At 43.2% G+C, this 144179-nt stretch overlaps 4 protein-coding genes across 8 annotated transcripts; 2 read left to right on the top strand and 2 right to left on the bottom strand.

The window, feature by feature from the left end:
* Positions 1–26743: 26743 nt before the first annotated feature.
* Positions 26744–50036, bottom strand: LOC308287675 (retinol dehydrogenase 12; the record flags this gene model as incomplete). The annotated part of the gene is made up of 6 exons (XM_080728912.1): positions 26744–29180; positions 36251–36360; positions 38704–38892; positions 39782–39871; positions 45289–45528; positions 49877–50036. The coding sequence occupies 6 exons, from the start codon at positions 50034–50036 to the stop codon at positions 28998–29000; spliced, it is 972 nt and encodes a 323-aa protein (XP_080585038.1). The 3' UTR covers positions 26744–28997.
* Positions 50037–54022: 3986 nt separating this feature from the next.
* On the top strand, positions 54023–63761 carry aqp7 (aquaporin 7). 5 transcript variants are annotated; one of them, XM_080727577.1, is made up of 7 exons: positions 54023–54358; positions 57817–57943; positions 59292–59429; positions 59912–60030; positions 62113–62155; positions 62253–62424; positions 63215–63761. In XM_080727577.1, exons 1-7 carry the CDS (start codon positions 54230–54232, stop codon positions 63417–63419), a joined length of 933 nt encoding a protein of 310 aa, XP_080583703.1. In that variant the 5' UTR covers positions 54023–54229; the 3' UTR covers positions 63420–63761. The 5 variants fall into 5 exon arrangements, with proteins under 5 accessions (XP_080583703.1, XP_080583700.1, XP_080583701.1 ...); XM_080727574.1 differs by lacking the exon at positions 62113–62155 and having other exon boundaries at positions 59912–60102; positions 62207–62424; positions 63215–63420; positions 63488–63507; XM_080727575.1 differs by lacking the exon at positions 62113–62155 and having other exon boundaries at positions 62207–62424.
* A 2536-nt stretch (positions 63762–66297) lies between these two features.
* tpgs2 (tubulin polyglutamylase complex subunit 2) lies at positions 66298–76191 on the bottom strand. Its single transcript, XM_080727718.1, has 7 exons — positions 76095–76191; positions 71585–71664; positions 70229–70316; positions 69569–69709; positions 68904–69008; positions 67962–68125; positions 66298–66605 (listed from the first exon to the last, which is right to left on the bottom strand). Exons 1-7 carry the CDS (start codon positions 76168–76170, stop codon positions 66366–66368), a joined length of 894 nt encoding a protein of 297 aa, XP_080583844.1. The 5' UTR covers positions 76171–76191; the 3' UTR covers positions 66298–66365.
* A 1795-nt stretch (positions 76192–77986) lies between these two features.
* Positions 77987–143080, top strand: kiaa1328 (KIAA1328 ortholog; the record flags this gene model as incomplete). Its single annotated transcript, XM_080728388.1, is given in 13 exon segments — positions 77987–78019; positions 82104–82411; positions 82783–82883; positions 91003–91118; positions 121393–121520; positions 129685–129995; positions 129997–130119; positions 134103–134337; positions 134564–134640; positions 135529–135645; positions 137152–137240; positions 138852–138987; positions 142552–143080. Coding segments are annotated over 12 exon segments (2103 nt in total). The 5' UTR covers positions 77987–78019; positions 82104–82270.
* Between the last annotated feature and the right edge of the window lie 1099 nt (positions 143081–144179).

Raw genomic sequence — 144179 nt, 5'->3', positions numbered from 1 at the left:
ACATACTTGGATTCAGTCTGCAGGGGCGTCGCACCAAATCCTGGGCCCTGGGTACAAGGATTCACTGCGGGCCCCCCATGAATGTTCTTCATAAGGGGAGGGGGTTTAACTATTAAGCTATTTTTGAAAAGGTTGTGAAAATGTGTGCAAATCTTTGAATATTATGTATTTTCAAAGCGAACGTTTGTAACTCAAATGTTGCTTCTGGGTGGTCCCTGGAACTAGATATTTTGAGATGGGGGTCCTTCACATGAAAAGGTTTGAGAACCACTGACATAGTAGTCTCTCAAGAACAGACTAACTGAGCTCCAGTTTAGTGAAAAGGACCTTTTCTTTGACGATGGCTGGCCAGATTGCTGACATAGAAACACAGGTTTTTCAAAAAACCTTAGAAGGATTCAAAAGACACTTATAGAATCGTGTCAAAATTCTAATTTTCACAATTTTTCAAAAATAGATCTACAAGCTCGCAGTGCGGCACTCGGTGCCGTGCTGTGAGCTTGTATATCTGCTATTTTTCAATAGTTAAAGCATAAAATAATGATTCACAATAATATGTACTCGTTCTGAATGGATTAAGCACCGTTGTTTCCGACCAGTTTAAGTTATCATTCACCAGGTTAATCCAGTTGCTTTTTTGATGCACTCGGACTGAAAGACCTGCAAAAAACACTCTCCCATCTTCTGCTCTATCCCTAAGGCTGTGAATGATACATGGAACATTCCATTTTGAATGTTGACGGGTCAAAACATGTGACTTTTCTATTGAGATTAGATTAGATTCATTCATCCCGGCCACTGCTTGCTAGGGTACTGTAAAGGTGTCTACACTCTACAGACTCTATAGGCTACGGCTCGTTGTATTCACTGTAGACTCGCTGTATATTTGCTCATTATCTATCTACTCTTTGACTGTTCATATGGTGGTGTTTCACCACTGAGCACCTTCCACACCACTTTCTGGTGGTAAAACATAAAGTAACCTGGTCACTTCATGGTCACGGCCTCTGATTAAAATGTATTGTGTACATTTGCAATAGTTGGAATTGTAAATATGTGAGTACTGTAGATCACTTAATTGTGGCTTCTCTCAATAATGGCATATATTGTTAGGGCAGCAGACCACTAATAACGCGTGCCACAGAACTTGTTACACGTTAACACGAATCCAACATAGACTGATGACAGTGCTGTCAAACAAGTCTATGAATCTATCTATGAAATCCATGAAAATCTGCATCACAGTTTTATACAACATGTAGAGGGGGTCCCTGCTTCATCTCTCTCGCAGGGGTCCCTGCTTCATCTCTCTCTCAGGGGTCCCTGGCCTGAAAACGTTGAAGACCCCTGGTGTAAGCTATTAAATAATGATCTATTCTTATGTTTTTTGAAGCGGTGAAAACCGCTTCCAATTGTGTGTATCACGCCCATATATGGTCATTTCAGTCCAGAATGAACAGGCTTTTTCAAAAACAGAATGTCCGTTTAATTACCATATATGGTGATCTCAGTCCAGAATGAACAGGGTTTTTCAAAAACACAAAGTATGTTACCTCATGTCCATATATGGTCACTCCAGGCCAGAATGAACAGGTTTTTCCTGTCCCGTACGTGCAAAATATCAGTCCAGAATGAATAGGCTTTTTCAAAAACAGAATGTCCATTTAATTACCATATATGGTGATCTCAGTCCAGAATGAACAGGGTTTTTCAAAAACACAATGTATGTTACCTCATGTCCATATATGGTCACTCCAGGCCAGAATGAACAGGTTTTTCCTGTCCCGTACGTGCAAAATATCAGTCCAGAATGAATAGGCTTTTTCAAAAAGCAAAATGTGTGTCCCATGACCATATATGGTCATTTCAGTTCAGAATGAATAGGCTTTATCTGTCCTGAATATGTGTGTGGTGTCCCTCCCGGTCAGATGAATGGATACTTTGAGGATTGGTCAAGCTTCACATGATTATTTGGCCTTCAGGTTTTATCTGTCTTGTACATGCAATAGGTCTCACCTATTGCAGCAATGACAAATAGCCGCATAAGAGCAAAAGCAAAGGCACAATAAGAATATACAGATGCTAACAGAATGGTAAAAAGGAGCATTAAGGCAGACAAGAGTAAATACATTGAAAATCTAGCAGAAGTTGAAAAATGTAGTAGGCCACAAAGATAACAGAAACTGAAATAATTATAGAGGGATGCAGTTGACAAACAACTAAGAGACCAGCAAGCAGGATTTTTTATATATTTTCTTAAAACCTATTATACCGGCTGTCATACCGGCTCTCCAGACAATTCTATACTAAGATTCACCGCTTCACTTCGAACCGAGGTTTGTTTTTTCATAAATTAATGCCCTACTACTTCATCATACAAGAGTGTCCCACAAAAGTAGTGAAAACACCAGATCTACACGTGTCGCAATGCAGCACGTTGTGAGCCTTTAGATCTTTTGTCACTATTTTTCTTTTAAATAATAATAAAAAAGGAAAGTTTTTGGACTACCAGTTTCCACCTGCCAGTGGCGATAAGCTAAATATTTCAGTGGTAACCATTCATTCATTCAGAAAAGGGTTACAAACAAATGTAAACTATCCATGTTGCCATGTTCAACCATCCAAGCCTGGCCGGAGAGCTGAGATGCCATTTCAACAGCATGCGGTAAACCGTTCAAGTGTCATATCAGGAAAGAGCACATTAACAGCTCTCCAGATTGGTGCGTTTCCGAGGAACCCGGGCATGTTGGCTCTGTTTGCTCAAAAGTGAAATTACTGGCAGGTGGTAAATGTCACAGTATGCAGGATATTACCCCAGAGTTAAGAATTTATGAGTCACCTCCCCTTGAGCAGATGATGTTTGTCTTTTTTTGCATGTTCCCTTTAAAATCACAGCACATGCACGGATGCGTGCACGCACGCACGCACTCACTCAGAATACTCACTTTTCCCAGTGATATATTTCTAAAGAGCAAGACCTTTCAAAACAAGACCTTAGTTGCAGTAGCTGAACAAATTAGTTAAAAGGTGGATTTGGAAATCCGGCGACTTTTTAAGGCTTACTAACTCCTCGGTTTTCAAAATTCCCTCTCATATCATACCATAGCTATATACAGTATATAACACTCTATCAAAATGTCAACAATAAAGTATTTCACCTCAACAAAACAAAGTAGATTGCATATCTACCCACAAAACCAACATACCCAGAGATACAGGCTGAAATGCAGTAACATACAGTACAGTACAGTACAGTACAGTGAGATACCAGTGTGTGTCCCTGTCCGAGACATTAATCCACCCCGTCAGAGAAGGGCAGAGGCAGAGTGGACAGCCTTACTACCGGTCATAAACAACACAACAAGCTGGACTCCAGGGTGAATATCTGTGTCTCCATAGTGTTGAATAGGAGAGGACTTGAAGGAGCGGATGTCAGAGTGGACAGTAAAAGCCCGGCATCAGGAGAAGGCTTGATATAAAGGCGGTCCGGGAGGCCAGTTGTTCCTCACACCAGCCCAGCACAGCTCTTCCTTCAACACACCTCTTCCCCTACAAGACAACTGACCCAAGGCTAGACAACAACACGTGAGTATATCTGTCCCTTTCTTTCTTTCTATTTCTCCTATTATGTTTCCCCTTTAGTCTCATTCTTTATTCTGTCACCTTTGTGTACACTGGCAGAGTTGTATAAGCAAGAGTTTTATAAGTGCAGTTCTCCTCAATTTCTTATCGCTCTTGTATTGCAACAGTGGATTGCATCTCCCCCCCCCCCCCCCACGCCCTCTCTCTCTCTCTTTCTCTCTCTCTCTCTCTCTCTGACTCTCTCTCTCTCTCTGTATCTACCTTTCAATCACTGCCTTTCTCTCTCTCTCTCTCTCTCTCTCTATCTCTCTCTCTCTCTCTCTCTCTCTCTCTCTCTCTCTCCTTCGGAGCCTCCATTGCATAATAATATATGGGACCCTCTCTGAACTCCGTAGTGTTTGAGTCACACTTGTATCTTGTGTCAAATGCTGTAATGCATGCTGACCTATTTTGAGTGTTATCTCCTTGCCCTCTCCTTCATAGCAGCAACAAACAGACATGACGTTCTGGAAGTGGATTAGCCTCTAGTAGTCTATCAGTATGCCACTCAGTATGCCACTCACCCCTGTGATACTTGTATGGGAAAATCTATTCATAATAACACTTTCAACCATGGTGTCCCTGTTTTAGAATACAAATTTAAATTTCCTTTCAAAAGTGTTTTTTTTTTCTTTGTATTTGTTTCCTTTTCTTTAAAAAAAAGGAAACAGTATATCTGTTTATGTAGTGTTACATAATTGATGTAGCTTCGGCTCGGCCTTACTATAGTGGTGGCTGTGGCTCAGGAGGAAGAGCAGGCCGTCCAATGATGATCTGTGGGTCAGCGGTTCGAATCCCGGTTCCTCCCGTCCACACGTGTGGAAGTGTCCTCGGGCAAGACACTGAACCCCACATTGCCTCCAATGAGTTGGTCGGTGCTACTGTAGCTCAGAACCTTTGGTGTGTGAATGTGGGAAGTGAGGACGCTGGCGTTGACTGTTCGCCGCTTCACCTCCCAATGAATGAATGAAATGACCGTTTGTAATGGATCATAGTAAAGTGCTTTGAGTTTGCACGTTGATTAGAGCAGTGGTTCTCAACCTTTTCATGCCGTGATTCCCAAAATAATCATATTTTAACTGGGTACCCCTCCCCCACCCTACGAGCACTAAGAGTTGAGGCATTACATTTTGTATAATAAGGTTCTATTGTGAAAATAGCAGATCTACATGCTCACAAAGCCTCACAACGCGAGGCGTTGTGAGCATGTAGATCAGCTATTTTCAATTGTTTTGCCTCTAATATTTGAGAATTTGGCCAATGTTTAACTTGTCATTTTAGAGGTATTAAAAAGTCCTTAAATTGTCACTTTAGAAATGTGCAGACACCCTCTATACACTTAAACTTTATGTTGGTTTGTTTACAGTTGAGTGAGAAAACAGTGTTTCACATTAAGCTAATCATCTGGGGACCCCCCAAAATAATTTGGGGACCCCCCTGGGGGTCCCGACCCCCAGGGGCAATCCATTATTATTATTATGTGTGTGTTTGCAGGAGCCAGCAGAATGAAGATGCACAGTGTAGTGGCAGTGTGTGTAGGACTGGTGTGTTATTATTTGTGTGTGTGTGTTTGCAGAATGAAGATGCACAGTGTAATCATGGTGTGTGTAGGACTGGTGTGTTATTATGTGTGTGTGTTTGCAGGATGAAGATGCACAGTGTAGTGGCAGTGTGTGTAGGACTGGTGTGTTATTATATGCGTGTGTGTGTGTGTGTGTGTGTGTGTGTGTGTGTGTGTGTGTGTGTGTGTGTGTGTGTGTGTGTGTGTGTGTGTGTGTGTGTGTGTGTGTGTGTGTGTGTGTGTGTGTGTGTGTGTGTTTGCAGGATGAAGATGCACAGTGTAGTCGCAGTGTGTGTAGGACTGGTGTGTTATTATGTGTGTGTGTGTTGCAGGATGAAGATGCACAGTGTAATCACAGTGTGTGTACTGGTGTGTTATTATGTGTGTGTGTGTGTTGCAGGATGAAGATGCACAGTGTAGTCGCAGTGTGTGTAGGACTGGTGTGTTATTATGTGTGTGTGTGTTGCAGGATGAAGATGCACAGTGTAGTGGCAGTGTGTGTAGGACTGTTGTGTTATTATTATGTGTGTGTGTTGCAGGATGAAGATGCACAGTGTAGTGGCAGTGTGTGTAGGACTGTTGCGTTATTATTATGTGTGTGTGTTGCAGGATGAAGATGCACAGTGTAGTGGCAGTGTGTGTAGGACTGGTGTGTTATTATGTGTGTGTGTTTGCAGGATGAAGATGCACAGTGTAATCACAGTGTGTGTAGGACTGGTGTGTTATTATGTGTGTGTGTGTTGCAGGATGAAGATGCACAGTGTAATCACAGTGTGTGTAGGTCTGGTGTGTTATTATGTGTGTGTGTGTTGCAGGATGAAGATGCACAGTGTAATCACAGTGTGTGTAGGTCTGGTGTATCTGCTGGCCATGCTGGCTGACAGCACAGAAGGACACATCACCTTCTTCAGCCCCAAAGAGATGATCAACATGAAGGCAAGAACATCACTGAAAGCACACAACAACATCCCTGAGCATTCACCTGACCTGAGGCCCATTCTACAAAGGCCTTCTAAATTAGTAGCTCTCAAACGTTTTCGTGCCAAGTACCAAGTACCCCCAAATTGATAAATATATTTGGCCGTCAACCCAACCTTGCAGCCTGGCACGAAGTGACAAACTGTGCGCTTGTAGGTCTGCTAATCCAGTTCTTAAAAAAATAAAAAAAACAAAAGGATGTTGCTGTATGTTTATAAGTATAATAAGTATAACTAAAATCTGAAACGATACAGGATGCTTTTAATGGGTTAAATCTGAGAGTGTACATTTTGTCCGTTACGTTCTCCGAATTTAATTGATGCTCAATATGTATTATTTATTTAGTGTACAGGAGAAAGGAATCAAATATTCACCCCAAGACAACCAAATCATTATTAATCCCCATTTTGGGTTGATCATTCAGTTATAATGACGGATCTACAAGCGAGTGAATTCAAAATCCTGATTCTGTAAATACTCCACCAATCTGACCATAACTTGAATGTTTTCATTTCATAATTTTGTATACGATTTCTAAATTTTTCATATTTCTGACTTGGTGATAGGGAGTGACATTGTTTGTATCTGTGGACGTACACAGTAATCCTGAGAATCCTGAAATGGATGAGAAGCAGCATATATTGTACTTCTGCGAAACACAGTGTCAACATCTACAGTGGAATGTATCCATTTGGTATTGTAACTGTGTGTGTGTGTGTGTGTGTGTGTGTGTGTGTGTGTGTGTGTGTGTGTGTGTGTGTGTGTGTGTGTGTGTGTGTGCGTGTGCGTGTGTGTTACAGGAGCGTGACGGTAAAAAAGGCGTGGAGCCTCGGTCAGAGGACGGTCAGTTTGAAGACGTCACCATCCAACAACTACCTGAGGCAGAAAATGGCGGGAATCATGCTGTAAGACACTCACGGACATGCACACACACACACACACACACACACACACACACACACACACACACGGACACACAGACGGACACAAAGGTGACAAACCGTTTACTGACCAACACATTTGTGTTTTCAGGATAAAACGGTGGAGGTTTCTGTTCGCATGTCAGCCAAGCAGCTGGAAAACATGGCCCCCGTGCTGGAGGAGGTCCTCCATGAGATAGTGGAGGAGAGACAAAGAGGTGTGTGAAGACATGTTCTCATTTAGTGGAGGAGAGACAAAGAGGTGTGTGAAGACATGTTCTCATTTAGTGGAGGAGAGACAAAGAGGTGTGTGAAGACATGTTCTCATTTAGTGGAGGAGAGACAAAGAGGTGTGTGAAGACATGTTCTCATTTAGTGGAGGAGAGACAAAGAGGTGTGTGAAGACATGTTCTCATTTAGTGGAGGAGAGACAAAGAGGTGTGTGAAGACATGTTCTCATTTAAAGGACCACTTCAGACATCTTCATATACTGCAGTGGTTCTCAACCTTTTCAGGCCGTGACTCCCAAATTAATCATATTTTAACTGGGGACCCCCCTCACCCTATGAGCACTAAGAGTTGAGGAATTACATGTTGTTCTATTGTGAAAATAGCAGATCTACATGCACAATTTCTGCCTCTAATATTTGACTATTTGGTCAATGTTTGATTTGTCATTTTAGAGGCATTAAAAAGTCCTTAAATTGTCACTTCAGAAATGTGTAGACACCGTCTATACACTTAAACTGGTTGGTTTAAGTGTATGTTGGTTTGTTTACAGTTGAGTGAAAAAAACAACAACAACATTGCACATTAAGGTAATCATTTGGGGACCCCCCAAAATAATTTGGGGGTCCCGACCCACAGGTTGAGAGCCACTGATATACTTTAATATACGTAGTTTCTGTTTGCTTAAAGCTAGAATCCCCATTGGTTATTGATTGATTGATTGATTGGTTATGTTATTATAGTTGTCAGGTTTCCTGTCAACTGTCCATAGTCCACCAATGAAACACAGAGCAAGACGTGTGTCATCTTATAATGAGCTTTATTGAGGAGCAATTATATGAAGATAAGGCTGGAAGTTCCCTCCTTGAGAGTATACAGTACACATATTATATAAGCACCTGTAAGGGTCACTCTCAGTCTCTCACACCGTTACAAATGGACACATTAACACAGAGGATTGTACTGTGTGTAGCCCACAGCAGGGATACTCAAATGTTTAGTCTCAGGGCACCCCATAAATATGTTTTTAATCCGAGGCACCCCTACATTATAATTTTCACTCCCAGCACCTTATAGCATATCGTCGTTGTCGGGTGGAAACCTTGTATGTCCAAAACCGTTAGTTTTTGTATTTATCATCTATCAAACATATAAACAAATACAATGTCTGTCTGTCTGTCTGAGTGAGTGTCTGTCTGTCTGTCTGTCACAGCGTTTTTCCTCAGTGGCTGGAGCAATTGATCTGAAATCGCATCACCATTAGCATATGAACACACCTGATATAACTGTGAAGTCTGTTTGTCACTTTCACAAATCATAATCATATGCTGTATATTAGCATTTTTATGGTGTATCTACTATCTATTCTGCATCTAGCATGAGGCATATCTATTCTGCATCTAGCATGAGGCAACATGCTTGCCAAGCAATTAAACAACACAAGTTCTATAGTCTATAGTCAGACATCTATATTTCTCTGTGGATTTTCATAGGCCTACACACCTTCCTTCACCGCAACATGAAAAATCAGAGTTAGAGACGAGAGGCAGCAGCTCCAGTAGTGTTGGCTTGCATCTTGGACTATTATACTGCACTCTGCTGGATAATTCTGGTATTGCCCACACATAGGCCTATATAACTCAGGGTTTCATGCTCTATCCGCAGACACGTTACAGACAATTAATATATCGGATATCGGTGGAATAATTCACCGATGTTCGATACCCTTCCGATTGCTCCAAAAGACCGATATATCGAATTGACCGATATATCGGTCGGGCTCTAGTGAAAACAGCCGATCTACAAGCACACGAGGCGTTGTGTGCTTGTAGATCGGCTGTTTTCACTAGTTTTGTGTGACAGTCTTGTATGATGAAGCAGGGCTTTGCTTTACCAAAAGACGTACACATTTGAAACTTGGAGATACGAGGTTTCTGCCCAACAGTGACGATATTTTAGTGATGTTGCGAGGAAAACGTTGAGATAATAGCCATTTTGGTTAGAACTGACAGTGAAAATAACTTTGTACTAAAATGATACTGAATATTTCTTCAAGTGTCCAAATAAATTCCATTTATTAAATGTTCTCGTGGCACCCCAGGGTGCCCCGTCCCGTCACCCACTTTGAAAACCCCTGGCCTACAGCAGCGATACTCAAACCTCTGAACCAGTGGGCCACATTACAAACATGTCAAGGGTCCACGGGCCACTTGATAAACTTCTGTCTTTTATTTGCTTTATTTCCACAAGTGCAATGTGCATTATTGTATGGCTTGGAATTCCAATTATATTCTGTCAATGACACAATTTGTAATCAAAGTAATTTGCTACATTTTCCCTATTTTTAATAATTCTGTGCAGTTAGCATATTCCAAACAAACACTAAAACAAACTAATGTACATTTGTCTGCAATTTGTCTGGGTTGTTGTCTGTCTGTCTGTCTGCCTGCTATCAAGGGGGATGACTTTAAAGATAGCTGAGCACATCTCTCTTTCAATGGCTTCACAATGTCATTTATGACTTGGCCCAACCCTAACCCTAACCCTAACCCAGAACAACTCCTGAGTTGAACTTGACCTCTCATGACCATCGTCTTTGTTATCTTTATCGAAGGGTGTCCAAGTACAAGTGACCACTATGACTGTGATATCCTGGATCTCTGCCAATATCTCTATCTCTCTCTTTCTGTGTTTGTCTCTGTCTGTCTCTCCCAGAGCACGCTCCAAAAGAGCAATCATGAAATTATTGTTTAAAAAAAATTGTTTAAGAAAATGGCTAAATCATCAGCTTTTGGTTTTATTGCAACCGTCAGGTCGCAAGTTACTATGACAAGCTCCACCGGCTGTCAGTCAGTCACGTCACGTCACGTCACGTCACGTCACGTCACGCTTTTCCCCTTCACATATCTCCGCCACCGTCGCCCCTATCCATGCCAAACTTTGCACACACACTCCTTGCACAGTATCTCTAAAGTCATGTCATCAACATAGATCTGTCCCATTTCCTGGCCATATTCCCTCCTGATTGGCCACCATTGTCTTCTAAAGTTTGTGTATGTGACGTGACCTGACAGTCGCTTATCTCCCGATTAGGGAGTCTTACTGGTACACTTAGTTTTACAGTTTTTAGAGTATTTTTTGTGTGTGTGTTTTTAGAGTGTTTACCAATGTCTGTTCTTTGTTATGTCTGTCTGTACAAGACCAAGGACCACAGTGGAAATACACTTTGTCTTTATTGTGGTTTTTATCTGTCATTTCATGAAATCCAAATACTGTAAATCAAATCAAAACTCCCTCTCTCTCCCTCTTTCCCTCTCTCTCTCTCTCTCTCTATCTCTCCCTTTCTCTCTCTCTCTCTCTCTCTCTCTCTCTCCGCAGCCAAATAGTGAAGCAGAATGAATCCACCTTCAGACGAAAGCCCCCTGAATTCTCCCATCAGCACTGAATAAATGCACAAATATTTTATTATATTTTCATGAATTAATCAATAAAGGGAAGAGACTGTGTAACTCTTTGACTTCTCCGCCTCATTCCTTCTCTCATTTACATTTAGATGCACTTACCATCAACTCGCCACAAGGTGTCAGCATCCTTTAGATGAGAAAACAGTCTGGATGCACACACACACTTGTTTGAATATTGTATTAGCAAGTTTGGGAAACAGTACAGCAGTACAGTTACAAAAGCTATGCTAAAACGGATAACACAAAAAGCTCTGTGTGGCTTGTATCCGTCTACTTTCACAACCTAATGCTCTTGGCTTGTCACAACCTAATGCATAGCAGCGATCATTTATATCCATGAGTTGAAATACAGAGGACTTCCGACATAAAAAAACACTGTAAAAGGACTTATTTGGGAGGCTCCTTTTAGGCAGGGTGTTTAACTGTACTTGTACTGTACTACTACATTATTTTAAAGTATTGACTATACTTGTTCGGTTCTCCACTTTTGTCTAATAAAATACTCAATCAATCAATCGTTGTCATGAAATTACTTAAAATAATTTTCTGCATGGTGTAAAACAGGGGTCTTCAACGTTTTCAGGCCAAGGACCCCTTAGTTGAGAGAGAGATGAAGCAGGGACCCCCACAACCTTTTCATAGATTCCACATAGTTTCATTGTTTGACAGCACAATCATCAGTGTATTTGGGATTCATATCCCACTAGGCACGCCGTCTAAAAGTGGTCTAATAGACGTATAGATTTGAAAGTTTATTAGTTGTCTAAACTTAGACTAGACGACTAATAGACTTCTAATAGTCGTCTAAATGTAGACGGTCTACATTTAGACGACTATTAGAAGTCTATTAGTCGTCTAGTCTAAGTTTAGACAACTAATAAACTTTCAAATCTATACGTCTATTAGACCACTTTTAGACGGCGTGCTCAGTGGGATATTTAGTGTGTATTTAACCACTTGTGCCGTCATTACCTAATGACCTTTTACTCTTAGTCGGGGACCCAGTCCCCAAAATGGGAGGGGACCTGTGATTTTCTGCCGTACTTTTTATTTCTGTTTTATCTATTAGTTTGGTCATTAAGGTCCACAGAATGAGAGGCCTGCTAAGCCGGAAACATCGCGAAAAAAAGTTATGGCCATTTGTATATTCACTGTCCCATTGACTCCACTAGAAATATTTAAAAAATAAAAAACATCTGCTTTAATTAGCATGTGAGGGGTCAAATTGATATCTTGCCCAAGGAATGTTTTTCATGCAAAACAAATGCTTGCAATGGATTCAGAATCACGAAGAATCCCTTATTTGACCCCTCACATGCTAATTAAAGCAGACTTTTTTTCTCTTTTTAATATTTCTAGTGGAGTCAATGGGACAGTGAATATACAAATGGCCATAACTTTTTTTCGCGATGTTTCCGGCAGAGCAGGCCTCTCATTCTGTGGACCTTAATGACCAACCTAATAGATAAAACTGAAATAAAAAGTACGGCAGAAAATCACAGGTACCCCTCTTTTCTTTGAGCTTTTGGCCATGTGGGTCCTCGACTATCTGTACTTAGTCTGCTCTTTTTCCCCTCTACACCAAAAATCCTTGCCGAAAATAGCCTATCTACAACTCCTCGCAGCACGAGGCGTTGTGAGCTTGTAGATCTGCTATTTTTGGCTACAGTTCTCAGAATATGGACATTAGGGTTCAAGTTGTTAATATAAAAAGGATTGGAAGATTTGGAGGACCTCCTGTAGTAACTCTGAGGACCCCCTAAGGGTCCCGGACCCCCTGTTGAAGACCCCTGGTGTAAAATGTATCTTCTTTCATGCAGATAGTGATAGATTCTGCAATTCTTTTATACTATAAACTGATTTTGCCATTTGCAAACAAACAACAACCCTGCAAACATGTAGGGACAGAACCCAAGTAAGTTAGAAGTAGGACATCAAACACACAGGTGGGCGTGGCCTAGTTTTTTTTTGTTATCAATTATTTTTATTTTCCATAACATGAAATTAGAGACATACATATGAATAGAACAAGAAAAAGTAAAACATTAATCAAAAGAAAAATGCAATTAACAGACAAACACAAACAATAGCAAAACAAGAAAAGGAAAAGAAAACCCACCCACCCCCTTTCCCCGGACCAACACGGAATGTACAATAGTGCATGCCTGTGCTAGGCTGTTACCACTATATAGTGATTTCTTGAATCATAGCCTTAAGCTTATCTGCAATGTCCGACCACATATTAATGTTTTCTTCTTTTGCTCCGTGTAACCTTGCTATCGACTGCTCTAAATATACTATATCTAGAAAGGTTAAGGCCCACTGTCGAAACGTTAACGTATGAGGAGGTTTCCACCGCGTAGCTACCATCTTCTTCGCCGCCGTTAATCCAGCAAAGAAGATGCGCTTGCGTATATTGTTTAGTTGCAACTGTGAGACGTCATTTAATAAAAATAAAGAAGGAGAAGATATGATATTAATACTAAAAATAGTTGAAAGTTTTGAGGCAACCATATTCCAGAATGACGACACATTTGGGCATTCCCAAACCATGTGAAGGAAGGTACCAATACTATTTGAGGTGCAGAGAGTGCAGTTGGGATTATTCAAAATCCTCATAGCACATAGTCTGCGGGGAGTTAAATAAGTCCGATGAACAAAATTTAAATGAATTTGTTGATGGTCTGGATTTCTAGAAGATAGCCTAATGTTAGACCACACTGTGTCCCAACAAAAGTCAGGGTCCAAATTTGGTACATCATTCCTCCAAACAGTATCAACAGATAGGGGCCCATAACTACAGTCTAATAAAAAACCATAGAGGGTGGAAACCAAACCTCTTGTTCTGTTACCATCACAGATAAACTCATGGAAGGGGTGCAATCTAAGGAGAGCTTGCCATGGGACCCCATAGGTCCTCATGGACGTTCTCAGTTGGAAGTAGAAAAAAAGGGTATTTCCAGGCAGATTGAAGATGTCACACAAATCTCGAAAAGGTCGTAAACCATTTCTATCAAATAAGTCCCCTAATGTACGAATCCCCTTAGCCCTCCACCTTGGAAAGCGAATGGGGCGATCCTCGATTAAAAGTCTTTGATTATTGAACACTGGGGAAAATAAGTTCCATTTACAATCAATCTTACACATCTTTTCAGCTGCTCTCCATACTGCCACTAAATGAGAAATGATAGGTCCAAAGCGAACTTTGCATTGATGTGTAGTTATGTTTGAATAGATAAGATCTCTCAATTCAACAGGCTGCACTAAACTCTCCTCAAGCTCTCTCCAAGAAACCTTATTTGCTGGGTTAAACCAATTTAAAAGGGGGCGGAGCGTGAAGGCCCAATAATAAAATTTAAAGTTGGGCAATGAAAGGCCGCCATCATCTCTAGCACGTTGTAATAGAGAAAGTTTAAGACGAGGGCGTTTCCCTTTCCACACAAACTTAGATATCGAAGAGTGAAGCTTATTCCAGTATTGCGGCGGTGGTGGCAAAGGGAGCATAGAGCTTACAAAGTTAACCCTAGGAAGAACATTCATCTTTATGATTGAAACTCGAGCTTGGAGAGAGTTGGGCAAAGATGACCATCTATCTAAATCAAGACAAATCTTATTTAGAGTGTCACCATAGTTGTTCTTAACAATAGCCTGAAGAGAGGGGAAAATATCTATGCCAAGATATTTGAATTGGCTTACTACTGGGATTATGGGCGGCAGGATAGCAGATCTCATCTGATCATTTAGAGGTAGAAGGGCTGACTTCGTCCAATTAATTTTGTAGCCGGAAATGGAACTGAACTGATCAAAGATTTGAAGGACGTGAGTAATTGACTGTGGTGCATTCTCAATGAACAGTAGAATATCGTCAGCATATAGGGAAATGCGATGCTGTGTGTTGTTAATCGAAACAGGAGTAATATCTGCAGACTGACGCACTGTCTGAGCCAAGGGTTCGAGTGAAAGTGCGAAAAGGAGAGGACTAAGGGGACAACCCTGCCTCGAAGATCTGCCAATCGTGAATAGCGGCGAACAGATCTTACCGGTTAGGACCATCGCTGACGGATTAGAATAAAGTACTTTAACAAAATGTATGAATGAAGCACCAAATCCCATTTTATCTAGTACAGCCCACAGGTAAGACCATTCCAGACGATCAAAAGCCTTCAACGCATCGAGCGACAACACTGCGGCGGGGGTCCTCAGCTCCTTAGCCCTATCGATGATATGCAATAGTCGTCTAGCATTATCAGAGGCTAGTCTAGTTCCTATGAAACCTGTCTGATCACAGTGTACTAAGGTGGTCATAAAACCCTGCAAGCGACGCGCAAGCACCTTAGCAAAAACTTTTAGATCAGAATTCAAAAGTGAAAGCGGTCTATAGCTTGCGCAATCTGTGGGATCCTTGTTCTTCTTCAACAATAATGATATAATAGCTACATTCACATCCCTGGAGAAAGAGCCACTTTCAATTGCATATCGAAACATGTCTAGCATCAGCTGACCTAGATCTTCCCAAAAGATGGCATAAAGTTCAGGGGGTATCCCATCCAAACCAGGCGACTTGCCCCTACGCATTGCGAGCACAGCTTCCTGTAATTCCGCCAGATGGAGCGGTCTATCTAAGGCTTCCGCATCCGCCTCGCTAAGGGTTGGTAACTGTATGTTGGATAAAAAATTATTGCATACTGCATCATCGTGAATGACCTCGGAGGTGTAGAGCTCATCATAAAAAGCACGAAACGTGGCATTGACCTCTTTGGGTTCTGTAACCATGGCTCCCGTTGTTGATTTGACACTAACAATATCAGCAAAATGCTCATTGGATCTAAGACGTAAAGCCAGTAAGTGACTGGGTCTTGCACTATTAAAATAGTAGTTTTGCCTTGTGCGTTTCATTTGAAATTCTGAGCGGCGCTTGAGAATGGAGTTAATTTCTTTCTTAACTAGCTCCCTCTGAGTTGCTGTACTAACATCAAAGTTATTTTGGAGAGAATTATCCAAAGTAGAAAACCGAGATTCCAATTCCACCAGTTTGGCTGACCTTAATTTTCTCTGAGTGGACGCATAGAGGGTTGTATTACTCCTGATAAAGCCTTTAATTGCATCCCAAAGAATTCTGGGATCCTCAACTGAGCCTGTATTGATATTTATAAATTCACGCAAACCAGTTTGAAACTGAGCTACAAATGCCGCATCGCGCAGCAGTGTGGTGTTAAACCGCCATCTAGGAGCTCTATCTATAACCTGTTTCAGTGAAGCAACACACAGCACCGCCTTGTGATCCGAGAGTGACATTGGGAGCAACTCTACCTTGGCAATTTTATGAAACAAGCTAACAGGGGCAAAAACGTAATCGATCCTAGAGAATGAAGCATGCCTACCCGACAGAAAAGAAAAATCTCTAACCGTTGGGTTCATTAAACGCCAGATGTCGAGTAAGCCAGTTGAGTTTGCCCAAGCACGTAGTTCTGCAGACGCTAGTGCTTGTTCTCTGCTTTCTACCCCAGTGGATCTATCTAGGTTATGTTGCCATGTTGCATTGAAGTCAGCACCAACAATGATTTTGAAATCCGTCAGTTCCAATAAGGTTTTAGTTAGTAATTTGTAAAACTCTTTGTCTAAAACATTTGGAGCATACACAGAGACTAGTGCTAGCATTTTACCCTCCAAGCGGATTTTAGCAACAGCTATCCTCCCGTCACTGTCAGACCAATCACCCAAAAGATCCAACCTAAGGTTACGTCTAGCCAATATGGCTACTCCCTTGGTTTTGGAAGAAGCAGCTGAAAAGGCTAAAACACGATAATGTTTATTAGCCAATCGGTTGGAATGCTCTTTTAAAAGATGAGACTCCTGTATAAATGCAAAGTCAATTGATTTAGATCGCAAAACCCCCAAAATGCTGGTTCGTTTATGCGGTATATTCGCTCCCCTTACATTGAAACTTAGAAATTTATATTCTGTCATAATTGTGGTTCAAACCATACGCACAGCAAGCACAGTAGAACATTTTAGAATTTCCTAGTTGGTCCCTCACAACAAACCTTCCCAACAGAAAAACAAAACAACCCCAAAAGGAACAGAAAGGAAAAAGCAACATCAAACGAACATAAAAAAAACACATAACATTGAAGCTTGAGGGGGAAAACCCCATTAGCATCAGAGTGCACAAAAACAGTTCCCCACCCCATCAACCTATTAGTCAACCTTCATTTCACTCTGTCAGAGAGTGCAAACAAGTAACTGCCCAAAAGTAACCATACATTGCCCTCTGGTGGTTATGTAAATATATAACAGATCACCAAAGTAAAAACAACAACAACAAAAAAGTGCCTTCTTGTGGCTGAATAGCTCTCAAACATTCCATCAGCTCAAATTATGATCAATCTCCCCACTTCATATCACTTAAATAAATGAGAATGGTATGTTAACATTTCTAGTAAAGAAGGGGGAGAGAAAAAAGAAAAGAATAAAGGGAAAAAAAAATTGAGGGGACTATAACAACTGTAATAATAATAATCAGTCCAGCACTAGGCCCACTTAGAATGTGATAAAGCCCTATAAGCCACGTTAATGCAAATAACCAAACACTTGTGACAGATAAGTGGAAATAAGGCTGTCACCACGACAAGGCACTAATATAATATTAATAATAAAAATAAATAAAAAAGGAAATCAGTGTATATGATATAAAAAATATATGCACTTACATATGTAGTTAGAAATAGAAATTAAAAGCACATCCGGGGGGCCATATGCAGCAAAGCACACAGTGTTAATGCATACTGCGCCACATACAGCCCCCCCATGCATCCATGCATACAAACCACAATTACTAATTAGAAGGGGGAAAAAAAGGAAAGAAAAGAAAAGTCTGTATACATAAGTATTTACATAAAACACAGTTATGTATGATCAGGAAACCATATACAACACAGCACACAAATGCATACTGCGCCATATACAGCTCCCTGTACCTGCCCAAAAGGCCAGTGCAAACTTAGATAAATGTCAATCATATTAGTTAAGTCTGTTTCCGTCTTAAACAGTAAACTACCATACTTCAAACAGTGAACCTACCCAATCACGACTACAAAATAAATATCCCAATACAGAGCTCCCCTCTCCCCCCATCAAGAAATTAACATTTTAGAAGTAAAGTAGGTAAATAACTACCCCCCCCCCCCCCCCCCCCCAGACAGCGGATCCACAAGCACGTAGAGCCAACGCGCCACGAGATCGTACATCCGCCAGCTATTGAGATTAGAAAAAAAAGGAGAAAAAAAAGAACGAGTCAATGAGCCAGGGAGAGAGAGAGAGAGAGAGAGAGAGAGAGAGGAGAAGCAGAGATAGGTAGAGAGACATAGAGAAAGGGCGGGAGAGCGAGTGGTCTCTGGAACCGCGGAGCCTTCACAATTTAGACCATATTATTTATATCTGTTTCACCTTAAACAGTAGGCTACATTACTCAATACAAAGGCCAAAGGTGGGCGTGGCCTAGTTGTCTGTAGAAAGCTGGGATCAGATTATAGCTTTCACAAAGATAAGGGGAGGCTTGTGTCATATGAGACAAGCTGAGGGTAGAGTCTAAACAATAACTAGCAGGCAAAACAAAACAATAACAAAACAATAACTAGCAGGCCTGCATGCCATTGTGTCTCCATTCTATGATAATCACATTATCAGCACATCATCATAAGGCCAAGGGTAAGCAACATTCTCACATTAATGTGTGTACATTACACAGTGTAGCACATACAGTATGGTAATAAGACAGCCATACCTACAGTCAGTATTTCTCAACCTTTTTTCTACATGGGCACACTTTTCATGTCCCAAGAATCCATGGGCACACCAACATAATACGGGGGTGTAAATCGTCACTGTTGGGAAGAAACCTCGTATCTCCAAGTTTCAAATTTGTACGTTTCTTCGCAAAGTAAAGCCCTGCTTCATCATAGGCTGTCGCAAAACAGTAGTGAAAACAGCAGATCTACAAGCACACACAGGCGATGTGTGCTTGTAGATCGGCTGTTTTCACTAGTTTAAATCATTTTTAAAATGATAAATACAATACTGGCTTTCAAACAGTTTCAAGGGGCACACATGACCCTTCTCAGGGGCACACCAAAGGTCCCCAGGCACAGTGGTTGAGAAACACTGCTTACAGTAACAGTGAATATAAGAAACTATTCACAAAAGCCACATTTATTCTGTAAATATATAATGTATGACAGCTAGTGGACGGTGTCCTCCGTAAACATATTTCCACATAGTTTAGTTTTGATAACAGCCCAAAGCGGTACACAGTATCTCTAAAGTCATGTCATCAACATGGATCTGTCCCATTTCCCATATTCCCTCCTGATTGGCTACCATTGCCTTCTAAAGTTTGTGTATGCGACCTGATGTTCGCTTATCTCCCGATTAGGGAGTCTTACTGCTTACTGGCGATAACAGGCCCTTTTGTTTTCTCTCCTCTTGTGTCTGGAATGGATCATTATATCCACAAACATTTCCCATCGATTCAGTTTTGCTTAGAGACTCTTTCCTTTTCTAACTGCCCTTAATAGGGCAGCAGGGCATGTTGTAATGTATTAGTTGTTATGCAATGGCTTAGAGCCAGAGCCCCCTAAAGCAGGGGTCTTCAACGTTTTCAGGCCAAGGACCCCTTATCTGAGAGAGAGATGAAGCAGGGACTGGGACCCCCTCTACATATTGCATAAATGAGTGATGCAGATTTTCATCGTTAGAGATAGATTCATAGACTTGTTTGACAGCACTGTCATCAGTCTATGTTGGATTTGTGTTTTTAGTTAACTTGACCTTTCACTTTGTACTTGGTCTGCTATTTTTTGTTTACCTCTACGCCAAACCTATTTGCCGAAAATAGCCGATCTACAAGCTGAGAGCTTATAGATCTGCTATTTTTGGCAAAAGTTCTCCTCAGAATAGGGATGCGAGGGTTAAAGTTGTTAATTTTGCGGCCCCCTTGTAGTAACTTTATATGAGATACTTAAAGTGTGGTTCCTGTGGAAATAAGCCTCAGCTTTCTAGGATCTCCTTTTAGTTGACCTTGTACCAGTGATTTGAACTATCATGAAACTGTACTTTTTTCTATTGCAAACTTCTAATAAATTCTTCTTCACTCTCCAGACCCCCCTGTTGAAGACCCCTGTTCTAAAGATGTGATCCCTGAGCCACCCCATGGACCCCACTGAACATCGCTCATATCACCTTAGTTTAACACTTTATGAGAAAAAGAGAGTGGATTTCATTACTCAAAGCAGGTTCTCTTGAACCTACATGTTGGTGAAAGTTGCAAAGTGATAGCATGCATGTATGACTTGATCATTTTAAACGTTTTAAACGTTAGACAGTTTTGCTGATGTAGCCTAATGCCTACCATTTATAGGACTATTTTGGTCCACAATGTCAGCTGAGGACATTTGGCAGGGACTGGACCAGCTCAACCTGTGTGCCATGTTTTGTTTATGTCACGCATGCATGGGTACACAGATTTCCTGATTGGGAAAAACTAAAGAAGAAGACTGAGAAGAAGTAGATTAAGTCAAGAAGAAGACAAGAATAAAATCATATTAACCACTTGAACACCAGCATTCCTATTCTGGGGGGAATGTTTGCCAAAAAATTTACAAGCTCAGCTATTTTTGGTGAAGAGATTTGGTGTTAAGAAAGTGAAACAAAAAGAGTGTACCAAGTATGGTTGCATCTGGGTCCGTTTTACTATCAAGGGTAAAGTGTTGTGATGTTAATAGAGGGTCTAAGAGCCATTACTTTAGGATTGAACTGTCTAGAGGTGTACGCTCAACAAAGGGATAAAGCGATTAATTCCCAATTAACTTAGGCCATGGCTACACAGAGCTGGATATTTCTGAAGCTAGACATTGTTTTGTGCTGTTGGGGCTTGCAGCCACATGAAGCTGGATATTTCGGCCGCGACGCTGGATATTTTTTAAACCGGATAAATAAGTGAAGACATTGAAAAAATCCGATTCACTGGATCCGTGTAGACATGGAACCCGGATATCTCTGAAGACTTTACTGTGTGTGTGCTTGTTAGACCTAGATATCTTTGTCGTGTGGACCTAGATAGTTTGTGGATATGTGGATATCTGAAAAACCAGGATATATGAAATATCCAGCTCCGTGTAGCCATGGCATAAAGTTGTTGGTTGGTGGTTCATTCATGGAGGATCCAGTCAGGGCCGGCCGCTGGCACAGACTGTTTATACTGTTGCTTAGGGCCACAACCACTAGGAGGGCACCCCACCCCACCCCACCCCACCCTCTCTCTCTCTCTCTCTCTCTCTCTCTCTCTCTCTCTCACACACACACACACACACACACACAAACACACTGTGCACATTCCAACCACAGAACATCATACTTCTTGAGAAAGATTGGCCTTTCTTTCTTCCTGTTCAGTCTCTCTGGTGAATGCAGATCAGCTTCAGTCATTTCCAGTGAAGATGTCAGCCCAGCAGGGTTGAGGAGATAACTCATAATATGGGCCCTATTTTAGTCCATGCCTTACCCCTTATCCCTAAACTTCCTTGTCTTCTTTTTTTACTATACTATGAATGTACTTACTATAATCATTTTTAAATAGTTCAAATAGCTGGTCTACAAGCTCACAACATGTTGATGTAGGTTGGCTATTTATTAAAAATGTTTTTCAAAATGGTAAAGAAAAGGCAAAGAAGTTTAGTGTGTCACAGTGCGAAACATTTTTAGCTTGTAGATCTGCTATTTTTTAATTGGAATCCCGAATATATTATATATATATATATATTGGCAATTTTTATTATTTTATCCAGAAAATTAGCATTTTTATTTAATTTCAAATGCATTTATATGTTCTTAACTGTATTAACTTAAATACAAATACATTTGACAATGGACACCAGTAAGACTCCCTAATCGGGAGATAAGCGACCGTCAGGTCGCGTACACAAACTTTAGAAGGCAATATGGGCAATCAGGAGGGAATATGGGAAATGGGACAGATCCATGTTGATGACATGACTTTAGAGATACTGTGTACCGCTTTGAGTGATTTTAGGGCAGAATCTGTAGGAGCAGTGTTCAAAAATGTGTCTTGCAAGAATCAGCCTCGTGGTGGTCCTAGAAGAGGGCCATGTGGGAAATGGTTGTGGTTTGGCAGTCAAGGAGTGTGTGTGACGTGGCGGACAGACTGACAGACAGACAGACTGACTGAGAGACAGCTGGTGGAGGTTTTGATATAGTAACTGAGACTTGACGGTCGCAATAAAAATATTCAAGGAGTATATGTGTACACGTATGTGGGACTGGAGTTTATCCAGACATAATATACATAAAGTGACAGTAAAAGAGTAAACATTCCCACTCTCTCAGATAGAGTTTTCTTTTCTCTCTCTGTGTGTGTGTGTGTGTGTGTGTGTGTGTGTGTGTGTGTGTGTGTGTGTGTGTGTGCGTGCGTGCGTGCGTGCGTGCGTGCGTGCGTGCGTGCGTGCGTGCGTGCGTGCGTGTCAGACAGGGGGAGAGTTCCGCCGATTTAAAATGAGCCCAATACGGAACTAAAACTTCCTATGATTGGCCGCTAGTTGCGCTGTTTTCCCCCTGGCTGGTTGTAAAAAGAATTGTTCTCCTTTGGATCCCATAAATTTTCCCCTTTCGTTTTCTAACCTTAATTAACATTTTCATACATACTTTATGGTTCCTATCGCTAGTTAGAAATTGCTTTTCAATCACGATGATATGCGTTTTGTGAAAGGTCCCATTTATGTTAAAATTGATGATAAAGTTGTGGGGGGCGTGGCCAACTAAACTGATACCAGCCGGCTGTGTTCTTCGTGTGCTGTATTTTGAGAGGCTCCGACCACATTCTCCCATGTATCCCTGCGGTTGCACGTGACCGTTGGCAGCCAATAGCCTCCTCTGTTTGCATTTCAATCTAAAATTTATGATGGCAACACCCATGCCAAGGACCCATATTGTGTCATTTGCGCTGCATAGAAACCAATGGCTTCGCTTTGTCCATATCTTTTATACAGTCTATGGTGTCAGAGAGAGAGAGAAAAAGAAAGCCAGTGAACTATGCAAATGAACATTAATGGCCGTGACTCTATCAGTGGGGCGTGTGAAGGGCGGTCTTATGTGGGCCGCCACCTTTGACAGATGGGCTGAAATCCCCCAAAACAGGAGAAAAACTCCTCATTGGTATGCCAATAGCCTGTGCCAATAGCAATACCTGCCATCAACATCCCTGTGGTCAATGAAAGTATACAATAATATCTCCCCCTACAGGTGGGTTTAATGTTATGCACCCTCATTGGCTACCCTGGCAACATGCAATGTTTCTGGCAGAGCAAATGAAAATGTTTCTGGCAGATCAGACACACACCCAGGTTAATCACTGGAAGCAAATGAAATTTGAGCTGACAGATTCGTCTGGTTTCCAGTCCAACACTTGTGATTGTCCTGGAGCATTCTTCTGATTCTGCACCAAGTTAAGCACAACTACTTAAAATTGCGTTATGATGCATTTCCAAATCTATCTTTGAACAAAGGATAAGCCACAGGAATTTAAAAAACACCCCAAATGATCTCCATATACACAAGTTGCTGATAATACAGTCTTTAGCTAGGCTACTCGGTCACGATGGACCCATATCCATTTACCCACCATCTCAAAGAACATCAAAAAGCTTATATAGGCTATAACAGATTGTTGAGCTTCAAAGACACAAATGGAACCAACAGAATTCTCTGCGGTAAACAAACACTTTAACACCAATCAAGATAAACCAGTTCCAGTGGTTGTCCTCAGATATCATCACAGCCGTTAGCAACTGGTAAACAAACAACCCTAGCCCAGCCCTACCCTCCCCTGCCCCTTCTTTGTATATACTTACTGTGTAGAGGCGACATAGCTCAGGGGTAGAGAAACCGTTATTATAGCACGAAGGATTCCCAAAGGGTTCCCAGTTCGAATCCAGGCTCCCCCTGAGTTAATGTCGAAGAGTCCTTGGGCAAGACTCTGAACCCCACATTGCTCCTGGTGAGCAGGTTGGTGCCTTGCATGGTTTCCTCCGCCACCGGTGTATGAATGTGTGCGTGAATGGGTGAATGTAATGCACAATCTATGTAAAGCGCTTTGGATAAAAGCGGTATATATAAATGCACGATTTACCATTTTTTACCATTTACTGTTTGTATATACTTACTGTTTGTTTAGACTTACTGTTTTTTTCCTTTTTTTTTGTTCTTTCATTTTATTTCTTTTACATATCTACTGCATAGTACTGTGTTCTATTCGTCTGTCATTCAATGTTATATGAGATGCTTTAATGGTTTCCTGTGGAAATAAGCTTAGTCTTTTCTAGGATCTCCTTTTAGTAGACCTTGTACCAGTGAACTGTACCGTCATGAAACTGTACCTTTTCCTATGCAAACTGACAATAAAGTCTTCAATCAATCAATCAATCAATCAATTCCATCAATTCCATCAATTCCTGGCACTGCTTTGTTGCACCTACTGCACATTACATTGATACATTGCTTCAAAGACATTAGATGGTGGGCCATTCCAGGAATTTGCTACAAACAACCTCATAAATAATAGGCCTAATATCTTCTGTATATTTGTTGTGTATCCTGGGTCTGTCCCCCCAGTCCCTCCCCTCTCCTCCTCCTCCCGATCGTGGACTCACCTGCGGGTGTCAGCGTGCCTAGTCGGCCAACAAGCTCCAGAGACTACCAGAGACTACCAGAGACTACCAGAGACTGTCGGTGGTTGATCTCTGTGCTGAATCCCTTGCTGAATCATTATATTGTTGTTTATTTCCGTGTACCTCTGTTTGCCTTATTATTTAAGCAGTCTTCGTATACTGTCCTCCTTGGCTTCCTGCATAGCATTATGGGTCCAAAACACCCTGGGTCCTGACAGAATGATCCAGCCATCATGGACCCAGCAGAACTACCTGCCAGAAAGCCTCTGTATTTTCCCAAGGCGGGTGTTAGCTGTGCCAAGTTGGCCAAGAAGCCCCAGAGACTATTAAGACTGTCGGTGGCTGCTGAATAATTATTATTGTTTATTTCCATGTATTCCTCTGGGTCCTGTATTTCTACCCATGTGGTGTACCGATCTGGTACTGAAAGTATATTTAAATGCCAATAAAGAGTGCAGTGTGACCGTGCCGTCACAGTGTATTTTTATGTTGCTATAGCTACAACTCAGGGTACTTCTTCCACCAGTGTCTGTTATAGAGTGTCTGAAGCCCATTTTCCACTGGCCCAACTCCACACCACTCCACACCACACCGCCCACTTGTGCCAGGTTTTCCACTACAAGGACCTGGGTAGAGTGGTGTGAAAGTGGTACTAAACAGGGTACTAAAAGGTATCCACTCTAGAGTAGGTCTGAGCTAGGCCAAACAGGGCCAAACACTTCATAATGACTGATCACTCACTGACTTTTCATTTAGACCACCAGGATATAGTTGTAATACATGATAATAGATTCTATTGTGTTATAACCACTATTATAATCTATTATAGTGTATTTTAATTATCATAGTAATACATTAATACTTTATAATGTATTTTAATCACAGTTATAATACATTACGGTGCATTATAATTAGGATAGTTGTAATACAAATTTATATTGTATTATAATCAAATTTATATTGTATTATAATCACAGTTAAAAAGGTCAATTTGTTTCTTACCGATAGGGGTACTTTTTTGTAATGGAAAATGTAGATATTTTTATGTGGTGCGGTGTGGTGTGGTGTAGTGTGGTGTGGTGTGGTGTGGTGCTAAAACTGCAGTCAAAAAAGGGGCTTTAGAGGAGAAGAGACCCCAGGTAGATGTAGCTAAGCTTCTACTAGTATAGTATGCCATCTATACCACCTATCCTATAACATGGGTCCTACTGGTTTAGTATAGCATCTATACCACCTATCCTATAACATGGGTCTTCAACAGGGGGTCCGAGGCCCCTAGGGCAGCGTTTGGCAACCGGTGGCCCGTGGGCCCCCAATTGGCCCGCCAGTGGTGACATCTGGCCCGGCAAATGATTATGTAAATAATTTTTGACAGACCCACATATAGGTGAATCTCAACGTGAGGTCCAGCCAGGGACCCCCTGGGGTCCTTGAGGGGCTCCCAGGGGGTCCCCAGCTAAATAATAGTTTGGAACTAAATGGACCTTTAAAAGGTCTGTAACTCATAGCAAATTTAAACGCTTGAGAAGCACTCATATATCACACACTTTTATCCATGTTTGGAGTGAACCACAGGCATGTGTTTCATGAAGTCTCTCTTCACATCTAATAAGAGACCTTATTGAGCTCCTATTCAATGAAAGAGCTTGTTTATTTCTGTTCAAAGGGGAGGAAGTCTAACATTCAGGAATTCAAGAATGTAGCCTTCACAAATTACACACAATTCTATCAGTATGCAGTTACTTAAAACACACAACTCTTTCTTTACTTTTATAACAATGTTATTATTGTATAAGACGGTCTGTCAATGTTCCAGATCTTAAATAAACCTTTGATTGTGTTCTTGCCCATCATCGAATGACTTAGAAAGACATTTGCTCGAGGCCAAACTTACTTGCTGACCACTTCCCTTCGGGGATACTGCAGTGTGGCCGCCAAATGTTTGTGTGATAGGAACTTTTTTTTTTCTTTTTTACATTAACCCCCTGAACCCTGGCATCCTTATTCTGAGGGAACATTAGCCGATAATAGCAGATCTACATCTCTGCAAAGAGGTTTGGTGTAGAGGAGAAAAAGAGCAGAGTCCTTGAAGACCCCTGTCCTCACACTGACATGAAGATAAGAAGCACATCCAGTCTCCACCTGGAATATTCAGCAACTCCACTTCATATCAGTTCTACATGGAGAACATAATGTTCAAGTGTTAAGTAGAAAGAATGAATCAGCCCTGGAGAAAACGTTATAACAATTATTTAATTACACACAGATTAATAACACAGTTTAAAAAGTAATACAAAAAAATACAAGTATTTACAAACAAGTGCTGAGCTCTTGCTCTTCTTTTGTTTTTGGACACGTATAAAAAATGTTACCCTGAGATTAAAACAGTGCCTGATTGATCATGGCTCAATCGCTAATGTCAAATAAACTTGTTTTCTTGGTGTACTTATTGATGAAAACCCTATTGGAAACCTCATATTGACTAATATCATCCAAAATTACAAAGAAACAAACAAAAAAATCTAAAAATAAGTCTCCCTCCCTTCATTATTCTATGATTTATCCGTTCATCAGTTATTGTATGTATCGATTATTATCATTTGTTGTCATCATAGGTGCAAATATACTGTGGTGCAATATGACCCAGCATGCAATTGTTTCCCTTTAATTGTTTTGATCTCTGTCGCTTAATGTCTATGTGTACTTGTGCCTGTGCAGAGAGAGAGAGAGATAGAGAGAGAGAGAGAGAGAGAGAGATAGAGAGAGAGAGTCATAATCCCATATAAATATTTGACCTGAGAAGCAATTTGTTTTCAATTAACACACATTTACGAGTGAATGAAATGTAAATCTTAATTTCCCATCATCCACTGGGACAAGCAAAGCGGCCTGATTGGCTTCTTCTCCCATTGCGTGCACTTGGGTTTGCTGTCTGTTGGTTGGTACACCGGTATGATCGGTACGCCTCGGAAACTCTTTTAGTGAGAAGTGGTGCAAAACACTATCGCATAATTCTTCTGTAATTAATTAATGGAAATGAATCAGTTAAAGTCCCAGCCCTAGTTTAGAGACAGTCTGATGAAAAGACGCAGTAGAAGTAGAGCTGGCGGTAGCAGAGACTAAAATGCTGAGGTTCCCTCTGGGAGTAGCCTCGCGTAGCCAGACAACTATTCCACAATCTCCGAATGCTAATATAGAGTCTGGAACGGCAGCTCCCGAACGGCGAGTATCGGAAGTAGCCACTGCTGAACGGAACGGTAGTCCCATTGGAAACATAACAGAAGCACACTCGCACAGACAGAGTCATTCTAATGAACGGTAGTCCCATTGGAAACATAACAGAAGCACACTCGCACAGACAGAGTCATTCTAATGAACTGTAGTCCCATTGGAAACATAACAGAAGCACACTCGCACAGTCAGTCATTCTAATGAACTGTAGTCCCATTGGAAACATAACAGAAGCACACTCGCACAGACAGAGTCATTCGAGCGGCCTATTCTTGACATCATGTGCTATTTTGACAATAGAACTGTTAGACAAAATGTAATGCCTCAACTCTTAGTGCTCGTCAGGGTGAGGGGTCCCCAGATAAAATAGGATTAGTTTGGGGGTCGCAGCCTGAAAAGGTTGAGAACCACTGGCCTAGAGAAAGACCAAAGAGGAGATGTAGGGGTGCGTTGAAAGAGGACATGAAGCGAGGACAGGGTGAGATGGAGGCAGAGGATTCGGTGGCAAACCACTGAAGGGAACAGGCGAAAGGAAAAGAAGAAGATGTGTACATGGTCTTATTGTTATTAGAATATGTGCTAAATAGAAACATACATTAAAAATAAAAATAAAACATTACATGTAAAGTATGATCAACAATACAATGATTATACATTAACAAATTTAGGCCTAGAATTATTGAATGCTTTCACCTGTGAAAAATAGCAGATATACAAGCTCACAAGCTTGTAGATCTGCTATTTTTGAAAAAGTCGCGAAAAGGTGTGCAAATCTTTGACTATATGTATTTTGAAAGCGAACGTTTGTAACTAAAATTTTGCTTCTGGGTGGTCCCTGGAACTAAATATTTTGAGATGGGGGTCCGTGGCCAAATAAATATCATTTTGGGGGTCCTTCATGTGAAAAGGTTTGAGAACCACTGACATGGTCTCTCAAGAACAGACTAACTGAGCTCCAGTTAAGTGAAAAGGACCTTTTCTTTGACGATGGCTGGCCAGATTGCTGACATAGAAACATAGGTTTTTCAAAAAGTCTTAGGATTCAAAAGACACTTATAGAACCGGGTAAAAATTCTAATTTTCACGATTTTTCAAAAATAGCAGATCTACAAGCTCGCAGTGAGCTTGTATATCTGCTATTTTTCAATAGTTAAAGCATAAAACAATGATACACAATAATGTGTACCCAAAATATATGGGAGTATGGAACTTGACCACAGATTTGTTACCACGGCTCTGTGGGGGACAGATCACAGTTTCAGAGCTTCTTGGAGGTCAGTCTCTCACAGACCTCAAAGTCCTTGACCGCCAGGGCGGGGTCCCTGGCCAGAGGGGCGGGCAGCGCCAGGGAACAGTCGCTGTCAAAGTACTTCCCCGTTATGCCCTCCGTCTCCTCCGCCACGGCGCAGTAGAGGGGGCTGAACGACCCCTCCTCTGCAGACTGGAGAGGGGAGGGGAGGGGAGGGGGGGACGGGGAGAGAAAACAACAACGGTGTTTTAAGTCCTCCCTTAAAACATGTAGCTCGCTGGCATCCTTCAAAACTGCCCTGAAAACTCACCTTTCAGAAGGCCAGAGAAGGAGGTAGTTATCACTTCTCCCATAGACAGGCTATATTTGAGATGGGGGTTCGTGGCCAAATACAAATCATTTTGGGGGTCCTTCACATTAAAAGGTTTGAGCACCACTGAGTTAGAAACATAGGTTTTTCAAAAAACCTTCAATGACTTCTTTCACGATTTTTAAAAAATAGCAGATCTACAAGCTCAAGCTTGTATATCTGCTATTTTTCAATAGTTAAAGCACAAAATAACGCAATGAATCCTTGTACCCATGGGGCCCAGAATTTGGTGCGACCCCCCTGTGTGTCGCTGCCAGTGAACTGTCACTGGTCTATTTAGACCAGCAACACATGTGTTCTGGTCTATTTAGACCAGCAACACATGTGTTCTGGTCTATTTAGACCAGCAACAAGTGTGTTCTGGTCTATTTAGACCAGCAACAAGTGTGTTCTGGTCAGAATCCAAGGTATGACTATCAGATCAAATGTTCTGCCAATGATCTACACATCATCACCAAAGAACCGCAGACTGCTTTGAGTCGTTTCCAGCAATCAAACACCAGCTGCTCCAGACCGTCCAGCTGCTGAAGTCCTGGATCACATAAATCTTCCCGTAGTGTGGTTTAGATTTGACCTGCTGTTATGGTGGCCTCATCGCATTCTTGGACATTGAACAAGGGTTTAGTAATACGTTTTCCATCTGTTGACAGACACATGCTTTTTAACAAGGCTTCTATAAGCTTGACGAACTGCCGTCCTGATTTTGGGCATGATGTCATTTTTCGAAATGTTGTAAACTTTTCAAAACATTTCCAAACATTTCTAAATATTAAAAATCAAACCTCGGTTCGAAGTGAAGCGGTGAATCTTAGTATAGAATTGTCTGGAGAGCCGGTATGACAGCCGGTATAATATATAATTAAAAAATCAAACCTCGGTTCGAAGTGGAGCGGTGAATCTGAGCAGCTATACCCTGTGTGTGTTGCTAAATGCCTAAACTGTAAACTGTAAACTGTGCCTGTGAGTGAGTGGTGAGTGTGCCTGGCCTGCACAAAACAGCGCCCCTCCTTTAACTAGTGTGTTGTGTGTGGCCACTCAAGGTATTGCCAGGCTACGGACACGGCCAGCCACCCAGCCACCCACCCAGCCACCCAGCCAGTAGCCTCGGAAACCCAGACTTTTATTTTGGCGATAGGAAGAAAAAATAAAAGCCTGGGGAAACACAACGCATTGTTTGGCATAAGGGGGCGTCTCTCCATATGCTGTGACGTCGGGGCAAGTCTGCTCTGGTCCTACCCTGAAAATAGTTCCGTAGGGAAACCAAACCAAACCAGCGCAGCAGTCCCTCTCCCTGCACGGCTGCGCTCGCATACACATTACACATACATTACACAAGACTCCGTGGATGGGAAATTTACATTTAAAAGGCAATCGGATGGAAGTGTGGACAAACGCACGCCAGCACGGTGTATGCAATGAAGTAGTCGCATATTCACCGCAGCAGGTCAAGCCTCAGGGTTTACCATAGTTCGAATTATGTTGCTGCTAGCTTAGAGGCTAACTTGAAGCTAACTAGCTAAGCAGCTAACGTTTACTTTCTCCTGCGAGGCAGGCGACCGGGTATTTCCCGGTGAATCTGTGCGCAACGGTGGGGGCTTGGGAGTGGGGAACACGCACCACTGACTGCTGATGGAGAAGTTATATAGCTTAGCCTTTATGTATTGAGGATGAGAGGCACTCTTGCCGATTTAGTAAGAGACTCGTCGCCAATTGCAAGATATTTAAAAGTTATTTGGGGCCATGATGATAACCTTTTCTTCCCACAACTAGACTAAGGATTTACATTGTCTGTGTTATTGTTTACAACCAATTATTCACGTGTGGCAAGATCGCGGTTCCACTAGTTTTTAGTAGGCTATAGTGTAGGCTTAGAAGCCTTTTCAGAAGTTAATTTAATGATTTCCTTTATCCCCAGTCTTTACTCTTTTATTACCTTTGCGGGAAAGTCCCGAAAGCGCGAAGCCCGAAAGCGCGAAGTGGGGAAATGTCTCCTACCGCACCGTTAGCGCGAAGTGGGGAAATGTCTCCTACCGCACCGATATTGTATGGTAGTACAGCTCCTTGTGAACGTTGATAATATGCAGTGCTCGATATTGTATGGTAGTACAATGTCTCTCTTTTCATTCACATGCTCCACTGTGCACGCAAAATATGCAGTGCTGTCTGCACTCAGCTTGTCTCGCAAAATAGCTGATCTGCAAGCTCACAACACAACGTGAGCTTGTAGATCATTTCTCTGCCTTCAGCCCTTCACAATAAGGGTCCAGGAAGATTACTACATTTCTATCTGGCATAAGCTCATTATATCAAATTGAAATAGGCCTATAAGCTAAGACACTATATATCAGAAATATATGCACAAGGAATAAAACAAAAGGGTAGAAATACAATTTCTAAAGTCTAGGCTTTTCACACGTTATTGTCGCTGGAATGTTCTTTGTTGCCTTGGCTGAATAGACTACTAGAGTGTGACAAGTTGCAACAATCAATCCCAATGGCTCATGAATATCCACTTCGCGCTAACGGTGCGGTAGGAGACATTTCCCCACTTCGCGCTTTCGGGCTTCGCGCAAAAGGTACGCACCCACCTTTGCTATGGTACTGATGAGGCTGCGCAGCATCTCGTCCGTTGATGTCACATAAATAAATAAATACACATTCACCAGTAACACAATCAAAGACTGTTTTAAGATGTTGAAAGGCTACCTTGGTGGGAACATGTATAAAATACACTATTTGACCAACCTACAGACTATTAAATGGCTACAACGTTTCAATGCATTCACCCTGTTATTCTCAATAGTAGTTTAGAATGTATAGCCTACGCCTTTTAATCATAGAACTATCCTTTTACTCTTGCTGTTTTGCATTCATGTTTAATCAATTATTCAATCAATTCACAATGCTAAATCCTCCTTTCACCCAAACCTGTGAGCAACATGAGACACATTGTTTAAATAATTCATTGTGTACATAGTCTGTATAGCCTACAGTATGACAATAGGCTATATGGGCCAATCAAGCCTGCTAGCACCTTGATTTTCATGCAAATACACCAATACCATGGATTATAAAGAGTGTCATGTCATCACCAGATGAGTCAAAAGAAGTAGCCAACCGATTTTACAGATATGTTCCAATGTCAAAACAATATAATTATATTGAAATGATTAAATGTCTTCTTAAACTGGTACCCTCAATTTAATAAAGACATATTAGGATTTCCATTTCCATATTATTTAAACGTTTATTTGGCTCAATAGTAAAATGTAAAGAAGACTGTAGAATGTAATAACATATTCAATCAGTTCAATGTATACATCCTTTGTAGTTTTATTTTAGCAGCTTGTCGGATGTTTAATTGAACCATATTTCAGTATGTGTAGTTGTTACAGTGACAAGTTGAAGGCATATTTTGTTATTATTTTGATTGAGAAGATGTTTGTTTGGCGTTCCAGCTGTGACTCTCCACCCCCATTGTTGAAGGTCTGGACTGGGTTTGCAGCAGAGCTGAGTAGGGACTCCTCCAATGTGTTGTCTCCTTGAGATGAAAATGAAAAATAATGTTCAAATGAATACATTGATGAACACATGATAGAAAAAACATGATAACATTGGGATTAACATATTTGTAAATTGCTATGGAGTGGGGGTTGACACACAGATAAAGACCATAGTTAGAGACAAAAGGAAGGAATGTAAGGGTAAGCATGTTACGTGGGGGAAGGGGGATATATTCAGAGGTGTAAAGCCAAGCAAGTACTGTACTTTACTTGAGCAACGTATTGTGAGCTTGTAATCTGCTATTTTCAAATATTGTATACATTTGAAAACTTGGGAAATGGTTTGAGTAGTCTACTTTTCCACCAGTGGAAATACTATACGAGACATGATACAGCAAAGACTGACAAAGTAAAGACTGATACAGAGCTCTGTAGCTAATTCAAAAGAACAAAAGATACATTTATATTTTGCCGTTCCCAGATTAAACTCTGCGTGTGTAAACACAACAGTAGCTCGTTTGATACCCCCTCGCTCGCCCCATTATTACTGGATCGCGTTTTACTTTTAGCTTAAGTTTACAGTATTTTATTTATAACGGTAGTTAGGCTATTGTCCCAGTTTGAGCAGCGAGATGTTTAACTGCACTAAAATACAAAATGTCGTGCAGCAATACCGTACACAGCTGTAGTGTATGTACTCTACTGCAGGCTGCACCATTGTTGAGCCAAAGTTATGTAACGTGTTGTTTATAATCTCTAGTTGAAATATCGTCAGATTAATATTTTTAACTAGAGCACTACAGTGCTAACCTGGCATAGTCATACTAAATCACACACTGCAGTTAACTGCGTGAGTATATATATTTCTGTCTTTTGTTAACATCATGGGTGGATAGTTTAGCTGTGCTAGGCTAACTTTATTCAACTGCAACACTAATACTGTTATGCAATGTGCACACTAAACACAGAAAATAACGAAAAATACTTACAGTTGAAAGACGCTGAGTTGGTAGTGATCCACTTGTGAGAAAGCGCTTTTTCAAACCCAACTTTGTGGTTTGAACTAAACTAAGGTCCCAAGTTGTGTAAACATTAGAATGAGGAAGGTTCAATTGCTTCCCACCGGAGCCTAAACGCTGACGGAGTGCACTGGGGAGGAGGGGTGAGGCGGTGAGCGGAGGGGGGTGGGGGGGAGGGTGGGGATCGGTGAACCAATAGGATTCGGCGCTGGATCCTGGCGGGAGGTTTGAATCCGCCCCCCAATGCCAAATCGTCCTCCTCTTTAAACAGGCTACCCAGCCAGGGACATACCCACGGACATACCTGTCGATTGGGAGCGCTTTCACCGCTCCAAAAATATATAAAAAGTCCTGCTTGCTGGTCTCTTAGTTGTTTGTCAACTGCATCCCTCTATAATTATTTCAGTTTCTGTTATCTTTGTGGCCTACTAAATTTTTCAACTTCTGCTAGATTTTCAATGTATTTACTCTTGTCTGCCTTAATGCTCCTTTTTACCATTCTGTTAGCATCTGTATATTCTTATTGTGCCTTTGCTTTTGCTCTTATGCGGCTATTTGTCATTGCTGCAATAGGTGAGACCTATTGGATGTACAAGACAGATAAAACCTGAAGGCCAAATTATCGTGTGAAGTTTGACCAATCCTCAAAGTATCCATTCATCTGACCGGGAGGGACACCGCACACATATTCTGGACGTACAGGACAGATAAAGCCTATTCATTCTGAACTGAAATGACCATATATGGACATGGGACACACATTTTGCTTTTTGAAAAAGCCTATTCATTCTGGACTGATATTTTGCACGTACGGGACAGGAAAAACCTGTTCATTCTGGCCTGGAGTGACCATATATGGACATGAGGTGACATACATTGTGTTTTTGAAAAACCCTGTTCATTCTGGACTGAGATCACCATATATGGTAATTAAACGGACATTCTGTTTTTGAAAAAGCCTGTTCATTCTGGACTAAAATGACCATATATGGGCGTGATACACACAAAGCCACTTATAGGAAGCGGTTTTCACCGCTTCAAAAATAGCCACGGTATAAGATTTACAAGCAATTTTTTGTTATTAATTATGCGATGAATTAGAAAGATGTAATTGGAAATTGCAAATGTGGTTGCCGTGATGCAAGTTGGCTTATCTGGTCATTCTGCTGCATTGCACTGAATCAATCCCTGTCAATCCCAGCTGTGTCAGTGAGACTGAGGACATGCACTGTCCTCATAAAGTCCCTGCCACGTGTTGTAAGTTGACCTTCCATTCTCCTGGCCCTTCTATTTTGGGCAAAACTGGGTTGGAGTGGCTTATTGTCAGCATCAGCTGAGCAATGAGGGTGTCTATTCCCTTTACAATGTGTTTCTCAAATGGGGTTACTTGACTACAATTGAATTAGGAGGGTAAAAAACATGTACTGTTATGTTTAATGATGACAGATGGAGAAATGTGATATGAGTTGCTAACCCAAATGACATGGTACCAGGCAACTGGGATGTGTTTTAAGTTGTTTGATTGTATTGAAGTTATTGACATGAAAACCGCTTGAAACTCTTTCACTGCATTTCTTATTTGTGATTTTATATTCTTTGAATGGGGGCTTAATATACAGCGTCATATACCACTATTTATTTATTATACTTTAATCGCAGTTTTATAAGCAAAATGTTGTTGCCGGGTAAAGGGGGTACTTGGATTCAGAAATCAGGGAAAGGGGGTACTCAGGCCTAAAAAGATTGAGAAGCACTGCTCTAGCACATTGTAAAGGGGATAGACATTACCACTTGCGTTAGCCAACCAAGTAAATAGATAGAAATCATTCTTTGGATCTCACATTAAAGTATTTTTATGTTATGAAAAATCAAACTAATTAAACAGGCAAGAATTAATAAACTGTAAAAGCAGTGTATTCTGTGTTAAAGGAGTAGTTCACCCCCAAAATGAAAATGTTTCTATTGATTAGTCACACCATGGAGACTTGATTTAAATAATATTTTTCGTATTTATCACATTCCTAAGACAAAAAAAAAAGATTATAGTACATTTACCCCCATTGATTCTGGATGGGGACCCACATGCATTATGGGGACCCACATGCATTTGGGTCAGAATCATTGGTGGTAAATTTAGGGTCAAGGGTCAAGTAAATTTACCCCGATTGGTTCTCACACAAATGCATTCTGGGTCCCCATCCAGAATCAATGGGGGTACATTTACTATAATAAATTGTTTATTCATAGGAATGCAACAAATACAAAAACATATTATTGAACTCAAGTCTCCATGGTGAGAGTAATCAATAGAAAAAAAATCATTTTGGGGTGAACTTCTTTAAATTCTGTGTTAAAGTGTAAAGAACTCACCTTGAAGAAGAACAATCCGATGGATGTGAAGATGCATCGGACCCAGGCTCTGTAGTGTCTCATGACTTCTGTCATCACAACACCAGGATGGACTGAGTTGGCCGTCACACCTACAGTATCTCGCCCACAGAGACAAAGAGAGAGAGAGAGAGAGAGAGAGATTGGGGGTGTGAGCCACAAGAACATCTCCAAGTTCATAAAGGACCAGAATGTCATTACTTGCATCTGTGTTTTTTTTGTAATTTTATCCTTTATGTGACACTTTTAACAATGTGATTTCATTCTGAATATATTTGTTTTTGTGTCTTGCATACAAAGTCATGTAATGAAAGCAGACTTCAGCTCCATGCCTTGCCAGTACCATTTTGGCAAGGCTATTGCAAGCTCTCCCTCACAGTATTCTTAATTTCTTTTGGGAAAGAAAATAATAACAAAAATCTAAATTATTTTCACTGCCATTGCACATACGGTACATTTGTCTGGGTGAGGTTGGTGTACTTGGACCATCTTTTCCCCCTGTCTTCTTCTCCCACTCTTAGCCAAAATAAAATAAAATAATAAGTACAGTAGTACTAGTTCAGTATAGCCGTCAGCAATCTTTGACTAACGTTCCCCCTAGAACCTTAGACACGTGTGCCAACATTGGCACAGGGGAGGGTAATGCAATCTAATCGAGATTTGGTTTAAAATAAAATATCCTATATAAAAATATATTGTCAATGATATCCCTGTCAATGATATATTGTCAATGATGGTCCCTCATATCTGTATGCAAATTAGATCGTGCACACAATTCTACATTCATCTATATGAATTCTGACTGGTTAGGGAATGTAGATGGGTGGCTTATTGCTCTAGTGACTAATGGTCATTACCATGTCCTGATGTAGATAGGTGGCTTATTGCTCTAGTGACTAATGGTCATTACCATGTCCTGATGTAGATAGGTGGCTTATTGCTCTAGTGACTAATGGTCATTACCATGTCCTGATGTAGATAGGTGGCTTATTGCTCTAGTGACTAATGGTCATTACCATGTCCTGATGTAGATAGGTGGCTTATTGCTCTAGTGACTAATGGTCATTACCATGTCCTGATGTAGATAGGTGGCTTATTGCTCTAGTGACTAATGGTCATTACCATGTCCTGATGTAGATAGGTGGCTTATTGCTCTAGTGACTAATGGTCATTACCATGTCCTGATGTAGATAGGTGGCTTATTGCTCTAGTGACTAATGGTCATTACCATGTCCTGATGTAGATAGGTGGCTTATTGCTCTAGTGACTAATGGTCATTACCATGTCCTGATGTAGATAGGTGGCTTATTGCTCTAGTGACTAATGGTCATTACCATGTCCTGATGTCCACATTTCAAAAGAAGAGGAATAAGAAAGGCTGTTTATTTATGGACATGTTGTTGTATGTTATTTTAATGTGGTGTCATAATTAAACTATGTTGATAAGGCACTGACTATCAAGAAAATAAAAACATAATGACACTTCATGTCAAAAAGGTTGCTCTATAGAATAAGAATGCTGGGGTTCAAATGTTTAAATGTCATAAATCATTACTATTGTCTGGGAGGTCGGAGGTGCACTGGGGTTAACATGGTCTTAGAGAGTCCTTTCAAACTCTACAGGGAGGCTTTCATGGATTCCTTTTTGGAACAAAAGTATTCTAAAGGAAAGCCCTAAAGCTTGAGCAGCACCACATGGGCTTGTCAGGGTGCCATTGCATTGCATGAGCCTAAAACTGTGGCCTTCTTTTACCAACTCAATAGAGGCCTCGCACGGAATGTTTTTATAGTTCTATTTGTTCCTGCATGACTGCCTGTATAACCATTGGTAATTTATTTCAAAAGAAAATGCCTATTTCCTGTGCAGTGTAGGTAAAACAAACTTTCTAGGTAAAATAAACCTTAGAAAAACATTGAGTTACTGTTGCACTGTGCCTTGATTACACGATCCAGCAATAAAACAACAAACATTTATACCAACACAAAGCAATTGTTGTTTTTCAAATAGTGTTTTTTTCCCGACATGGAGGATTAACAAGCATTTTTAGCATTCCATGAAAGCCCTTAAGAGTTTCTCAGGGAACCTATAATGACTGGGAAATATTTTAAATGAAAGGAAATAATATGGTTTGAGAAAAACTCTGGGATACAATAGTCCTTGCCACAAAGGTATCATATCGTCGTTGTCGGGTGGAAACATCGTATCTCCAAGTTTCAAATTTGTACGTTCTTTCGCAAATAAGCCCTGCTTCATCATACAAGGCCGTCGCACAAAAGTAGTGAAAACAGCAGAGGCGTTGTGTGCTAGATCGGCTGTTTTCCCTAGTTTAAATTATTTTTAAAATGATAAATGCAAAACCAACGGTTTTGGACATCCAAGGTTTTCAACGGACAACGACGATGTGCCAATAACGGTAATTCTTATTTCAGCCTACCTGTCCCCTGTAGCCTGCGTGCGAACTCATTGGTGCAGATGACGTTGTGTAGCTTGGTGTGGCTGTAGATGGAGTCCATGGTGACGGTGAGGTTTTCTCCTCTGAAGTGAGAGAAGTCCACCTCACCCTTCAGGTGGTTGACCGAGGACACGGTGACGATGCGAGCGGGCGCCGAGCGCTTCAGCAGCTCTGGGAGGACCAGCGGGTGGACAAAAGTATCAATACTCTGCTACAAATAAACGTCTGGGTAATCAAAATGTACTCAAAGTACCAAAAGTAAAAGTACTCATTATGCAGAAAGCACTGGTTTCACAAGGTATCAAAATGTACAAAATGTGTTCAAATCTACAAGCTCACAATTTGGCTGAAGTGTATGTTATGTAATAATAATTCAAATCTACAAATTAACTAGCAACAAAAGTTTTCAAAAGATTGTAGTGGAGTAAAATTAGCCCATGGTGAAGTGAAATGGAAGTGAGCCTCGATGGAGTCTAGCTTAATATGTTGAAAAAGACCCCATCATAGTTTCCTTTTTATGTAGACATTGTCCTTTTAATAAGACGGAAAATATTAAATCCTGTTGGTTATTGATTAATCACCAGATTGGGGAGATGGGGACGACTCAGTGAGTGTGGTTCATTCAGCCAAAATCCGTCTCACTTGCGTTTCGAATCGCAATACAGGCTCGCGGTCCCAACGGGAGCGGAATTGGAGTGGAGGGCGGGTCGGACCGCACATAACGTAGAGGAACTATTGCATTCTGACATAATTAACATATGTGTTCTCTCACCCAAAACGTACACAAAATCAAACGCATGGAACTATAAACAGCCCTTTAATGGTTCCCTCCTCCGTTGGTGTGTGAATGTAAGGCACACTTTAAAGAGCTTTGGATAATTGTGATACCGGGAAATAAATGCACCACAATGTCAATAAATGAATGGGGCATTCATAATATTATTAATTTACTGATCAAGGATTTACTCTGAAACAATAACAGATCCCGATTGTTAGTTAGATAACTAGTTAGTAGTTACTAGTTATAATAAATAGTTAACATTTAACACGTGGATCTTACCCAGCAGCAGGTTGGTGAGAAGAAAGGGACCCAAATGATTTGTAGCAAAAGAAACTTCCAGCCCATCTTTGGTGATCTCACTGGGTAAGCCTGAGAGTAGAAGACACAAAGTAATAGAAATAATAAGTAAAAAGAACATAAAAAGAATACATAACAAATAAGATTCATAAAATAAAAAGTCATGTATAATGCAGTACAGAGAATACCTTCTACTATCCTACTATAACATTGGGGTAACCATTTCTGTGAGAAGCATGCATGTGAATTTCTTTTAACCATAAAATCAAATCAAAATCTGTCAAAGCCACCGCACACACATTCACTGAACCATTGATGGTATCAGCTGTTACTGTAGATATTTAGATATTTCAGCTCACTGTTGCCGTTTTTAGAATCAAAACTTAATCAATCCCATGTCGACCTGATGATCATTCCCAGAGCAGGGTAATGATCCTCTCCACTGGATCCAATTTTCCCCTGTCAGTAAATTGCATGAGACAATGCTTAGTAGAATGACTCATTTGTCAATCATCTGATTCTTGATCGAGTATTTCATGGACCAGAAGTGGCAGTGGAAAGCATTTTGACAAAATATACGTTCACAGACTTCACACACACACACACACACACACACACACACACACACACACACACACACACACACACACACACACACACACACACACACACACACACACACACACACACAACAAGTGTTGTGCAGCTACACAACACTTGGCTCGGCACTATAATTTGCTAATTAACTGAAATATACGGCATGTCAACATAAACAAGACTAAAAGTGTTTTAAAGTCTTCCCCTCTGGTTAGTGGCTAGGTGGGGCTATGGCAACATGGCTGGTTTTGGCTAAGCTAGAGGCTTTGGTTAAATAAATGGAGCAGCCTTCCCCCTGTGGTTGTTGGAGACGTTACATCAAGTAGTGTTCGTGCCTTTAAGAAGAAACAGCAAACTGAACAAACCCCTCCTCAGTATGTGACTGTAATCCTTGTGGTGCTGATAACATAGTTTAGATTAAATCAACATACCGTGAGTCGTGGCACACTGGTGGCAAAACCAGTTATTTCAATGGGAACAAAATTGCCTGGCGTTGCCAGCCTCTGTCACACACTTCACCACCACCGCCCGGGGGGTGTTGTTGTGTTCGGTCTGGTTTATTAACCAGGCAAACACGTACCCAGAAAGCCTAAACTCTAGATTAGACCTTGCCCGCACCAACAACTATTATTCTACGTCTATCAGGGGTGTCAATTGGGTATGGCAGGGGTATGCAGCTGCCATACCCTGGGTCCAGGGGGGAGATTACAAGTTACTTTAAATATAAATCCATGAATGTCTCATTGTCTATCTGTGCTGGTTATGTTGTTAAATTACATTAAAATAACTACGTATTATAATTATATTCTCCACACCTTTATTCTCCCCATCTTGACAGAATAGTATATTCCCAGGTTCCGCAGGTCAGCTGCACAGGTGCAATGCATTATTGTTAACACGTTTACTATATTATGTCAAGTTTAGCTGCACTTGAACAACTGTTCCAGACTGCCATATCCAGCCCAAGAAACCATAGACTTTTTGTGGGAAAAAAATAGAATGTACTTCTTAAAATAAATGCCTTCGCGCGCGTGCAAGACACCAGTCACGTTGCCATACCTGAACTGACGCCACTGGTGTCTCTCCCCCATGCGCTAGACCAGTGGTTCTCAACCTTTTCAGGCCGTGACCCCCGAAATAATCCTAGTTGAACTGGGGACCCCCCCCCCCCCCCCCCCCCACCCTGACAAGCACTTGGAATGTAGGAGTTGAGGCATTCAATTTCATTTGACTCGCTTCCAATCTTTGATTTGACTCCCCTGTGGTCCCGACCCACAGGTTGAGACCCCTGGGAGATGAGTTGCTGACGTGGAGCAGGTTCTTACTGCACGTTTGGCAACGCAACTCATGCTGAGTTGGCAGAGGCCCAGGATCAAACCCAGAACCTTGAGGTCCAAAGGATATCTTGATATCTTGTATAAGTAACTTGTGTAAGTAACTTTACTGACTGAGCTACACATCTTGTGTTCAAACTAGATCTATACATCCTCAAGCTTAAAACACGAGGACATTTGGTAGAGGTTTGGATTGTGTATCATGAGGTAACAAGTCCAACTGACGAGATATCTTGCTCCGTTGCACTGTTGATTAGAAATGGATAATCCAAAGTTAGTCTCCTCATTGACTAGAGGTGGAAAGATTACTGAAAAGTCCTACTCAAAGTAAGAGTAGAGTACTGTTAATGTTTTAGTAAGAGTAAGAGTAAGAGTAAAAGTACTAGTCCAGGAAATTACTCAAAAGTAAGAGTAAAAAGTAGCCTATTTAAAAACTACTCTTTGAGTAAAAAGTACTTTTTTTAAACTTTTTTTTTAACACTAATCACATAATTTACACGTTACCGGTTACCTAAGCTGCCCAAATACGATGTCATTAACCAGGAGGAGAAAAACACTAATCAGAATACCAATTTAATAAGTGTGGTGAAACAGCTCTCAAAGTCACTCTTTTAGCACATAACATAATGCAAACAAAGCTGATTCTGTCGATAAAATCACAAACCCAGTACGACATTTCTTAGAAAGAAAAAATGCCAGCTTCCTGTTGATTATACCATCTGAAGATCAGGATCTGGAAATTGGATTTTGTGATGTTGTGTAGTGTAGCTAGAATCGCCTTTGTTTGTGTTTGTTTGTGTGCTAAGCTATGCAACCCCAATTGGTTCTGTGCCCAAAACCAATACATGAGCTGCTCATCGTGTTTGCATCTTTAGACCAGTGTTTCTCAAGCTTTTTTCTGCATGGGCACACTTTTCATGTCCCAAGAATCCATGGGCACACCAACATAATACGGGGGTGTAAATATTGTCACTGTCAGGAAGAAACCTTGTATCTCCAAGTTTCAAATAGTTAGTTAGTTAGTTAGTTAGTTAGTTAGTTAGTTAGTTAGTTTAATTGTATTGTCCACAATGTGGAAATTTGTCTTTTGTCTCATATACATTTACAACAATAAAACAACAGATAACAGTAACAAACAATAACACACAAAGCATCTTTAAGGCCAATTAGAAGGATCTGTGAAAAGAGCAGGCAGATCAAAGAGACATGACATCATTCATTGCCTTAATGGCATTTGGAATGAATGAATTTTTAAAAATATTACGGCTAATATAATAATATGTAAGTTTCTTCGCAAAGTAAAGCCCTGCTTCATCATACAAGGCTGTCGCACAAGAGTAGTGAAAACAGCAGATCTACAAGCACACAACGCCTCGCACCGCGAGGCGTTGTGTACTTCTAGATCGGCTGTTTTCACTAGTTTAAATCATTTTTAAAATGATAAATACAATACTGGCTTTCAAGCAGTTTCAAGGGGCACACTTGACCCTTCTCAGGGGCACACCAAAGGTCCTTAGGCACAGTGGTTGAGAAACACTGCTTTAGACACCACGTGCTAATGATTGCTAACATCAGACTGCTGCATCATGCAGCAGATGCGTGTGCGAGAGTCCCACATCATGTGGGACTCTCGCACACGCAGTTCAACAATGGGAGCTTTCAGAGGACTCGATAAGCCATGGTGTGGAGGGCCCAAAAAAAAAGATATGACATGATGAGACATATTGTAATTAATAGATCTTTATTTTCTGTCATGTATGTCACAGAATATGTATGGATCTGTGGGGCATGACATGCATGCAGGCAATGAAAACCCATGGGGCCCCTTGCAGGTCGCTATGAGTAAGCTCTCCTCTCTCCCTAACCGCAACAGAACTACCGAAATTCTATAATTCAATGAAAAGAATATTTCTCTCTCTCTGTGTGGCTGTGCATGTGCTCTGCTCTCACAAGCTTGTAGCTGAATGTGGAACTTATTTTTGCACAACAGTGTCCAAGTCTTGTATGTCAATCAAGGCCGACATCTCATCTGTTTTCAATACCCCCCCCCCTCCCCCCCCCCCCCCCCCGCACCATGACGCTCCTCACACGTGTTTCTAATTCAAAGTTTGGAGAAAGTTCTTTCAGCACTCGTACTGGACCTGGTGGTCACAGGTATTGACAAGTGTTTTGATTGCTATGGCATTAGATTAGACAAATGCCTTTCCAGGCATCAGTTTCCTCGCCAGGCTGGCCTGCTGGATGGGAACACTTACCTTTATGATGGACAGCTTTTCCTTATGTTGATTTGTTTCTTATGCAGACTACTGCAGGGGTTTTCAAAGTGGGTGACGGGGCACCCTGGGGTGCCGTGACAGCAGTCCAGGGGTGCCGCGAGATCATTTGATAATATTTGGAATTTATTTGGACTCTTGAAAAAATATTTAGTATCATTTTACACTTGAAGTACAAAGTTATTTTCAGTCAGTTCTAACCAAAATGGCTATTATCTCAATGTTTTCCTCGCAACATAATCACTAAAATATCGTCACTGTCAGGCAGAAACCTCTGTCGGACAAAACTAGTGAAAACAGCCGATCTACAAGCACACAACGCCTCGCATCGTTGTGTGCTTGTAGATCGGCAGTATTCAATAGTTTAGTACATTTCATAGATGATAAACCCAAAACGAACGGTTTTGGACATACAAGGTTTCCACCCGACAACGACGATATGCAATAAATATAAGGAGCTGAGGTGAAAATTATAATGTAGGGGTGCCTCGGATTAAAAAAAATGTTTTGGGGTGCCCTGAGACAAAAACGTTTGGGAACCCCTGAACTACTGTCCTGCGTCGACGTATGTGGATTTGACCTTATGTGGACTAACTCCCTATACTGTACTGTATGTGGACCTACGCGCATATCGACTGTGTCATTAGTCCAGCACAAAACTATGAACGATGGAGCTTGCACAAAAAAATAAAAAAAATAACAGCACTTGTGTTGTTCATTCATCGTTATACTGGTCAGTTAAGGCACTTGAGTCTTGATTGAACAGGTCTTGGACCTTATAAAGAGAGGTGACCATAAAAGCCTCAATAACTTTGCAACCTTTTGCATTCCATGATGAATGACTTACATTGTGCAGTGGTAGAGAACAATAAGGATATGTTGCAGTGCTCTTCAGCATCCAGTAGCTGTTCAGAGATTTTAAACTATAAAATATTGTTAAATCAATGTCGACTCGTATTTATGCTGACCATGTAAAGTTTTGCTAGAAAGGTACGTTGTACCTCATGGTCTCAGGCCACTCAAAGTAAAAACAAAATGTGCGTTTTAATGTACTTTTACTTTTTGAGATACCATAGACCATTCCAATCTCTCCTCTCATTGGCCAGACGTCCCACTGGTTATCAAAGTGCTATCCGGGGACCCCAAGGGGTCCCTGAGGGGTTTCCAGGGGGTCCATCGCTGCAGCGCCCATAGGTGCGCCCCCAGCAAGGAGCACATTGAATCCCTGAGAGTGGACTGTACTTTAAACAAGGTTTGGAGCATTCTATCCATGGTTGATCCTCACCTGATACTCCGGCATTGTTCACCAGAATGTGGAGAGCCTTCTCCTCTTCATTGACCTTCTCAGCAAAAGCCCTGACAGAATCCAGAGAGGAAGTGTCCAGCAGACGTAGGTGGACGTCAGAGTTCCCCGTCCGCTGACGGATCTCTTCCAGCGCTGCGTTCCCACGCGCCTCACTACGACACGCCAAGATAACACGGGCCCCGCGACGGGCAAAGTCCAGGGCAATGAACTTCCCAATCCCTGGGGGCAGAGGAAGAGAACATCTATTGGAATGGTTCAGAGGAAGAGAACATCTATTGGAATGGTTCAGAGGAAGAGAACATCTATTGGAACGGTTGCATGGGAGGAAATAGAATTGAATCACGTTTTCAGAAGGAGTGGGGGGCTCCTACAGATCCATCTAAAAAAAGCTGCGGTTCTCTACCTTTTCAGGCCGCGACCCCCCCAAAAATAATCATATACCTGACAAGCACTTGGAATTGTAGGTGCTGTGGCATTACATCTAGTTTGACTCGGTTCATCAGATAAACATTGTGAAAATAGCAGATCTACAAGCTCACGGCGCTTTGCAACACGAGGTGTTGTGAGCTTGTAGATCTGATATTTTAAAAAAAAAAACATTTGCCTCTTTTGCCAACAGTGGGGAGTGTTAGTGATGTGTCCTGTTGCTATGGAGGAGTGTTAGTGATGTGTCCTGTTGCTATGGAGGAGTGTTAGTGATGTGTCCTGTTGCTATGCGAGGAACGTGACTCGAACCTCCGTCTGCCGTGATATCCGTGAAGCTTGAGTAGACGCAAGCCGCTCACGGAGACACGGCAGCCGGCCGGGGCTACGGAGCAACCTTCTAGTCCTATACATTATGTGAACACAATATACATCAGATATACAGCAGTGCATTAGGGAAGTGAAAGAAGGGAGATCAGTTACATTTGAGTTCAGTACTCAGCAGCCTGACACACCCATGGCATTCACATTGAGAAATAATGTGAATGAAACAAACGCAGAAGTCATACAAAATCATGTTTTACTCTGACAGCATGTACTTGTACACAAGACGTATAAATAAAGCACAACCTTGAATCTTGAACCCACTCTAGGCCCTCAAAATGACATCACTGATTAAGGTCAAGGAAAGCATGCATAAACACAGTTCTAAAAACATTTGACAGCTAATGAGTTAATGAAAGGTTATTAATGAGGTCCGTTGCACCAACTCCAGAGGACAGCAAATGTGCCCAATGCCCTCCACTTAATGTATAAACAATTATAGCTACAGTAACTAAGAATGTAATAGTTGGAGAACATAATACTGTAGCATTCCAGGGTGAACATACTGCAGCTACAGTAGGCATGAAAGGACTTCCCAACATGCCTCCGGGTGCACAGTCTGCACACACATTTTTGGTTTTCATTTTATTGTCATTTAATTAGTTTGTTGTTTGCCGCAATGCGTGCTTGTAGGGTACATCTATTAAAGGAGTAGTTCACCCCCAAAATGACTTTTTTTCTATTGATTACTCATGCCATGGAGAGTAGAGTTCAATAATATGTTTTGGTTTTTGTCACATTCCTAAGACAAAAATTTGATTCAAGTAAATTTACCCCCATTGATTCCGGAAGGGGACCCGTTTCGAAACGGGTCCCCTTCCGGAACGAATGGGGGTACATTTATTGTTATCACATTTTTGTCTTAGGAATGTGACAAAAACTAAAAATATTATTGTACTCTAGTCTCCATGGCATGAGTAATCAATAGAAAAAAAGCGCCTAGAATATAAGCGTTGAATATTTTTCTATTTTGTCTACAACAAATTGTCTATTTCTTCTGCAGGGGGTACCTATAGCACAAAACACTTTTAGATGGGGGTACACGGCTAAAAGCAAATCATTTTGGGGGTCCTTGGCATTTGGGAGCCACAGATTTAGAAGGCTGTTGTAGCTGTTGTAATGAGTAAATACTGCACCCCCACAACCGGACCACAACGCAGTTTTGACCCCACGCACCCCCCAAATAATTATAAAACCTTTACACATGAATGGCTGTGTATACTGTATAATACATACTGTATATTGTATATATACTGTGTACTGTATGTTCATGTGTTTTTCCATTGTTCTATCAAACACTGATGTTAGAGGTTTTCCAAGTGTTTTAAACAAGAGAATACCAGCACTCACGGGACAGTCATTTAAGGCACTTTTATTATAATTATGTTGGCGTGGCACGCCGCAGAGTAAACAACGTACGCGTTTCGGCGTACCTCAGCGTTGTATGACAGTCACCGGAAAGTGACTTTTTTTTCCAAGTGTTTTTCCATGCTATCATACTGATGTCATACTGATGTCATACTGATGTCGTATGTCCACATCCTGTTCTGCCATGTGTCCAAGGGTGTCACTCCAAATTCTGGGCCCCCCCCCTGGGTACAAGGATTCACCGCAGGGCCCCCCATGAATGTTCCTCATAGGGGGAGGGGGTTTGACCCATTTAGACCGGGAGCGCATAATTACGCATTCGTTTGTGCTTTAACTATTGAAAAATAGCAGATCTACAAGCTCACATTGCGGCACCGAGTGCCGCGCTGTGTTTCTATGTCAGTGATGCTCAAACCTTTTCATGCGAAGGACCCCCAACATTATATGTATTTGGCCACAGACCCATATTTCGTTCCAGGGACCCCCAGGAGCAAAATCTTTGTTACAAATGAAAAATAGCAGATCTACAAGCCCAAATGGACACAATGATTTCACTTTTATCTTCCCATCTCACAACAATCCCACTGCGTTTTGATTTGTCAAAATACACTGTCTGTTATCAAAGGCCCCGACATTTGGCCCTATAGCTAAGCTCAGCTGGGACCCATTTTGTATACAAATGTTGTATGGGGGTCCCTGCCATGAAATATTGAATAAAATTGATTGATTGATTGATTGATTGATTGATTGATTGATTGAAGAATTTATTAGAAGTTTGCAATAGAAAAAAGTACAGTTTCATGACAGTACAAATCACTGGTACAAGGTCAACTAAAAGGAGATCCTAGAAAGCCGAGGCTTATTTCCACAGGAACCACACTTTAAGTATCTCATATAACATTGAAGGAATTTTGAAGGAGGCTCGAAAAAAAAAGCTTGAGACACAACACAACACAACACAACACAACACAACACAACACAACACAACACAACACAACACAACACAACACACACACACAACACAACACAACACAACACAACACAACACAACACAACACAACACAACACAACACAACACAAGGCCAAATGACAGATCACAGTTTTCCAGATGTTCTTCCATTCTGGAGGACACACACACACACACACACACACACACACACACACACACACACACACACACACACACACACACACACACACACACACACACACACACACACACACACAGACAGAGACCATTCGTCATAAAGACACTGACAAGTTGCAGGGTATATGCAGGGCTAATGGATGGGGGTTCGTTGGGTTGTTGAATCAAGAGTGCTCTTAAATAACGTTATTGTCATGACCTAATTCTGAAGTTGCAACATAATATGTGCTTTCCACATACCACCAAAATGTGGAAAGCCTTACCGAAGGCCATAAAGGAGTGTGGATCACTAGCATCCTTTAAAATTGCCCTGAAAAACCACTTACAGGCAGCAGCCGTTCGCAACTGGTAAAAAAAAAACTAACCTAGCCCAACCCTCCCCTCCCCTGCCCCTTCTTTGTATATACTTACTGTTTGTTTAGACTTACTGTTTTCTTTTTTTTTGTTCTCTCATTTTCTTTTCTTTACATATCTACTGCATAGTACTGTGTTCTATTCGTCTGTCATTCAATGTTATATGAGATACTTTAATGGTTTCCTGTGGAAATAAGCTTAGTCTTTTCATGGATCTCCTTTTAGTAGACATGAAACTGTACCTTTTCCTATGCAAACTTCTAATAAAGTCTTCAATCAATCAATCAATCAATCAATCAATCAATCAAAACCGATTTCCTCATAATGCCTATGAGCAAGTTTTCGAATCATTATTGTGATCACTGATCATCACAGACCCATAGACCTACTATTATAAAGTTCGATATAGTCACTCCTTGCGTCATGACGCACGCGTTTTGTCGGATACAATCGTTATTATTGCCCCGAACCAAATTTTTTATGTTGGCCATTTGGCTTAATACACGAACATATGTCGACTCAAATGTTTTGGTCTACAGCTTTAAGTGATAACTAAACTGTGCAGTCTATTTATAGACCGTGTTTGCAAAAGCAAAAAATAAAAAGAAAGCCTTTTTGGAACATTTAATAATTAACAGAAGACTTCTTATTTTCGAGGTTTGTAGGCTGCAATATCGCAGCAAATTGCCTATGGTTGGTAATAAAAGTGTTCTAGCCATGGCTATCTGTATCTACAAAATCCTGTAACTCTGAGAGTGAGCGAAGTTCAGTAAACACATGGATTTGGTTCCATATTTGTGCATTCAGGCTTACAAACGAACAGTAGTATTTTGGTTCAATTTCACTCTATAACAGTTACAAATGAACACCGAGGATTTCAATAGATCCTACCTGTGTTGGCTCCAGTAACTATAGCAGTCTTTCCATGCAGCTTGGTGGTGCAGTTGCGCGGGTTCCACGGACCCCTGCGCTGAGACCTTACAATCCATGCCAGTAGCAGCGTGCCAACTGCCCATAACGGGTGGCAGAGAATGTCCGTCCAGCAAGACATTGAAACTGACCTCAGATCACAAGCATGCGAGAACCAACGGCATGCGCGCATGCAAGTGCGCGTGCATGCATTCCCTGATCGGTCGGTCGGTAGGACAATAACCGCCCACAGTTCAAAGGCTATTAAACTGCTGCACATGCACCCGGGCCAGAGGCGTCAATTGGGTATGGCAAGCTTGGCTACATGGGGAAATAATAAAATGTACTTTTCATTGAGCCTTTTGCTAAGGTATATGGCAACATGACTGGTGTCTTGCACGCGCGCAAGACACCAGTCATGTTGCCATACCTTAGCTTTTGCTGAACTGACGCCACTGTGCAGCCCCCCCCCCCCACACACACACACACACACTGTTCTTTTGATTAGGCTATTTACTCCCTTTGTTCTGTTAACAGCAGGGGGAGTTTAAACTGCTTAGAAAAAAAAAAAAATCACACCCGTGTGAAGTGGAGCTGTGTGTGTGTGTGTGTGTGTGTGTGTGTGTGTGTGTGTGTGTGTGTGTAGATCATGTGTACCGATTTTTGTGACATTTGAAGAAAATATGTAGGAAAAGGAGCAAAAAGTGTGTTTTGGAGAAAATTCAAGATGGCGGAAAATCTATCCTGGCGCAAATGGGCGTGGCCTATATGGGGAGATGCGTCTTGACCCAAGGAATCCAGGGAAAAAAGAATTTTAATTTTCCGATCTACGGTTCAAGAGTTACGGGGCAAAACGTAAAGTGGGCCGTTATAGCGCCACCATGAGGCCGAGTGATGTAATTATTTTTCGATTCATTCTTAAAATCATTATGAATCTCCTCTCCGAGGTTTGAAACTGTAGCTCCTATGGTTTACGAGAGAAAAATACTTGAAAGTGATTTCTTGCATTGTCCCATTATAAGTCAATGGGGACAATTAAGCGTCGTTTTTTGCCGATTACGTCGGCATGGTAAGGCGGATCGGAACGAAAGGTAATAGAACACCATTCCCGGCCGAGCCGCACATTTTGATGTATATATTGCGCGAGTGGCGTAAATGGTGCGGCACTAGTTACGCGCCGAAGTCAGGCTACATACACACAGACACACAGACAGACACACAGACCCACACAGCCACGTATAGGGAGCTGCACACAGCTCCAATAACAAAATAACGGAGCTATTATGTGAAAAGAAGAGGCAAAAAAATAAATAAAATAAAATAAAATAAAATAAAATAAAATAAAAAAGGCTCCCCAAATGTGTAGTCTAATTTGAGCTTATAGTTTTCAGAACGTGCCGGCACATCTCCAGAATCTAATTCAAATGTAGCCTAAAATATAGCCTAGTCTGCAGGTGTTTGAGGACTTTTCTAATAAAAAAAGAATCACCGTTTAATTAGATAATTCGTAAATCAAACTTGTCTTTCGTGCTTAAATTACATAAGTGCTATATAAATAAAATATAGAAATATAGCCAAGCCATGATTACAAACAACAACAACAACAACAACAACAACAACAACAACAACAACAACGTTGAACACAGGGCGCTCCCTGGTGGTTATGTAGTGCATTGCAAGCCATTCTAATACATAATAGGGCAAAAATAACCAATGTAATACACGTATGAACCACTAGAGGGAGGCCTTGCTCTCTCATGGGTTCCAAGAGGGATTGGCAGAAGTGTTTTTGACAGTGAAATGTGTCAAGTTGGATCTCCTTGACAGACAGAGGCAGAAAGCTGTGTTTCAGTCAATTTACTAATAGGCCACCATAAAACTAATGAAAATCAGGAAACAATTATTCTAGCTATGTTTTCCCACACAACATAATATGCATGGTCAGTTTGCAAAATGGTGCATTTCTTAATTTGGAGTCAGACCATTGAGATAAGCTCTAGTTCACTGATGCCTCAATGCAAACACGTGAAAGCATGAAATGTGCATGCTGTCATGCATGGCCCCTGGACGTGAGATGCTCCATGGAGGGCCAGGTATAAGGTCTGTCCTTGGGCTGTATGTTGTTGCCTGCCCTACACTCTATAAACCCTAGCCTAGAGAGACAACTGAATGACCATACATGAAGCTAGTCAACTTTTCTTTTCTTTTTTTTTCTCTTTACTGATTTTATTGTTTTAGATTGATATTCATATGCATTTGTTATATTGTTGTTGATGTTCTGACATGTTATCTTGTTATTATAGTAATGTATTATCTGCTAATTGTAAGTCGCTTTGGATTAAAAGCGTCTGCTAAATGCCTAAACTGTAAACTGTGTAATTGCAATTTGACCTGCAATAACACTTAAATACTTCTTAAAAGTGCAGAGCTAAACAAAAGTGTCATTGGTCAGTGCAAAAAACAGAAGTGACAAGTTCTCCCAGCAAAAAACACACAGGAACATAGCCGCGGGAACTAATATGAGGCAGGAGGGGCTGTCGATCGTGTCACGCACGCGCGCGAAGCGCGCGTGCGTGACACGATCCCCGTTCCCTATTAAAATGCTCCAGTAGCCTAGTGTAGTCTTGCCAGTCGCTACCAGTTGGACTAAAATATGCATATACCAAACAAAATTTCCAAAAGCAAAACTAAGCCGCATCAAGGGGTTTATTAGGTAGGCCCTAAAAGTATGTCCTTGAATTATTTTGGGTTAAAAATGAATCCGGTTTGATCTTTCCGGCCAAATTGTAGTCCTTTGAGTACTACAACATGACGTGGAGTCAGGGCAGGATTTACCCTTCATGGTGCCCTGTGCTTGGACCTAGTTTGGTGTGCCCCCCCCCCCCCCCTGCTGTTGACCTGTGGTAGCCGCTGGCGCACACACACACACACACACACACACACACACACACACACACACACACACACACACACACACACACACACACACACACACACACACACACACACACACACACGCACCACCGCTCACTTTAAACTTGGTTTGATTTCCCCCCCTTCTCCACCAGTATACAGTATCAGGTAGCTACAATTTCGACAGTCCAGTAACTAAAAGCCCTGGTTAGCTTAGCTCATGTGAATATCTTTTGTTTACAGTTGATCCTCTGGTGCCCCCTGTGGTTGTTGATGCCCTGTGCTTCAGCACATCAAGCCCTATTATAAATCCGGCCCTGCGTGGAGTGGTTTCCGCTCTCGACCGGATCAAACCCTGAGAAGTGAAGGGATCCCAGGCTGGCCAACAGGAACAAAACCTCTGGCAATGAGTCAGAGACATCCTTGACCTGGTTGTCACCCTGCCATAAACAGTGCTAGCCAAAATACCGTTCTTACAGGAAGCAATGACCTTGTGCTAACTACACATGCTCAATACTGCACTCATGTACACATTAAAGATCAGTATTTCAGTATTTACAGTTTGCAATACTGCTATTTCTACCCCTCTACATTTGAGAGGAAATTATTGTACTCTTACTCCACTACAATTAAATGCAAACTTTACTTACTAGTTACTTTGTAGATTATTATTAGTAACACAGCCCTTTGAAAATAGCAGATCTACAAGCTCACAATGCGTCACGATGCGATGCATTGTGAGCTTGTAGATTGGCCATTTTCAAACTTTTGTTTTCTTTTTTTAACTTGTGAAATGGGACATTCTGCACAATGAATGAATACTTTTACTTTCGGTACTTAAGTATATTATATTTTGATGAATACGGGACGTCTGTTTATAGTGGTATTGATACTTTTACTCAAGTAAAACACGTGAGTACTGTACTTCTTCCATCACTGCACACAGTTAGCACCATTGCATTCACACACCAAAACATACCCTATAATATGTTTGTAACCAAAGGCTTTCTTAATCACAGAAAGTATACTATAGGATCCTGTAGGATGTTATTCTGCAGCATTCTCTCTCTCCCCCTGTTAGCTGAGTCAGGGACGTTGAACTATTGGACACCCTGATGTGTGTGACTGTGTGTCACAGCGAGGAGGGGGCTGAGGGGCCTTCACATTTGAACACACTTCATGGGGTACAGAGAGAGAGAGAGAGAGAGAGAGAGAGAGAGAGAGAGAGAGAGAGAGAGAGAGAGAGAGAGCCAGAGAGGAAGGAAGGAAGAGGAGGTCAGCAAAAAAGTGACGTGTTTTTTTGTGGAATATATAAAAATCTCTACAGTCAACTGAAGGGACTTTAGCAACTTGAACTGGAAAAGAGCAACGACCGAGAGTCAACACTAATAAATAAGGGTGTAAAAGAAGACAGAAGGAAGAATGAGAGAGCGCTCAGCAGCAACTCTTCAGGGTCCTCAAAAGGCCCGCAAATCCGGACTGCAGGCTTGGATCAGGAAGGAGGTTTTCCGAGTGGGACTCGCCGAGACCCTGTGCACTTATGTCATGATGGTAAGAGACCTTAATGTGAGACCCTGTGCACTTATGTCATGATGGTAAGAGAACTTAATGTGAGACCCTGTGCACTTATGTCATGATGGTAAGAGACCTTAATGTGAGACCCTGTGCACTTATGTCATGATGGTAAGAGAACTTAATGTGAGACCCTGTGCACTTATGTCATGATGGTAAGAGAACTTAATGTGAGACCCTGTGCACTTATGTCATGATGGTAAGAGACCTTAATGTGAGACCCTGTGCACTTATGTCATGATGGTAAGAGACCTTAATGTGAGACCCTGTGCACTTATGTCATGATGGTAAGAGACCTTAATGTGAGACCCTGTGCACTTATGTCATGATGGTAAGAGACCTTAATGTGAGACCCTGTGCACTTATGTCATGATGGTAAGAGACCTTAATGTGAGACCCTGTGCATGTATGTCATGATGGTAAGAGACCTTAATGTGAGACCCTGTGCACTTATGTCATGATGGTAAGAGACCTTAATGTGAGACCCTGTGCATGTATGTCATGATGGTAAGAGACCTTAATGCCAAATCCTGAGTGGTCGTTTGACCCCGGAGTGTGAACAAATGGAACCACATGATGGACCATGTGGGTTAGATTAACACCCATGCAGGACATTATGCGAAGAATTTACAACAGGCTGGAATTTACTACACAACATGCATGGGCTGTGTACACACAGGCCACAGCATCGTGAGGTTCAGCGTAAATCTATGTAACAACAGCAACTGCTTATGGCTCTTGACTACTCGAACCCAGCATCCACATTCATGGGTGAAAATAGCAGATCTACAAGCTCACAACACATCGCAACGTGACGTGTTGTGAGCTTGTAGATCTGCTTGTCTACGAGAGATCTATGAGTACAGAGCCAAGTTCCAGTTTACTAAGTGCTGTAGGGTATTTAAGTGGTGATAATGATATCATAGGTTTGCTGACATACAGATCTATTTATGTATTTTCCTGGATTACTCACGGTACAGTCTTTGTCAACACCATGTGCTGTTGATTACAGACGTCAAACTCGGTGACCAGGTGATAACGTGGTCCCCTCTGCTCTGGAAACGCTGGCTTGTCTCAACAGCATGGCACTGCTGTTGAGGTTTGCACAAGTCACGTGTCAGCCACCTGTCATATCAAAGCCTAAACTTAGACAGCTGTGTGACACACATGCATGCATGCATGCACACACACACAAATTAGACCATGGGTCTTCAACAGGGGGTCCAGGACCCCTAGGGGGTTCTCAGAGTTACTACAGGGGGGTCCTCCAAATCTTTGAGTGAGAGATATATTAACAACTTGAACCCTAGTGTGAATATTCTGAGAACTATAATAGCAGATCTACAAGCTCACAGCGCCTTGCGCTGCGGCTATTTTCGGCAAAGGACTTTGGTATAGAGGGGAAAAAGAGCAGACTAAGTACAATGAAAGGTCAAGTTTAGTGAGTATTGACGGTTCAAGTGGTTAAATATCTGAGAACACAAATTGACATGAATCCAAAATACACTGACAATTGTGCTGTCAAACAATGAAACTATATGGAATCTATATAAGGTTATGGGGGTCCCTGCTTCATCTCTCTCTCAACTAAGGGGTCCTTGGCCTGAAAACGTTGAAGACCCCTGAAGTCGACTTCCAGCATGATTTAGATGCCAATACTTTTGCACTTTTACTCAAATGCATTTTGAATACCACACTTTTACACATACAGAATTTCGACATGATGCTATTGATACGTTTACTTAACAAGTACAAATACATGGAGTGCTTCTTCCACCACTGTGTGCATACACATGGAGTCACGTGTTGTGCAGCAGGCACGATGCAGTTTTTAAGGAGGTTTAACTTTGGGGGATTATTACAGCTGCTGTGTATGTGCTTATAGGAAAGGAGGCCAATGACTTCATTAACCTGAATACCCACAGTTAATATTAAGATGAATAACACTCTTTTGCTGCCTTTATAGAAGATTTTTCTAGACTTATGTGCCCGTACACGTACATCCTTGTGACAATAACATCTCTTGAATATGAAATCCTAATATCCCTGAATGTAGTAGTAGTAGGCATACTTTATTAAGACCTCTAATAAATAAATCACAACACATGAAAATAATAAATAATCATGTACAATATTAAACTGTACAGCGTATATATTAGTAGCTTGTTGCTGTCTTGAGGAAACCTTGTACGGTATGTCCAATGTTACTTTTCAGCATCCAAATTCAAAAATAGCAGATCTACAAAGTCAAAATGCATCGCGACACATTTTTTGCCTGGCTATTTTTGCTACTAAGTGAATACTGTGGGTTCATGTGGTAGTTTGTGAGTGATGACTTCATGCTTTTCTTAAGAATTTGTCCAACATAAATGATGGCATTGCATTGCAGCATTCTGTTGATTTCTCCATTAATATCATGAATGGCTGCATCATGCATATTAGAGTGACAGTTGTATTTGTCCCTCTAACATGATATCACTATTGCAGCATTCTGCTGATATCTTCATTAATACTTATCATGTGGGCAGGCTGTATGTTAGAGTGACAGTTATCTCGGATAACAGCTTTACAGTCTAAAGATGCTCCGATGCACTGTGAGCTTGTAGTTTGGATGTTTGACCAGTTTTTATAGTCTGTTGATTACGTTTGATGCAGTTGGTCTTTTTCTTTTTTTAAGGAATAAAAAAAGACCTTGATCTTGAAAGACAGGTTGCAAACCACAGGTCTATACCCCATGTAATGTACGGATTGATATGCTACAGTATGTGTAAATATGTGTATACCTTTTTACCTTTTGATTCCGTCTTTTCCCCTTGCCCCCCTTTCTCCGCACATGTAAACATGTGATGTGACACTAAAGATGATTCCTATCCTTTCACATGTAAACATGTGATGTGACACTAAAGATGATTCCTATCCTTTCACATGTAAACATGTGATGTGACACTAAAGATGATTCCTATCCTTTCACATGTAAACATGTGATGTGACACTAAAGATGATTCCTATCCTTTCACATGTAAACATGTGATGTGACACTAAAGATGATTCCTATCCTTTCACATGTAAACATGTGATGTGACACTAAAGATGATTCCTATCCTTTCACATGTAAACATGTGATGTGACACTAAAGATGATTCCTATCCTTTCACATGTAAACATGTGATGTGACACTAAAGATGATTCCTATCCTTTCACATGTAAACATGTGATGTGACACTAAAGATGATTCCTATCCTTTCACATGTAAACTTGTGATGTGACACTAAAGATGATTCTGATCCTTTCCCACATGTAAACTTGTGATGTGACACTAAAGATGATTCCTATCCTTTCCCACATGTAAACATGTGATGTGACACTAAAGATGATGGTGATCCTTTCACATGTAAACTTGTGATGTGACACTAAAGATGATTCCTATCCTCTCCCAGGTGTTTGGCCTGGGCTCTGTGGCCCAGGTGGTCACTGGCCAGGGAGTGTTTGGCAGTTACATCAGCATCAACCTGGGCTTTGGACTGGGCGTGGCCATGGGAGTCCATGTTGGAGGGAAGGTCTCAGGTGGGTCATTATTGACTAATAGGGATTTATTACCACAATGTTACAAATGCAAGTTAGAATGCATTTTCCCCATTAAGACCTGAGGCCCATTATACACATTTTTGCCTTCTAAATCAGTAATTTTTAAACTATTTCGTATAATGCAACACTTTCAAGATCTTTCAGAAATGTTCAAAAATAGTATTGCCACTGGGCGACTAGGGTCGCCAAATTATTATTATTATTATTTATTTTTACGATTAACTTAATTGATAATTAATGTGCAACATTGTTTTCTCACTCAACAGTAAACAACCCAACGTGAAGTTTAAGTGTAGAGGGTTTATGCACATTTCTAAAGTGACAATTTAAGGACTTTTTGATACCTCTAAAATGAGTTAAGTTAAACTTGGCCAAATTGTGAAATATTAGAGGCAGAAATTGTGAAAATAGCCGATCTATCCTCACGTTGTGAGGCGTTGTGAGCATGTAGATCTGCTATTCTCACTATAGAACCGTAGAAGAAAATGTAATGCCTCAACTCTTAGTGCTTGTCAGGGTGGAGGAACCCATGAAAATATGATTATTTTGGGGGTCACGGCTTGAAAAGGTTGAGAACCATTGTCTTAGATGGGCTTGGCAAAAGGGCCAGTCAGAGACAGCATTAGACTAATTGCGGACAGGAAATGGATTTCTATGGGTTAGGCTGTTGTATAGTGCATTACTGTATTTTAAAGTATTTTAATGGGTTAAACAGATGATAGGTTCATTGTTTACCTGGCATCCTGTCAGTTTAAATGTACTGATTGTTATTTTGATAGTTTGTTCTCTCTTCTGCGTCACAGTGCCCAAACCCTGGGTGTGGTTGGCGAATGGGCCTTTCTGTGTGGAGTTTGCATGTTCTGGCAGCAGCATTCTAGACTAATTGCAGAGGGGAAATGATGGGTTAGGCCGGTGTGGTGCATTGTAGCCTACATACATTGTACTGTATTCTAAATGGTTAAACAGATGCTAGGGTCATTGTTTACCTGGTGTTTAAATGTACAGATTGTTATTTTGATAGTATATTGTTTAGCGTAGACTGATGCTATACTGTTGGTCCGTGGGATCCTAGTTTCTTGAGACACACTGTCTCTCTGCTTTCTGTGGTTGCCTTATGTTGTAAGTCGCTCTAGATAAGATCAAAATGCCTACATTATAATTGTATTTCGAGACCACTGGGTTAAAGTGACTGTGTGATTGTGACATGTCTCCTCTCTTCATGGTACCAGGAGCTCATATGAACCATGTGTGTGTTTCTCCTCTCTTCCATGGTACCAGGAGCTCATATGAACCATGTGTGTGTTTCTCTTCTCTTCCATGGTACCAGGAGCTCATATGAACGCTGCAGTGTCCTTCACCATGTGTGTGTTTGGCCGTCTGGCGTGGAGGCTGCTGCCGCTGTATGTCTTCACTCAGTCCTGGGTTCATTCCTGGCCGCCCGGGACCATTTATCTGGTTTATTACGGTAAGGAGGAGGACCGTTTACCTGGTTTATTACGGTAAGGAGGAGCATACACACGTCACACACACACACTAGGGGGGCGAGGGGAGGGGAGGCCCCAAACCATTGCAGTGTGTGGAGCATGTCCCTTAATAAGAGAATTCCAGTGGGTCCCCAGCTAAGTTAATATATAGCATTGAGTTTAATCACACCACTTTAACCCTATACAGGTTCACAACGTGTTACAATGTGATGTGTGGTGAGTGTGAGTGAGGGGGGGGGGGGGGGGGGGGGGGGGGGGGGGGGGGGGGGGTGGGGCGATAAGGTTCCGGTTCACGGTCAAATACATTTTTATTAGGGGGTCGTTGACATGATAAAGTTTGAGAAATACTGGTCTAGACAAATGTTTACTTTGTCTGGAGGTAGTGGTTCAGGCCGGCCTTGCACTATTGTACCCAGGGCCCAGAATGTGGTGACACCCCTGACTAAGTGTACTGTTATAACAGATGCCATCCATGACTTCAGCGGAGGGAACCTGACAGTGACCGGAGCAACGGCCACAGCTGGGATCTTTGCCACCTACCCTGCACCATACCTCCCTGTACACGCTGGCTTCATCGACCAGGTAGGTACCCTGCACCATACCTCCCTGTACCCTGCACCATACCTCCCTGTGCACGCTGGCTTCATCGACCAGGTAGGTACCCTGCACCATACCTCCCTGTACCCTGCACCATACCTCCCTGTACCCTGCACATACCTCCCTGTACCCTGCACCATACCTCCCTGTACCCTGCACAATACCTCTCTGTACCCTGCACCATACCTCCCTGTACCCTGCACCATACCTCCCTGTACCCTGCACCATACCTCTCTGTACCCTGCACCATACCTCCTGTACCCTGCACCATAACCTCCCTGTACCCTGCACCATACCTCTCTGTACCCTGCACCATACCTCCCTGTACCCTGCACCATACCTCTCTGTACCCTGCACCATACCTCTCTGTACCCTGCACCATACCTCCCTGTACCCTGCACCATACCTCTCTGTACCCTGCACCATACCTCCCTGTACCCTGCACAATACCTCTCTGTACCTGCACCATACCACCATACCTCCCTGTACCCTGCACCATACCTCCCTGTACCCTGCACCATACCTCTCTGTACCCTGCACCATACCTCCCTGTACCCTGCACCATACCTCTCTGTACCCTGCACCATACCTCTCTGTACCCTGCACCATACCTCCCTGTACCCTGCACCATACCTCTCTGTACCCTGCACCATACCTCTCTGTACCCTGCACCATACCTCCCTGTACCCTGTACCATACCTCTCTGTACCCTGCACCATACCTCTCTGTACCCTGCACCATACCTCCCTGTACCCTGCACCATACCTCTCTGTACCCTGCACCATACCTCTCTGTACCCTGCACCATACCTCCCTGTACCCTGCACCATACCTCTCTGTACCCTGCACCATACCTCCCTGTACCCTGCACCATACCTCCCTGTACCCTGCACCATACCTCTCTGTACCCTGCACCATACCTCCCTGTACCCTGCACCATACCTCTCTGTACCCTGCACCATACCTCTCTGTACCCTGTACCATACCTCCCTGTACCCTGCACCATACCTCCCTGTACCCTGCACCATACCTCTCTGTACCCTGCACCATACCTCCCTGTACCCTGCACCATACCTCCCTGTACCCTGGCCTGCACCATACCTCCCTGTACACACTGGCTTCATCGACCAGGTGGACATTTATAGGCTTATGATAACATGAAAGGCCTGCAAACAAATCACTATCATCATCATCACACTCACAGCACTCATGCACGCACACGCACTGCACACACAGCACTAAAGCTTTGCTTTAGAATACATGTTTTACACAATGTGTGTGATGGTTAGGGGCTGGGCTGTAAGGTTCATGAAATTGACGATTAATTTGCAATTAATGATATAATTGTGTCTTTGGCATTGTACATTGGAACATTTATGTTTGGCTTGTAGGCTTATTCGTAAACAGAAGTTGCATTTCTTAGAAATGACAACATTTTTTTTAGCAGTAATAATCTGCAAGCTCACTACTCATTGGGTTGGCAATGTTGGACAGTCAGAATTCAGGAGAATTTTGGGGGGAAGTTTGGGGCGTGTAACTCCCTAAACAGGGGTCTGAACGTCCTCCCCCTGAAACTTTTTAACGGAGTAGATGTATTGTCCTGTGTTCTGGTGAATTTTGCTATTTTGATAACCCTAACCCCCGGAACATTTTGAAAATAGTAGATGAAATTTCCTGTGTTCTGGTGAATTATTGGAGTTTGATACCAAATCCAGGAGAAATGACACGTGTTGCCACGCAAAGCTACAGAAACCCCCCAATCCAGGAGAAATTCAGGAGAAATGATAATTCAGGAGCAGGGCAGGAGATGGGGTCAACATTCAGGAGACTCCTGCCGAATCCAGGAGTGTTGACAACCCTGCTCATTGCATGGCATCACATTGTGAGCTTTTTCATTTGAAAATCCTCGAAAACGTATGAACATAATCTTTCAATTATGGCGATCATACAAAACCTTTGCTTTTACCTCAAATAATTAGGAGCTTATAATGACTGTGACAGACAGACAGACAGCCAGCCAGCCAGGCCTGTGCAGTGTGAAGGTGTGATTATCTCTGTGTTCTGCCAGGTGTTTGGCACTGCCATGCTGCTGCTGTGTCTGATGGCTCTGTGTGTGTGTGTGTGTGTGTGTGTGTGTGTGTGTGTGTGTGTGTGTGTGCCAGGTGTTTGGCACTGCCATGCTGCTGCTGTGCCTCCTGGCCCTGGCAGACCAGAGGAACCAGCCTGCAGCGCGGGGCAGCGAGCCTCTGGCCGTGGGCCTCCTGGTGCTGCTCATCGGCCTGGCGCTGGGCAGCAACAGCGGCTACGCCATCAACCCCACCAGAGACCTGGCGCCAAGGCTGTTCACCGCCGTGGCGGGCTGGGGGATGGACGTCTTCAGGTATGTTTATAGTCAGGATGGGGGATGGACGTCTTCAGGTACATCTAGAGCCATAGGCCTGGAATTTCATTATTTTAGGGGCAAGGCCACTTGGCCTTTGGTGTTGTCCATTTTTTGAGGGCACAAAGGCCAAATGCCAGGGCAGGAAGGCCATCAAATAAAACAAGATTTTAGTCAATTGAAAGAATTTATTGAATTTAAGGGTTAGGGATGATAACCTAATCTGCAGTGAAATAGATAAATGATGGTATTTACAATCTGATTAATCCATGCAAAGTCACTGGATTGGTTTAAAGATGGGGACTCGGGGAGTTAAGATTTCAGAATCTCAACTAAAGACACTGGTGTCTACAGTACATGACCAGAAAGAGACACTGGTGTCTACTGTCTACATATTGACCAGAAAGAGACACTGGTGTCTACTGTCTACATATTGACCAGAAAGAGACAGAGGAGAAAGTGGTACAGTCAGCTGGAACATTAAGGCCACTGTGGCCTCAGGTCATGTCATTGGTTTGAGGGGCACAAGGCCAAACTGAGGGGCAACAGCGACCATGACCTTAGTGGCCTCCATGAAATATAGCGCCTGTCTATAGCGCATGGGGTCGGCAACCTTTCTTTTACCCCATGATTTTGTCATTTGTATATTGTACAGTAGGCTAGATGTGAAGGGAAAAAGACCTCAAACTGGTAGTGGCTTCTGTGAGATACTCCTCTATCGTTCTTTCTCTTTTCTCTCCACACACACACACACACACACACACACACACACACACACACACACACACAGGGCTGGACGTGCGTGGTGGTGGGTGCCCGTCGTAGCCCCCCTGGTGGGCGGGGTCCTGGGGGCGGGGCTCTACAAGGCCTGCGTGGAGCTGCACCATCCATCGCTCTGCGACCAATCAGAGCAGGAGGAGGCTGGGGAGGAGATGACGGACGAGACTCTGCCTCTGGAGAAGCAGAAGAGCATCTGTGTTGACGTGTGTGTGTGAGGCCCTAACAGTCAGATGTGTGTGTGTGTGTGTGTGTGTGTGTGTGTGTGTGTGTGTGTGTGTGTGAGGCCCTCTGTGTGTGTGTGTGAGGACCTGGACTGTGTGTGAGTGAGACTCCCGATTCCGCACTGAGCTTGTAGGTCTGTTATTTCCGTGGCACTGCAGAGCACAAATTAGGCACAACGGTGGGACGTGTGTGTGTTTGTGAGGCCCTAGTCTTGCATAGCAGGAGAACTATCCCAAAACGTCTCAATGCAACATTGAGTCTTGAACTACGGCTCCTGAAAGCCAAGAACAGAAGCCGTCGCCTGTTCATCATTTTCGTCCATGAAAATATATTTTGTTTTTAACCCATTTAGGCCTGAGTCTGATTTGAAAATGACCCAGTTTTTGTGGAAAACATATTACTCATCCTCTGTAGCAGCTAGAAAGAAAATTCCAAAACGGTTTGATAGCTTACACCTTTGGCTTTCATAGAAAAGATTACTGTACTACATACTGTACATGTACTGTAGTCCAGTGTTTCTCAACCACTGTGCCTGGGGACCTTTGGTGTGCCCCTGAGAAGGGTCAAGTGTGCCCCTTGGGACTGCTTGAAAGCCAGTATTGTATTTATCATTTTAAAAATGATTTAAACTAGTGAAAACAGCAGATCTACAAGCACACAACGCCTCGCACCGCGAGGCGTTGTGTGCTTGTAGATATGCTGTTTTCACTACTGTTGTGCGACAGCCTTGTATGATGAAGCAGGGCTTTGCGAAGAAACATACAAATTTGGATGATACTTGGAGATACAAGGTTTCTTCCCGACAGTGACGATATTTACACCCCATATTATGTTGGTGTGCCCATGGATTCTTGGGACATGAAAAGTGTGCCCATGCAGAAAAAAGGTTGAGAAACACTGCTGTAATACACAAAAATTAGTTTCCGGTCTGTCTTTCAAATATATTGAATTTCCATTCCCGCTAAGCAGCAGATCATATATCGTCTCTGCTGGTTGGAAACCTTAGAATTCTGCCTGACAGCAATGATATGCTTTGACTAATTTTAGTTGAAGCATAAATAGTAGTATAGTATATATAGTATAGGACAAACTTACGCAACTGCCGAGTGCCGACATCTGCTTTAGTCCCAGATCAATGCAGTGCCTCTGATGGAAGCATATTAAATGTTGTGAGTCAACAGTCTGGCGCATGAGACTAGTGAGGCCCAACAGTGAGTCGTGTGTATGTGTGTGGTGTGGCTACCTACAGTATGTGTTGTTTGCATTTTAGCCGATAACATTCCACGCTGGGGGAAATACAGTATAACTGGAACATAGTTTTTCATGGAGCAAGAATTCTGAGAGAATTAAAGCCCATATGAACCAAAATAAAAATCCTAAAACCAAACAACTTCCTGATACCAGCGATAAGACTGTAATGACAGCCAAATCTATTTCCCCTTTTTTGTTGTTGCTTTTTACCCCTTTTTCTCCCAGATTTAGTTGTTGCCAACGCATTCCTCTTCCATCCCAACCTTTTGGACCCTGGTGTTTGACATAGATAATGATGTCAACAGCAGGGTCATTCCTCAGCACACAGATACGGGTTAGGGTGCAATACAACCCCTATATCTATACCTATAGGTTGCACAAGAAGGATCAGAAAGAAAACACACCAGTCATTTCCTTAAGTTTCACATTATTTATGGAATTCCAGCTGATATGAGAAGAGCAGAACAGAGAGCGATGCATCTCCATATTTCATATTTTTACGTCCCCCCGCCTGTAAATTAATGCCCTGTACAATAGTGCAAAAGCAGTGAAAACAGCTGCTGATCAATAAGCTCACAAACATTAAGATTTTTAACATTTAACAAAAACACAGAGTATATACATTACCCAACCCTCCCTGTAAGCTAAATAAACAGAAACATCATTTATGTAAGCATGGGTAACAGTAGGAGACGGCCCAGAGGTTCAACACGGCCCAAGAAACCAAAATAAACTAAAAGACTGTCCAGCTCAAAACTGACAAATAATGTATAGTGTACATGCCTTGACTGTTTAACAGACCCCTTTTGTGATACTGTTGTTCTGTGTTTTTACTTTATTTTATTTTTGCTGTACTTTTATGATATATGCTTCACTGTTGTTGTTTTTATCATGTTGTTAAGCACTTTGTAACATTGTTTAAAAAAGGTGCTAAAGAAATAAAGATTATTATTATTATATTATTAATACTTGATCCAGTCTAATACATGATGTCTCTGCTGCATGTTCCTAATAGCAGTGGTGTAAAGTAACTAAGTACATTTACTTAAGTAATGTACTTAAGTACAATTTTGAAGTATTTCCAATTTCCAATACTTTTACTCCACTACATTTATTTGAAAACTTTAGTTACTAGTTACTTTGCAGATATAAATCATAATATTATAAAATGTACATTAATCCACTTTAGGCCTACTTTATGTCTCTTAATTATTTGAAAATAGCAGATCTACAAGCTCACAACGCGTTGCGGCGTGTTGTGAGCTTGTAGATCTGCTATTTTAAAACATTTTGTACTTTTGGTACTTTAAGTTAATTTTTATGCTTTCGTGCTTTTACTCAAGTTTTGTATACTTTCGTACTTTTACTCAAGTACATTTTGAATTCCGGACTTTTACTTGTAAGGGTGCCCTCACACCAAAATACCTATGAGAGCGGAATCCGCGTTCCGCCAATGCATTTCAATGAGAGTGAAGCGGTTTCATGCCAGCTGAGGATTTCTGCAAAAATGCTCCCTTCTCATTGAAATGCATTGGCGGAACGCAGATTCCACTCTCATAGGTATTTTGGTGTGAGGGCAGCCTATCAGAGTATTTCTATACTGCAGTATTGATACTTTTACTCAAGTAAAAAATGTAGTACTTTTTCCACCACTGGCTAATAGTAGAGGAGAGGGTCTCCTTCTCCTCTCATCTCCTGATCCCACTGTGTCTCCCTGAGCTCCCCTGGCCTTTGGCGCCCCCTGCTGTGCTGCCCTGGGACAACTGCTTCTTCTTGGGAGCAGGGGGCTTGGCTTTGCCCCTGAAGGCCTTGCTGGGGTCCAGCTTGTTGACGTAGGAGTCTCCTCCTCCTCCTCCTCCTCCTCCCACGGGCTCAGCCAGGCCCAGCTCACTGCTGAAGGTCAGGGGCTGGTAGAGGGACGCCCACTGCTGCGGACGACAAGGGCACGCGATTAATCAATGCCGTTTCGTGGAACCGTATTATACTTTAGCCTGCAAGCAGCTGAATAAACTGGTGAAACTGGCTCCGTTCTGGGTGAGAGGCCGGACTCACTGGAACTGGTTGTGGAGAGATGCACAAATAACAAGAGCAGGGCCATAATGAGCAACGCTAGCCATCCTCTCCACAACATGTTCCGTTTGTGGCCCTACAACAATAATCGTTTAAGAACAATTTTATTCCCTCCGCTATTAGACCTTTTAATTCGATGGCCAGCCGCTAGTCCTGGACTATTAATGTGTTTTGCTGGGCCTATGCAAAGGACTTTTATTATCCCCAAGGTTACCTTTTACATGCTTTTTAATGATTGTCATGTTTATTCACTCTCTGTTTTTAACCTGTGTCCCCCTCCTCTTTTCTGTCTACTCACTCTGTGTCTCAGAGGAGGACAGTTTAGAAACCTGCCTACCAGTGACATCATCGATAGAATCAGAATTATTTTGTCACAGCACAGGTTTACAGAAGTAAAGAAGTGCATGGGTGAAATTCGTTTTTGTACATAGCTCCCATCATATCGTTATTTCCATAGCAGAATGGGGTGTGTGTATGGGTGAGTACCTTGGCCTGGGGTCTGGGTCCGTATGGGGTGTGTATGGGTACCTTGGCCTGGGGGCTGGGTCCGTATGGGGTGTGTGTATGGGTACCTTGGCCTGGGGGCTGGGTCCGTACGGGGTGTGTATGGGTACCTTGGCCTGGGGGCTGGGTCCGTACGGGGTGTGTATGGGTACCTTGGCCTGGGGGCTGGGTCCGTACGGGGTGTGTATGTATGGGTACCTTGGCCTGGGGGCTGGGTCCGTATGGGGTGTGTATGGGTACCTTGGCCTGGGGGCTGGGTCCGTATGGGGTGTGTATGGGTACCTTGGCCTGGGGGCTGGGTCCGTACGGGGTGTGTGTATGGGTACCTTGGCCTGGGGGCTGGGTCCGTATGGGGTGTGTATGGGTACCTTGGCCTGGGGGCTGGGTCCGTATGGGGTGTGTATGGGTACCTTGGCCTGGGGGCTGGGTCCGTATGGGGTGTGTATGGGTACCTTGGCCTGGGGGCTGGGTCCGTACAGGGTGTGTATGGGTACCTTGGCCTGGGGGCTGGGTCCGTACGGGGTGTGTATGGGTACCTTGGCCTGGGGGCTGGGTCCGTACGGGGTGTGTGTATGGGTACCTTGGCCTGGGGGCTGGGTCCGTACGGGGTGTGTATGGGTACCTTGGCCTGGGGGCTGGGTCCGTACGGGGTGTGTATGGGTACCTTGGCCTGGGGGCTGGGTCCGTACGGGGTGTGTATGTATGGGTACCTTGGCCTGGGGGCTGGGTCCGTACGGGGTGTAGGCGTACTGCCACTCGGGGAGGCCCAGATGAGTGATCATCAGCCTGTAGTAGGAGGTGAAGGTGGGGGTCAGGTAATGCCAGTACAACGAGCGGTCCAGGAACCACACCTCACTCTGCTGGGCCACCACACCTGAAGAACACAATAGCACATACCTGTATATCTACATATTTGAACTTTTTCAGATTTTTTTTGGTTTGTTTTTTTGGGGTAAATGAATGCCCAACTTCAGTGGTCTTCAACAGGGGGTCCTCAGAGTTACTACAGGGGGTCCTCCAAATCTTTGTGTGATAGAAACTTTTTTTCCTCCTTTAACCACTTGTACTCTAACGTCCATATTCTGAGAACTTTAGCCAAAAATAGCAGATCTACAAGCGTGAGGCGTTGTGAGCTTGTAGATCGGCTATTTTCGGCAAAGAGTTTTGGTGTAGAGGGGAAAAAAGAGCAGACTAAGTACAGAGTGAAAGGTCAAGTATTGACGGTTCAAGTGGTTAAATATCTGAAAACACAAATTGACATGAATCCAAAATACACTGATGATTGTGCTGTCAAACGATGAAACTATATGTAAACAGGTTATGGGGGTCCCTGCTTCATCTCTCTCTCAACTAAGGGTCCTTGGCCTGAAAACGTTGAAGACCCCTGTCCTACTTGATCGTACCACAGCGTCACACAAAAGCATCAAGAGTAGCAGATCCGCAAGCTCGAAACGTGGTGCAACGCGTTACAAGATTGCTGATCTGATACTTTTACTGTTCTTGAATTTGAATCTCCTGAAAAGTAACGGTTTTGGACAATAATATGAGGTTCACCTGACAGAGACTATATACATAAACGATGGACACCTAGGTCTTTTGTAGCAGTTTTCCGACATACATCAGTAGACAAAGAGTGGGTGTAAACAGATCACCTTGGGTGCAGCTTTTGTAGACCAGGCAGACCTTTCCGTTCCCGCCACAAGAGTCCAGCTCAAAGATCCGGCTTCGGGAGTCAAAATGGGGCGTGCTTGGACCACCTGACACCCCGGTGGAGAGATGGGACAGAACACATCTTTACCTTCAATTAGGTTTCCACTGTACACACCCACACACACAACCCTATGCATGCATAGAGGTGCAGGCAAGGGTAGATTTTGTGGTTGATGAACTTTGCCTTGGTAGGGGCTGTTAAATAACTTAAATATGGATGAATAAATCCATAACCAAACAGACTCAGAGACAGCCAAAAGACTATATTAATAAATTGTTGTATTTGAAGAGCGCAGACAAGGAGGACAAAACAGTTAGTATACCATCCTAGTGGTAGCTTTCTCTCTCTCTCTCCTAAAATGGAGGTTCGACATACAGTATATAAAAGAATAGCAGTATAACCGTGGAAGACTTTGATTGGTTCACAGATCATAACAAGAATACAGAGACACGTAGGGTCTTGGTAACTTTCCACTAGCATACTGTAAGCACTTCCGGGTGGAGGTGGCATGACAATATAACTTTATGGTCATATGAGCCTCATACATGAAACATACATTTATGTATCATAATTCATATCTATCAGGGCCAATAAAGGACTCTTTACCAGTCTCTGTGCCGTTCTCCTCCCAGTCCAGATCAGCCAGCGTCGGCGCGTTGGGGAGAGAGAAATGTGACGTCGGCTGAACAAGTTGACGCAACCGCGTCACGCTGTTTATCACCATGCAGCCTACTGGTACTGACTCAGCTGAGAGAAACAGAGACAGAGAGACAAAAACCTTTAGACACATTGGAAAAAATGGGGGCAGACCTCCATTCAGAAACACCCCCACTTAGAAACATCCCCATTCAGAATTACCCCCACTGAGGTTAGGGTTAAGGTTAGGGTTAGGTGACACCTCTATTTAGAATAATGGAAGTCAATCTTCTGAATGGCAATGTTTCTAAATGGAGATGTCAATACATTTGAAAAAATGTGTTGCTATTTGTCCCAAAGGCTTTATATTAGGAGAAAGCAGCACATTGAATATTACTGCCATTTGTTTTAAAAGTTTATCCCCCGCAAATCCTATTCTTATGTTTTTTGTAAGTACAGTAACGCAGCTCTGTTTATATACATTACATTATTCCCTTTTAATTGTACATACATTATTTTGTTTGGACTGTTTTGTTCCACTTTGGCTTTGGTAATGTAAGATAACGTTTTCTTTTCTTATACCAATAAAGCGGACACAATGGAGTTGCAGATACACCAGAGGTCACCTACTGTCCAGTCTAACACTCCAAGTGAGAGTGAATCCATCGGTGGTCAGATAGAAATCTCTCAGGTCCTCTGGTAGAATGCAGTTGTTTTTCTGTTGGAGAAACAAACGGCTTAGTGACAATATAACAATGACATGAGCAGCATTATGCCTCATATAGCCGTGTTTGACTGTGCTGCACTACATTTTTTTCTTTTGACTGTACTTATAAAAAATTATATTCCTTCAATATCCGTGGTTCTCCAACCTTGTCATGGCAAGGACAGCCAAATTAATATGCATTCAGCTGCGGACCCCATTTTGAAAAGAGTTTGTGCCAGGGAAGGGACCCCCGTTAGAAAAGATGTGTGTTGTTAGAAATGTTCACAACGATTTTCTTTTGCCAAAGTAGGCCTATAGGGTTAAAGTCATTAGACTGATTTGATGATACATATTCAATTGACCCTTTGTCAGCCTTCTGATTGGTCCCTGACTGGCCAACCAGAAAAATCATTCTCCTTTGCTACCGGGGGCGGAGTTATGCAGTGGGACAAAGTCCACATTCTTACATTAATATTAATGGTGAGAGTGTAGTTTTAAATTGATATTTATTTATATTTTTATTTTATTTTTTGCTTTGTCATGATAAATAGGAACATTTTGGAACAAAATGGAGTGAATACACAGTGAATATTTGTTGAAATGATAAAATAAATCGCTATATGGATTACTAGTCTTGCATAGACGTCTCCTGCTAGACACTGCACTGTGTGGTGATGCGCGTTACGGCCACGATGCGGTACGGCCACGATGCGGTACGGCGCGGCGCGGTCATAGCGATTTCGATGAGTATAATGAATAAGCTTCAACAAACTAGTTCACATGAACGATATCGATAACTAAGAGATTCTATTGGGTACATATATATTTTAAATGGTCAGAATTAGAGACTATAGTTCCACAACTTCCTGGTCATTGCGAGTCACCCAAGATGCACTGCGCTCTCTCTCTTTCTCTGTCCTCTGCCTGTTTCAGAGGATTAAACTAATTAAAACATGTATTTTCGGGGGGAAAACCCCTGTTTTGCACTGTAACTACTGTACTTTTTTTGTTCCTTTATTTATTAATATGACGTAGATGTTTTTCTTTTGGTACTTTAAATAGCAATAATGAGGCTATGAAAACGACATGGGGTGGGACTTTTTTTCCATTCACTTCCATTATAAAAAATATTCTTCCCTGGCTTTGTTGTCCCACCTAGTAACAGAACGACATGGGGTGGGACTTGACAAAGAGTGAATTAATAGATTTTGCTGGGGACCTCCCCCTGGAACCTCCTCAAGGTCCCCTGGGAGTCCCCGGACCACACTTTGAGTGCTCACCTGTTCCCAAGACAGCAGAGCTCTCTTCTCTGCAGGCTCTCTCTCTACGAAGCGCAGGTCCATCACTCCTGGCATGCTCTCTGCAAACAGTTCAGATACAGCCTGGTTAATACTCTCTCTCTACGAAGCGCAGGTCCATCACTCCTGGCATGCTCTCTACAAACAGTTCAGATACAGCCTGGTTAATACTCTCTCTCTACGAAGCGCAGGTCCATCACTCCTGGCATGCTCTCTACAAACAGTTCAGATACAGCCTGGTTAATACTCTCTCTCTACGAAGCGCAGGTCCATCACTCCTGGCATGCTCTCTACAAACAGTTCAGATACAGCCTGGTTAATACTCTCTCTCTACGAAGCGCAGGTCCATCACTCCTGGCATGCTCTCTACAAACAGTTCAGATACAGCCTGGTTAATACTCTCTTTCTACGAAGCGCAGGTCCATCACTCCTGGCATGCTCTCTACAAACAGTTCAGATACAGCCTGGTTAATACTCTCTCTCTACGAAGCGCAGGTCCATCACTCCTGGCATGCTCTCTACAAACAGTTCAGATACAGCCTGGTTAATACTCTCTCTCTACGAAGAGCAGGTCCATCACTCCTGGCATGCTCTCTACAAACAGTTCAGATACAGCCTGGTTAATACTCTCTCTCTACGAAGAGCAGGTCCATCACTCCTGGCATGCTCTCTACAAACAGTTCAGATACAGCCTGGTTAATACTCTCTCTCTACGAAGAGCAGGTCCATCACTCCTGGCATGCTCTCTACAAACAGTTCAGATACAGCCTGGTTAATACTCTCTCTCTACGAAGAGCAGGTCCATCACTCCTGGCATGCTCTCTACAAACAGTTCAGATACAGCCTGGTTAATACTCTCTCTCTACGAAGAGCAGGTCCATCACTCCTGGCATGCTCTCTACAAACAGTTCAGATACAGCCTGGTTAATACTCTCTCTCTACGAAGAGCAGGTCCATCACTCCTGGCATGCTCTCTACAAACAGTTCAGATACAGCCTGGTTAATACTCTCTCTCTACGAAGAGCAGGTCCATCACTCCTGGCATGCTCTCTACAAACAGTTCAGATACAGCCTGGTTAATACTCTCTCTCTACGAAGAGCAGGTCCATCACTCCTGGCATGCTCTCTACAAACAGTTCAGATACAGCCTGGTTAATACTCTCTCTCTACGAAGAGCAGGTCCATCACTCCTGGCATGCTCTCTACAAACAGTTCAGATACAGCCTGGTTAATACTCTCTCTCTACGAAGAGCAGGTCCATCACTCCTGGCATGCTCTCTACAAACAGTTCAGATACAGCCTGGTTAATACTCTCTCTCTACGAAGAGCAGGTCCATCACTCCTGGCATGCTCTCTACAAACAGTTCAGATATAGCCTGGTTAATACTCTCTCTCTACAAACAGTTCAGATATAGCCTGGTTAATACTCTCTCTCTACAAACAGTTCAGATATAGCCTGGTTAATACTCTCTCTCTACAAACAGTTCAGATATAGCCTGGTTAATACTCTCTCTCTACAAACAGTTCAGATATAGCCTGGTTAATACTCTCTCTCTACAAACAGTTCAGATATAGCCTGGTTAATACTCTCTCTCTACAAACAGTTCAGATATAGCCTGGTTAATACTCTCTCTCTACAAACAGTTCAGATATAGCCTGGTTAATACTCTCTCTCTACAAACAGTTCAGATATAGCCTGGTTAATACTCTCTCTCTACAAACAGTTCAGATATAGCCTGGTTAATACTCTCTCTCTACAAACAGTTCAGATATAGCCTGGTTAATACTCTCTCTCTACAAACAGTTCAGATATAGCCTGGTTAATACTCTCTCTCTACAAACAGTTCAGATATAGCCTGGTTAATACTCTCTCTCTACAAACAGTTCAGATATAGCCTGGTTAATACTCTCTCTCTACAAACAGTTCAGATATAGCCTGGTTAATACTCTCTCTCTACAAACAGTTCAGATATAGCCTGGTTAATACTCTCTCTCTACAAACAGTTCAGATATAGCCTGGTTAATACTCTCTCTCTACAAACAGTTCAGATATAGCCTGGTTAATACTCTCTCTCTACAAACAGTTCAGATATAGCCTGGTTAATACTCTCTCTCTACAAACAGTTCAGATATAGCCTGGTTAATACTCTCTCTCTACAAACAGTTCAGATATAGCCTGGTTAATACTCTCTCTCTACAAACAGTTCAGATATAGCCTGGTTAATACTCTCTCTCTACAAACAGTTCAGATATAGCCTGGTTAATACTCTCTCTCTACAAACAGTTCAGATATAGCCTGGTTAATACTCTCTCTCTACAAACAGTTCAGATATAGCCTGGTTAATACTCTCTCTCTACAAACAGTTCAGATATAGCCTGGTTAATACTCTCTCTCTACAAACAGTTCAGATATAGCCTGGTTAATACTCTCTCTCTACAAACAGTTCAGATATAGCCTGGTTAATACTCTCTCTCTACAAACAGTTCAGATATAGCCTGGTTAATACTCTCTCTCTACAAACAGTTCAGATATAGCCTGGTTAATACTCTCTCTCTACAAACAGTTCAGATATAGCCTGGTTAATACTCTCTCTCTACAAACAGTTCAGATATAGCCTGGTTAATACTCTCTCTCTACAAACAGTTCAGATATAGCCTGGTTAATACTCTCTCTCTACAAACAGTTCAGATATAGCCTGGTTAATACTCTCTCTCTACAAACAGTTCAGATATAGCCTGGTTAATACTCTCTCTCTACAAACAGTTCAGATATAGCCTGGTTAATACTCTCTCTCTACAAACAGTTCAGATATAGCCTGGTTAATACTCTCTCTCTACAAACAGTTCAGATATAGCCTGGTTAATACTCTCTCTCTACAAACAGTTCAGATATAGCCTGGTTAATACTCTCTCTCTACAAACAGTTCAGATATAGCCTGGTTAATACTCTCTCTCTACAAACAGTTCAGATATAGCCTGGTTAATACTCTCTCTCTACAAACAGTTCAGATATAGCCTGGTTAATACTCTCTCTCTACAAACAGTTCAGATATAGCCTGGTTAATACTCTCTCTCTACAAACAGTTCAGATATAGCCTGGTTAATACTCTCTCTCTACAAACAGTTCAGATATAGCCTGGTTAATACTCTCTCTCTACAAACAGTTCAGATATAGCCTGGTTAATACTCTCTCTCTACAAACAGTTCAGATATAGCCTGGTTAATACTCTCTCTCTACAAACAGTTCAGATATAGCCTGGTTAATACTCTCTCTCTACAAACAGTTCAGATATAGCCTGGTTAATACTCTCTCTCTACAAACAGTTCAGATATAGCCTGGTTAATACTCTCTCTCTACAAACAGTTCAGATTCAGTCTGGTTAATACTCTCTCTCTACAAACAGTTCAGATATAGCCTGGTTAATACTCTCTCTCTACAAACAGTTCAGATATAGCCTGGTTAATACTCTCTCTCTACAAACAGTTCAGATATAGCCTGGTTAATACTCTCTCTCTACAAACAGTTCAGATATAGCCTGGTTAATACTCTCTCTCTACAAACAGTTCAGATATAGCCTGGTTAATACTCTCTCTCTACAAACAGTTCAGATTCAGTCTGGTTAATACTCTCTCTCTACAAACAGTTCAGATATAGCCTGGTTAATACTCTCTCTCTACAAACAGTTCAGATATAGCCTGGTTAATACTCTCTCTCTACAAACAGTTCAGATATAGCCTGGTTAATACTCTCTCTCTACAAACAGTTCAGATATAGCCTGGTTAATCACGAAGAGCAGGTCCATCACTCCATGCTCTCTAAGAACATCAGTTTAAATACTCGGCAGTCAATCAATCAATTGGCTTCATACAGGAAGAGTGGGCACCGGGCATCTAAACATTATAAGAACCTCAATGTTAAAATTGAAATAAAATACATAAAAATAAAACAAAGAAAAAAGAATGTGTGACGTATATATTTACATATCTACTGCATAGTACTGTGTTCTATCCGTCTGTCATTCAATGTTATATGAGATACTTCAATGGTTTCCTTTGTAAATAAGCCAAGTGCTTTCCTAGGATCTCCTTTTAGTTGACCTTGTACCAGTGAACTGTACCGTCATGAAACAGTACCTTTTCCTAGGCAAACTTCTAATAAAGTCTTCAATCAATCAATCAATCAATCAATCAACGTAAGTAAAGTAGCCTATACATCATTTTAACATGCATGATACATCATTATTTAGACAAATGTCACCATTGTGTATAGGATTCTGGATAGTCACTGGTTTTGTAGAAATATTAGGCCTTTAAATGTGGAATGGTGGTGCATGTTTATTCAACTATGTATCATTTTTCCATTACATTATTTATTGTTTGTTTTATTTTATTTTTGGGGATAAAAAAAGACAATTTAACATTGAGGTGTCCACATTTACAGGTGCCACTCTTAGCTAGCATCAGAATGTTAATAATAATGAACGTTACTTACCGAGGATCCTACTGATGCCGAGTGTCAGCCTGTCAGCAACACATTTAAAGGTCGTCCCTTCTTTATTGTCTTCCATCAGAACAGCAGAGATCAGAGATCACAACCTTCTATAATATATAACTCTATGATCACAACACCCTGCAGCAGGAGATGCTGCGTCCATTCATCCTCTAGCAACAGCAACACTGACAGCTGATACTAGCAACACGAAAGGCATCATGGGAAGCGTAGTTGTTTTGCCAACGCACTATAGCGTGGGTTGGACTCACAACCAGCGTTGCCAGATCTAGCGAGAGATATAAGCATTAAGCAACAAGGTCTATGAAGCGACTAATAAGCCACATGGACGTTGTTGGATATTTGAAAATAGCAGATCTACAAGCTCACAACGCGTCGCAATGCATTGTGACCTTGTAGATCCACTATTTTCACAAACACAACATTTTAACAACACAATTCTAACAGGGGTCACAAAATACTTTTAGCCTCAGTGAGGGAACATAGGGTCGAGGGTAGCCAGATAAGTCGCCCTCTTTCAAAGTCACCCCTAAACTCGTTTCCCAACGGGTTTGTGGCCTTAAGCTAGATGCAGAATAGACTAAAATCAAATATTTGCTTCTGGGGGTCCCTGGAACAAAATATTTTGTGATGGGGGTCCGTAGCCAAATACATATCATTCTGGGGGTCCTTCACATGACAAAGTTTGAGAAACACTGATGGCAACATTAGTTTTTTTTCAGAAAAATGTTATGATTTAGAAGACATTTGTAGAATGTGCCTATCAGTGGTTAAGGACCCCCAAAATGAGTTTTTGGCCGTGGACCCCCATCTAAAAATATTTTGTTCCACGGATGGACCCCTATTGCAAACTTTTTTGTTCCAGGGACCCCCAGAAGCACAGACTTGATTTCAGTCTATTCTGCATCTAGCTTAAAGCTATACTGTGTAAGTTGCTCAACTAGTGGTCAGTAGCGTTATAGCAAACCGTGGTCGCGTCTGCTTTTTCGGCCGTTTTTCGCCGCGGACCGGGCCTTCAGACCACCGCGTCCGCCTCGCCTCGCCGAGACCTATCCGTAGAGGTCTTTCGTGTCCCTCTACGAGCCTTGGTTGGGGAGATACATGCTAGACTCCTAGCCCAGTGTAAACACTGCAGTGTATTTCCTGAAGAGCTCGGCAGTGTATGATCTGGGCTTTGATTGGCCGGTAGGGAGACACGTGTACAGAATGATGCATATGACATAATTTTGCCGGGAAAAACAGCTCCGGTCACGGCCACCAGGGCTCAGTATAACACATATAAAGAAAAGGCTTTGGGAGCTGAAATTAACAGAGTGGGTGTTCTAAAACTTTAGCGATTTAATAATTAGGACAATTTTAAGATTTATTTTATTAAAAAAGTTACATAGTATAACTTTAAGGCCACATGGTTGGGAAACGAGTCTGGGGCGACTTTGAAAGAGGGAGAGTTTTCTGGTATTCGGGTCGAGGGATAGGCATGACCCCCGTCACGCAAGTTGGTACTCTGTCGAGAACGCTGCTTGCTCATTGACTAAAGGCCGGCCCAGCCAACAGGATATGGCTACATACGGTATACCCACCCACATACATCTTCACCCAGCCAGGCACCCACTGAGCACAGACAGCTATCATCAGTTCATCACCTTACATGCGCGCTCTGCTGGCGCAAGTAACTAGTCCAACGCATATAATATGTCCAACGTCGCTTATAATAAGCGAACATGGCAACGCTGCTCACAACCCCGTCAGCCAATAGAATGATAGAATGACGGGCCAATCGTCTCCTCGCATATGAACCAATGGGCGGGCCCGCTTGGCTCGTGCAGGGAGCGGCGGTTCGTTTGTTGTTGGTTTCAACATGGCGGCGACGAGGAGGGAAGAGCAGGAGATTTGTTGGATTAATGACGGTATTAATTATTTATTGAATTATTATTACTTGAAGGAAACACAGCGTGTTTGTGTAGAGGACACTCAGTGTTGTGTTGTTGTAGGTGTCATGTAGTTGTGTGTCCTGCTGCCTGCAGAGGGAGTTTATAGGATGTGTGTTTGTGTGTTTGTTGTGTGGAGAAAGTTGTCTCCACGACCACCACGTCCCCCCAGGCAGAGAGGGAACAACATAACAACAGCTTTTAAAAGTCACTGTCATTGTTCTGTCATCGTTGTCAGTGGTGGAAAAAGTACTCACAGTCTTTCAGTGTTGTAAAAAGTACTCACATTTTATACTGAAGTAAAAGTATCAATACTGCACTGTAGAAATAGTCTGTTACAAGTAAAAGTCCGGAATTCAAAATGTACTTGAGTAAAAGTACGAAATGTTGGCATCAAAATGTACTTAAAGTACCAAAAGTAAAAGTACAAAATGTTTGAAAATAGCAGATCTACAAGCTCACAAGTTGTGAGCTTGTAGATCGGCTATTTTCAAATAGCCACAGTATAAAATAAGGCTAAAGTGGTCTATGTATGTTTTATAATATTAGAATTTATATCTGCAAAGTAACTAGTAACTAAAGTTTTCAAATAATTATAGTGGAGTAAACGTACAATATTTGGATCAGAGATTAGTGGAGTAGAAGTAAAAGTACTGAAAACTGTTAATACTCAAGTAAAGTACAAATGCCTCAAAACTGTACTTAAGTACAGTACTTAAGTACATGTACTTAGTTACTTTACACCACTGGGACCACCACACCCCCCCAGGCAGCGAGGGAACAGTACTTAAGTACATGTACTTAGTTACTTTACACCACTGGGACCACACGTCCCCCCAGCAGAGAGGGAACAGTACTTAAGTACATGTACTTAGTTACTTTACACCACTGGGACCACCACGTGGGAACAACACAACAACAGCTTTTAAAAGTCACTGTCATTGTTCTGTCATCGTTGTTGTCAGTGGTGGAAAAAGTACTCACAGTCTTTACTTAAAAGTAAAAGTATCAATACTGCAACGTAGATGTACTCTGTTACAAGTAAAAGTCTGGAATTCAAAATGTATACTTGAACAAAAGTATGAAAGTATTGGCATAAAAAGTACTGCGACACGTTGTGAGCTTGTAGATCGGCTGTTTTCAAGTATCCTAGGTATACAATAAGGCTAAAGTGGTTAATGTATGTTTTATAATATTATAATTTATACCTGCAAAGTAACTTGTAAAAGTTCTCAAAAAATGGAGTGAAAGTTCAATATTTGGATCCAAGATGTAGGCTAATGGAGTAGAAGTGAAAGTACCCCGCCCATGTGCGCGACCTCGACCCTAGGGCATCTTACTGGTAGATCTGTTATGCTTAAAACTTGAAGATTTGTGCAAATCTTTGAATATACATATTTTTTTAAAGCAATTTTTTTTACTCAAATCATTACTTGCGGATTGCGGGAGACCTTGGCATGGAAAAAGTTTGAGAGCCACTGATTTAATCCATGGTTTAAACAAACAGTCGTGAAGAGGCGTTTTGTTTGTTCAGCCCTGTGAGATCCTGAGGGGAAAATAAAACAAAACTCTTGCCGTCTCTTCTTGGCGGTGACCTTGTCGTGACACCGACCGCAGGTGCTTTGCCTGTCCTGGTTTTGTCACAGAAATGTGGGTGGCATTTGGTATTTGGGAGCTCAGGGAAATCACAGCGTTTCTCCACGGACACGGTGAACCCGTTTGAACTAAAATCCAACATGATGTGATTGGACAGCTGACAGGTTCATCACCCCGTTGGGCAGGGGCGTCACACCAAATTCTGGGCCCTGGGTACAAGGATTCACTGCGGGCCCCCCATGAATGTTAACTATTGAAAAATAGCAGATCTACAAGCTGCGAGCTTGTAGATCTGCTATTTTTGAAAAATCGTGAAAATGTGTGCAAGAAACCTATATGTTTCCATGTCAGTGGTGCTCAAACTGTTTCATGTCAAGGACCCTCAAGATGATATGTATTTGAGCACAGACCACCCATCTCAAAATGTTTAGTTCCAGGGACCCCCCCCCCCCCCCCCCCCAGAAGCAAAATTTGAGTTACAAATATTTGCTCATAAAAATACATATTCAAAGATTTGCACACATTTTCACGACTTTTCAAAAATAGCAGATCTACAAGCTTGCAGCGCGGCACTCGGTGCCGCGCTGTGAGCTTGTATATCTGCTATTTTTCAATAGCTAAAGTTACTAGGGCCCCTCCACCGTGGGCCCTAGTAACTCAGTCCCACTCCCCCCCCCCCTTGTGACGCCCCTGCACCTTGGGCTGAGAGCTTCAATCTTTCCTCCCTCTGTTTCTTCTCCTGTCCACACGGCGTCGGACGGGGAGCAGCAGCCTGTGGTGTTTGTCCCTGGTAAATGTCAAGACGTTCTTTAAGGGCTCTCTGCTCTCACTCTGACACTTTTTCTCCCTTTCCATTTTTTTACACTGTAAAAAAATAAATAAAGAAGAAATCCTCTCAGAGTTAAATTAACTGAGGATTTCTTACTGCACCAGTGGTTCTCAGCCTTTTCAGGCCGCGACCCCCAAAATAATCATATTTGAACTAAGAGTTGAGGCATTACATTTTTTATAACACGGTTCTATTGTGAAAATAGCAGATCTACATGCCCACAACGCCTCGCAAAACACGAGGCGTTGTGAGCGTGTAGATCGGCTATTTTCACAATTTCCGCCTCTAATACTTGACAATTTAACCAATGTGTTTAATTTGTCATTTTAAGAGGTACTAAAACATCCTTAAATTGTCACTTTAGAAATGTGCAGATACCCTCTATACCAGGGGTCAGCAACCTTTTTGAATATGAAGTGCCATGTTTTTATTTTCTAGACAGTCAGTGTGCCACGTCAACATACATTTGAATGGCACCGCTTCACAATTCAGACATATTTTGATTGTCAGGACATTGTTATAAGGATCATAGCGACTCAGACCTACCGGTATCTCTCTGACTCCCTCCCCAGTCAGAGTTCACAATTTTAATGAATGTAGAATTGTGTGCAGGCTGTAATTTCCTGCGAATTAGGTGACTTAATTTAATTGACTTTAAAATAAAAAAAATCTCTCTCTCACTTCTGCCAGTGTGCCAGTGATGATCGCCCTCCCCTGTGCCAATGTTGGCACCCGTGCCTACCCCTGCTCTTTACGCTTAAACTTTATATTGGTTTGTTTACTGTTGATTGAGAAAACAAAGTTGCACATTAAGTTAATCATCTGGGGACCCCCCACAGGTTGAGAACCACTGTACTACACTGTTTTCCCAAACAGTGTGGTCGTGAAACCAATTTTAAGGGGGAGTAAAAACATTCCTCTTTCTTCGTTTCCTACTTTTAATAAAGAAAACGATTATATTTCATAATATTAAACCAAAAACAACCAAAAAAAAAAAAGCGATTCAAATTGTTTTCAAATAATATTTGATACAAAATAAAGTATAAGAAGTAGTGAAAATAGCAGATCTACAAGAGCTATTTTCACTCGTTTGGGTCCTGGGCAAGCGTCTAATTTCTCCTTTGGGTCTTGAGCTAAAAAAGGTTGGGGATTTCAAAGTGGGTGACGGGCCACCCTGGGGTGCTGTGACGGCAGTCCAGGGGTGGAAAAAAAATATTTAGTATCATTTTAAACTAAAATGGCTATTATCTCAACGTTTTCCTCGCAACATAATCACTAAAATGTCATCACTGTCGGTCAATTTCCAAGTTTCAAATGTGTACGTCTTTTGGTAAAGCAAAGCCCTGCTTCATCATACAAGACTGTCGCACAACAGTAGTGAAAACAGCCGATCTACAAGCACACAACGCCTCGCACCGCGAGGCGTTGTGTGCTTGTAGATCTGCTGTTTTCACTAGTTTAAATAATTTTTAAAATGATAAATACAATACTGGCTTTCAAGCAGTTCCAAGGGGCACACTTGACCCTTCTCAGGGGCACACCAAAGGTCCCCAGGCACAGTGGTTGAGAACCCCTGGTCTACACCACCACTCATCTGAAGACGATTCCTTCTCTGTTGTTTCTCTGTTACTGTCTCAGGACTGGAGTCCAGGGGGGTAAAGTTCCAGAGCCGGTCCACCAGTGTAAGAAGAAGAAGCGGTAACAACAGACACGGCGCTGGCGGCCGGGCTGACGTCCCCACGGTGGCCCACGGTGGCCGGGCTGACGTCCCCACGGTGGCCCACGGTGACAGGAAGCGTCTCCAGATGCAGAGCGGTTCCTCTGGTACCAAGGAGGACAGAACACTGAGCGGTTCCTCTGGTACCAAGGAGGACAGAACACTGAGCCACCTGAACACTGCTGCTGCAGACATGGAGGAACACAGCAACTGTAACCTCACATCACAGGTATTGACATGTATTGACTATACTTGTACTGTTCTTGGAGTCATTTTAAATCTGCAGAACTATGCCCCTGGTACAGCCTGATGTAAGGCCTGTCCATACTGTCTCCGACCACCAAACCTTTCGTCAGAGAGTTCCGACTTCCCAACGTGCAGCTCTAATTAGGGATAATGCTTTCCAGAAGTGACGTCATTTTGTAGTTGAACCGGAACTTTCCGACGAAAGGTTTGGTGGTCGGAGATAGTATGGACAGGCCTTTATATGCCTGACTCTATAACTCACAGAAATATGTCAACCATCATCTCTGCATTGGTCTCATGAGTGCTTCTTTTAAATACCCTCCTCTTATTATGTGTCGTTGTCTTCTCCTTTAGGGAATCTGTGATCTCAGCCAAGCTAAGAGCCAGGCCTCTCTGAAGGACCTCTGTCCTGAAGATAAGAGACGCATTGCTAACCTCATCCAGGAACTGGCCAGGTAAGGGAATTGATGACCGTATCATATTCACGCAGTGTGTGTTATATATACCGTATCATATATACCGTATCATATTCACGCAGTGTGTGTTATATATACCGTATCATATATACCGTATCATATTCACGCAGTGTGTGTTATATATACCGTATCATATATACCGTATCATATTCACGCAGTGTGTGTTATATATACCGTATCATATATACCGTATCATATTCACGCAGTGTGTGTTATATATACCGTATCATATATACCGTATCATATTCACGCAGTGTGTGTTATATATACCGTATCATATATACCGTATCATATTCACGCAGTGTGTGTTATATATACCGTATCATATATACCGTATCATATTCACACAGTGTGTGTTATATATACCGTATCATATATACCGTATCATATTCACACAGTGTGTGTTATATATACCGTATCATATATACCGTATCATATTCACGCTGTGTTTTCAGTATTGCCCAAGACAGAAAAAAAGGAAAAGAAAAACATGCCATCTCCGGTTTACTTCCCATATCTGTGTGAAGCAGGTGACCGTAAGCAGTAGGGGCGTAACGATACATTTTAACAACGATACGATACACATCACGATACATGGTTAACGATACGATACATGGACGATATTGGTTCATTCATGGCGATACGATACGATTCGATTCAGTGATTTAAAATCGATATAGTAACTGTTTATCTGTGTAAAACGTGTAAAACATCTATTATTATGAAGTAAATGCTGTGATTATCTAGCAAATACATGGACATTATATTTCAACACATACTGTATGGACAAACCCACCTTAGATAGATAGATACCTTTATTATCCCAAGGGGGAAATTCAGTTGTCCAGTAGTAGCACAGCAGTATACAGAACACAGAAATTACACACATTTATCGATAGACCAAGTGGTAAGTAGACCCCTCTTTTAAATTTTTCCTCTTAAAATTGCCAAATACAAGGCACAAATACTTAGTTTCCATTGTAAAACGATTTGATACCAATTACTGCATTTTAAAACAATACAATATGATACAAAGCCAAAGCAGTACAATATTTTGCTTTTGCAAACGATATAGTAGATCATTGCAAAATATAGATTTTCGATTCAGTTACTATATCGTCACACCCCTAGTAAGCAGGTTGAAGTCTATTATTTCCAATCCTCAGTGTGATCGTGAACCCAGCTTCTGAACCATTCTTTAGCCCCACTGGTCACTGAACCATTCTTTAGCCCCACTGGTCACTGAACCATTCTTTAGCCCCACTGGTCACTGAACCATTCTTTAGGCCCACTGGTCACTGAACCATTCTTTAGGCCCACTGGTCACTGAACCATTCTTTAGCCCCACTGGTCACTGAACCATTCTTTAGCCCCACTGGTCACTGAACCATTCTTTAGGCCCACTGGTCACTGAACCATTCTTTAGCCCTACTGGTCACTGAACCATTCTTTAGCCCCGCTGGTCACTGAACCATTCTTTAGGCCCACTGGTCACTGAACCATTCTTTAGCCCCACTGGTCACTGAACCATTCTTTAGCCCCGCTGGTCACTGAACCATTCTTTAGGCCCACTGGTCACTGAACCATTCTTTAGCCCCACTGGTCACTGAACCATTCTTTAGCCCCACTGGTCACTGAACCATTCTTTAGGCCCACTGGTCACTGAACCATTCTTTAGGCCCACTGGTCACTGAACCATTCTTTAGGCCCACTGGTCACTGAACCATTCTTTAGCCCCACTGGTCACTGAACCATTCTTTAGGCCCACTGGTCACTGAACCATTCTTTAGCCCCACTGGTCACTGAACCATTCTTTAGCCCCGCTGGTCACTGAACCATTCTTTAGGCCCACTGGTCACTGAACCATTCTTTAGCCCCACTGGTCACTGAACCATTCTTTAGCCCCGCTGGTCACTGAACCATTCTTTAGGCCCACTGGTCACTGAACCATTCTTTAGCCCCACTGGTCACTGAACCATTCTTTAGCCCCACTGGTCACTGAACCATTCTTTAGCCCTACTGGTCACTGAACCATTCTTTAGCCCTACTGGTCACTGAACCATTCTTTAGCCCCACTGGTCACTGAACCATTCTTTAGCCCTACTGGTCACTGAACCATTCTTTAGCCCCACTGGTCACTGAACCATTCTTTAGCCCTACTGGTCACTGAACCATTCTTTAGCCCCACTGGTCACTGATCCATTCTTTAGCCCTACTGGTCACTGAACCATTCTTTAGCCCCACTGGTCACTGAACCATTCTTTAGCCCCACTGGTCACTGAACCATTCTTTAGCCCCACTGGTCACTGAACCATTCTTTAGCCCCACTGGTCACTGAACCATTCTTTAGCCCCACTGGTCACTGAACCATTCTTTAGCCCCACTGGTCACTGAACCATTCTTTAGCCCTACTGGTCACTGAACCATTCTTTAGCTCCACTGGTCACTGAACCATTCTTTAGCCCCACTGGTCACTGAACCATTCTTTAGCTCCACTGGTCACTGAACCATTCTTTAGCTCCACTGGTCACTGAACCATTCTTTAGCCCCACTGGTCACTGAACCATTCTTTAGCCCTACTGGTCACTGAACCATTCTTTAGCCCCACTGGTCACTGAACCATTCTTTAGCTCCACTGGTCACTGAACCATTCTTTAGCCCTACTGGTCACTGAACCATTCTTTAGCCCCACTGGTCACTGAACCATTCTTTAGCCCTACTGGTCACTGAACCATTCTTTAGCTCCACTGGTCACTGAACCATTCTTTAGCCCCACTGGTCACTGAACCATTCTTTAGCTCCACTGGTCACTGAACCATTCTTTAGCCCCACTGGTCACTGAACCATTCTTTAGCCCCACTGGTCACTGAACCATTCTTTAGCTCCACTGGTCACTGAACCATTCTTTAGCCCTACTGGTCACTGAACCATTCTTTAGCCCCACTGGTCACTGAACCATTCTTTAGCTCCACTGGTCACTGAACCATTCTTTAGCCCCACTGGTCACTGAACCATTCTTTAGCCCCACTGGTCACTGAACCATTCTTTAGCCCCACTGGTCACTGAACCATTCTTTAGCCCCACTGGTCACTGAACCATTCTTTAGCCCCACTGGTCACTGAACCATTCTTTAGCTCCACTGGTCACTGAACCATTCTTTAGCCCTACTGGTCACTGAACCATTCTTTAGCCCCACTGGTCACTGAACCATTCTTTAGCTCCACTGGTCACTGAACCATTCTTTAGCCCCACTGGTCACTGAACCATTCTTTAGCCCCACTGGTCACTGAACCATTCTTTAGCTCCACTGGTCACTGAACCATTCTTTAGCCCTACTGGTCACTGAACCATTCTTTAGCCCTACTGGTCACTGAACCATTCTTTAGCTCCACTGGTCACTGAACCATTCTTTAGCCCTACTGGTCACTGAACCATTCTTTAGCTCCACTGGTCACTGAACCATTCTTTAGCTCCACTGGTCACTGAACCATTCTTTAGCCCTACTGGTCACTGAACCATTCTTTAGCCCCACTGGTCACTGAACCATTCTTTAGCCCCACTGGTCACTGAACCATTCTTTAGCTCCACTGGTCACTGAACCATTCTTTAGCTCCACTGGTCACTGAACCATTCTTTAGCCCTACTGGTCACTGAACCATTCTTTAGCTCCACTGGTCACTGAACCATTCTTTAGCTCCACTGGTCACTGAACCATTCTTTAGCCCCACTGGTCACTGAACCATTCTTTAGCCCCACTGGTCACTGAACCATTCTTTAGCTCCACTGGTCACTGAACCATTCTTTAGCTCCACTGGTCACTGAACCATTCTTTAGCTCCACTGGTCACTGAACCATTCTTTAGCTCCACTGGTCACTGAACCATTCTTTAGCCCCACTGGTCACTGAACCATTCTTTAGCCCTACTGGTCACTGAACCATTCTTTAGCTCCACTGGTCACTGAACCATTCTTTAGCCCCACTGGTCACTGAACCATTCTTTAGCCCTACTGGTCACTGAACCATTCTTTAGCTCCACTGGTCACTGAACCATTCTTTAGCCCTACTGGTCACTGAACCATTCTTTAGCCCTACTGGTCACTGAACCATTCTTTAGCCCTACTGGTCACTGAACCATTCTTTAGCCCTACTGGTCACTGAACCATTCTTTAGCTCCACTGGTCACTGAACCATTCTTTAGCCCTACTGGTCACTGAACCATTCTTTAGCCCCACTGGTCACTGAACCATTCTTTAGCTCCACTGGTCACTGAACCATTCTTTAGCCCCACTGGTCACTGAACCATTCTTTAGCCCTACGGGTCACTGAACCATTCTTTAGCCCCACTGGTCACTGAACCATTCTTTAGCCCTACTGGTCACTGAACCATTCTTTAGCTCCACTGGTCACTGAACCATTCTTTAGCCCTACTGGTCACTGAACCATTCTTTAGCCCCACTGGTCACTGAACCATTCTTTAGCTCCACTGGTCACTGAACCATTCTTTAGCTCCACTGGTCACTGAACCATTCTTTAGCCCTACTGGTCACTGAACCATTCTTTAGCTCCACTGGTCACTGAACCATTCTTTAGCCCCACTGGTCACTGAACCATTCTTTAGCCCTACTGGTCACTGAACCATTCTTTAGCTCCACTGGTCACTGAACCATTCTTTAGCCCTACTGGTCACTGAACCATTCTTTAGCCCTACTGGTCACTGAACCATTCTTTAGCCCTACTGGTCACTGAACCATTCTTTAGCCCTACTGGTCACTGAACCATTCTTTAGCTCCACTGGTCACTGAACCATTCTTTAGCCCTACTGGTCACTGAACCATTCTTTAGCCCTACTGGTCACTGAACCATTCTTTAGCCCCACTGGTCACTGAACCATTCTTTAGCTCCACTGGTCACTGAACCATTCTTTAGCCCCACTGGTCACTGAACCATTCTTTAGCCCTACGGGTCACTGAACCATTCTTTAGCCCCACTGGTCACTGAACCATTCTTTAGCCCTACTGGTCACTGAACCATTCTTTAGCTCCACTGGTCACTGAACCATTCTTTAGCCCTACTGGTCACTGAACCATTCTTTAGCCCCACTGGTCACTGAACCATTCTTTAGCCCCACTGGTCACTGAACCATTCTTTAGCTCCACTGGTCACTGAATCATTCTTTAGCCCCACTGGTCACTGAACCATTCTTTAGCTCCACTGGTCACTGAACCATTCTTTAGCTCCACTGGTCACTGAACCATTCTTTAGCCCCACTGGTCACTGAACCATTCTTTAGCCCCACTGGTCACTGAACCATTCTTTAGCCCCACTGGTCACTGAACCATTCTTTAGCCCTACTGGTCACTGAACCATTCTTTAGCTCCACTGGTCACTGAATCATTCTTTAGCCCTACTGGTCACTGAACCATTCTTTAGCTCCACTGGTCACTGAACCATTCTTTAGCCCTACTGGTCACTGAACCATTCTTTAGCCCCACTGGTCACTGAACCATTCTTTAGCCCCACTGGTCACTGAACCATTCTTTAGCTCCACTGGTCACTGAACCATTCTTTAGCCCTACTGGTCACTGAACCATTCTTTAGCCCCACTGGTCACTGAACCATTCTTTAGCCCCACTGGTCACTGAACCATTCTTTAGCCCTACTGGTCACTGAACCATTCTTTAGCCCCACTGGTCACTGAACCATTCTTTAGCCCTACTGGTCACTGAACCATTCTTTAGCTCCACTGGTCACTGAACCATTCTTTAGCCCCACTGGTCACTGATCCATTCTTTAGCCCCACTGGCCACTGAACCATTCTTTAGCCCTACTGGTCACTGAACCATTCTTTAGCCCCACTGGTCACTGAACCATTCTTTAGCCCTACTGGTCACTGAACCATTCTTTAGCCCTACTGGTCACTGAACCATTCTTTAGCCCTACTGGTCACTGAACCATTCTTTAGCCCTACTGGTCACTGAACCATTCTTTAGCCCTACTGGTCACTGAACCATTCTTTAGCCCTACTGGTCACTGAACCATTCTTTAGCCCCACTGGTCACTGAACCATTCTTTAGCCCTACTGGTCACTGAACCATTCTTTAGCCCTACTGGTCACTGAACCATTCTTTAGCCCCACTGGTCACTGAACCATTCTTTAGCCCTACTGGTCACTGAACCATTCTTTAGCCCCACTGGTCACTGAACCATTCTTTAGCCCTACTGGTCACTGAACCATTCTTTAGCCCCACTGGTCACTGAACCATTCTTTAGCCCTACTGGTCACTGAACCATTCTTTAGCCCCACTGGTCACTGAACCATTCTTTAGCTCCACTGGTCACTGAACCATTCTTTAGCCCCACTGGTCACTGAACCATTCTTTAGCCCCACTGGTCACTGAACCATTCTTTAGCCCCACTGGTCACTGAACCATTCTTTAGCCCTACTGGTCACTGAACCATTCTTTAGCCCCACTGGTCACTGAACCATTCTTTAGCTCCACTGGTCACTGAACCATTCTTTAGCCCCACTGGTCACTGAACCATTCTTTAGCCCTACTGGTCACTGAACCATTCTTTAGCCCCACTGGTCACTGAACCATTCTTTAGCCCCACTGGTCACTGAACCATTCTTTAGCCCCACTGGTCACTGAACCATTCTTTAGCCCCACTGGTCACTGAACCATTCTTTAGCCCTACTGGTCACTGAACCATTCTTTAGCCCCACTGGTCACTGAACCATTCTTTAGCCCCACTGGTCACTGAACCATTCTTTAGCCCCACTGGTCACTGAACCATTCTTTAGCCCTACTGGTCACTGAACCATTCTTTAGCCCCACTGGTCACTGAACCATTCTTTAGCTCCACTGGTCACTGAACCATTCTTTAGCCCCACTGGTCACTGAACCATTCTTTAGCCCTACTGGTCACTGAACCATTCTTTAGCCCCACTGGTCACTGAACCATTCTTTAGCCCCACTGGTCACTGAACCATTCTTTAGCCCCACTGGTCACTGAACCATTCTTTAGCCCTACTGGTCACTGAACCATTCTTTAGCTCCACTGGTCACTGAACCATTCTTTAGCCCCACTGGTCACTGAACCATTCTTTAGCCCTACTGGTCACTGAACCATTCTTTAGCCCTACTGGTCACTGAACCATTCTTTAGCCCTACTGGTCACTGAACCATTCTTTAGCCCTACTGGTCACTGAACCATTCTTTAGCCCTACTGGTCACTGAACCATTCTTTAGCCCCACTGGTCACTGAACCATTCTTTAGCCCCACTGGTCACTGAACCATTCTTTAGCCCCACTGGTCACTGAACCATTCTTTAGCCCCACTGGTCACTGAACCATTCTTTAGCCCTACTGGTCACTGAACCATTCTTTAGCCCTACTGGTCACTGAACCATTCTTTAGCCCTACTGGTCACTGAACCATTCTTTAGCCCTACTGGTCACTGAACCATTCTTTAGCCCTACTGGTCACTGAACCATTCTTTAGCCCTACTGGTCACTGAACCATTCTTTAGCCCTACTGGTCACTGAACCATTCTTTAGCCCCACTGGTCACTGAACCATTCTTTAGCTCCACTGGTCACTGAACCATTCTTTAGCTCCACTGGTCACTGAACCATTCTTTAGCCCTACTGGTCACTGAACTAAATATTGGACCCCGATCGTCACAAGCAACACAATCTTCCAAAGATTCTCATACAAAAAGGCTTTTTTTCAGAGAGACAAATCTCACTTCGGAGACCATTTGTAGGATTTGTGTACCACTTCGCCTATAGTGGCTCCATTTGGAAAGGCGTATCTTCCTAAATTAACCATCTTTGGTATTTATTGCCCACTTGGCTCCTCTTGAACACCTGCAATAGGGGGTCCCCTATTTTGTGAGCCCTCCTAACATTTTTACCTATTTTTTTTTCCTGTCACGTTTTCTTTCTTTCGTTTGTGTTTTCCCTGCTTTTATTGAGGGTCTAAGGACAGTGGGTGTTGTTTGGATTCCCCCATACACACAAAAATCACAGATTGTGAATATGATTTTTTTTTTATTGAGCTTTAATCCATATATCTCTGTTCTTTATCTTTGGACAGAGTGAGTGAAGAGAAGGACGAGTCCGTCCAGCAACTGAGAAACGAACAGGAGACGTTTGAGCGCAAGATCCAGAACCTGGAGCAGCAGAACCTGCTGATCGTAGAGGAGAGAGAGAGTATCCTTTATGTTACCTTTAACACATGATAGAGAGAGTATCCTTTAACACAGGAGAGAGAGAGTATCCTTTATGTTACCAGTAACACATGATATAGAGAGTATCCTTTATGTTAACCATTAACACATGATAGAGAGAGTATCCTTTAACACATGAGAGAGAGAGTATCCTTTATGTTACCATAGTAACACATGATAGAGAGAGTATCCTTTAACACATGAGAGAGAGAGTATCCTTTATGTTACCATAGTAACACATGATAGAGAGAGTATCCTTTATGTTACCATTAACACATGAGAGAGAGAGTATCCTTTATGTTACCATTAACACATGATAGAGAGAGTATCCTTTATGTTACCATAGTAACACATGAAGATTCTACAAATGCTCTCTTAATCTAGCCTGACACTCAGCCTGAATTGACATTTCGTTTCACTCCATTATTCAGTCTGAGGTTGGTCCCACCTTGGGCGATTGCTGGGATGGGCTTTGCCAAAGAGGCAGTCTTCAGCGATTGGTTCACCGTCTGACCAACATGACGTAGTGTTGTTATGTGTGGCTAGCCTGTTGCTTGCTAGTGCTACTTGCTAACCAAAGAAACAGGCAGAATAGGAGCACTACGAACTAGTAATCAAACACAACATAACATGCCTGCTACTGGTGTTTCATAGCGAGATCGATACGATCGCATTTTACCGCAATTTACCGTGACGCGATGCGCGGTACAGTCCGGTGGCGGCGCTTGTTTACTTGGAAACGCACATGAGTTCTGGGAAACCCCCACCCACGCTGATCACAAGACGCTGATTCACGACGCTGATTCGCCGAACGGATTTTCGAACGAGGAAGGCCTCTTCAATGAGAGCGATGCTAGACCTGAATCGCCAAAACAAAAAATTTAAAGGGGTGTGGCTAGCGATTCAGGGTCTGGAACTAGGCTACTCTTAATCAGTATTTCTCAGAGTTTGTTGTGCCACACACTCCCAAAATGATATGTATTTGACTGCACTCCCCCACAATCTGAACATGTTTTGTGCCCGGGACCCCAAAAGAGAAGATTTGTGTAAAAGAAAAATCCAAATTATTAAAAATATTACACAAATATAACTAGGGTATTCACGAATAGTGATTTTTAGTATTCAAATTATTCGACCTCAAAGTATTCGAATAGTCGAATATTCGACAGGACTGGCCAAACTGTCAAATATTAAGTCAGCAAGAGGCAAACATTGTGAAAATAGCAGATCTTCATGCTCACAACGCCTCGCGCCAATATTTATCTGTGGAACCGAGTCACAATATATGTAATACCTACAATTCATGAGTACCGGGAGCTCCGCCCCCACCTCTCCGCCGAGACCTCCGACCAGAATCACAGCCGCACCATTCACTTGAATGGATATACAGCGGATTTTACACATTAAATATTAATTCCGTTTTGGACCCAGAGCTTCGAAATCTCGTCCAATCCGTCAACAAAGGCCTGGATATGCATTGGAAAAATATGTAGACCTTTAAACTTTTAAAACAATACGACAAAGGAATATATAAGGACGCAACAGCAGAATGAGGAAATCGCCTGTCTGCTGGACCTATACAGAGCCGTTTTCACTTTTCACTGATTAGTTTAGAGGCTATTACTCTCCTTTACACAAACAACCAACCAGAATAAACTGCTTCAAATGTAGGCTACATGTTTCTTATCATGCCGATTGCTTATAAATCTTATCTATAACATTTGATATCTCTGGCGTGAAATGTTCGCGATTCCTGACAAGTTTAGCTGCCGAGCCGCAGAGGGTGAGGCAAGGGTGTCGCACCAAATTCTGGGCCCTGGGTACAAGGATTCGCTGTGGGCCCACATGAATGTTCTTCATCGTGGGATTTCAAAAATAGCAAATCTACAAGCTCGCAGCGCGGCACTCAGTGCCATGCTATGAGCTTGTATATCTGCTATTTTTCAATCGATAAAGTCTAAAATAATTAAGGCCCTTCCACCGTGGGCCCTGGTAAGTCAGTCCCACTTTTCCCCCCCTTGTGACGCCCCTACCCACAGCCTGCAGTCGAAAGCAGAGTTGAAATACAACACTTCGCGTCGCTACCCCTGTTCATTCAGACATTCACAGACGTACATTACATATCAGTTGCTATTTAACATAACAAATAAGGTGTTTGTAGTCATGGGTTATTGTCGTTTAGGCCAATACAGTCCATTTATATTTAAATTGGTTTGAAACAGCTTTCTGTGGTCCAGCAACCATGGACATTTCCTTATTCCTCTGCTGCGACCTTATATATTCCTATGTCGTATTGTTTTAAAAGTTTAAAGGTCTAAATATTTTTTCCAATGCAGATCCAGGCCTTGTTGATGGATTGGAAGAGATTTCGAAGCTCTGGGTCCAAAACGGAATTAATATTTAATATGTAAAATGTGTGTACAATCCGCCGTATTTCCCATTGAAGTGAATGAAGCCAGTAGCGGCGCGCTGTGATAATGTCGGGCGTAGCTTTTGGAGGGGGCGGAGCCGGTATAGGTCCATTCCAAGTGCTTGTCAAGGTGGGGGTCCCCAGTTCAAATATGTTTATTTTGGGGGTCACAGCCTAAAAAGGTTTGAGAACCCCTGGTATAGAGCATTAACAAATTCATCCACCAGTGGCATTGACAACTCATTCTTATGACTTCCTATCTAGCCAAGCTTTAAAACTATAGATTTTTAAAGAGAAAACTAAAATAAGTGAATATTCGACTTCGGTGAACAATGTCGAATAGTGACTTTGATATTCGAATATTTGGTGAATGCCCTAAATAACACAAATGTTCAAAAATAGCAGATCTGCAAGCGGGCAATGCGTCACGTCAGCTTGTACAGTATATCTGCTCCATTGAGAACCACTGTTCTAAATTAACTTATGTTGCTTTATAAATTATAAAGCTAAACATCTAAAACCACACAGATGCTCTGCCGGTTTTCACTGGTTAAACACATTCAGAACGGGTACACATTATTGTGTATCATTATTTTATGCTTTAACTACTGAAAAATAGCAGATATACAAGCGCACAGTGCCGCGCTGCGAGCTTGTAGATCTGCCATTTTAGAAAAATCGAGAACATTTGAATTATTACCCGATTCTATAAGTGTCTTTTGAATCCTTCTAAGGTTTAAAAAAAGAAAAGAAAAACCCTATGTTTCTGTGTCAGCAATCTGGCCAGCCATCGTCAAAAAAAAGGTCCTTTTCACTTAACTGGAGCTCAGTTAGTCTGTTATTGAGACACTGCTATGTCAGTGGTTTTCATCTGAAGGACCCCCAACATGATATGAATCTGTCCACGGACCCCCATCTCAAAATATTTAGTTCCAGGGACCCCCCAGAAGCAAAATTTGAGTCCCAAACGTTTGCTTTGAAAATACATACAGTATATTTAAAGATTTGCACTTTTACAAAAATAGCAGATCTACAAGCTCGCAGCGCGGCACTCGGTGCCACGCTGTGAGCTTGTATATCTGCTATTTTTCAATAGTTAAAGCATTCAATAATTCTAGGCCCTAAATGGGTTTTAACAAACCTAACGCAGACCTGCTCTTTCCCCACAAGGGGCTTGGTAATTCCTTAAAGCCAACATAACAGCCCTGATAACATAACGATTCATAAATTATGCATTTAATTATTTATGCATAATTTATGTTATGGGCCCGCCGTGCATAAGTTGAAAGCATTCATGACCTCCTCATGTGATGTGTTTGCATCCAGATTGTGTTTCCAGCAGCACGGCATGCGGTGTGATGCCTCGGCCCCCTGGTTTGATTGGCAGCTGTCAGGTGCTTGTCATTATCACTGGCCCCTTGTACCTGTGTTTCTACCTCAGTGGTTCTCAACCTGGGGCCCGGGGGCCACTAGTGGGCCGCGAGGATCGGCAAAACATTTTTATTGATAATATAACAATTAATGTCAAAAAATCTTACATTTCTATTCAACTTCATTGTACTCTGAAAAGGCTCTGAACATGGATTAAAGCTCTCAGTCCCCATGACTGATTTCAGGCTTCTTTGAAAGCATGTCGCGCACTGAAAAACAAGCTCAAAACTCTGCTATTTGGCTATTAGTTACTTTAAGATTAAAGAGTATTTGAAATGGTCAAACTAGCAATAGAATACATGTTTAGAAGCATCCACCGTAAACATGAATGGTCTCAGAAATGTCATAAAAGCAAATGTGAAAGGCTCAGTCTGTGATGTCTTCAACTGGTTGGTTGTATGATGCATAGAAGCAACATGGGTTGAATGATAATACCTTAACATCATAACACTTTCATTCATCAATCATGAGATGTACTTTTGTTTTATTCCATGGGTTCAGTGGAAGCAAAGCAACCACTCTAAAGAGACATCCAAAATGTGAATCATTTTGTAAAGATTATCTGGGCTGTTTTGCATTACAGACACTAGGGGGCAGTGTTGATTAAGGTTAAATGCTATATTATTCCAGTCCTTCAGTGTGAAATGACAGAAACCTGGACAGATTAATTTGAAATGTTTGTTGAAGGCCCCAGACATCCCCTTCTGGATTTATTTTATCACCATTTATTTTCATTCTAGGTAACCGAAAGATTAATTTGTATTTCCACAACTAGAATATAACGGTTGGTTTTGCACCAGTCTGGAGGATTCATAGTAAAACTGTGTTCAAGGTTTGGGTATTGTAGATATTGTAGATTAGATGTTAGATCAGCCTTTAAACCAAGGGTCTTCAACAGGGGGTCCGGGACCCCTTGGGGGTCCTCAAAGTTACTAATCTTTGTGTGATAGAAACCTTTTTCTCCTTTTTCATATTAACCACCTGAACCTAGTGTCCACATTCTGAAAACTTTAGCCAACGATAGCAGATCTACAAGCTCACAACGCCTTGCGCTACGAGGCATTGTGAGATTGTAGATCGGCTATTTCTGGCAAAGAGGTTTGGTGCAAAGAGGAAAAAGAGCAGATTAAGTATTTGACAGTTCAAGTGGTTAAATATCTGAACACACAAATTGACATGAATCCAAAATACACTGATGATTGTGCTGTCAAACGATGAAACTATATGGAATCTATGAAAAGGTTGTGGGGGTCCCTGCTTCATCTCTCTCTCAACTAAGGGGTCCTTGGCCTGAAAGTTAATGCCACCCTGTAGTCGGAGGACCACTTAGGGGTCCCGGACCGCCTCTGTTATTAAAGACCCGTCCCCGGCCTATAGCGGCACTAGAAAACCACCCTTCATTTCACATTGTCCAGCATTTTCATGTTTTGGTCAGTTCCAAATGTCAGCCAAATGTCAGCCAAACACAGATCTCCGAGAGGGGAACTGGTCCCAGGGGACTAATAACACTGGCCGTCCGTTCTTTATAGCGCTGATAACCCTGGACTGTGGTTAGATAAGATAAGCCAGGCGGTAATGGAATTAGACCCCCGACGAGAAGATTCTCCTTGGGTTTTGTTTGCCTTTGGTGTCTCCTTAACCTTTTAGAGGAGAAAGAGACAAACCTTCCTCCTTCCGAAGGAGCCTTCATCGTGACTCTTTGCACGCACTTTTAAAAAGAACGTTTACGTCCCGGGGGGTGTTTTGATCCAAATGTGTGTTTCCCCCCTCAAATGCCTTTTTAATCCATTTAGGCCTAGGATTATTGAATGCTTTAACTACTGAAAAATAGCAGATGTACAAGCTCACAGCGTGGCACCGAGTGCCGCGCTGTGAGCTTGTACATCTGCTATTTTTGAAAAATCGTGAAAATTAGAATTTTGACCCGATTTTATGTGTTTTTTGAATCCTTCTGAAAAAACAATGTTTCTATGTCAGCAATCTGGCCAGCCATCGTCAAAGAAAAGGTCCTTTTCACTTCAACTGGAGCTCAGTTAGTCTGTTCTTGAGAGACTACTATGTCAGTGGTTCTCAAACCTTTTCATGTGAAGGACCCCCAAACAATATTTTGAGATGGGGGTCCGTGGCCAAATACATATCATTTTGGGGGTCCTTCACATGAAAGAGTTTGAGCACCGCCGACATAGAAACATTATCTTTTTCAAAAAACCTTAGAAGGATTCAGAAGACACAAAATATTCAAAGAATTGCACACAAGATTTTTCAAAAATAGCAGATCTACAAGCTCGCAGCGTGGCACTCGGTGCCGCGCTGTGAGCTTGTAAATCTGCTATTTTTCAATAGTTAAAGCATAAAATGACAAGCAATAATGGTACCCGGTCCAACTGGGTTAATGGAGTTTGGTGTAAATGCCAAAGACTTGGAGCCAGAAGTGCCTTTAATTGAGTTGTGCCGTCCTAATTCTCCCCACCGCCGTTCCTTGCCAATCACGCAATCTAGCAGCCAGGTCAATTACTCTTCATATTTCTGCTGTGTTTTGTTTTTTCCTAACTAAATTGACTGCTGGCCGCGCTCTGGTTTGACCTGAGTGGAATTGTTAAAGAGGGCAGCTCGGTTGGGGCGGCAAGGTATGGAAATTAGCTCAATGGAAGCTGAAAGGAAAGCAAAAGCACAAAGCTTATTCTAACCATCCTTAAAGAACCAACACACCGTTTAAAGCAGGGGTCTTCAACGTTTTCAGGCCAAGGACCCCTTAGCTGAGAGAGAAATGGAGCAGGGACCCCCACAACCTGTTCATAGATTCCATATAGTTTCATGGTTTGACAGCACAATCCTCAGTGTATTTTAGATTCATGTCAATTTGTGTTTTCAGATATTTAACCACTTTAGCGGTAATTACCTAATGAACTTGACTGCTCTTTTTCCCTCACTGTGAGCTTGTAGATCTGCTATTGTTGGCTACAGTTCTCAGAAATTGGTCACTAGGGTTCAAGTTGTTAATATAAAAAGGATTGGAAGATTTGGTGGACCCACTGTAGTAACTCTGTGGACCCCCTAGGGGTCCCGGACCCCCTGTTGAAGACCCCTGCATTAACTCATTGACTGCCAGAGTTAAAACATTGGTGATCCGTCCTGCCAACATTCAGAGAGTTTTTCTCTAACCTTTGAAAAATGCTAGAACATTTATTATGCGTCGATCCGTTCGACGGATGGGAATCGTTAATCCCATGGAAAGTTACAGTACGTCGTACAGTGCGTCGTGTTGGATGAAGGCTCCTCCAGACAGAGTTTTGAACAGGACTGAATGTCAAATGTCAAGTCTATGGAGGCTCTATGAAATCTATGAGGAAGTTTAATCCATTCATAACGGGTACACATTATTGTGTATTATTATTTCATGCTTTAACTATTGAAAAATAGCAGATATACAAGTTCACAGTGCAGCACTGAGTGCCGCGCTGCGAGCTTGTAGATCTGCTATTTTTGAAAAATCGTGAAAATTAGACTTTTTACCCGATTTTATAAGTGTCTTTTGAATCCTCCTAAGGTTTTTTGAAAAACCCTATGTTTCTATGTCAGCAATCTGGCCAGCCATCGTCAAAGAAAAGGTCCTTTTCACTTAACTGGAGCTCATTTAGTCTGTTCTTGAGAGACTACTATGCCAGTGGTTCTCAAACCTTTTCATGTGAAGGAACCCCAAACTGATATTTATTTGGCCACGGACCCCCATCTCAAAATATTTAGTTCCAGGGACCACCCAGAAGCAAAATTTGAGTTACAAACGTTCGCTTTAACTCAGTTAGCGCCGGGCGACTTTACGAGCGACTAGTTCACTATGGCGTTTGGTGCCGAGCGACTCGGAGCGACTTTTATATAAAAGCATTGTTTAAGCTTTTAATATGTGTTTATAGACGGAGCGAAATGGTTAGCTTACCTCAGCTAATGTCCACACGTAAACCGTGAAAAAAAAGGATACGATTATGACGTCACCTTTAAACCAGGGCTTCCTGTTGACAACAGGCCTCTGCTAGCGTTAGCCTCAATGCAACCATCCGACCCTCACGTAGCTTCACTAGGTCGGATTTTGATTCTGAAACTTTCTGTGTGGCATCTATATACGTCCCGATGCCCATACCAATGGTGGTTTGAGACGATCAAGCACGAATTGAACAGTATTGAGCTGAAATGGTGACCGGCGGCCCGTCCATGTTAAGTCAATGAGGACCAAGTCAGCGTCTCATCCTGTTATGTGGATTTAAACAGGCTTAACATGGGACCATGTCAGTGTATGGTGTATGGTGGTCTCTAGTGGTCATCTGGTGGTATGGTATGATGAACGTGCATTCGTTAAGGTGGTCTGGTTAAGGTGGTCTGGGGGGATACAAAATAGCTATTTCCTGGCGTTATAAGCGCACATTCATATTCATATTTTGGAAATCTGGCCCTGTATGAGTTAAAAATACATAATTCAATGATTTGCACACATTTTCACGACAAAAAAAAAAAAAAATAGCAGATCTACAAGTGTCCTTGGCCTGAAAAGCACTAAAACAAACATTGAATAGACCCCTGCTCTAGGGCAAGGGTCTTCAACATGGGGTCCTCCAAATCGTTGTGTGATAGAAACCTTTTTATATTAACCACCTGAACCCTAGTGTCCATATTCTGAGAACTTTACGCCTCACGCTGCGAGGCGTTGTGAGCTTGTAGATCGGCTATTTTCGGCAAAGAGCTTTGGTGTAGAGGGGGAAAAAGGGCACACCCGCAAAGAACGATGGTTTAGTGATGAGTCATCACTTTTCACAGTTGTATGGGGTCCATTTTTGGAGCCCAAGGAATGTTTTTCGTGCAAAATAAATGCTTGCAATGGATTCAAAATAATTTAAAACACCTAGTTAGACCCCTCACAGCCCACTTAAAGCATATTTTTGGGAGTGATTTTTTCCCTTATAGTACAGTGTATAGTAAGTGAATGAGACCCAGAATTACCCTAGCTGTCAAACATTTTGCTAAGGATGTTGAATTTCAATCTTTTGTTAAATATTTACTAGACACCTTTACCAACACATTGGTGAAGAAATCGTTTGGTAAGGAATTTATTCCCAGATTTGACAGGTATTCTGATAATCTTCTCTGACTACAGGTACATATTCACTGGCAAACCATTGCCAAGCGTCGCCTTTCTGTAATGGATACATATAGACAGACAGACAGTGCTAGCATGCTAAATACTATTACCAACAGTGGATTTACTTCATGTAAATCATGCTTTTTTACATCACCTATTGATAAAAATCTGAATCTATTTGGTGTTTTTGTTAGCCATGTCATTACAGTACGTTGGCTAATTTGACTTTCATGATTTCTTCGGTTTTCTGAACGGTAAGCACAAAAAAAAAATTGTAGTAGCCTGTAATTATCCACCCAACTATTGTATACTTTTCAAAATATTATTATTTTACATACTCTATATTACTCTATACTATATTGCAGTAGATGCTAAAGACCTGTGGCCCTCAAACCCCACCCAGGGGTCCTTGGGGGGTTCCAAGGGGTCCCCAGCAAAAGTACCTATTACATAGCATCACAACCACTTTATACACTTATATGTTGGATTATTCAAAAATAGCAGATCCACAAGCCCACTCACTGCGCGTCACTTGGTGCTGCACTGCGAGCTTGTACATCTGTTAAAATCTTGAAGAATGTAATTTGTAATAGTCTTGAATAAAAAAAAAAAAAAACATAAATCCTCTCTTATTGGGATCCCTCGGCACAACATTTTCAAATGGGGGTCCACGGCCAAATACATATAGATTTGGGGGTCCTTGGCAGAACCACATGCTTTGGAATGTCTGCGTTTATATGTAAAGTAATCCTAATAAAGACCACAGCGGTGCAGCTTCATACAGTAGTTTTTCTGCCCGTAGAATTTTAAACACGTTTTCACAGTAGATTGTTTGCTGATGTTTGCACTTTGCAGTTTTTGTGTCTTGTTACGATGCGTCTTCTCAGAGTTCACAAGTATTGAAACGGTTATGAAAACCGTCTTCTTTCATCAGTTCCCCATCGCTGCTTCCTTTTCTCGTGTACTCACGCACACACACACACGCGCACACGCACGCACGCACGCACGCACGCACGCACGCACGCACGCACACACGCACGCACGCACGCACGCACGCACGCACGCACGCACGCACGCACACACACACTTTGTTTCACACCCCCATTGTTGCTTCCAGGGACGTGCTGGCCATTGGAACTCCCGAACGGCCGGTTCATTCCCGGCCATTAGGAAAGAAATAAAATGTCGGCCTTCGTTCCATTTTGGGGGCTGGGCGGCCAACAAAGTAAATCGTCACTGTCGGGCAGAAACCTTGTATTTCCAAGTTTCAAATTTGTGCATTTCTTCGCAAAGTAAAGCCCTGCTTCATCATACAAGGCCGTCGCACAAAAGTAGTGAAAACAGCAGATCTACAAGCACACAACGCCTCGCGGTGCGAGGCGTTGTGTGCTTGTAGATCGGCTGTTTTCACTAGTTTAAATCATTTTTAAAATGATAAATACAAAACAAATGGTTTTGGACATACAAGGTTTCCACCCGACAACGACGAAATATAACTCATGTAATTGGCACACTGGCTTGTCACTTGTCATGATCTGAAATGTCAAATCTTTGAGTAGCAGCAGCGCTATTAGAGAGGCGCGAAAGGAGGGCCTCTACAACTCTTTTTCCCGGGCTGAATCAGGGGCCCAGCACGTCCCTGTACATCACGTCTCCGCCCTCGACTTTCTCACGATTCAGCTCAGGCCTCAATCTATTTGGCACAGCGTGCCCAAAGCAGGCCTTAAAATATCCTCCCTCCCACCTGCGCAAATTTGTTCCACCTTGAGCCTGTTTTCATGACTTCATTTGGGTCTGGGGTCTGACAGGGATGTGAATCATCCTGACAGGCTGCCCGTCAGAGCTGAAGCCTCTTCGGTACGAGCCCCTTGAGTCTTTGTAATCTCAGAAAGGCGGAGGGGGGGGGGGGCTATAGTGGTCGACGGGTGCCTTTCGCCGCTTCGATTCTAAGACCACGGGCTCCGGCGCCGAGTGCTCTGTCTCCCGATTGGCTGGTGGACCCAAGGCCGAGGGGCCCATTTAACTCGTTTAGACCGGGTACAAATATCTTTGTCACCACTTTAACCATTGTTTTATGCTTTAACTATTGAAAAATAGCAGATCTACAAGCTCACAGCGCGGCACCGAGTGCCGCGCTGCGAGCGTGTAGATCTGCTATTTTTGAAAAGTCGTGAAAATGTGTGCAAGTCTTTGAATATATGTATTTTTAAAGCGTTTTTTTAAAACGTTTGTAACTCAAATTTTGCTTTTGGGTGGTCCCTGGAACTAAATATTTTGAGATGGGGGGTCCGTGGCCAAATACATGTAATTTTGGGGGTCCTTGATATAAAAAAAGTTTGAGAACCACTGACAGAAACAGTTTTTTTCAAAAAACCTTAGAAGGATTTTGAAGTCAAAATATTCAAAGACTTGCTCAAATGTTCAAGATTTTTCAAAAATAGCAGATATACAAGCTCTGTGAGCTTGTATATCTGCTATTTTTCAATAGTTAAAGCATTCAATAATTCTTGGCCCTAAATGGGTTAAAGTGGAGGGACAGGCGGAGAACTTTAATATCATCTGTTTTACGCCACTCTGTCCACATTACCATAACCGTCAGTCTGTCAGCGTATTAAAGTTAACACGTCTTCCCTTGCTTCATAGCAGGTGGGGGCTGTGAAGTGTTGTTGGAAGCATTTAGACGGCAGACACCTTTTATCTCCATATTTCAAAGTTTTTATGTTTTCAAAAATAGATCTACAACGCGAGGCATTGTGAGCTTGTAGATCTTCTATTTCTTGCAACATTTCTCAGAATATGGACGCTAGGGTTCAAGTGGTTAATATAAAAAAGGAGAAAAAAAGTTTCTATCACGCAATGATTTGGAGGACCCTACTAGTAACTCTGAGGACCCCCCAGGCCTAGGGTTTGGCATTGAAAGTAACATATCCACTTCACGCAGTGTTTTGAGCTTGTAGATCTGCTACTTTAGCTGTTTGTTTTATTCATTTGAATCCTGAAAAAGTAACCGTTTTGGACACATGAGGTTTTATTTCCCTCCTCCGACAGACAGATATGATACTCAGTTTGCTCCCCATGTAAAGACCTGTTGGTGCTGCATAAATAACCAGACCTACCAGGGCAGGTTTTACATGATGGTGATGTCCTTGCAGATATCCTTCTGCCTCCTCCTACATGGAGCTCTGCCACAGACACTATCAGATATCCTTCTGCCTCCTCCTACATGGAGCTCTGCCACAGACACTATCAGATATCCTTCTGCCTCCTCCTACATGAAGCTCTGCCACAGACACTATCAGATATCCTTCTGTCTCCTCCTACATGGAGCTCTGCCACAGACACTATCAGATATCCTTCTGTCTCCTCCTACATGAAGCTCTGCCACAGACACTATCAGATATCCTTCTGTCTCCTCCTACATGAAGCTCTGCCACAGACACTATCAGATATCCTTCTGTCTCCTCCTACATGAAGCTCCTCCACAGACACTATCAGATATCCTTCTGTCTCCTCCTACATGAAGCTCCTCCACAGACACTATCAGATATCCTTCTGTCTCCTCCTACATGAAGCTCCTCCACAGACACTATCAGATATCCTTCTGTCTCCTCCTACATGAAGCTCCTCCACAGACACTATCAGATATCCTTCTGTCTCCTCCTACATGAAGCTCTGCACAGACACTATCAGAGCAGATATCCTTCTGTCTCCTCCTACATGGAGCTCTGCCACAGACACTATCAGATATCCTTCTGTCTCCACCTACATGGAGCTCTGCCACAGACACTATCAGATATCCTTCTGTCTCCTCCTACATGGAGCTCTGCCACAGACACTATCAGATATCCTTCTGTCTCCTCCTACATGAAGCTCTGCCACAGACACTATCAGATATCCTTCTGTCTCCTCTGTACATGGAGCTCTGCCACAGACACTATCAGATATCCTTCTGTCTCCTCCTACATGGAGCTCTGCCACAGACACTATCAGATATCCTTCTGTCTCCTCCTACATGGAGCTCCTCCACAGACACTATCAGATATCCTTCTGTCTCCTCCTACATGGAGCTCTGCCACAGACACTATCAGATATCCTTCTGTCTCCTCCTACATGGAGCTCTGCCACAGACACTATCAGATATCCTTCTGTCTCCTCCTACATGAAGCTCCACCACAGACACTATCAGATATCCTTCTGTCTCCTCCTACATGGAGCTCCGCCACAGACACTATCAGATATCCTTCTGTCTCCTCCTACATGGAGCTCTGCCACAGACACTATCAGATATCCTTCTGTCTCCTCCTACATGGAGCTCTGCCACAGACACTATCAGATATCCTTCTGTCTCCTCCTACATGGAGCTCTGCCACAGACACTATCAGATATCCTTCTGTCTCCTCCTACATGGAGCTCTGCCACAGACACTATCAGATATCCTTCTGTCTCCTCCTACATGGAGCTCTGCCACAGACACTATCAGATATCCTTCTGTCTCCTCCTACATGAAGCTCTGCACAGACACTATCAGATATCCTTCTGTCTCCTCCTACATGAAGCTCCGCCACAGACACTATCAGATATCCTTCTGTCTCCTCCTACATGGAGCTCTGCCACAGACACTATCAGATATCCTTCTGCCTCCTCCTACATGGAGCTCTGCCACAGACACTATCAGATATCCTTCTGTCTCCTCCTACATGAAGCTCTGCCACAGACACTATCAGATATCCTTCTGTCTCCTCCTACATGGAGCTCTGCCACAGACACTATCAGATATCCTTCTGCCTCCTCCTACATGGAGCTCTGCCACAGACACTATCAGATATCCTTCTGTCTCCTCCTACATGGAGCTCTGCCACAGACACTATCAGATATCCTTCTGTCTCCTCCTACATGGAGCTCTGCCACAGACACTATCAGATATCCTTCTGCCTCCTCCTACATGGAGCTCTGCCACAGACACTATCAGATATCCTTCTGTCTCCTCCTACATGGAGCTCTGCCACAGACACTATCAGATATCCTTCTGTCTCCTCCTACATGGAGCTCTGCCACAGACACTATCAGATATCCTTCTGCCTCCTCCTACATGGAGCTCTGCCACAGACACTATCAGATATCCTTCTGTCTCCTCCTACATGGAGCTCTGCCACAGACACTATCAGATATCCTTCTGTCTCCTCCTACATGGAGCTCCTCCACAGACACTATCAGATATCCTTCTGTCTCCTCCTACATGGAGCTCTGCCACAGACACTATCAGATATCCTTCTGTCTCCTCCTACATGAAGCTCCTCCACAGACACTATCAGATATCCTTCTGTCTCCTCCTACATGGAGCTCCTCCACAGACACTATCAGATATCCTTCTGTCTCCTCCTACATGGAGCTCTGCCACAGACACTATCAGATATCCTTCTGTCTCCTCCTACATGGAGCTCTGCCACAGACACTATCAGATATCCTTCTGTCTCCTCCTACATGGAGCTCTGCCACAGACACTATCAGATATCCTTCTGTCTCCTCCTACATGGAGCTCTGCCACAGACACTATCAGATATCCTTCTGTCTCCTCCTACATGGAGCTCTGCCACAGACACTATCAGATATCCTTCTGTCTCCTCCTACATGGAGCTCTGCCACAGACACTATCAGATATCCTTCTGTCTCCTCCTACATGGAGCTCTGCCACAGACACTATCAGATATCCTTCTGTCTCCTCCTACATGGAGCTCCTCCACAGACACTATCAGATATCCTTCTGTCTCCTCCTACATGGAGCTCTGCCACAGACACTATCAGATATCCTTCTGTCTCCTCCTACATGAAGCTCCGCCACAGACACTATCAGATATCCTTCTGTCTCCTCCTACATGGAGCTCTGCCACAGACACTATCAGATATCCTTCTGCCTCCTCCTACATGGAGCTCTGCCACAGACACTATCAGATATCCTTCTGTCTCCTCCTACATGAAGCTCTGCCACAGACACTATCAGATATCCTTCTGTCTCCTCCTACATGGAGCTCTGCCACAGACACTATCAGATATCCTTCTGCCTCCTCCTACATGGAGCTCTGCCACAGACACTATCAGATATCCTTCTGTCTCCTCCTACATGGAGCTCTGCCACAGACACTATCAGATATCCTTCTGTCTCCTCCTACATGGAGCTCTGCCACAGACACTATCAGATATCCTTCTGCCTCCTCCTACATGGAGCTCTGCCACAGACACTATCAGATATCCTTCTGTCTCCTCCTACATGGAGCTCTGCCACAGACACTATCAGATATCCTTCTGTCTCCTCCTACATGGAGCTCTGCCACAGACACTATCAGATATCCTTCTGTCTCCTCCTACATGGAGCTCTGCCACAGACACTATCAGATATCCTTCTGTCTCCTCCTACATGAAGCTCTGCCACAGACACTATCAGATATCCTTCTGTCTCCTCCTACATGGAGCTCTGCCACAGACACTATCAGATATCCTTCTGTCTCCTCCTACATGGAGCTCTGCCACAGACACTATCAGATATCCTTCTGTCTCCTCCTACATGGAGCTCTGCCACAGACACTATCAGATATCCTTCTGTCTCCTCCTACATGAAGCTCCGCCACAGACACTATCAGATATCCTTCTGTCTCCTCCTACATGGAGCTCTGCCACAGACACTATCAGATATCCTTCTGCCTCCTCCTACATGGAGCTCTGCCACAGACACTATCAGATATCCTTCTGTCTCCTCCTACATGGAGCTCTGCCACAGACACTATCAGATATCCTTCTGTCTCCTCCTACATGGAGCTCCTCCACAGACACTATCAGATATCCTTCTGTCTCCTCCTACATGGAGCTCTGCCACAGACACTATCAGATATCCTTCTGTCTCCTCCTACATGAAGCTCCTCCACAGACACTATCAGATATCCTTCTGTCTCCTCCTACATGGAGCTCCTCCACAGACACTATCAGATATCCTTCTGTCTCCTCCTACATGGAGCTCTGCCACAGACACTATCAGATATCCTTCTGTCTCCTCCTACATGGAGCTCTGCCACAGACACTATCAGATATCCTTCTGTCTCCTCCTACATGGAGCTCTGCCACAGACACTATCAGATATCCTTCTGTCTCCTCCTACATGGAGCTCTGCCACAGACACTATCAGATATCCTTCTGTCTCCTCCTACATGGAGCTCTGCCACAGACACTATCAGATATCCTTCTGTCTCCTCCTACATGGAGCTCTGCCACAGACACTATCAGATATCCTTCTGTCTCCTCCTACATGGAGCTCTGCCACAGACACTATCAGATATCCTTCTGTCTCCTCCTACATGGAGCTCCTCCACAGACACTATCAGATATCCTTCTGTCTCCTCCTACATGGAGCTCTGCCACAGACACTATCAGATATCCTTCTGTCTCCTCCTACATGAAGCTCTGCACAGAAACTATCAGATATCCTTCTGTCTCCTCCTACATGGAGCTCTGCCACAGACACTATCAGATATCCTTCTGTCTCCTCCTACATGGAGCTCTGCCACAGACACTATCAGATATCCTTCTGTCTCCACCTACATGGAGCTCTGCCACAGACACTATCAGATATCCTTCTGCCTCCTCCTACATGGAGCTCTGCCACAGACACTATCAGATATCCTTCTGTCTCCTCCTACATGGAGCTCTGCCACAGACACTATCAGATATCCTTCTGCCTCCTCCTACATGAAGCTCTGCACAGACACTATCAGATATCCTTCTGCCTCCTCCTACATGGAGCTCTGCCACAGACACTATCAGATATCCTTCTGTCTCCTCCTACATGGAGCTCTGCCACAGACACTATCAGATATCCTTCTGTCTCCTCCTACATGAAGCTCTGCACAGACACTATCAGATATCCTTCTGTCTCCTCCTACATGAAGCTCCACCACAGACACTATCAGATATCCTTCTGTCTCCTCCTACATGGAGCTCTGCCACAGACACTATCAGATATCCTTCTGCCTCCTCCTACATGGAGCTCTGCCACAGACACTATCAGATATCCTTCTGTCTCCTCCTACATGAAGCTCTGCCACAGACACTATCAGATATCCTTCTGTCTCCTCCTACATGGAGCTCTGCCACAGACACTATCAGATATCCTTCTGTCTCCTCCTACATGGAGCTCTGCCACAGACACTATCAGATATCCTTCTGTCTCCTCCTACATGAAGCTCCACCACAGACACTATCAGATATCCTTCTGTCTCCTCCTACATGGAGCTCCGCCACAGACACTATCAGATATCCTTCTGTCTCCTCCTACATGGAGCTCCTCCACAGACACTATCAGATATCCTTCTGTCTCCTCCTACATGGAGCTCCTCCACAGACACTATCAGATATCCTTCTGTCTCCTCCTACATGAAGCTCCACCACAGACACTATCAGATATCCTTCTGTCTCCTCCTACATGGAGCTCTGCCACAGACACTATCAGATATCCTTCTGTCTCCTCCTACATGAAGCTCCACCACAGACACTATCAGATATCCTTCTGTCTCCTCCTACATGGAGCTCTGCCACAGACACTATCAGATATCCTTCTGTCTCCTCCTACATGGAGCTCTGCCACAGACACTATCAGATATCCTTCTGTCTCCTCCTACATGGAGCTCTGCCACAGACACTATCAGATATCCTTCTGTCTCCTCCTACATGGAGCTCTGCCACAGACACTATCAGATATCCTTCTGTCTCCTCCTACATGAAGCTCTGCCACAGACACTATCAGATATCCTTCTGTCTCCTCCTACATGGAGCTCTGCCACAGACACTATCAGATATCCTTCTGCCTCCTCCTACATGGAGCTCTGCCACAGACACTATCAGATATCCTTCTGTCTCCTCCTACATGGAGCTCTGCCACAGACACTATCAGATATCCTTCTGTCTCCTCCTACATGAAGCTCTGCACAGACACTATCAGATATCCTTCTGCCTCCTCCTACATGGAGCTCTGCCACAGACACTATCAGATATCCTTCTGTCTCCTCCTACATGAAGCTCTGCCACAGACACTATCAGAGCAGATATCCTTCTGCCTCCTCCTACATGAAGCTCTGCCACAGACACTATCAGAGCAGATATCCTTCTGTCTCCTCCTACATGGAGCTCTGCCACAGACACTATCAGATATCCTTCTGTCTCCTCCTACATGGAGCTCTGCCACAGACACTATCAGATATCCTTCTGCCTCCTCCTACATGGAGCTCTGCCACAGACACTATCAGATATCCTTCTGTCTCCTCCTACATGAAGCTCTGCACAGACACTATCAGATATCCTTCTGTCTCCTCCTACATGGAGCTCTGCACAGACACTATCAGATATCCTTCTGTCTCCTCCTACATGGAGCTCTGCCACAGACACTATCAGATATCCTTCTGTCTCCTCCTACATGGAGCTCTGCCACAGACACTATCAGATATCCTTCTGTCTCCTCCTACATGGAGCTCTGCCACAGACACTATCAGATATCCTTCTGTCTCCTCCTACATGGAGCTCTGCCACAGACACTATCAGATATCCTTCTGTCTCCTACATGGAGCTCTGCCACAGACACTATCAGATATCCTTCTGTCTCCTCCTACATGGAGCTCTGCCACAGACACTATCAGATATCCTTCTGTCTCCTCCTACATGAAGCTCTGCACAGACACTATCAGATATCCTTCTGTCTCCTCCTACATGGAGCTCTGCACAGACACTATCAGATATCCTTCTGTCTCCTCCTACATGGAGCTCTGCCACAGACACTATCAGATATCCTTCTGTCTCCTCCTACATGGAGCTCTGCCACAGACACTATCAGATATCCTTCTGTCTCCTCCTACATGAAGCTCTGCACAGACACTATCAGATATCCTTCTGTCTCCTCCTACATGGAGCTCTGCCACAGACACTATCAGATATCCTTCTGTCTCCTCCTACATGGAGCTCTGCCACAGACACTATCAGATATCCTTCTGTCTCCTCCTACATGGAGCTCTGCCACAGACACTATCAGATATCCTTCTGTCTCCTCCTACATGAAGCTCTGCACAGACACTATCAGATATCCTTCTGTCTCCTCCTACATGGAGCTCTGCCACAGACACTATCAGATATCCTTCTGTCTCCTCCTACATGGAGCTCTGCCACAGACACTATCAGATATCCTTCTGTCTCCTCCTACATGAAGCTCTGCCACAGACACTATCAGATATCCTTCTGTCTCCTCCTACATGGAGCTCTACCACAGACCTATCAGATATCCTTCTGTCTCCTCCTACATGGAGCTCTACCACAGACCTATCAGATATCCTTCTGTCTCCTCCTACATGGAGCTCTACCACAGACCTATCAGATATCCTTCTGTCTCCTCCTACATGGAGCTCTGCCACAGACACTATCAGATATCCTTCTGTCTCCTCCTACATGAAGCTCTGCCACAGACACTATCAGATATCCTTCTGTCTCCTCCTACATGGAGCTCTACCACAGACCTATCAGATATCCTTCTGTCTCCTCCTACATGGAGCTCTACCACAGACCTATCAGATATCCTTCTGTCTCCTCCTACATGGAGCTCTGCCACAGACACTATCAGATATCCTTCTGTCTCCTCCTACATGAAGCTCTGCCACAGACACTATCAGATATCCTTCTGTCTCCTCTGTACATGGAGCTCTGCCACAGACACTATCAGATATCCTTCTGTCTCCTCCTACATGGAGCTCTGCCACAGACACTATCAGATATCCTTCTGTCTCCTCCTACATGGAGCTCTGCCACAGACACTATCAGATATCCTTCTGTCTCCTCCTACATGAAGCTCTGCCACAGACACTATCAGATATCCTTCTGTCTCCTCCTACATGGAGCTCTACCACAGACCTATCAGATATCCTTCTGTCTCCTCCTACATGGAGCTCTACCACAGACCTATCAGATATCCTTCTGTCTCCTCCTACATGGAGCTCTACCACAGACCTATCAGATATCCTTCTGTCTCCTCCTACATGGAGCTCTGCCACAGACACTATCAGATATCCTTCTGTCTCCTCCTACATGAAGCTCTGCCACAGACACTATCAGATATCCTTCTGTCTCCTCCTACATGAAGCTCTGCACAGACACTATCAGATATCCTTCTGTCTCCTCCTACATGAAGCTCCACCACAGACACTATCAGAGCAGATATCCTTCTGTCTCCTCCTACATGAAGCTCCACCACAGACACTTTCAGAGCAGATATCCTTCTGTCTCCTCCTACATGAAGCTCCACCACAGACACTATCAGATATCCTTCTGTCTCCTCCTACATGAAGCTCTGCACAGACACTATCAGATATCCTTCTGTCTCCTCCTACATGAAGCTCCACCACAGACACTATCAGAGCAGATATCCTTCTGTCTCCTCCTACATGAAGCTCCACCACAGACACTTTCAGAGCAGATATCCTTCTGTCTCCTCCTACATGAAGCTCCACCACAGACACTATCAGAGCAGAGAGCAGACAAGACGCGCATGCATAGAACGGAGGGTTCAGTCAGTGTGTCCCACCCCTCCGACCCCGGCTGGGTGTTTAAGGCCTAGAATTATTGAATGCTTTAACCAGTGAAAAATAGCAGATATACAAGCTCACAGCGCGGCACCGAGTGCCGCGCTGCGAGCTTGTAGATCTGCTATTTTTGAAAAAGTCCTGAAAATGTGTGCAAATCTTTGAATATATGTATTTTCAAAGCGAACATTTGTAACACAAATGTTGCTTCTGGGGGTGGTCCCTGGAACAAGATATTTTGAGATGGGGGGGTCCGTGGCCAAATAAATATCATTTTGGGGTCCCTTCACATGAAAAGGTTTGAGAACCACTGACATGGTAGTCTCTCAAGAACAGACTAACTGAGCTCCATTTAAGTGAAAAGGACCTTTTCTTTGACGATGGCTGGCCAGATTGCTGACATAGAAACATAGGGTTTTCAAAAAAATCTTAGAAGGATTCAAAAGATACTTATAGAATCGGGTCAAAATTCTAATTTTCACGATTTAAAAAAAATAGCAGATATACAAGCTCACAGTGCGGCACTCGGTGCCGCGCTGTGAGCTTGTATATCTGCTATTTTTCAATAGTTAAAGCATAAAATAATGATACACAATAATGTGTACCCGTTCTGAATGGGTAATATGAAAGCTGCATGCCCGGCGTTGCCAGATTTTGCGAGAGAAATAAGCAAAACCAGGTCTACAAAAACTAGCCAGAAAGAAGCGACCATTAGGCCACAAGAGCACTTTAAGCCTACACAAGGCGGTTATTTGAAAATAGATCACGTTGTGAGCTTGTAGATCTGCTATTTTTCCGTGACATGAAAATGTTTGAGGAACTCTGGTTCAAACAACATTGGGATACAAGTCAAATAAGCAACTATGTTTTAGAAACAAGCCCTAACCGCCCACGCCCCCACCCCACCACTTCCCATATTTAGATGCCACTTTACAGAAAAAAGTCCAAAGTCACTTACAGTATAATAATCAAACATGGCAAACCTGCTGCCTGCATTGCTATTGTCTGGTGTTTGGGCCTGGGCTTGGAAGTCATCCCTTCTACAGTCCTTTTCTTCCAGTGGCTCCGTGTCAATTCTGTCTCATTTCCACAGGCCTGATTGAAGTCTTCACGCCAAAGTGTTTTCTCAGCGAGTCATTGTTCCGCCACGACCAGCGTTCCTTTCAATGCAACTCTTGGCTTTGAACTCTTGGTTTCCTTTTAAACCTGTTCAATCCGCAAAAGCATCTGTTATGTAAAGTTTTAGCTTATTGCGACCAAAGGTCGCAGTTTACTATGAGAAACGTCACAGCTTGTCCGCGTGTAGACGTGTACACGTTTTTACGGTCTATGGTTTTGCCGCTCTGACATCATGCTCTGATGTCACTGTGATGTCAGGGGAACCACTCTTACCAGAATGGGTTTGCCGCTCTGACATCACGCTCTGGCTTCACTGTGATGTCACACTAACAGAATCCCTTTCATGCCCATATATGGAGTTCCCTGATGTCATCAATATTAATGATGCCCTGTTAGAGAGATCCCTGTGATGCCAGGGGGAACAAATCCCTTTTATGCCCATATATGGAGATCCCTGATGTCCACATGCCTGATGTCCACATCACTGTGCTTGTCGAGGGGTCTTACTAGTTATAGTTGGTGTGAATGGCCCCTTAGGCTGCTCAACAGCACCCCTTGAAGGCAGGTCACCCAGCGGTATTGCATCTGTTGAGGCCGTACTCCAAATATAGAGACAGACATACACACTCGGTCGAGCATTGGAGCGCTGAGGCACCGCTCAAAAACACTCATTTTGTGGGTCCTTGGCACGAAAAAGTTTGAGAACTTTGCGTTGGCTGTTCAAAAACAGCAAATACACAACAAGCTCACAGCGCGTTGGGAGTTTCTTTTTTCTACTTTTAGCGATGTTGAGAAACTCATCAGCCGGGGGAGAGCAGGGCCGTCGTCGTTAACCCATCTAGGCCTAGGATTATTGACCGCTTTAACAATTGAAAAATAGCAGATCTACAAGCTCGCAGCGCGGCACTCGGTGCCGCGCTGTGAGCTTGTATATCTGCTATTTTTCAATAGTTAAAGCATAAAATCATGGTTAAAGTGGTTCAAATCTAACGCGACTCGGGCGCGTTCCAGGTATTTGAGAGTTAAAAAGATAGGGCCTGAAGGAACATGCTTTTACAGTTGTCTGTCTGTGGGGAGCGAGCAACACCCTGACTTTATTGTGCTGTGTTTTCTGTTTGCAGGGTTGTTTCTGTGCAGGTGTGGGAATTTGTATTCCTGTGTGTGTGTGTGTGTGTGTGTGTGTGTGTGTGTGTGTGTGTGTGTGTGTGTGTGTGTGTGTGTGTGTGTGTGTGTGTGTGTGTGTGTGTGTGTGTGTGTGTGTGTGGTGTGTGTGTACTTGTATTAAGAAACTATACTTTTGAGGACCAAATGTTCCCACCAGTAAGATAGTAGATAGTAGTAGATATAGTCGGAGGCCTTAGGGTTTTTTCGCACTAATCAGTCTGAAAGCGCCACATTTTGCACAGATGTAGCTCAGGTCATATTCTAATGATTTAGCTAGGGCGCCCGAGTCGGCGACCTTCGGGGTCGCCACAGCGGCCAAGTCAAGTTGGGCTCCCATTGACTTTCTATACAGGAGGAAAATACCCAGAAAAAATTTTTTTCTGGGTATTTAAGTAGGATCTGAGGGGTCTAACTAGGGGTTTGTCATCATGCTGAGTCCATTGCAAGCATTTGTTTTGCACAAAAAACATTCCTTGGGCTACAAATGGCCCCAGAAAATGCCCACAAAACTGTACAAAACTGATGAGTCATCACTTTTCATCACTAAACCATCATTTTTAGCCCAAGGAATGTTTTTTCTGATTAGCGCGAAATTACCATTCCCCCGACTAATAGGGCTGTCACAATTATTACATAATCGTCTAATCGCAATTATTTGAAATAATAATATATAAACATATTATAATAATAATAATAGTGGAAATAGCAGATCTGTGAGCTTGTAGATCAGCTATTTCCATCAATGTTCTTTTTTAAGTATAAAGTTGTCAAATATGTCAGTAATTTCTTTGTATATTTAGGTTATGTGTCATATCAACAGAAATGTAGTTGTCAACGACAAAAACACAATAAAATCGTTAATCGCAAATTATTTGAGTGACAATTAATCGTCATAATCTTGACAGCCCTAATAGTAGAATTTGAGAAACAGATTTGTTGTTGCCTGGATTATTTATGAAGCTTTCCCGGAACAGAAAGATCCCATGATTGGTCGCTAGTTGCGCTGTTTTGCCCCCACGAGGTACCAAAAAGAATATTTCTCCATTGGACCCCATTCATTTTCCCCTTTGATTTTCTAACCTTAATACAAATAATCATAAATACTTTATGGTTCATGTCGATAGTGAAAAACTGCTTATCAATCACCATGATATGCATTTTGTGCAAATAAGGTCCCATTTATGTTCAAATTGATGATAAAGTTGCGGGGGGCGTGGCCAACTAAACTGATACCAGCCGGCTGTGTTCTTCGTGTGCTGTATTTCTGGAGGCTCCGACCACATTCTCCCATGTATCCCTGCGGTTCCACGTGACCGTTGGCAGCCAATAGCATTCCTTATGATTCCTGGGGTACCATTCAAACAATGATGGCGACACCCATACAAGGGACAAAAGCGTCATTTTCGCTTCATAGAAACCAATGTCTTCATAGAAACCAATGTCTTCATAGAAACCAATGTCTTCATAGAAACCAATGTCTTCATAGAAACCAATGGCTTCTATGGGTCCTAGCAAGATAAATGGTGGTTTTGTGGTTTACGAAGGTTTGGCGTTAGAGTTTAGGTTTAGGGTTGGATTGGCGTTTTCACTGTTTTTTATGATCGGACATTTTTTTATTGCTGACTTGTTGTTGTGAGGTGTATATCAGCAATTTTTCGGCACCACTTTCAGCTATTTTCTAATGCCGTCCCAACAGTTTTCGAAGTCCTTGCAAGTATAGTAATCACAAACCTGTGTGTCTGTGTGTGTTAGTCTAGGCGTGCATATTGTCTCTGTCAGGTGGAAACCTCGTATGTCCCAATTCCAAAACGGATACTTTTCAGGATTCAAATATAGTGTCGGTGTGTGTGCTTGTGTGTGTGTGTGTGTGCGTGCGTGCGTGCGTGCGTGCGTGCGTGCGTGTCTGTGCGTGCGTGCGTGCGTGCGTGCGTGCGTGCGTGCGTGCGTGCGTGCGTGTGTGTGTTTGGCGTGGAGGCCACCATCATTAGTGGGCTCCCGAGGCGCGGGCGGTGGTTCCGCTCCAGATTAGTGCTGTCCTCCTGTCTGCCAGCTCCGTGTCTGGCAGGCCGCCTGGGCACACGGCGGCGTGGCGAGGTGGCGCTGCTGGCAGGCCGCCTGGGCACACGGCGGCGGCGTGGCGAGGCGAGGCGACACGTTGCTGCCCAGCTCAGCTCAACACAGCTCGGCCCGACCCAGATGGCCAAGCGCTGTGCCACAACAACAACTTTGATATTGTTGGCTGGCTTTCTCTCTCTCTCTCTCTCTTTCTCTCTTTTTCTCTCTCTCTCTCTCTCTCTCTCTCTCTCTCTCTCTCTCTATCTAGTCGGGGAGCCACAGGCCCTAAAGCTCAAAGAATAGGGTTTTACCTGTGACGTCATGACTAGAGATGGACCGATTGCAAAATTCTTGGCCGATTCCGATTTCCGGTTTTATTAAATTCTGATCTGCCGATACCGATTTTTACGATACCGATTTTCTGACTTTCAATGTCACAATCAACAATTTTTTAAGCAGCACTGAGTTAACTTAAGAAAATAAAACTTGAACTCAATCTAGTGCAATGTTTGTACTTGAAAAATTAAAGCTGGTGCTATTTAACTATTATTATTATCATTGTTATTAATATGCTGGTGAAATTGGCTTGGCAATCCTTTCTGTTTTTATACTGTCATTAGTATCAACAAGCAACCCCCCTGGTTGCTTGTTTCTCTCTCAAAAACAAAACCTGGCAACATTGGGTGATGAGACTCAGAAGTGTTTATCTTAGCACAGGACGCTAAACAAGCAGGCTACAGTGGACACTCATGCTGCTCATGATTACATGCATTTATGTAGCGCAATATTTGGGATATGTGTGGCTGGCTACCAACAGGGAGGGAACATCGGAAAATCACTGTTGATAGCACGTAAAATAGACGATTCGCACGGGAAATAAAATAGACGCTTCTCGGACATTTTTAGCGCTTCTTCGGCAGCCTTTGCTATAGAGCACATAAAGCGTGTGCATTAATCTGGCCATTCTTTAGCATGATGTGAGTTTGTATGCCTTGTAGATCAGCTGTTTTCGACTAAACTCACGCAGCCAGCCACCAGTACACCACTCGCTGCTGTTCGTTGTGGGTGTGAGAGTCAGAGTGTGTGTGGAGGGAGGGAGGGACGGGGAGAGAGAGAGCGAGAGAGATAGACGGAACACTATAGCACCGTTCAGCTCGCATCGTTGCTTTTGTTCAGATGTACTGTAATGAGATGGAGTTATTTATTTGAGCGAACGGGTAATATCAATGCAAAGAGCGAGTTTTGGATCATCCTGGCACACAGTGAAATAAGTCCAAATCTGCGACATGTTTTCTTCATGAGTCTGTTAGCGTTAGCTTCGCTGCTGCTTTGTTTTGGTCAGCGCGCGTTGAGCCACATGTTGCGTACTGCGAATGCGTGTCATTTTTGATCGGCGGAAAACCGGAAATTACGTTAGGACCGGCCGGTCACCGATTGAGGCCGATTTTATATAATACCGGCCGATTTTCGATACCGGCCGATACCGATGTCCATCTCTAGTCATGACATACTTTTTATTTTAGTTTTTTCTATAAATTTGGTCATTAAGGTACACAGAATGAGAGGCCTGCTCTGCCGGAAACATTGCAAAAAAAGGCTATGGCCATTTGTATATTCACTGTCCCATCGACGTCACTATACAGGAAAAGAATACAAAAAATAAATCTGCTTCAACACATTGAATGCCCATTATTCAACATTTAATTTGCTGGTGCCCATGGCAACCCGCCATGTTACCTACCTTCGAGGTACTGGCGAGAAAGGTAATCCGAGTAAATGTAATCAAAGGATGTAATCCAAGCATGTCCTGTTTATTTCGCGAAAATCTTTTCTTTCAGTCAGGACTGTTTTTTATCAATCCTAAGCCACAGCGTTTGTGTGACGGCCGGTTTAAGAGGCCGCCGTTTTGAACATGAAAGTGATTTAAAAGCTAGATTAGGAGAAAACTGCATCTTTGTGCAGCAGCTAAACAGGGCAGTGAACGAGAAGACAGCACTTCCCGGTCATGTGATCCCGCGGTGCATTTTGGGAAATGGAGTTTGTTTCATCACCGCGGTAGTACAGTACAGGTGCTACAGTACAGTATAGTTTACTGTACAACGTGGCAAACGCGTCGTTGGGCACACGTAGACATCAAAGAGATTGACGTGTTGCCACCTCGTGGGCACCCGTTGAGTTAAGTAGCATGTGAGGGGTCAAACTAGGGGTTCTTCATGATTCCGAATCCATTGCAATTATTTGTTTTTCGCATGAAAAACTTTCCTTGGGTTAGATTTTGGCCTCTCAAAACTGTGATTTTTGATGACTCATCACTTTTCACCGTTTTGTGGGGCTGAAATCTACCCTAAGGAATGTTTTTCATGCAAAACAGATGCTTGCAATGGATTCAGAATCATGAAGAACCCCTAGTTTGACCCCTCACATGCTACTTAAAGCAGATTTATTTTTGTATTATTTTCCTGTATAGTGATAGCCTGATTTCAGACAATGCACTGGAGCTTGAGTCTGACATTGTCCCCATTGTTTTGAGATTTCAAAGGGAGGGGATTTAAAATTTGAAATTCCCAATCACAAGAGATCTGGTGAGAGGGGTTGTGTTTGACTTGTGTACACAAAACATTCTCCCCTCCCCCTCCCCTCTGTGACATGCACCAAACAGGTCATTGTCTTTGATGTTTCATTGATTAGAGAGAAACACTAACGAGCTACTGACACTTGTATGGCTCAATAAATGACTGCACTTCACAACCCTTTTGAAGTTCAAAGGGAGCAATTAAGAACTCTGGTGAGCCACCCCCCCCCCCCCCCCCTTCCACTGTTTCTGTTGATTTTCAAAAGTTAGACCCACCCCTCCTCCGTCTTGCATTGATTTTATTGGTTGGTGCGCCAAGACACCGACAGAAAGAGGTGCGTCATATGACACCTCCAGACCAAAAGAAGCAGTCCACTCAGAGAGTGGGCGGGTCTATTGGCTGGAGCCAGGCAAGTATAGTGATGGATCGATGGCAGAGCAGGCCTCTCATTCTGTGTACCTTTTTGACCAAATTAATAGAAAAAACTAAAATAAAAAGTATGTTATGACATCACAGGTCCTCTAAAATTTTGGGCCTGTGGCTCCCCGGCTACTCTCTCTCTCTCTCTCTCTCTCTCTCTCTCTCTCTCTCTCTCTCTCTCTCTCCCCCCCCCCCTCCTGTTTTGCAACTTTGCTGTTCTCTCTTTTGTTTCCTGGTCAAATGTCCAATTGAGGCTGCAGGGGGGGAGAAAAAACTAATTGAATTTTAATTGCCGACCTGGATTTCTTGTCCAACATTTTGTATCAAATATTGGGTGGTGATGTGCTGGAGAGATACAGTAGAGATACAGTAGAGATACTTTCTCAACAGAGGCTGTATTATCGTTGCTGTTGAGCATCTTCGCGTTTGAATTTTTGTGCAAATTAATGCTCTACGTGATCATACTGCAAAAGGGGTGTAACGATACATTTTAATAGCGATTCGATACATTTCACGATACGTGGTTGATGATACGATACGTGGACGATATTGGTTCATTCATGGCGATACGATACGATTCCATTCGATTCAATGATTTAAAATCGATATAGTAACTATTTAGCAAAGAAATTAAGTCTGTGTGAAAGGTGTGGATAGTGCAGGTTTTTAAGGGAAACTTATTATTATGGATATAAATAAGTAAACACAGTGATTATCTGCCAAATACATGGACGTTGTATATTGACAAACCTGCAGTGTTGTACCCGAACGCGTTCAAAGAACGATCGTTCGTGAACACGTTCGTATTTTGGGCGAACGTGAACTGAACGTAATTGTTTTCGCTTGATGAACGATATTGTCGAACGCGGTCATTCTGACGCCCGTGAACGGCGTTCGTCTGCGTTCGTCGGCCGTTCATGCGGCGGTCCGCGCCTCCGCGGTCGCCTGTCCTCTCCTCTCTCTTTTCATTCACATGCTCCAATAATGCACTGCACGCAGCCCCTCGTGAAGCGGTGCTTTCTGCACTCTGCAGCTGGCAGCTGCACTGTGAATCTCCTCCTCGTTACGTCTCACAAGCCTATACTTTGTCCTATGTGTGTTGCACGGCGAAAATAGCTGATCTGCAAGCTCACAACGTGTCGCATCCACGAGACAACGTGAGCTTGTAGATCAGCTATTTTAACCAACGCGGAAACACAAGTGTTTCGTATGAAACACCTGTTTGTTAAGACTCGGAAGGAGGCACTCCATTCCTATGGGTGTCGCTAACGCCAGGTTTAGAAACGTCTGCCTTCAGGAAGACTGGGCACTGGGCACATAAATATTGTGGGCACCTCAATGTTAAGTTGGATGAAATTATTGCTGTGTATGGTTCTATATGGGCTGTGTCAATAATTTTGACAAATAATAGCATGCAGCAACGTCTAAAAATGTATATATTATATATATAGACCTATATATATATATATATATATATATATATATATATATATATATATATATATATATATATATATATATATATATATTTGAATAGCCAAAAGTATAAAAACAATTATGGTTAAAAAAGAACGAAAAAGAACTAAGTTAGTTCATTTTGGGGAACCATGAACTTTAGTTCAAAATATAGAATTATGAACTAGAAATGAACTAGTTCATTTTAGAAGTTCTGAACTTGAACTTGAACTAGTTCGTTTTTAAAGTGAACTTTCCCAACACTGCAAACCTGCACCTTGACATGAACCCAGAGATTACACACATTTATTGATAGACCAGTATAGCTATATGGAAAGGAAAAGTAATTAAAGCCTTCCTTTTAACACGAGGCGTTGTGAGCATGTAGATCGGCTATTTTCACAATTTCTGCCTATAATATTTGACTGAATGTGGCCAATGTTCAATTTGTCATTTTAGAGGTATTAAAAAGTCCTTAAATTGTCACTTTAGAAATGTCCATACACCCTCTGTACAATTAAACTTAATGTTGGTTTGTTTACTGTTGAGAGAGAAAACAATGTTTCACATTAAGTTAATCATTTGGGGACCCCCCTTGGGGGTCCCGACCCACAGATTGAGAACCAATGCTCTACTACTCTGCTATTTTCTTTCTGTGCAATAACATATTGGGCCAATTAAAAATGTGTTTTAGTCCGGGTTCCAAATGTGATGGAACAGACTGATGGTTCCTGGATGTTTGGATGTTTGGATGTCCAGTAACTGCTTGTGTCCAGTGTTGCTGTCCAGTGTTCATGTTCTATATGGTGTTTGATCCTCCAGTAGCTGCTTGTGTCCAGCGTTGCTGTCCAGTGCTCTTCATGTTCTATGGTGTTTGATCCTTAACCCCCGGCGTGCCGCAGGCCTGCAGCAGCAGTACAGAGAGTGTCAGGAGCTGCTGGTTCTCTACCAACAGTACCTTTCCCAGCAGCAGAACAAGCTCAACCAGTCCATGGCCCAGCTGGCTCAGCAACCCCCAGCACACCGCAAGGTACGGGTCTATGTGCAGGTGTCTTCAACAGGGGGTCCGGGACCTTTAGGGGGTCCTCAGAGTTAATACAGGGGGTCCTCCAAATCTTCCAATCCTTTTTATATTAACACATTTACTGCCACCCCCCGAGTTGCCAGAGCTAGAGCCAGTGTCTTCTCTTGCCACTGCCCGAGTTGCTCGAGTAATTAATGATTTTACATTAATTACTTACAGTACGTCACTCCGGTCCCGTGTGAATCGGTAAAAGTCCGCGATTCGATTACAATGCACGTTGGGCGTGCATGTGAAGTGAAGCCCGGCCATAGAGAATCCATTATATGCCCAAAAAGAATCCTTCATTTTCTCAAAAAGAGACTTTTCAATCCAAAACACAGCAAAATATTAGGGGTGTAACGATACATTTTAACAGCGATTCGATACATATCACGATACATGGTTGACGATACGATACATGGACGATATTGGTTCATTCATGGCGATATGATACGATTCGATTCAATGATTTAAAATCGATATAGTAACTATTTTGCAAAGAAATTAAATCTGTGTGAAAGGTGTGGATAGTGCAGGTTTTTAAGGGACACATGTATTATTATGGATATAAATAAGTAAACACAGTGATTATCCGCCAAATACATGGACATTGTATATGGACAAACCTGCACCTTGACATGAACCCAGAGATTACACACATTTATCAATAGACCAGTGTAGCTATATGGAAAGGAAAAGTAATTAAACCCCTCCCTTTAATTTTTTCTTCTTAAAAATGCTAAATACAATGGACAAGTATGTAGTATCGATACAATCGATTCTTTGCACTGCCGATTCGATACGATACAAAATAAAACGATACGATTCGATTTTAGCTGTTTTCATTTCGATATACTTCGATTTGTTACGTTAAAAACGATATTTCGATACAGTTACTATATCGTTACACCCCTACAAAATATGCATGTTTACAACACAAATCCCCTCTCTGTCTGCTTGCGGCCATGTTGAACTGTCATGTGACCCACACTGGACCAATCGTGTGTCTAGATCGGTTACACAAGGCCCCTCGCTGCAGGAAAGATCCAGCCTCCCCAGCCAATCACAGTCAAGCAGCAGCGGCGATTGCGCAATCTCACTGGCACTGAGGAAAACATTAACCCTTTGTTGCTGGCGGCATGATGTTATGTGTGTGTAACCAGAGACTCATCTTTCATATGGTGCATGGTTTGACATTCTCACACCAACACACAATTAGGAAAAAAATTGTAAAAACCACCGCAACCGAAACGAATCCATGGAGTGGTAGAACGTAATTTTCTGAGCAGGATTTGGGGAATAAGAGGTTAAGAATCCTTCACCATCGTAAACACTGGTTGCTGAGGGAAGCTACTTCCTGAAGAGTCGGTTATTGGCCGGTAGTGTATCATGTGTGTATGATCTGCGATGTGATTGGCCAACGTATACACAACATATACAGATGATGCAGATTACGTCATTTTGCCGGGAAATCCCGCCCCTGTCACTGCTAAGAAGAAAACATATAAAGAGAAGGCTTCATAAGCTGAAAATAACGGAGTGGGTGTTCTAAAACTTTAGCGATTTAACAGTTAGGACAATTTTAAGATTTGTTTTATAAAAAAAGTGACATGGTATAACTTTAAAGGTGGCAGTAAATGTGTTAACAACTTGAACCCTAGTGTTCATATTCTGAGAATATTCTGAGAATACAACGCCTCGCGCTGCGAGGCGTTGTGAGCTTGTAGATCGGCTATTTTTGGCAAAGAGGTTTGGTGTAGAGGGGGAAAAGAGCAGACTAAGTACAGAGTGAAAGGTCAAGTTTATTAAGTATCGACGGTTCAAGTGGTTAAATATCTGAAAACACAAATTGACATGAATCCAAAATACACTGATGATTGTGCTGTCAAACAATGAAACTACAGTATATGGAATCTATGAAAAGGTTGTGGGGGTCCCTGCTTCATCTCTCTCTCAACTAAGGGGTCCTTGGCCTGAAAATGTTGAATACCCCTGCAGTAGTGGTTCTCAAAGTATTTAAAGGGAAATTCCAGGCTATTAGCTTCGCCTCACAGCTAGAAGGTCCTGGGTTCGATTCCCGCCGGGGGCCGCTGTGGGCACTGGGGGCGTGTTCCTCCCTCCGTGTCATCATCGCCACACCCTAGGTGTGGTTGGTGATGGGGCCTTTCTGTGTGGAGTTTGCATGTTCTCCCTGTGTCTCCTACGGTTGATACCCTCACGAAAACATGCAGTAATCCTGGTCTCAATAATGCCTCCCCCTGGCCAGCCGGGGCGCCTGATGGAGGGGAAAGGAACTGGTTGGAATAACATGTTCCTCCCACACGCTACGTCCAAACCGGGGAAATCCCCACTGTCAGGTGAAAAGAAGCAACTTGGACTCCTCATGCATAGAAGGAAGCATGAGGTCAGTCCGTTGTCTCCCCAGGCGTGGCAGAGGGAGAGCAGAGCCCAGGATTACATAGGCAATTAGCATTTGGTGAAAAAATGGGTTCCAAAATCGTGGGATAAAAATTTTAAGGTAGAAAAGTTTGCACACATTTTCACGATTTTACAATAGCAGATCTCGGTGCCGCGCTGCAAGCTTGTATATCTGCTATTTTTCAATAGTTAAAGCATTCAATAATTCTAGGTCCTAAATGGCTTACAGCATCTCAATCATTTCAACCACTTTAACCCATTCATAGCCTACGTTTGATATTCAAAAATGACAGATCAACAAGCTCATGAGCTTGTAAGTCTGCTATTTTTATGAAGATATTTGAAAAATATTTTCAAATATAGTTTGAAAATTAAATCATTTTACATTTTTATTTTTTATTTTTACATAGATCTTCTCTTCTGGGGGGGGGGGGGGGGGGTCCCTGGCACAAAAACATTTTCAGATGTGGAGGACGCGGCCAAATAACATCAATTTGGCGGTCCTTTGGCAGGAAAAAGTTGCCAGAGAGTCACTGCCACTGGTGTAATATATGTGTACACACACACACAGGGGCGTCACACCAAATTCTGGGCCCTGGGTACAAGGATTCACTGTGGGGCCCCCCATGAATGTTAACTATTGAAAAATTGCAGATATACAAGCTCACAGCGCGGCACCGAGTGCCGCGCTGCGAGCTTGTAGATCTGCTATTTTTGAAAAAAATTGAAAATGTGTGCAAGAAACCTATGTTTCCTTGTCAGTGATGCTCAAACTTTTTTATGTGAAGGACACCCAAAATTATATGTATTTGGCCACGGACCCCCATCTCAAAATATTTAGTTCCATGGACCCCCCAGAAGCAAAATTTGAGTTACAAATATCTGCTTAAAAAATACATATAATCAAAGATTTGCACACATTTTCACTTTAGCTAAAGTTACTTTTTCAATAGCTAAAGTTACTTGGGCCCCTCCACCTTGGGCCCTAGTAACTCAGTCCCACTTCCCCCTTGTGACACCCTGGGTGTAATATATGTGTGTACACACACACACACACACACACACACACACACACACACACACACACACACACCCTGTCTGACTGTCTCTGGCTGAACCGTGTGTTTGCACACATCGTGCCGGGGGGGGGGGGGGGGGGGGGGGTGGTGCGCTAATGTGCATGTTCGCCTGCTCCCCAGCGAGTCATCTTCAAACAGCAGCACCCGTTCACCATCCATCACGGCAACGCTCGCTCCCCCACTGACACGCACACCTCTGTCCTCCTCACAACGTTATCGTCAGGCCAGAAAACCTTGTAACTCCAATATTTCTATGACTTGACGAGTGATTTTTCGTATGCTTTAATGCTCACAACGTGGTCTTGTGACCGCGTCGAGCAATAGTTAGCAAAAATTAGCGTGTGGATCAGCCATTTGTGTGTTTAATTATATTTTTTTTACGATTCCAGTGAAAAATGTATAGATTTTTGATTCGGTTAATTAATATTTAACTGATGAAAAGTATTGTATTAATAACACGGCCACCCTGAAAAATTTGGCAAAAAAGTATTTAACTCTGCAACAACACAATTCATTAAAAGATTTGCTAAACTGGTTGTTTTGAAAAACATCTAGCTATTTAACATCTGAAAAATATCAAACCCATCTCTCTCATCTCTCGCTCAACTAAGGGGTCCTTGGCCTGAAAACATTGAAGACCCCTGAACTAGACAAATGTTAGGGAGGGACTAGTGGAGAAGAGATCCAGTAGAACTAAGACAAGTCATTTTATGCTTGGCTACTCGTGAGTTTCACACTCTGAAAGTAGACTATTTTCAGCACACTCGGAAGTATACTTTAAATCAGGGATTGCGATGCTATTAGCACTGCCAGCCCAAGTGTGGAATTCTCTGACCCCAACCCAGGTGTAGTTCAACATGTAGTTCACTGGCTTCCTTTAAAACAGCCCTGAGAATCCACCTTTTAGGAGGCCTAAAGGGGAGGTGATTATCACTTCTCCCTTAGACAGGCGACACCCCACCCCTCCCCTTTTTTCCTACTCTGTACATCAGGGGTCTTCAACGTTTTCAGGCCAAGGACCCCTTAGTTGAGAGAGAGATGAAGCAGGGACCCCTTAGTTGAGAGAGAGATGAAGCAGGGACCCCTTAGTTGAGAGAGAGATGAAGCAGGGACCCCTTAGTTGAGAGAGAGATGAAGCAGGGACCCCTTAGTTGAGAGAGAGATGAAGCAGGGACCCCTTAGTTGAGAGAGAGATGAAGCAGGGACCCCCACTACTTTTCATAGATTCCATATAGTTTCATTGTTTGACAGCACAATCATCAGTGTATTTTGGATTCATGTCAATTTGTGTTTTCAGATATTTAACCACTTGAACCATTATAGTTGATCAACTTGACCTTTCACTCTGTAATTAAGCTGCTCTTTTCCCCCTATACACCAAACCTCTTTGCCGAAAATAGCCGATCTACAAGCTCACAATGCCTCGCGCTGCGAGGCGTTGTGAGCTTGTAGATCGGCTATTTCCAGCTATAGTTCTCAGAATATGGACACTAGGGTTCAAGTTGTTAATATAAAAAGGATTGGAAGATTTGGAGGACCCCCTGTACTAACTTTAAGGACCCCCTGTTGAAGACCCCTGCTGTACACAATAGTGTTTTATATTTGTGGTGATATTGATTGTTTTGGTGCTACTTTATATGTTGATGAATTGAACACCTAGGAGGCTAGGATCCCAATGGAAACAAGGCTGCAATTACTTTTTTTTGGTGTAATACTTTTAGACGAAGTGTTTTGACCGTCTATACCAGGGTTCCCCAATTAGTTTTCCCCAAGGGCCGAATTATCTCTAGGGTACCAAGCCGAGGGCCACAACATTGCAGGGGGCGACGGTTGCGTTCCCGCTACTCCAGCGACAGTTCAGATATCGTCGTTGTCGGGTGAAAATCTTGTATGTCCAAAACCGTTCGTTTTGCATTTATCATTTTAAAAATGATTTAAACTAGTGAAAACAGCCAATCTAGATTCTGCTGTTTTCACTACTTTTGTGCGACGGCCTTGTATGATGAAGCAGGGCTTTACTTACTACGCGAAAGAACGTACAAATTTGGAGATACAAGATTTCCACCCGACAACGACGATATACTAGTGTTGTTGCTGCTCTTATAGCACCATTATTACTGGGGTTGGTGGGGGCCAGACAGTAGCCCCCCGCGGGCTGCAAATGGCCCGCGGGCCGCCTATTGGGGAACCCTGGTCTATGCTCACTATGCTATACTCTGAAAACAATAATCAAGGGCTGCCGGGTCGCCAAAATACATTTTAGCCGACTGAATCAACCGTAGATTTAGTCGGCTGAAATCTCATGGCATTTAGTCAACTAAAACTGGACTAAATCTAAAACATTGCAAACCCATTCTGAATTCCCATAGACTTTTTTCATATTGCGTCATATAAGAACTGTGTTCCAAACATAAACAAATGATCTCAGCGGTTTGACTCATATGGATATGAAGAATGAACTGATGGTGAGAAAACGCTAATATTACTGTAGCTGAAATAGTTACATTTTCACTAGAAACAGACTTTATCAAATATGAGTGACTGACTATCATAAACCATACAGAGCCACCTCGCCGACAATAACGCAAAGACCGTTTGTTTATTTTTGGACCGCAATGCTTATATGAGAGGATTTTAAGATGACTCAACGTATTCTCCATAGAGAAATTACTTCTATGAACTGGGGGATGAGCGAGTCACATCATGACTTCACTGCTCTATATTATGACTAAAACAAAATCAACAACCGCTCCCCCTCCCCTTCAGAAGGACAGACCAGTTGGTCATGGTGATTGTCCTACGGTGTCTCTGAGTAATGTGTGTTTGCCTGGTCTCCGACCCGCGGCGTATTCCTCACAGTCCCCCCCCCCCATCAGTCCGCCGTGCACAGGGGCGTCACCAGGGGGTGGGGGGGAGTGGGTTTGAGGTACTAGGGCCCAAGGTAGAGGGGCCTTAATCATTTAGCTATTGAAAAATACAAGCTCACAGCAAGCTTGTAGGTCTGCTATTTTTTGAAAAGTCGTGAAAACGTGTGCAAAAATTTGAATATATGTTTTTTTTTAAGCAAACATTTATAACTAAAATTTTGCTTCTGGGGGGTCCCTGAAACTAAATATTTTGAGATGGGGGTCCGTGGCCAAATACATAATCATTTTGGGAGTCCTTCACATGAAAAGGTTTGAGCACCACTGACATAGAAACATAGTTTAAAAAAAAAAAAAAACCTTAGAAGGATTTGAAATATTCAAAAAGACTTCACATTTTCACGATTTTTCAAAAGTTCGCAGTGCGGCACTCGTTGTCGCACTATGAGCTTGTATATCTGCTACTTTTCAATAGCAGATATGCACAAAATAATGCGTAATGATGCGTTCCCTGTCTAAATGGGTTAAAGCCCATCCTCCCCCTATGAAGAACATTCATGGGGGGGCCCACAGTGAATCCTTGGACCCAGGGCCCAGGATGTGGTGTGACACCCCTGGTAGTGCAGGTCGGTGGTCTTTCTGTTCGTCTCCTCCTCCTCCAACGTCCTGACCTTGGCTCCTCCTCCTCCCAACGTCCTGACCTTGGCTCCTCCTCCTCCCAACGTCCTGACCTTGGCTCCTCCTCCCAACGTCCTGACCTTGGCTCCTCCTCCTCCCAACGTCCTGACCTTGGCTCCTCCTCCTCCCAACGTCCTGACCTTGGCTCCTCCTCCTCCCAACGTCCTGACCTTGGCTTCACCTGCTCTGCCTCGGCTCCGTCTGAAAAATCTCCATCTTAAACCTCAAAGACCCGGAACGCGCCCGAGTGGTGTTTGATTTTAATCACTTTAACCCTTATTTCTATGCTTTAACTGTTGAAGAATAGCAGATACACAAGCTTGTATCAGATCTGCTATTTTTGAAAAATCGTGAAAATGTGTGCAAGTCTTTGAATGTCTTTGACCCGATCTTTGACCCGACTTCTAAATCCTACCGCTAAAATCAGCTGTTCTCAAACTTTTTCATGTCAAGGACCCCCCAAAATTACAGTTATTTGGCCGCGGACCCCCATCTCAAAATATGTTGTTCCAGGGACCATCCCAGAAGCAAATATTTGAGTTACAAATGTTTGCTTCTAAATAGCTATGTTCGCTTTTAAATAGATATATTCAAAGACTTTTTCAAAAATAGCAGATCTGCTATTTTTCAATAGTTAAAGCATTCAATAATTCCAGGCCTAAATGTCTTAATGCCTTTGGCCCTCGCAGCCTTAAACATCGACAAAGGGAATGTTTAGCCTTTTATGCAGCTGTGATCGCACCGAGGGGTCCGGGGATTATGGATGGAAGTTGCCACGCCATTTTGGCAGAAATTTGGTCGGCGGCACTACCCACACGTTTGGCTGTGTAGCTCATCCCTCGAATGCCTGATGCTTACAAGCTGTACCTTGTTGTAAAGATGATGAATCAACGATAACACTGATATAAAATACAATACAATTTGGTATTATTAAAGGGGAAATATATTGCACCTAAGTCGAGTTTTCTTTCTTTTTGTGCCGAGTATATATATCAATTTGGCTTCCTCAAAAGTTTGAGAGCCGCTGCTGTATGAAGCATTTGTAGGACCGGCCTCCTCAGGTCTTTTCAACAGGTTCTTCTTTTCTTCCAGATGTCCAGTAGTGAGGAGGGTCCCAGCAGGAGGGAGGAGGGTCCCAGCAGACTGGACGGCTCCTACCTGGGCCTCGCCGCCGCTCAGACGGGGAGGTCTCCGGAGGCGGACGCAAGAGGGTCTGCGAACCACCAACACCATCATCATCATCCCCATCATCATCATCATCATCACGCCTCTCTGTCTACCGAGACCCCCCCCTCCTCTGGCAGTGAGAGCCAGGGGTCCGTCACCCCCCCCCCGCCCCAGGAGGGGACGGAGAGGAGGGGGAGGGGGAGGGGGGTGGAGCCAGCAGCCCTCGCCACCGCCGTGTCACTGTGGACCCACCAGACGCTGCTGCTGCAGCGCTGGAGGCCGCGTAGACACACCGCCCCCGCGCAAAGGTCAAAGTGACCGGCACCACCACTGCAACCCTGGACCACAGGGTGACAGGAGGTACGACGCTGTGACCTTTCAGTGGGTTTCATTAACCCATTCAGACCTGGAAAGCCCATATACACTGTTATATAATCTGGTCAATCTTAGTTTTTTATTTTTTTCCCATATTTGGGAAAGGCGATTCAACTGCCTCTGACTTTCCATTATAAAATTAAACTGACATATTTCGAAAAAATATATAAATCAGGGGTCTTCAACAGGGGGTCCTCCAAATCTTTGTGATAGGATCATGTTTTTTTAAGCGGTGAAAGCCGCTTCCAATGAGTGGCTTTGTGTGTCCCACGCCCATATATGATCATTTCAGTCCAGAATGAACAGGTTTTTTCAAAAACAAAATGTGTGTTTCATGTCCATATATGGTCATTTCAGTCCAGAATGAACAGGTTTTATCTGTCCCGTACGTCCAGAATGAATAGGTTTTTTCAAAAACAAAATGTGTGTCCCATGTCCATATATGGCCATTTTAGTTCAGAATGAACAGGTTTTATCTGTCCCGTACGTCCAGAATATGTGTGTAGTGTCCGTCCCGGTCTGATCAATCCTTTTAATCATCCGATCATCAGACGATTAAAAGGATTGGTCAAGCTTCACATGACAATCCGGCCCTCCAGATAAAATCATTCATTCATTCATTCATTCAGAATTCTGTAGCTCTAGACAATTTTATACTCACATTCACCGCTTCACTTCGAACCGAGGTTTGATTTTTACATTAACTACTTGAAACCTAGCACCCCTACTCTGAGTGGAACATTAGCCAAAAATAGCAGATCTACAAGCTCGCGTTGCGAGGTGTAAACACAAGAAGAGCAGACTGAAGTATTTGACGGTTCAAGTGGTTCAATGTCTGAAAATACACATTACTCCAACATGATGACAGTGCTGTCAAACAAGTCTAAAAAAAATCTATGAACATTTTTAATTTGCTACACAATTTTTAAACAATATGTAGTGTGGGGGTCCCTGCTTCATCTCTCTCTCAGCTAAGGGGTCCTTGGTCTGAAAACATTGAAGACCCCTGATATAAATCTTTTATATGATGAGGAAGTAGCAAAACCCACAGAGGCGAAATTAATCTAACATTACAAAAAGGCTTGGGTAAAATGACGGGTTTGAAGAGTTTGTGGGATTAGCCTTAATTTATACTAGTGGTTCTGAGCCAATAAATAAGAAAGCCCCTCATCTGAGACATCAAAGGGGGGGGGGGGGGTGATGATGCAGGAGAAAAGAGATCAAAGGAATTCAGATCAAACACGCTAAAGCTTTTACAAGCAAACATTGTTTGGTTTAAAGGACCGCACAGGACCTCCGTCAATACACTGTATCATTGTCTATTCACAGCCCTCAGCCGTACTGTACTGTACTGTACTGTACTGTACTGTACTGTACTGTACTGTACTGTACTGTATTTGTTGTATGTAAACATATAGCACTGTACCGTTAATGGATTTATTTTTAGTCATCACCACACACACACACACACACACGCACGCACGCACGCACGCACGCACGCACGCACGCACGCACGCATTGCACGCACGCACGCACGCACGCACACACACACCACACATCACACATGAGTGTTTCAGGTAAATCGTGTCATCAGGAGGGAGACGAGCCCTTTTTAGACCTTTTTATGCCAATAAGACCCTGATCTAAGCCAATGGCATCAGACCCTGATCTAAGCCAATGGCATCAGACCCTGATCTAAGCCAATGGCAGACAGACCCTGATCTAAGCCAATGGCATCAGACCCTGATCTAAGCCAATGGCAAAAAAAGGCTAAAATGCCAGAATTTTGAGTCAATGTAAACATTGTCTAATCAATAAAAAATGCTTAGATTTGAGTAAAGTTTGTTTTTGAGAATATCTAACTTGAATGTATTTATTTAAAAGCTTGAGCCCTATTGGAAAATGGTCAAAAATAGCCGATCTACAAGCTCAGTGTATTTCATTCTTTTGGGAATGTCCAAAACATAATGGGCAGAAAGGTTGAACGTGTTAAAAGAAATCGGGTGCGCAACTGCCGCTAACCGATAAATCGTCGAAAAAGTCAAATAACGGTCGATATATATCTCTATATAAAGAAGAATAAAACTATTTTACCCACTTCTTCACTAGCCTGACCAGCCAGCCTCATGCTGTGCATTCACTCACTCCTTCCTTCCCACAACATGAGTCTGGACCTTGGGCTATAGGCAGCTTGACAAGTGGCCGGGAGTACAATCAGCATAGCAAAACAAGTGGGTTTGGCTGCAGACCACAGCAGATTAGGGGGCGGATTGTGTGAGGGATGCTATTGGATAGTATGAGAATGACTCAATCCGCCCCCTGGAATCTCAATCCACCCCCTATGACGTTGCACGGACGGGGCACCCTCCTGATGGAGGAAGTTCCCACTTTGCTCTGGAGAGTTTTTCAAAGGAGGGAGGGGGGGAGAGAGCCAGGGAGCCTGGAGCTCGGAGCTCCAGGGCCCAGGGGCCGGCCCCTCGCCGCTCGAGGCCGACCTTGGGGCACTCTCGGTGGGGCAGGCCGGCGACGGCGCTGCCCCCCCGGCCCTGGAGCTCCGGAGGTGGTCGAGTATGCTGGTGCTGGGCGGAAAGTGGCCCAGATGGGTGTCTCTACTCGGGTTTGGGATGCAAAAGGTGGTCCCTGGTTCTCTGGAGGTCCCGGGGACCCCCTGAGCTTGTCTCCCCTGCCCCTGCCTTTTAGTGTTAGTCAGTGCTTAAAGTGGGCACTGAGCCAGGGAGCCTGGAGCTCGGAGCTCCAGAGCACCAGGGCCGACCCTCCACACCCTCTAGGCCGACTAGGGGCTCCCTCCTCGGCCACACTCCACCCAGCGCCGGCCTCTATACCAGCAAGCTCCATGGGGACCTGTGGATATTCTGGACTTAGAAAAAATCTCGCATCTATAGCAGATACCCAAGCTCGCCAAACGCTTTAGGCTCCTATTCAACCGCCCTTTGGGCCTCGCGCTCGAGCCTGGTACCGTCGGAACCGGCTCGCCGCCCCGCACACGATGGTGCCATCGCGGACCCCCGCGGACCCCCAGGGCCGGCGCCAGGCCCCGAAAACTGGGCCTGGCGACCTCCAGGGACCACCGGGGACCACCAGCGGCGGTCCCCGGTGGTCCCTGGCGGGCCTCCGAGCACCGCCGCCCGGGGACCCCCTCCAGGGACCCCCCGGGCCCACCAGCCGTTTTTCTTCTAAGTCCAGCAGGACTCTGAAACATTTCCCTCACAAGCCGTTTTTCTTCTAAGTCCAGCAGGACTCAGAAGAAAAACGGCTTATCAGTTTTTCTTCTAAGTCCAGCAGGACTCTGAAACATTTCCCTCACCAGACTTCCGCCCCGTCCGTGCAACGTCATAGGGGGTGGATTGAGATTCCAGGGGGCGGATTGAGTCATTCTCATACTATCCAATAGCATCCCTCACACAATCCGCCCCCCTAATCTGTGGTCTGCAGCCAGACATGTCTCTAGCAAAACATCTCTCAGCGAGTCGGAAGAACGACAAACAAACACCTCTTTTCGGCCGATGAACTCCGCTAGCGCATACTCCTGTTCCTTTTTAATTGTTTTAATTGATTCCAACTCTGAAATAACTTCACTTATTGCTTGTTTTATTGTTTCAGCGTTAACTGTTACACTTGTTGCATCGAGGGCAGCCATGTTGTTTTGAAAATGCAGCAGCAAGCATCTACGTCACCAACACGGACCAATCAGGGGAAGCTTTTCACTTGTTGTGCGGACAGCAGTTGAAACGCAGTCACTGATTGGCCCCGATCAGAAAATGATGGGGGCCAACTTCTCATACTCGGTGTCAATCTGCTGAAGTCCAGACCTCATACTGTGGGGAGGAGGAATGAGTGAACGCAGTATGAGGGCTACTTCTTTACACCTGTAACCTACAGTAGGTAATATGTCTGACAATGAAGTTGATTCTGATTCTAAATAATAAACACATCCACCCTACTCCCAGGCTGCCCCCTGGTGGTGAGACTGTGGTGGTCCCGGCAGCGGGGGATGACGGGGCCCTCCTGGGCCCCCAGGATGACGGGGCCCTCCTGGGCCCCCAGGATGACGGGGCCCTCTTGGGCCCCCAGGATGACGGGGCCCTGACCACGGCCCTCCTGGGCCCCCAGGGATGGGAGGAGAAGAGGCACCAGCTGCTGATGACCAAGATGCAGCTGGAGGTGGAGCGGGAGAGGCTGCAGGTAGAATGTAATATCCATTGTACTTTTGATTAGCAAATGAGTGGCACCATTTGAAAATGAATTTAAGCACAATTTAAATGTAATCCTTAACTTTAAAACCACCAATAAAATAATCAAAGATTATAAAATAATCAATCATTATTTTATTCCAATAAATCTACTAAAAATCTAAAGGGAAAAGTTATTTTCAATGAAATAAACTTAAATTGGACCCTGCTCTTTCCAGGTCCGCCTGGCCCAGCAGGAGGCTCGGCTCATCACACAGAACCAGCAGCTCCGACAGGAACGCCTCCACTACACCAGGTAAAAAACCCCAGGACTAAAGTTCATTCGTCCTCCTGGCCCCCAAACTGGAACTAAGAACCACCTCCCTGGCTTCCACCGTGGACTGAAGACTCACCTCTTGAGACAACACCTAAACCCATAGCTCTACTGTAACACTCCCCTTCCCTCAATGACCACACATGAAGCTAGATAGCATTTTTACGTTTTAGAAAAGTTTTCTTACTGATTAGATGCGTGGTCTACCTATGTTATTATTATTTTCTAGATGCATTTCTCCTATGCAGTTGTTATATTGCTGTTGATGTACTGACATATTATCTTGCTTATTGTATTTCCTGCTTATTGTAAGTCACTTTGGATTAAAAGTGTCTGCTAAATGCCTAAACTGTAAACTGTAATGTTAACCAGACTACATTACCCAGAATACAACAGGTAATGTTAACCACCAACCAGTCTTACTTTTGTAATCGAAAAATGTTTGTCGACTACCTTTTTTCACTGATGAAAACTAAATAAAAACTAAGCTCTGAGGACTAAAACTAAAACAATGTTAATGACAATTTCATCAACAAATAAAAACTAGACTAAAATGTCAGGGAGGGGCTACCGGAGAAGAGATCCAGTAGAACTAAAAGACAAGTCATTTTATGTTTGGTTGCACTGGGGTGTTGCACTCTGAAAATAGCAGATCTACACGCTTGCAGTTGTGAGCTTGTAGATTGGCTAATGCCAGCATGCAATCAAGTATAAAACGACGCCACCAAGACCCGGGAAAAAAAATCAAAGACAAAATCAACTGTAAAATGTCTAAAACTGAAACATTTCAGTTGACTAAAACTAAAGTAAATTGTATTGAAAAGGCAGACTAAATCAATCCTGATCTGTTTGTCTCTGTTTCTCTGTCAGGTTTCAACTGGCCACTCAAGGTGAGCCTGGCAGCTCAGCCAATAGAAACGCAGGGTCACAGCCAGCCAATAGAAACGCAGAACCAGAGGATCCGTCTGGATGCCTTGTACTTTCCAGGTCAACACACACACGCGCACGCGCACGCACGCACGCACGCATGCGCGCACACGCACACACACATGCACACTAGGGCATTCACCAAATATTGGAATATTTGAATATCAAAGTCACTATTCGATGTTGTTCACCGAAGCCGAATATTCGCTTATTATTATAATTTTTGTATAGTTTTTTTTTTATTGTTTTTTGAGCTTGAGAAAGGTCTCACGACCGAAACGTTGCTCCATATTGAATACATTCTCTGAAACGTACAAGCGGCAGTGTGCGGGTCAATCTGTAATCTGTCGACTCAGATCTGATCTCCTAAATGTTTTGTTACCCACGCACCTGCTAGAGAGGAACTGAGTGTGCCAAAGCCTTCTCTTCATAAACCAGCAGAGTTGCATCTACAAATACATTAATAAATCAATACCACAATGATTGTTATATGAATTTTGCCACCACAAGTGATGTGAATATGTATTGTCTCTGTGTGCTGCAGGCAGTGTGAGGAAGTATTGTGTCTGTGTGCTAGGGCATTAACGACTTGTGATGTTTGCAAGACGACTCGACTCAGTTAAAAGTTGAGTTGAACTCGACTTTATCATTAACAGTTTGGCTGCTCTTGGTAGCCAAACACGTTCACAGACGAGATAAGGTTTCCATGGTAACCCGCATCTCAGACGCTTGCTACGGGTGCTGGTGAAAGAAAAAACTGCATACGTCATGACGCAATGCAGCCAGAAGCAACCGAGAGCGGCCATTATCCATTGACTCCTATTCTATACTGAAACATAAAAACGGCTTTATCTCGAAATAAGGTGCAAATAACGCCGAGGAGGCCGAGATCAGCTTGTCTTCACGGCGACACTATGCCGTGATGGTCGGCCCCGGTTAGGATTTTAGTTTTCGCGACCGTTTGTAAACAAACAGATCTCCTTCCTGGATCGTCAGTGTACACCCACGTGCACACGCACGGAGCTTCCGGGGCTCTTCAAAATAAAGCGCAAGTGAATGGTGGCGTCCTGAGTGTTAATGACGTCATCACATCACACACAGGGGGTCCCCAGATGATTAACTTAATGTGCAACATTGTTTTCTCACTCAACAGTAAACAAACCAACATACAGTTTAAGTGTATAGAGGGTATCTGCACATTTCTAAAGTGACAATTTAAGGACCTTTTAATGCCTCTAAAATGACAAATTAAACATTGTCCAAATTGTCAAATATATAGAGGCAGAAATTGTGAAAATAGCAGATCTACATGCTCACAACGCTTCGCATCGCGAGGCGTTGTGAGCATGTAGATCTGCTATTTTCAGAATAGAACCATGTTATACTAAATGTAATGTAGCACTGTAATATTGGATCATTCTGTCCTTGACAATAACCTACTGTTTGAATGCTATACAGACGCACACATGGAGCAAAAAATAATGATAGAATGATAGAGAAAAAATACAAAAGATTTTATTTTTCCAACTTTTTCGTTAATGCGCTAGTATGTATTGTGTACTGCAGGCAGTGTGAGGAAGTAATGCTTACCAACGGAGACGCACGTCCAACGTCAGCCCAGCCTCCTCCTGCACATGTTGCCGTCTGCAGTCATGGTAAGTTCTATAAGCCACATCCTCAGTCATGGTACGTTCTATAAGCCACATCCTCAGTCATGGTAAGTTCTTCTAGCCCCACATCCTCAGTCATGGTAAGTTCTATAAGCCACATCCTCAGTCATGGTAAGTTCTTCTAGCACCACATCCTCAGTCATGGTACGTTCTATAAGCCACATCCTCAGTCATGGTAAGTTCTTCTAGCCCCACATCCTCAGTCATGGTAAGTTCTTCTAGCCCCACATCCTCAGTCATGGTAAGTTCTAGCACCACACCCTCAGTCGGCTGTTAAAGTTGTGTTGAAAAGGCTTTTTTGTACATTTGTACATATTTTGAAGTTTCGGTGTGAGACGTTGTCTCAACCAACAAAGAGTAGTGACTGCGATCAGAACCAGTGGTGGAAAAAGTACACAGATGTTTTAACTATGATCTTTTAAAGGAATATTTCACTTTCAAAAATACTTTTTGTCATTTTATCTTCTAATCAGGCTTTTATGAACACCCTGAACAGTTTTTAATTAGCTTGATTCAGTATTTATATATTTGATGTAAATGTTATCAGGAGGCTTGATCCAGAGCCGCTCCCCACACACACCCACTGTAACTTCAAACTCCATTTAACTCATTGATTGTCCTTTACAAGATGGCCGCCAAGTACCAGGATGCCACCTTCCTAAATTTCTAGTGCACGGATCAATTCTTTCGTGCACGCCCATGCCTAGATCATGCACCTGAGAGAGAAGCCTTCAAAGTCAGACAAAACAAACACTGCCACCTTCCTAAATTTCTAGTGCACGGATCAATTTTTAGTGCACGGATCGTGCACGCCCATGCCTAGATCATGCACCATATGTGGTAGTACCTTTTAACAGCTTTCAAACTAAAAAAATTAAAATCCGCTTGGAAATCCGTTCAGGCATTCATGAGATAGAAGCCTTCAAAGTCAGACAAAACAAACATTTTGCCATTTTGAAAGATGTGTTTGTTATGGGGCTAAACATGCAATTTCGCGATTGCGATCATGCCTAATACATTTTAGGCATTTTTGGAATTTCTTTTATATTTTTTTTTTCCCAAATGGCTGCCAACTCGGGAAACTCGGGCTGTGGCAGCCTAGGACTTTCTGGTGACTCATACTACCCTCCTAATACGTGAGCAAGCCGTGTTTTTTCCATAACTTTTTTCATTTATTATTAAAATTTCTTTGGGAAAATGAAAAATAAATGAAAAAATTAATTATTAAAAATAAATGAAAAAAGTTATCGAAAAAACACGGCCTGCTCACATATCAGTTCCTTGGCCTGAAAACGTTGAGGACCCCTGGCCTACAGTATATACATTCTTGTAGACAAAATCAACTGCGGATTTAGTCTAAATCTAAAATCTAAAGATATTTAGTCTAAATCTAAAATCTTAAGATATTTAGTCTAAATCTAAAATCTTAAGATATTTAGTCTAAATATAAAATCTTAAGATATTTAGTCTAAATCTAAAATCTTAAGATATTTAGTCTAAATCTAAAATCTTAAGATATTTAGTCGACTAGAACTAAAATAAATGTTATTCAAAAGACTGACTAAAACTAAATGAAAATCTGCTCTCACTTTGAAGGTATCGTCCCTTCAACCGTTCCAACAGAGGACTCTCATCGCTCCAAAGCAGACATGGCCACTTCTCCTGCTGTGCCCACTGGCAGCTTTGAGAGGACCACCTCAGTGCCCGCGATGCCGGGGACCCCTGAAGCGAGGTAACAAACACACCAACACAGAACATGACTGAAGCTATACTAAACGTTAACAGTGCAGATATGCAGCAGCATGGTTTCTTATCTCTTTTGATAATGTTATGACCAGGGGTGTAGTTGTTGTCCCCATTTAAAATGAAGCAAACACAGAACTAAAAGTTCCTATGATTGGCCACTAGTTGTGCTGTTCTGGTACCAGAAGCAACATGTTCTCCATAGGATTCCATTCATTTCCCCAAAACTTTTACATTTGATTTTCTACCTTAATAAACATTGTCATAATTACTTTATGGTTCCTGTCGCTAGTTTAAAGCCTTGTTTCAATCACCATGATATGCATTTTGTGAAAATAAAGTCCAATTTATGTTATATTTGATGTTAAAGCAGGGTATGCTATAGGAGGGGCTTGTGATCATAGGCGTGTGATGATTCTTCTTCATGTGCTTTATTTTCGGCAAACTCTGCTCAAGACAATGTCCCATGTATCCCTGCGGTTGCACGTGACCGTTGGCAGCCAATAGCATTCGAGATGGTACCATTTCTACCAACGAACGTTGATTTCTACAATGATGGCGTCACTCATACAACGGCCAAAAAAGCTTCATTTGCGCAGCATAGAAACCAACGGCTTTCCACCGTCCATATTTTCTTACAGTCTATGGTTATGACTCGAGTGATGTCATCTTGAACTAAAATTAGATTTGACCAATCCTGAGATTCATGGAGTTGCTTACTAAATGACATTGTGATGACTTGGGGTGTGTGTGTGTACAGTAGCAGCAGCTCCCGTAACTAGAGATGGACCGATTGCAAAATTCTTGGCCGATACCGATCCCCCGGGTTTTATGAAGGTCTGACCTGCCAAATCCGATACCGACTTCTTTAGCTAAGAACTAGAAAATAGCGTTGCTCTAATACCCTTTTTTCCCCCCTTCTTTTTGGAGACAACATTGACACAGGATTATGGAATATATCCTTACATTGCAAAGGTAATCAGCACCATCTGTATTCTGTAGGCTGCCACTAAGAAGACTGGCTGCTACTTGCTAATGTTTACTTTAGTCACAGGACCAGAGCATCATGCTGTGCAGTGCCATGGACACAATCGGCATAAAACCGGTAATTATGTCAGTGACCTGCCGGTCACTGATTCGGCCTGTTTGATATCATACCTGCAGATTTTTGATATTGGCCGATTCCGATTTCCATCCCTACCCGTAACGTTAGTCTCAAATCTGGAGCTTATATAAACAATAATGGTGGCGGGATCACTTCTTTGGTGGTTTTCTCAGCCTGGATCTACTTTCTCTGTTTCTATGTCTGAAAACTGATGCAAACAGAGGGGGAGGAGGAGCCTCTCGCTCTGTAATGGCAGCCCCCATAATGTTGTGGATTTTTTCACTGCTCCGTGAGCAATGCAGCCGTCTTTTATACAAGACTGCAATAGGAAATAATGGATGGCTATTTTTCTATAAATTATTTTTATCCCACGATTTTGGAACCCATTTTCACCCAGTGCCAATTGCCTATGTAATCCTGGGCTCTGCTCTCCCTCTGTCACGCCTGGGGAGACAACGGACTGACCTCATGCTTCCTTCAATGCATGAGTATTCCAAGTTGTTTCTTTTCACCTGACAGGGGGGATTTTCCCCGGGATGGACGTAGCACGTGGAAGGAACACGTTATTCCAACCAGTTCCTTTCCCCTCCATCCGGCAAAAGAGTTAATGTCCTACTTGATGATCAGCTTCACACCAAAGTAGCAGATCTACAAGCTCGAGCTTGTAGATCTGCTACTTTTGAGTTTGAATCCTGTAAAGTACCAGTCTTGGACATCGAGAGGATAATGCTAGATCAGGGGTCTTTAACAGGGGGTCCGGGACCCCTAGGGGGTCCTCAGAGTTACTATAGGGGTCCTCCAAATCTTTGAGTGATAGAAACTTTTTTTTCGTCCTTATTCTGAGAACTTTAGCCACTGCGAGGCGTTGTGAGCTTGTAGGTCTGCTATTTTTGGCAAAGAGCTTTGGTGTTGAGGGGTAAAAGAGCAGACTAAGTACAGAGTGAAAGGTCAAGTTTATTAAGTATTGACGGTTCAAGTGGTTAAATATCTGAAAACACAAATTGACATGAATCCAAAATACACTGATGATTGTGCTGTCAAACAATGGAAAACTATATGGAATCTATTAACAGGTTGTGGGGGTCCCTGCTTCATCTCTCTCTCAGCTAAGGGGTCCTTGGCCGGAAAACGTTGAAGACCCCTGCCCTGACATAGAGCGGATAATGCAGTATCTCTGTGTCTGAAACACACTGTGCCTGCCTGCAGTGTGGGGAGGGCCCGGCTTCTCCCCCGGACAACAATGAGAAAGCAGCACATTAGCAGCGCTGCAGGGACCCAGTAGTCTACGTCCTGCGAGAGCCACAAAACCTGAATGGATTTCCTTCAGGCTTAACGAGTTGCTGCTGCACAAACATGATGGAGCAGGGCTTGAAGGGAAGGTGTTTCCATCACTGCAGCTTAATGCCAGAGACGGAGTCGGTGTTGGAAGGAAGGTTTTATAATCACGATTATTCTACGTTTAAGTTGGTAAGTGGTTGGTAATGGGGCAAAAACATTACCACCAATAATGTATTACTCAACAGCTCAAGAACAGATAGTTGGATTTGTCATGAAACTTGGTGAGCTGCTCAAAGATGCTGTGTCAAAGATCACTCATGGTCAAACTGGAGAACAGATTTACATAGTTTTGTGAAACCTGCCCAGAAGAACAGATTAACCTTTGAGTCAGAAGTTCAAAATCATATTTTTTTCTTCTTTCTTGCTTTTTGTGCTTTATATTTTTCATAAATGAATGTCCTACTTGATCAAACTACAGCCTCACACAACGATAACAAAAGTAGCAGAAGTACAGCAGATCTTCAAGTGACACGGTTTGAGCTTGTAGATCTGTTATTTTAGTTAATCCTTAAAAGTAACAGTTTTGGACCCCCTGAGTCTTTCCCCGTTTCCTGTCTGTACTATCAACTAGTAAGACGCCTCAGGGCCACTTAGGGCGAGGTCGCGCCACAGTGATGTGGACATCAGGGATCTCCATATATGGGCATAAAAGGGATTTGTTCCCCCTGGCATCACAGGGATCTCTTTAACAGGGCATCATTAATATTGATGACATCAGGGAACTCCATATATGGGCATAAAAGGGATTCTGTTGGTGTGACATCACAGTGACATCAGAGCATGATGTCAGAGCGGCAAACCCATAGACCGTAAAAATGTGTACACGGACACGGACAAGCTGTGACGTTTCTCATAGTAAACGTTTCCCCCAAAATATAAATAAATAAATAATAATATCTAATATATATTTTATACTTATATACTCTGGTCGCTATTATCGTGGCCAGATCTTCTCTCAGTGCTTATCACACACAACGAACAAAACATCGGCGAGCAAAGCCCGATCTTGCGGCAGGTTTTGTCGGCGAGTCGGAGTGCCAAAAATGGTTGTCGACAGCATAATCGGCTCAAAAAGTGGGGCAGTGTGTACGAGACCGTATACGATGGCAGTGTGTACGAGACCGTATACGATGGCAGTGTGTATGAGACCGTATACGATGGCAGTGTGTACGAGACCGTATACGATGGCAGTGTGTACGAGACCGTATACGATGGCAGTGTGTACGAGACTGTATACGATGGCAGTGTGTACGAGACCGTATACGATGGCAGTGTGTACGAGACCGTATACGATGGCAGTGTGTACGAGACCGTATACGATGGCAGTGTGTACGAGACCGTATACGATGGCAGTGTGTACGAGACCGTATACGATGGCAGTGTGTACGAGACCGTATACGATGGCAGTGTGTACGAGACCGTATACGATGGCAGTGTGTACGAGACTGTATACGATGGCAGTGTGTACGAGACCGTATACGATGGCAGTGTGTACGAGACCATATACGATGGCAGTGTGTACGAGACCATATACGATGGCAGTGTGTACGAGACCGTATACGATGGCAGTGTGTACGAGACCGTATACGATGGCAGTGTGTACGAGACCATATACGATGGCGTCACACAGCCAAAATAGCCTGTCTGCAAGGTCACTGCGACGCGTTGTGACCCTGTAGATCTGCTGTTTTCTCTATTTTAGAAAGGTTTTTCACACATTTTCAACGTTTTTGCCTGAAATGACGATCACAAATCAGGGACACCAGGTTGAAAAAAGCAAGTTAAACCGGGTGCATCCCCCCATTCAGACACTAACCCTATACCTAACCTCTATGGAAGTGTCGCAGACCAGGGGTCTTCAACAGGGGGTCCAGGACCCCTAGGGGGTCCTCAGAGTTACTGCGGAGGGTGCGCCAAATCTTTGTGTGATCATGTTTGATCACTTGAACCCGAGCATCCCTATTCTTAGTGGAACGTTAGCCAAAAGATAGCCGATCTACAAGCTCACAACGCCTCGCGCTGCGAGCCGTTGTGAGCTTGTAGATCAGCTATTTTTTGGCACAGAGGTTTGGTGTAGAGGGAAAAGAAGAGCAGACTAGCAGGCATTGACAGTTTAAGTGGTTAAATATATAAAATACACATTAATCCAACCTACACAGATGATAGTGCTGTCAAGTCTAAACTGTCTAAGAAATAATCCACGTACATGTGCAACACAATTTTATACGATATGTAGTGTGGGGGGTCCCTGCTTCATCTCTCTGAGATAAGGGGTCCTTGGCCTGAAAACGTTGAAGACTCCTGCCGCAGACAATTAGAAGTCAATGTCGGAATGGCAGCATGTCGGAATGGAGAGCGCCCCCCCCCCCCCCCAAGTTAAAAACCCACAGCTCTTCATCACCGGGGGTCCCTGAGTTCACTAGCAATTATTATACAATTACACAACATACAAGATGGAAGACTCCAGGCTTAAGCAGGAGACTTAATGAAGCAGGGTTTTTTTCTCTCCCTTCCTGCTACAAACGGTATCATTTCTGGAAGGTTAAATGAAGTTTTGCTCCTGCTCTGGTCTGGCCAAACTTCATGAACTGTGAGAGGCTAAATGAAGCTAGCTAGCGCTGCGGTCAGCCTGTCAGCAGCCCCGCTGTGTTCCATTAGTGGGCCTGGCAGGCTCCCACCAGCAGGTGTAATGGAGGAACACACTGCCTGAACATTCCTCTACCGCTCCGTCTCTCTCT

Source organism: Nannobrachium achirus, assembly GCF_963921795.1.
Source record: "Nannobrachium achirus genome assembly, chromosome: 6".
In the NCBI taxonomy this organism is placed as follows: domain Eukaryota; kingdom Metazoa; phylum Chordata; class Actinopteri; order Myctophiformes; family Myctophidae; genus Nannobrachium; species Nannobrachium achirus.
The sequence above is the reverse complement of the archived record's forward strand: the minus strand, read 5'-3'. Positions and strand labels throughout refer to the sequence as shown.

Coding starts and splice junctions, on each gene's coding strand:
- tpgs2 (XM_080727718.1), bottom strand. CDS start 76,170: ATGGAAGACAATAAAGAAGGGACGACCTTTAAATGTGTTGCTGACAGG. Junction 70,317..71,584: donor CTCTGCTGTCTTGGGAACAG/GTGAGCACTCAA, acceptor TTTCTCCAACAG/AAAAACAACTGCATTCTACC. Junction 68,126..68,903: donor CTACAAAAGCTGCACCCAAG/GTGATCTGTTTA, acceptor TGTGTTCTTCAG/GTGTGGTGGCCCAGCAGAGT.
- aqp7 (XM_080727573.1), top strand. CDS start 54,230: ATGAGAGAGCGCTCAGCAGCAACTCTTCAGGGTCCTCAAAAGGCCCGC. Junction 54,359..57,816: donor TGTGCACTTATGTCATGATG/GTAAGAGACCTT, acceptor ATCCTCTCCCAG/GTGTTTGGCCTGGGCTCTGT. Junction 59,430..59,911: donor CATTTATCTGGTTTATTACG/GTAAGGAGGAGG, acceptor CTGTTATAACAG/ATGCCATCCATGACTTCAGC.